The 144,179-nt window shown below is 40.6% G+C and overlaps 3 protein-coding genes across 5 annotated transcripts; 1 reads left to right on the top strand and 2 right to left on the bottom strand.

The window, feature by feature from the left end:
- Positions 1–37,019: 37,019 nt before the first annotated feature.
- On the top strand, positions 37,020–72,167 carry LOC128733488 (uncharacterized). Its single transcript, XM_053827107.1, has 7 exons — positions 37,020–38,483; positions 58,998–59,440; positions 70,102–70,711; positions 70,781–70,891; positions 70,961–71,179; positions 71,246–71,351; positions 71,418–72,167. The coding sequence occupies exons 1-7, from the start codon at positions 37,020–37,022 to the stop codon at positions 71,744–71,746; spliced, it is 3,282 nt and encodes a 1,093-aa protein (XP_053683082.1). The 3' UTR covers positions 71,747–72,167.
- On the bottom strand, positions 72,144–79,169 carry LOC128733500 (phosphatidylinositol N-acetylglucosaminyltransferase subunit A). Of its 2 annotated transcripts, none has more exons than XM_053827129.1 (5): positions 79,088–79,169; positions 78,682–79,018; positions 78,497–78,614; positions 77,669–78,428; positions 72,144–72,632 (listed from the first exon to the last, which is right to left on the bottom strand). In XM_053827129.1, the coding sequence occupies exons 1-5, from the start codon at positions 79,096–79,098 to the stop codon at positions 72,362–72,364; spliced, it is 1,497 nt and encodes a 498-aa protein (XP_053683104.1). In that variant the 5' UTR covers positions 79,099–79,169; the 3' UTR covers positions 72,144–72,361. The 2 variants fall into 2 exon arrangements, with proteins under 2 accessions (XP_053683104.1, XP_053683105.1); XM_053827130.1 differs by having other exon boundaries at positions 78,682–79,007; positions 79,088–79,105.
- Positions 79,170–85,016: 5,847 nt separating this feature from the next.
- LOC128733490 (catenin delta-2) lies at positions 85,017–143,448 on the bottom strand. 2 transcript variants are annotated; one of them, XM_053827109.1, is made up of 5 exons: positions 143,079–143,448; positions 122,464–122,493; positions 93,902–96,996; positions 93,045–93,845; positions 85,017–92,989 (listed from the first exon to the last, which is right to left on the bottom strand). In XM_053827109.1, exons 3-5 carry the CDS (start codon positions 95,808–95,810, stop codon positions 92,982–92,984), a joined length of 2,718 nt encoding a protein of 905 aa, XP_053683084.1. In that variant the 5' UTR covers positions 95,811–96,996; positions 122,464–122,493; positions 143,079–143,448; the 3' UTR covers positions 85,017–92,981. The 2 variants fall into 2 exon arrangements, with proteins under 2 accessions (XP_053683084.1, XP_053683086.1); XM_053827111.1 differs by lacking the exon at positions 143,079–143,448 and adding an exon at positions 138,750–139,835.
- Positions 143,449–144,179: the final 731 nt, after the last annotated feature.

Here is a 144,179-nt window from a genome sequence, read left to right as displayed (position 1 = left end):
CCTGCTCAAGGTTTTTCACTTGGCTTGAACTTAAACCTGCTCAAGTCTTTTCACTTGGGTTGGGCTTAGCCCTGCTCAAGCCTTTTCACTTAGCTTGGGATTAACCCTGCTCAAGTCTTTCCGATGGGCGTGAGCTCAACCCTGCTCAGGTCTTTTCGCTTGGCTTGGGCTTAACCCTGCTCAAGTCTTTCCACTTGGCTTGGACTTAACCCTGCTCAGGTCTTTCCACTTGACTTGGACTTAATCCTACTCAAGTCTCTCCGTTTGGTTTGAGCTTATCCCTGCTCAAGTCTTTCCGCTTGGCTTGGGCTTAATCCTGCTCAAGTCTTTTTGCCAGGCTTGAGCTTAACCCTGTTCTAGTCTTTTTGTCTGACTTGGGTTTAACCCCGCTCAAGTCTTCCCGCTTGGCCTGCATTTAATCCTACTCAAGTCTCTCCGCTTGGTTTGAATTAACCCTGCTCAAGGCTTTTCACTTGGCTTGAACTTAACCCTGCTCAAGTCTTTTCACTTGGCTTGGGTTTAGCCTTGCTCAAGCCTTTTCACTTGGTATGGGATTAACCCTGTTCAAGTCTTTCCGATGGGCTTGAGATCACTCCTGCTCAAGTCTTTTCGCTTGGCTTGAACTCAACCCTGCTGCTACTCAAGTCTTTCCACTTGGACTGGACTTAACCCTGCTCAAGTCTCTCCGCTTGGTTTGAGTTTAACCCTGCTCCAGGCTTTTCACTTGGCTTGCACGTAACCCTGCTCAAGTCTTTTCGCTTGGCTTGGGATTAACCCTGTTCAAAACTTTTTGCTTGGCTTAGGCTTAACGCTTTTCAAGTTTTTCCTGTTGGCTTGAGCTAAACCCTACTCAAGTCTTTCTACTTGGCTTGGACCTAATCCTACTCAAGTCTCTCCACTTGGTTTGAGCTTATCCCTGCTCAAGTCTCTTTGCTTGGCTTGGGCTTAATCCTGCTCAAGTCTTTTCGCCAGGCTTGAGCTTAACCCTGTTCTAGTCTTTTTGCCTAACTTGGGTTTAACTCAGTTAAAAACTTTCCGCTTGGCTTGGGATTAATTTTGCTTAAGTGTTTCCGGATGAATTGGGCTTAACCCCGAACAAGTCTTTTTGTGGTTTGAGCTTAACCCTGCTTAACTAACCGGCAATTTCTCCATTAATAAAGTATTTCAGAACATAAACTTCTCATTTTTGCGCACTTTTTAATTGTACTGCCAAACATTTCCAGTTCCATTACATAGTAGGTCATATGAATAAAAGAGTTAGAGCAAATGCTCCCATACGATTTAAACGGAAAAAGCAAAGTAAACTGTTTTATTCATACGGCCTAGTATTTACATCTGTAACGCTTTAAAATAGAACCCAAAAATGACAAAACCCAAAAAGAAGTTCATTACCATGCCTCATAAGAGAGCAAAAAGTTATGTAACATTCTGGCGATACATAAACGATGTTGATTGAACCTAGGAAGCCACAGACGAAGCGTTATGATTGTTATAACGGAACTATTTCATATGATAGTTTCACTAGCAGCACTATTGTGTATGTTGCGCATGGTAGACAAACAAATTATAATCGTATTTTTGAGCTATTAAAGAAAGATTAGTCATAAATTTCATTTGGCGAGCATTGGAAATGGCTACCTATTTAACTATAGTTGACGTGAAAACTTTCTTTGCCCTTGTCGATAGACTCGATAGAAACCTTCAGATTGATGCTGCTAAAGAGTTTATGTGCTGCAAGAATTTTAAAATCGACATAGGTATAGTTTACGCAGTCGAATAAACGCTAACTATGCAATTTTCACGTCCCACTTGACCCGGATTACCTTTTATTGTTATTGTTATCAACAACAAAAATATTTTTTATATTAAATTTACTGCCTTGAAATGAAAGCTTCTTAGCAATAAAGGTGACGTTTTAGTGTGACTTCTCTGCCGTTTTAGTCACATTTAAATTACTCACCATAAAATCCATGCCACTCGTCATTAAAGTTTGTTTTTATTTCGCGAAAAGAATTTTTATTTTCGTTTATATTTTATTCGAACGTGGGAGCAAAGCTCCGCTCCGGAACGGGATTTTCCTAGCTAACCAGCTGGCTGGCCCAGTTGCGAGTATAAATTTATTGTCACAGGTTGTTATATATACCTACTATAATACACATTTACGCGCATAACGGATCGCAGGGACTGTTATGCGCCAGCATCTATTTCGCGCCATCAGATTGCGCGTGCTTCTTTTTAGCCAACCCAAGACAACCGAGCCCACAACAGCCTTCGTAACCGCGGTGCGGTGCGGATGACGAGGAGACCGTGATAACGAAAGGTAAACTGCGGCTGAGCCGCGTGCGGTTTACTGACCTTGAAGGTCTCTCCACCTGTTTCGCAGACCGTGGACCGGTCAGTCGAAAACGCCGTTGGAGTTTCGCGTTTCCGAGAGTGCGAGATTTTTTCCTACCTTTTCCACTATCAAAACAAGGTTACGAGCGGGTCGGCGTCGGGTTGGATTGGCCGAGAACCAGCGGTATTTTAATTATATTAAAAGTCAGATTCGTCTTGCTGGAGAAGGCAGGCAAGGATGTTCTAAACTTTACGATGACAGAAACGTGAGCTGAAAAGCAGTTATGTTAAATTATGTTAAGGTGCCCAAGGAGTTGGTCCAATAGAAAACGCTCTACAGAAGCGAAATGTCAACCAATGTTGTCTTGACTTGTCATCAGAATCAACTGGTCAATATATTAGCTTTATCGTTGGTTTTTTGCTGGAACGTTGTTCCGGCTAACTGGTCTCAGCTGCTTCGTTATGTCTATCGCAAGTTTTTGCAGGCGGTTTGGAAGGCGTTTGTAGATGAGTTCGAACCGATTACGTTTAGCGAAACGAATCGTTCCAGCAGTGACAAATGGCAATGAGCAAAATGAAAGATGATCGCGAAATTGTATAACTTTCGTAACCGACCGTCGTTGATTTGGCGGGTCGAGTAACGCCATTTACGCAACCGAAGCGAGGAGGTTAGCAAATGTTTAACGGTTTTTAAATTCAAAACATTCCACACCTACCGAACCGATATGTGCAATTATTGCGAATGTTTCAAACTGGATTCTCCAAAACAAACAAAAAAGTGCAGAATGCTTTCGATAGAGCATATGCGCAACATTATCCCGGATCAAGAACATCTGGTAACATTCACCCGCGTTTACTCGACTCAACAAGAAACAAAGAATAAAAAAACGAACAGAACTGATTCCCTGTTAGATCCCACTACTGCTCATCCGGCTGAACTTTCGCAACGAGCCGCTCAACACCCGCTGCTTTCGCGGGGCGAGGCTTCTGAGGCGGGCGGGATCATTGACTTTCAATCTAGATTCCGATGTTGTCTTTAACGTCGGCCGACGGCCCCCAGTGTGGGGCCTCTATTCGAGACGTGTTCAGTTAACAATTAGTAAAACAATTTATGGCATTTTACAATGGTACCGTCAGGTTCGACGTGGGAATTGTTGCCTGCGTCATAGTCAGTGACGCAGACATATCTTATCACTTTATGCTGGGATCGGTCTACGAATGATGACTTGGATAATTTAATTTTTATTATTATGACTTGGTGCAGCAGGGCTGACCAGGGAGGTGAAAAGACAAAAAAAATTGTATCAGAGTGGTATGACTGTAGACTGTGTTAACTTACACACAAGAAAGAGATTATTTAGTAAAATTGCTCACTTTTTCCTTAAACTTATTTTATTAAAGCCTTTGTAATTACCACTTTTGACCTCATTCGACTTTTGATTTCCTTAAAAAGTTGTGTGGGGATTAGTAGTTTTTCTCCGAAATACGTATCGTAAAACGCCTGCAATGGATACATCTTCTCTTCTTCTTCAGCAGCATAGAGCCGGGGTGGCTCGTGCTGTTTCAAGCACTCGTCTCCATTCAACTCGGTCTTGGGCCACTCGTCGCCAATTTCCTAGTCGTCTCAGAAGTCGCAAATCGCTTTCGACCTGGTCGAGCCATCGTGCACGTTGGGCCCCCCTGTTCCTGGTGCCGGTGGGGTTGTTGAAGAGGACCGTTTTCGTCGCACTGTCGTCCGGCATCCTTACGACGTGTCCGGCCCACCGTAGCCTGCTAACTTTCGCTAGATGTACGATGGGAGTCTCCCCAAGCAGTGCCTGTAGCTCGTGATTCATACGCCTCCGCCACTCTCCGCTTTCAGTTTGTACTCCGCCAAATATCGTCCGCAGCACTTTCCGCTCAAACACGGCAAGGGCGCGTATGTCCTCCGTAAGCAGCGTCACGGCTTCAAGTCCATAAAGAACTACTGGTCTAATAATGGTTTTGTACATTGTTAGCTTCGTGCGGCGGCGTATGCTTCCTGATCGTAGCGTTTTACGAAGGGCAAAGTAGGCCCGATTTCCCGCTTGGATGCGCCGCTGGATCTCCTTACTAGTGTTGTTGTCCGCGGTCACCAGCGATCCCAAATACACGAACTCTTCTACCACTTCTAGTTCGTCGCCGTCAACGGTTACCGTCCGTGGGAGGCGCGCATTTGTTTCCTTTGAGCCTCTTCCTTTCATGTATTTGGTCTTCGACGCATTTATTTTTAGCCCAATTCTCCTAGACTCCGCTTTCAGTCTGGCGTAGATTGCCTCCGCCGTCGCAAAGTTCCTGGCTATGATATCGAAGTCATCTGCAAAGCCTAGAAGTTGGCTACTCTTGGTAAAAATCGTGCCTCTCGTTTCAATGCCCGCTCGTCGGATCACCCCCTCAAGAGCGATGTTGAACAGCATGCAGGATAGACCGTCACCTTGTCTCAACCCTCGTCGCGTCTCGAAGGGACTCGAGAGTGTCCCAGAGATGCGTACGAAACACATCACTCGATCCAATGTAGCTCTGATCAGTCGCGTCAGTTTGTCCGGAAAACCGTATTCGTGCATTATCTGCCATAGCTTGTCTCGATCGACTGTATCGTATGCTGCTTTGAAATCGATAAAGATGTGATGCGTGGGCACGTTATACTCCCGACATTTCTGCAAGATCTGTCGGATAGTAAACATTTGGTCCGTAGTTGCGCGAGCCCCCATGAAACCCGCCTGATAATTCCCTACGAAACCTTGTGCTATCGGTGACAGCCGGCGTAACAGGATCTGGGAGAGTACCTTGTAGGCGGCGTTTACCAACGTAATACCACGATAGTTGCAGCAGTCTAGCCGATCACCCTTTTTGTAGATGGGACAAACCACTCCTTCCATCCATTCCTCCGGTAGCTTTTCCTCCTCCCAAATCCTCGAAATAACCCAGTGTAGAGCCTTTGCTAGCGTTTCCCCGCCATGTTTATAAAGCTCTGCCGGTAGGCGGTCCTTCCCAGCGGCTTTATTGGTCTTCAGCAACCTGATTTCTCGTTTGACTTCTTGGAGATCAGGTGCTAGGATATCACTATCTTCCATGGGCGCTCCTAGGTTAATTTCCGTTCCGCCTCCTTCTGCGACTTCGCCATTGAGGTGTTCATCGAAGAACTGCTTCCACCTGTCGACCACCTCGCGCTCGTTTGTAATTAGATTCCCTCCCTCGTCCCTACACATGTCAGGTTTCGGTGTGTAGCCCTTCCGAGTTTGGTTCACCTTCTCATAAAACTTGCGCGTGTCATTAGCTCGGAATAGTTGTTCTAATTCTTCACGATCTCTGTCCTCCTTTTGGCGCTTTTTTCTCCTCAGGATCGTGGTCAACTGGTTCCTAGCTCGTCGGTACTTGGCCAGGTTCTCTCTAGTGGCAATACTTAGATAATTTTTCCAAGCGTTTTTTTTCTCCTCCACCGCTTGTTGGCATTCCCCATCAAACCAATCATTTTGTGTACTCCGAGGCTCAATACCTAGTGCCGCGGTAGCGGCCTCTCCGATGGCCGAGCGTATTCTGCCCCAACCGTCTTCGAGGTTTGAAGCACCTAACTCCTCGGAAGAAGGCAGTGCCTCATTCAGTACTCGCGCGTAGTTCTCGGCAGCTTGTGGGTTATCTAGCTGCCTGATGTTCAGCCGAGGAGGGCGGCTTTGACGTGTCCGGTATACGGTGGACAGCTTTGAGCGCACATGTACTGCTACTAGGTAATGGTCAGAATCAATATCCGCACCCCGACGGGAGCGTACGTTCGTGATGTTAGAGAAGAACCGGCCCTCTATGAGAACGTGGTCAATTTGGTTCATTGTACGTTGGTCAGGTGATCTCCAGGTGGCTTTGTGGATATCCTTGCGCGGGAAAAAGGTACTTCGGATCACCAGGCCTCGGGAAGCTGCGAAGTTTATACATCGTTGGCCGTTATCGTTTGTGTCGGTGTGCAGGCTATGGGGTCCTACCACCGGTCTATACATTTCTTCCCTACCGACCTGGGCGTTCATATCCCCGATGACGATCTTGATGTCCCGTGACGAGCAGCTGTCGTACGTTGCCTCCAGCCTCGCGTAGAACGCTTCCTTCTCATCGTCGGGTCTACCTTCGTGCGGGCACTGCACGTTAATGATGCTATAATTGAAGAAACGGCCCTTTATCCTCAATACACACATTCTCTCGTTGATCGCCTTCCAAACTATCACGCGATCCTGCATTCCGCCCAGCACTACAAAGCCCGTTCCCAGTTCGTTGGTAGCGCCACCGCTCTGGTAAAACTGGGCCTTTCCGCCACGTATCTTCCATACCTTCTCTCCTTTGCGACAGATTTCCTGCAGAGCTACGATGCCGAGTTTGCGGGGTTCCAGCTGTTCAATCAGCACCCGCTCGCAACCTGCGAAATTTAGCGATCTGCAGTTCCAAGTCCCGAGTCTCCATTCGTCGTCCTTATTTCGTCGCCTAGGTCGATGCCGAATATTCCGCTCCGAATATGCTTGAATGTTGTTAGTTTGTGTTGTTTAGGTGTGTAGCCGTACTGGGGCAACACAACCGAGTCTCGTGATGGGGCTGCCATCTTATAGTGCCGAGACTCACTACCTCCTTCCCGGTTAGTATACGACCTTAGTTTCCACCGGGGTTGGTTACCCGATCTCCGCTAAGGTTGCTCGTATTCCGGCTGGTACCACGAGGAGGTCGGGATCGGAGTTGCTGGATAAGAGGCTAACGACCACTATGGGGTCTATATTCCGCATTATCTAGCCGTTTACCAACCAATGGATACATGCAGTCGCTTTTATAATTCACGTCGTGAATTGGTGGTTTTTAAAGAATTTAGCTTTAATGAGAGTACAAACACTAAATATTAGAGGACTGGTAAATTGATCGAGAACAATACTTCAAAACATTGATCATAAAACGTTGTTTATTTTGTTACTTTTCAAAGGAACGTGTTTACTACAACGTATTTTTTTGATGCATTAACTACTAATTCACTGTTTAACAGCGACATAAGTGTTAATTTCCTTTCCACCGGTTGTAAATAAATGTTTTATGTTGCGGTAGTCGTTTTGTTTGTAATGCCGGAAATAAGTACACTGATAATTGTTTACAGTTCACAAGGTCTACTAAGTGCTAACGAATCATGCCTCGAGTGTACTAAAGAGACCCAGGCAGTCATCCATATGCGTATTTTTCCGGCCAATCACTGAAATTGGTGGTCGTAAAAGTTAAAAAGAAAGAGCTTTAAATGAATGAAGCAGCTAAAATGTACAACAATTGTGCTTCAATCATCGGCATTAGGAAACATGTACGGAACTACCGGAATTTGTTCGTTGAACCCTTTTTCGTGTGATATTGAAGATTTCAGGTGATGCTGAGGATGGTAACGACTTAACGAGAATGGTGATGTATCTTGCAATCTTGGTCAAAGGCTTTTGTGAAGTTCCTGAACCAGACACGCTATGGTTGGACAAACAACCACATAGAGACGCAAGAAAAGAATTGCACTGAAATTCGACCAACGTGTTTTACTGAATGTCCTTACATCATCACCAATAAAAACGTGTTTTATTGGACCAATAAAATGAAATACCAAGTACCATACTTGATAGTTATAACATTTTGGTGGATGATGGGTCCCAGCGTTTCATGCAATTTTGCAAGCGGGCATAGTTTGGTAAAGTTAATAGACCTATGTAGAAAAACAATATTTAACAGAAAATGCCAAACGAAATTTTCCAATTTTCTCGGATATTGTTTATTTTGAAAATTTATAACTTATAACCAAGCATCGTAGAAGAATTTATTAATTAAGAATCTAAGTAAATATACTATTGTTTTTCGGCAAAAATTCAGGAACCAAATAACAAAAAATAAAATCTTGAAATTTTCCCCATTAAAACATTAAAAATTGGCAAACAAGTAAGAAATATTTTCAAAATTTTTCATGCGGTAGAATATAGTTTTCCGACATTTTTTTTTGAGTTGAGTTTTTTGAGTTTACATCTGAAAATTTTACTTGGATTTTTGTAGAAAAGTAGCAGAACAAAAACACAAATTTCATGAAATTCTGGAACGCTTCGGTCCCATTTGTACTATAACCTAAATAAAAATATCTCAATGTTAGAGCTTAGCTTTTTTAGTATATGAATCGTTTGTTTGAGAAACCCCACAAGTCCACTCGACACTTTTGTTGGAAAACAACAAAAAACTAATTTTCTCAAAATTTTGAACCAATCCTTATATTTTTTGGTATGAGGTTCTATGATAGTATCTAAAATACATTATGTAGACTTATCTTTTTATCAAAATAATAATTCTAGCTAAAGTTATAAGGCTTTAAAGTTGACGGATATTTGGGGTTTCTCAAACAAACGAGAAATTGACGGTGCACTTAAGTAGTTTTAGACCGTTTTTATTCAAACTTGTAATCTATCCATGTTCATAGTATGTAATTTGCTACCATATATCACTGGGGATATTAATTTAGTACGTACCGCTAAGATGAAGAAAAGGGGACGGGCGCTAAATATTACTTATTAAAAATTTTGAAGTAGAATAATACAAGTTTTAGAAAAACTTTTGTACTTGTTTAATCGAAATTTTTATCATAGTTTGCATTCACCTATTAAAAAATAAAAGGTAAATGGAATAACGGGGGTATTTGAATTGCATGAATGGCCCAGAGTAACACGAATTCACATCGAATAGAATACCTTGATACTTTGCTTGTAGTTATTAAACATTTTAAATCTTGGATAACAACCGTACGGTGATTATGGAGCAGAATCTGAGAATAAGGGTCTGTTCTCAAATTACGTTATACCAAAAAGAAATGGAGATACGTAAACAACACCTTAAATAATTCGAACGGATAAACTATTGATTTTACAGTTACTCAGGAGTGCTCGACGGATTACTCACATTAAGAAAAGCAACGAGTTAACAAGAAAGATAAATAGGAGACTAAACCTTTTGTTTATATATTGTGCTATTATTAACATTGTTTGCTTCTTGTGATCGGCGGTTTTCGGCGAAAATATAGTAAATGGTGGGTTACTGCTTTTGTGAGAAACGCATGGATAGTCTAGTCTGTCGTTTTCCGGAACGAGATTGCTACAGTTTTTATTGTATCTAGATTACAAGAATGGTTTATTTACGTTTTTCTTGTCGACCAACTAATCCAAGCTTATCTACATTTACAATCAGCTCTCACTTTTAAGCTAAAACATCCTTTTCTTTTCGATTTTATACGCCGTTCTTTTACTTTAAATAACTTTCGCCTTGTATTCTGTAGTCTTTTGACTGTGTCCAAGTCGTAATTTTTCGATTCCGAAGACATTTTTATACTATTGAATTGTGTTGCGAATACTGCTTACAACATTGCACGTAAATATTGAATGATAGTTTTGTACCTATCGCAGCGCCGCTCTGGGTGATTATCGGAAACATGGATATTTGGGGTTTCTCAAACAAACGGATATTTGCAACCCCAATTAAAAGGGGTTCGTGGAACTAACTTTGTCTGGAATTTTGAGGGAAGGTGGAGATATCCTCAAAGATTCGAAAACTGTTAAAAAGTCATTTTTCGTAAAAATGGCGTTTGTGGGGTTTCTCAAACAAACGATTCATATATAAGTGAACGTTCATTTAGTCATTAACGAGTTACTAGCATTGTAGCGCCGTAACTACAAAAGATACAGTAAAACTTCATTCAGCAAAATTGTAAACAATAACTAATTCTACAAATGTCCCATATAAAACTTTGTAAAATTTTGCTTGGCTGAGACGGTACTATCAAATGAATGTGAATTGAGTTAAAGTGATCGTGCCATCCCTGCTTATAGCAAAATCAAATGGAAATGTCCAAATTATGAATAGCTGCTGATGGGGTCCAAAATAAGTTGGTTACCCTATATCGCAATTTTTCAGTTCATCTAATTAATCATTATTCGCATCGGCACCAGACACTTCCTTTCTAGGAGTGTCGGTGTTTCTCATCCTTTTTTTTCTGACATGTTCGTTACTACTTTTCAACCAATCTCGCTCTCTAGAGCAAGGAAGTGCGGAGATTAGTTATAATAATTTGCTCTTGAACAAGAGGCATCATTATGCACCTCGAGCCAGTCCCACTCTTATAAAATTACCCTGGCAAGAGGCTTCGATATGAAACGCTCATAAAACTAGCGAGGCTCACACTACAGAAAGTTCTAAAGAAATCTTCAAATGTCCTCTCAAATTCTGTGATTTTTATCGATATCTATTTAGAGTGACATAAAGAGTCGCTTAAAACTATGATAAAACCACCACAAGTGTTGATGATTTTATTTTCCGATTTTTCAATGGTTTTATCTGAATCTATCATAAAGCCTTAATAAAACTAATATTTCTTGTTAATGACAAGGAATATTTTTCTAACAGCGCGATAAGTTTATTCCTACTTATTGTAAAGGGTGTCCCACATCAAACTGCACCACAGAAGAAACGCTGTAGAAAATTACCCATTGGGTATTTTCTCTTGAAAATTTGAGTAGAAGTAGTTTGAAGTGTATTGTTTACACTCTATTTTTATCACGGTCAGTTTTTCGAAAATTGGAAAAATGGCGTCTTCCGAAAAGCAACGTCGAGAATTTATTTTGAGCAAGCACCTAGAAAATTCTCAAATCTCTCATCATGAATGATGAGATTTACATCAAGGTGGACTTCCGGCAGCTTCCGGGGCTACTGTACTTCACCACCCATCACAAGTTTGATGTTCCGGAGGAATTAAGGATGCAAAAACTTTCATAGTTTGCCAAGAAATACATGATTTGGCCAAGAAATACATCATGTGGCAAACGGAGTGCGCCGTTACTGACTACCGGGACTGTAAACGGGCAGATTTACCTCAAGGAGTGTCCACAAAAGCATCTGCTTCGTCTGTCGAAGCAACACGAGGGCCCTACGATCTTCTAGCCGGATCTACCTTCGTGCCAATATTCAAAGGATGTATTGGAATGGTACGAAGCCAACGGAGTCACTTTCGTATCCAAGGACATGAACGCCTCCAACGCACCGGAACTACGGCCCATCGAAAAATACTAGGCTATTATGAAGTAGGCACTACGGAAGCATCCCAAGGAGGTCAAGTCTGAGAAAGACATGAAGAAAAAGTGGATTTCCGTACAGATGAAACTGCAGCTAGGTTGTTCAAAACTTTTTGCGTGGAATTAAGCGTAAGATGCGGGCATACGGTTATGGTATCGAAGCTGATCGAAACAAATATGCCAAAAGCTTACTAATGGGTAATATTTTGTTGCCTGAAAGTTTGAAAAGGATAATTGACCGACGGTAATTTTCTACAGCGTTGCTTCCGTGGTGCAATTTGATGTGGGACACCCTTTATTCTTGAAGAAGACAAGTTGCGCTTGAATAAAACTTGTTTGAATTACTTAACGTAACCATGTTTTTTACAAGATAGCCCTAAACTCTGTCCTTCCAGCATAACCAAAGAAAATGTTGGTTGGTTGGAATTCATGATTATGACACTAGTGATGTATACATCACTATCCTACACATCTTCACTGTTTTGTAACTTCGCTGATTGTGTCTAGGAGTGTACAAAATATTGGACACATTTTGGCTTAATTTTCCTTTAAAATAAACTCTTCAGGATTTGCCGTCCATTTTGATAGATTAGGTAGTTGTTTATGTTAGAATGTTCTTTCTTGAGAGTATGATTTATGATTCCAGAATGTCGTGTTTTAAGAGAGTTTTATGGCAGTATGTTAAGGTAAATCCATATTGCAGAAGAATGTTATAAATCTTTGTCAAAACTATTGTCAAGTTTTATAGAAGCTATACCTGAGCAGGAGCGAAGAGCAAAATAATATAAAAACAATATCAAACTGTGTTATAATGGTATATTTTGTTATTGAATAGATATGGAGATACACTGAAGTCGCCTTTTACGCGGTTTGTTTTTTACGCGAATTTCGGAATTTACGCGGTTTTTTTACGCGAATTTCGGAATTTGCACGGTTTTGATTTACGCGGGACGTATCCTTCGTGTAAAAAGCGACTTGAGTGTACTTGGATAACACATTTTGTTATTGAGTAGATATTTAAAACAGTGCACAGTAGTTTGATTGCTCTGGGATCGTGAACTTTTTTAATAACTCTTTTCATAGTGTTTTTTTCAATAGGGCGTCTTCGGAAAATTTCTGTATATCAATAGACGCAACAACTGGTGGTTAGTATCAGTTCGGAACTCAAACACAGGTGGCGCTGCAAAATTTAACTTTCTAATTTGATGATATAGAGCTATAGTATGTTCTAGAAAGTTTTAGATAATCTTATTATGAAGCTTTTTGCTGAACACATTATTCCTCTAAGTATCACAGTTTTTGAGATATTAGCGTCTTTCATGACGGACCCCCACAAATCGAGTTTTTCTCTGTAGCTTCAAAACTATGTGATTTAGGGAGAAATAGTGTTCTGCAAACATTTGCATCTGTTAAAATCACGCACTTTTGCAGAAGAAAGTGAACACGTATCTTCTATACAGAGCGAGTTACTGAACGATTTAGGTAAAAATTAGACATATTTCGTACTGCTATACAATAAAAACTTGGAAAAAACTGGGGACCGAGATATAATTAAAGTGAAAGTACATTCAAAAGTCATAACTGATCTTAAAACATCCTAAGTCATTTGTCTCTTTAAGTATCTTCTAAATGATAATGCGCATATGTGAACAACTACATCATAGTAAGCTATGTAATGAAAAAAATCGTTTCACTACGTCTGGTTGGTTGTTCTAATTCATAATCGTGAGCTTTTGTATCATTGGAAAGCAATAATAAGGTAATTGTTATAGTTTCATAACAGATCCAAGAAAAAGAAGACAAAATTTTATTTTTTCAGGCACCTATTTTTCTTCGTTTTCGTTTTTTTCAAGCTGTGTTTTGTTTACGAAACTGAAAAGTTATAAAAGTCTTTGCCAAGCTACTACCAACAAAACAAAACAAAAGTTTGTTCCAATACTTTGTGTAGTTTCTGAGAAAAAGGTATATAAAGTTTAGAAATCATGGTTTTTCAGGTTATGGTTAATAGATAATTTCATGGTTAATAGATATTTGGTTGCGCACATATTTCGTTGCACTAGCGCTTTCCGAAAAACAGCACCACGGTCTCAAAGTTTCGCCACATCAATGAGCTTTTAAAGAGCTTTCTGCTTTTGCCGCATCGATGAGCTTAGAGAATGTCAACAAACTAACAGCTAACCAGCAATCAAAAACTCGCCTTCAATGCAAACGGATTAATTAGCCTTACTATAGGCCAACTTTTGCATAGGATCAATAGGATTGCTGCTGCAAATCTTAGATGAATCGGAATGTCTTGATAAAGAAAATAAACCATATTTCGGGATGTTCGTAGTCGGTGCGGTTGGCTGCGAATCAGCTGTGTTTATGTTTGCAAGCTCTACCATTTGACATATATTACCAATACTAATGCAACATTCAAATAAACGTTTAGGTTTTTAACGAACACATGAGATGTACAGTACAGTGTGTGCCGCTCTAACACAATAACGTTAGCCCCTTTCGGTGTCTCCTTAAGCGCGAGTCGTTCCGCGCTACTATACGATTATGTGCTGAAAATCGTATGTATGTCAGTTATTATCATTATATACGATCGAAAATCAACTTGGTCCCACTTTATCCAGTTACGATTTCGAGTTTGTTAGGAGATATTTACGATAATTTCTGTACATTGATATACGAGTTGGTGCTAGCTGGGTTATTCGATTTCCAATAACACATTTTGATACTATTTTGCTCTTCTCTCCTGCTCGGGTAAAACGTAGTTTTTAACAGGTTTCATTTTCAGTTTTTTTCTCAGGGTAGTTCTCGCTGAAACGGGTCCACTACTGACACGACGTCTTCATATATTGAAACTTTTGCGCTTAATAGGTTGAAAATAATTACAAAATAAGAATTACACTTTTGACACCTCGAAATAGAGGACCCCTCGTTCGCCAAGGGGCCTTACAGTTTCAAAAAAAAATGAATTTTGAGCAAATCTTGAGATCTATATCATGTGATACGTAATAAATTTGCCATGAAACAGCTAACAAATGGCCCGGTTCTGTAAAGAAGAACAGGGCTTTCAAATAGAGTGAAACATTTTTTGCTGGCCATCTTGGATTTGGCCGCCATGTTGGATTTTATCAATAAATCGCCGTTTTCGTCATGATCCCCCAATTGATTTTAATTTTAAGACCACCATCGTCAAGCTGAGAAAAAGTGGTATAAGGAACATGAACTGTTTTAAATATCTACTCAATAAATATATAAATAAATGTGGTTCAAAGGATCATCACTACCGGCAAGCCACAGGGCCTGGGAAGGAGTAGTGGATTCGAATCCGGTTGTAATGCTCCGATTACAGCTTGGTTCGATCAATGGATCCCCTAATTCGGACAAAAAGGAGCGGCACACAACTTCTTAAGCGTTGCTTCAATGACCGTCCCTTGCCTAATTTTCCGCTCTTTCCCCTACACACCTTGTTCCCGTTCTGTGGAGAACACTATCAATATCTTTGTTTCATTACTTCCTTCTACCATCCCTTTCGTCAATCGCGAAAAACTTCCGTCATAAAAAAAATTAATATCATTTTATCAATCGAGTTTTAGAATCTAAATACCTGTCAATGGAAGTCGATTTGTTAATTTGATGCTAATCTGTCTTGACTAAGTTGTCAATTAGAATTGAGCAATGCTGTTTGTTTATATTAACATACATTGCAGCAGTAGAAGTTCCGTTAATTAAACTACATATCGACGCTTTTAGATTATCTTCAAAGCACTCTAGATCCATTCCAGAACTCATGCACTTTGAAGCACACTTATCTCTCCTCAGTGACCCACATGCTTTGGCGGTACTGAATTATCTACAATCAGTTTCAATTTCGTCGAAATTTTCTGCAGAGATTCACTTTTCTTCTGTTCTACTTTCGATGCATTGATGATGCGCTGCTCCATACTCCACTATCGGGGGCAATTGGTTCGTTCTTATGGCTTGTGCCAATTCTTTCCTTTTACCGGCAGCCGCACATACCTAGAGGTGGTACCACATATGGGGATAGGTATCATCAAATGACTAGATGCTCCCAATACCATAATCCGTTTGAGTTTCGCAAAAGAAGAGAACAAACACTCCATAGTTCAAATTGGCTCTGGCTAGGTTATTAGCTTTCCACCTTCTTGAAAGCAATTTACCGGCGGCAACGTACGGTGGCCCGGCGGTACTTATATCTTGTGGTTCTCCAGCCGGTAGATAATCCACGTCGTAAAGCTCCTTTGGGTGGACTGCTAGAATAAGTACAGCCTTCCTGTCATCAACAGCACCGGAATCACGTGCTTCCCGGATATCGATCATTTCTCTTTTTTCGCGAGCGGTTTATTTCTGTTTTTTTTTCGCACTAAACGGCCAACGGTACCCGGTGCAATTCATCCGCATCGCACAATTGCTATAACGGCCAGACCAGGCCAGGTTTGCCAGCCAGTCGGTCATTCGGTTGATTATCGTGGAAAATCATTCACTTTAAATGCTTGATTTGTGGGTAACAAGAGTGAAAAGAGGAATAAAGTATAAATGGGAAGTCGGTTTCGATGCTAGCTGGTGATAAAACCATATTTGTTTACTTTCGATGTGCGATTCGTTTTTTTTTTGCGGATGCTAGCTGGCAGATTTTATGGTCGCTTCTGCACGCTCCGATGAGGACGAATTCGATTTCGATTTGCTAGATGAATTAGCATGGTGTTATCCTTGTGTTATGATATGTTTACATAAAATGATTAATGTTTATTTTTCAAATTTTGTTTATGTCAGGGTGCGATTAGTTTTCTTCTCAAGCTACGGTTGCGTATGGTCTTGAACTGACGTGATCTGTGTATCTGTTCATTCTCCCATAACCATCCACCCACAACCAGACAATGCTCATTGTGCGTGTAACGCACAGTCGCGAATCTCAACTTAAAGTAGAGCTGCGTTGTAACCAGCAACTTGATTTTCTGAGATCCGAACAAAACGCCTTTTCCGGTCAATTTTTTTTGTACCACAAAAAACTACAGTTAATTACATTCGCATTCAGGTGTTGTCTTAACCTTTCCTTCGCATCCATTATTCAAAGCCATTCGGTTGGATGCATGGATGGATGGATGGATAGATGGATTCGTTTCGTCCGGTTCTTTAGACGGTTCTCAATTACTGGATTTGCTTTCGCTACCCGGTGCTGGTGGCTTAGAGTCGGACTGGATGAGATTGCTCTCTTCCCGACCCCGCGCGAGGTACCGAAATAATGACGAAATTGATCAGTCGTGCGTGGGTCCAAACGAATCCACAAAACCCAGCGGCGATTGTTTGCTTTGTGATCTGATTTGAATTGCGGTATCTTTTTCTGTTGTTGTTGTTGATGATTAATTAATGATCAAAATGTGCTAAGTCTTCTCGATACTTTTTTGATTATTTTTACTTTACAGTTGCACGTGCTCTTAGGTGAACCACATCAAGACCATGCCAGTAGGTTCGGTTCAACTTGAACATTACATGCCAATACAGACAATAACTTATTGTTTGAAAATGTTCGCTTCACATTTCATCTCGTGCGCTTTTCGCAGCCATCGGAAATACACTGTGCTTGTATTAACCTTGTTCAAAAGTTGGCCTCTGGAGCAACGCCAGCGAACTAATTTTTCAGATCTCTACACAAAACTATTGTTCCAAATACGATCACATAGGCTGAGGTCAGTAAATTGCGGCAATTTCGTGTTTGGTAACCTAAATAGTTAACCAGACAACTTAGGTTTAATTAAATTTTTGGTAATTGGACGTGGTATGTACGATTTGTACCCTTAACTTTTTGTTTTTTGCTTTTTTTATGCACTGCAAAATACCATAACCATTTTATTATGTTGAACAAAGCACATGGCTATCGACAACAAATTTGTTAAGCAAATAAATTACCTCTAATTAATCATCACAAGTGTTGAAGTGTATAGAAAGTAAACATGCATCGCACTCTCGGGCGGCCTCGTCGAACAATGTTGTGCAAACATCACTATCAGCTTATCTCCGTTCGATAAAATTCCTTTACACAATCGTTAAAAATTATGCCGCCCCATCTTGCATTTCCCTTTCATTTTTGAGGTGTAACCTGATTCTACCCAAGCAAACCCACGTCTTCATCAAGACTGTGTGCTTTCTTACTTGTGGAAACTTATTAGACGGCCGGCGTCTGGCGTGGGTGGCTGGGAGGGGGTCGTTTTCACACATTTTCGTTTTATCGGCCGAACGAATGTAATGTGTACCTGGTCTGTAACGGCGGACCCAATGAGCGCAACGGAGCGAACGGGTTTCGTTTTCATTATTTTTCCGTGTTTGATCGAAACGCCGGCACGTAAAAGTCGAACCTGTGTTTGCGCTTTGCTGCACTTATCTGGCCTTTATCTAAGTGCATTGTCGTCGGACATGTGTTGGAGGGGATAGCAAAACAGATTAGGGGTTGAGCTAGTTTGTATTTTCAAAGTATTAATCCTTCTATTTTTATCAGATAGAATTGATTTTGTCAGCCGGTTTTGGTTGTTGTTTTTATTTTCCACTGTCTGTGCTTTGATCCAGTTGCAGTGAGTGATACACCTGTACCTAGAGCAGTTTAGTTTTTCTGTGCCTATTTACTAAATGGAAATCGTGTCTTCTCTTCTCTGGTATCTTCCCTTTCAGACGTTCAACAGAAGTATGAGCGATACGTCACATGGAGTGAAGGTAACTAGTATTTTGATTTATTTTAAAGATTCCCCGGTGGTTACTTATTATTACGTGTACATATGTATTGCGACTTTATTCTACAGTAATAATGTGCGTTCAGGTGAAAAGCTAACACAAATAAATATGAAACTGTAAGCATTATTTATTCATCATCTCCAGCATTTTTAAAAGTTGCATCATCTATAGTTACCTTTGATTTTTAATACGCAAATTTTATCTCTCAAATTATGTTGCTTTCAATTTTTGAGTAATTCATCAACTACTGCTAGAAATCGTGGAATTTGATTTTATACCCCAATTTTTGTTTGCACGAAGAATAATGCAGCGCAAAACGATATCATTTGAGGAAATGTTCAAGCTTCACACCCACATAGAATGCACAAGAGAGCGATGTAGGACTATATATAATTATTTTATCAGTTAATTAGAATATGGCGTTTCAATATTATTTTTAAAGTCGCGTTCCCAGCGCCATCTTTTGCTTTTCTTCTGCCCGCCGAAAGTTTAATTTCCTATTTGCAACCACATTTGAAACTGGGGTGACATTGCGATTCTCGTTTCGATTGATTTTGGTTCGTTTCGCCCATTCGTTTAACGTGTTCGAAACGAACCAAAATCACTCGAAACGAGAATCGCAATGTCACCCCTGGTGTGCTATCTGGTGCAATCAGAGCTGTGCCGAAATCTGCGTAGGCAAATGCTATGATCGTTGAAAATTTTGCCTAAGAGGTAAAGTATTTCTCATTCTATTCCTTCAACAGAAAACTTCTAAATTGTAGAAGAATTTTAGTTCAGATTAGAAATTGAAGCCATTGCGGAGGGGAATAGTTGTATATGAACGGAAGACGCACAAGGAGATTTTTCAAAATTATCATACAGGGTTTGACCTGATGCCTATAAAGCTGGAAGTGCAAAGTGAGCAGGATATCAGTGCATCATTTAGTTAATTGATGCTCAATTGGTGCTAATTAATATTCTTAACGACGAGTTTTATATTCCATAATTTCATAAGAAAAAACAATGTTCTGCTAGCTTAAGATAAAGTTAGCAGCACAATGTCCGGAAATGGCACCTCCGGCTTAAATAAAGCTAGCCGAGTATGAAGATAATTTAATATCTACTCTCACATCAAATTGCATCACGGAAATAAACGCTTTAGGAAATTGCCTAATTGACCGATCCTTTTCATGCTTTCAGACAATAAAATATAACACATTAGTAAGCTTTTGGCACGTGTGCTTAACTCCACTCATAAGGTTCTGTACAACATCTGGCTACAGGAAACCCGCTTTTCCCTCATATCTCCTTAGATTTGACCCCCTTGGGCAGCTTTCGTAGTGCCTGGTTTATAATAGCCCAGTATTTTGCGATGGACCTTAGTTCCGGTGCGTTGGAGGGATTCATGTCGTTGGATACGAAAGTAACCCCGTTGGCTTCGTACCACTCCAGGACATCCTTTGAATAGTGGCACGAAGCTAGATCCGGCCATAAGATCGTAGGGCTCTCGTGTTGCTTCAACAAAGGAAGCAGACGCCTCTGGAGATGCCCCTTGAGGTAAATCTGCCCGTTTACAGTCCCGGTAGTCACGAACGGTGCACTTCGTTTGCCACATGAGCAAATCGCTTGCCAAATCATGTATTTCTTGGAAAATTTTGAAAGTTTCTGCTTCCTTACTTCCTCGAGAACATCAAATTTGTGCAGGAAATCTGCGTTGACATAAGTCTCTTCATCCATGAAGAAACAACGTGGCTTCGTCAGAACCTGGGTGAGGGTGTACAGTTTCCGGGCCCGTGACTTTCTCACCAAATTTTGCCGTTCGTCACGATTTAGAACCTTCAGCACTTTGTACGTATGCAGTCCCTCCTGGTCCTTGGCTCTCTAAACGAAAAACTTGGGCAGATTCAACTTTTTGGTCACATCCCTGACCGAAGCATTGGGATTCCACTTAAACGCTTTCACGACACGCTTGTGATTCTGATCACGAATAGAAAATCCATTCTGGTCACATTTCTCTTTCCGTTCGATGCTCACACGACTCACCATTAACTTCCACGATTCCGAGTTGTTCCGAATGAGAGAGTTAAGGATTTACAGGTGCTTGCGCAAAATCGATTCGCGACGTTGCTTTTCGGGTGACGCCATTTTTTTCCAATTTTCGAAAAACTGACAACGATAAAAATATAGTGTAAACAATACACTCTATACTACTCCAATTCAAGTTTTCAAGGGAAAATACTTAATGCTGAATTAAGTGTAAATGTTACTTTGGAGCGGTTTTGATGTAATATTTCATTATATGGCAAATACGGCTCCTGTTGATATGGAGGCTATTGCTTGTTGAAACATTGTAGCAGCGTTTCGCATCACTCAAAAACCTTTTTTAAAAAGAGAAATTCTCAAAATATATTTCTATTTTCCATAATCACGTCTTGTAGGGCAAAAATGCGATTCACGGGCGGAGCAGATTTATGAACAAGTAAATAATGCGTTGGTAATTATGAATTGGATTCAAACAAACTTTTGCCTCGCTAGTGGACATTTTTATTTTTCGTAAAACTTTCCTACGATTTTCTTCGTGATTATTCATTAGAGTAAGGTGGGGCATAAGTGCGACTTTTGAAGTTGTCTTCAATTTTCATGAAATGCAGCACGACAGTAAACTATATTTAATATTGATGTAACAACTCAACATTTTCACATTCAACTATAAATCATCTGGAGTAATAGTATTAAAATTCATCATTTTTCTGATCAGGTGCCGAATCGCACTTTTGCCAAATTAGCACGGAAAAAGTGCGTTGAGCGCGAGGCAAACGTTCGAGGTTTGAATTTATGAAATTAGTGCAGTAGTAGCTAGCAAAGCCGTAATATCTTCAATCTGCGATAAGTTTCAGATAGGAATATTGTCTATTTTTGCCTCTGTTATTTTTTTGTTGCTGTACTGCAGCTTCCGTCAGACTGAAACTTTTGGGAACCGTTTTTTAACAAGCATTGTTTCGGTATTCCTGATATCTACAGTGCTTACAAGTGCATATAATTAATTAGATGCTTTTGCCTTGTCCATGAATTGCACTTTTGTCCCATTTGGTGCTTGGCGGGGTTTGATTAAATTATGTAAAATAGAAATATATTTTAAAAATTTTTCTTACCGCATTTTCAAAAGAGATGTTTAAGTAATGTGAAATGCTGCTTCAACTATGTTTATATTGCGTTTCCCGTATAACGAAATTTAACTCAGCATTATGATTCGTAAATAGTAAATTTGTACGATGGAAGCTATAAGCTGTCAAAGTATTTACCCATGCATATCAATGTTGTCAAATTATGCGGAAACGGCACTAATAAATCATTGAATCGGACTTTTGCCCCACCTTACTCTACCTTAAAAAAATAGATCTTACATTAACTTTTGTTGTAGTGCAGAACAAGGCCTACTCTGTTGTTTTTATCATAATGACAGCAGTATGATTATTTCAAATTATTGTGTGATAAAATAAGCACAATTGTATGTGTATTTTGTCTTTTTCTACAAGATTTACGCCTTTTTGACTTTAAATGGCCGTTGCTCCAAAACTGTGCCTACGATTTTTTTAAAATTTTGACTGAAGATGGTGGAAAGTAATATAAATCGACTAGTATACTCGGATTTTATGGAGAATTTTTTTTGATAATAACGCTCTTTGGAGTACCGTGGTCATTGTTATAACCGAGAAAATGGTAATTGAATAAAATACATTAAAATTATTTCTTTGCGAGTATTTGTGAAACAGGAATGAGTCACCGCGTACTATTCTGGATTACGCATCAATTTCCTGTTTCAAAAAATTTTTAGATAGTTTTTCGTTTAATCAGTTCAATTTTTACATACCGCCTGAGACTTCAAAATATTCGATTTTTAGCAGTTTCGAAGTTTTAGCAGGGAAAAATCCGGACAATCCGGAACAAAGTTGTCATTTATTTATTTTACGAGTGAATATTTTTAAAATTTTACTAAATTGCCTTCAGCATGTATAAAATAACAGTAGGCGAAAAAAGCGCATCGCGAATCGATCCTGAATGTTGGAAATCTTGAACTATCCACTCGTGAATCGGCTGTACTGTTTTGCACTGTCCCAAATCCATGGTGTGTGATGTTGTGCAATGATTTGCAGAACATTTGTCGACAGATAAGCAAAGACAACTGATGCTTAAAGTCATCCGAAACAAATGGAATCCGAGAAACTCGACGAAAATAGTAGGATTTTTCACAATTCTCACTTTCTCGTCCGTAACGCGGAACAAAGTCTAGAAACAAAGTAACTACGACAAATAATTTGCTGAAGAAATATGATTGTATCTTTACTGTAAAATCATTTTTGGAGTGCCTCGGAAGATAAAAAAGAGGTTGAAGTTTCCGAAAAAAAGTTCCTCTTTAGTCAAGCAACCTGCAGCTACGGACTGAAAAGTGACGCTTTCGTAAATTCTGGAAACTTGCACCATAAAATTCATTTGAAGATGTTGCTGCCTTTCTGAGGCAGCATGAGTTTAATTTTATTACCCAATTTGGCAGGATGTTACTATTCAAACTCGACCACGCAGTGGTACAGTGACAATGACGGCACAGTGGTTTCCGAGAGCTAGAGCCGACTGAGAAATAACTGCCAATTAAATTGTGCTTGGGAGTAGCTTGGCATTCTCATTGTGCAACTTCTACAGGTTCAATACTTTGAAAATTGACGAATAACGACGTCGGTCACGACCAAAATGCTGTACTACATGGGAAAATGAAGGAATGTTAGTCCAATGCTTGTTGTTGCTGGAAACCACGGGTACCACTGCACCTCCACAAGTATCACGGGTTAAGATTTGTGTTAGTAGGGTAAGGTACAGAACAGGGTTCATCTTGGTAAACGATATGATCCAACGAAACAGCACGAAACAGTCAATTACTACATTTCATCAATTACAGAAACTTTCCGCGGTCACCATTATAAATTGTCATTTAAAAAGCGTATGATTAAGCTATGTATTTGGGCCTGAATTCGAATGGATGAATATTATGCGTTGGACATTTATTTCTGTGAGTAAACCATAAACTAATCCCTAATTGTTAGATGAGGTTGACGATTTATCACTGTAGGATATACGTCACCAGCAACGACGCCAACAAAACGATGCATGTCTACGATGACAACAATATTATGGTAATTTTGTTCGGAAAATCTATTTATTCGATATCCAACAGCAAATCGAACAGGAAGCAGCTCTTTCAGCAAGATCGGCTCGTAGACGGAAGATTTCTCGTAAATTCAAGATAACGATATCGAGAAGGTCATCAAAATCACGCGTTCTAATTTGTTTACGAACCGATACATTAAAAATTTCCTTGCTTTGCAATTTTACCGTTTTATAACAAAAATCATGCAAGTAACGTGCCTAGGCGCTCTTACCCGAGTCAAATATTATTATAAATTATAATATTTACTGCTATCCAAACTGCTGCTTCGAATTTAAAACTGCGTAATTGTCATGGCTTCGGAAAAATGGTGTCAAAGTTTTTTTTTTTTTTTTTTTGTTTTTGTCAAAATACTCAGAACCTGAACACCTCAGTACCATTAACAAAAACTGAGAATAATAATTTACTTCATGGAAGATTAGAACAAAATTAAATTAAAAACATTGACCACTGCGAAACAATTTCAAATTCCTGGCGTTTTTTTCGAAGATGAAAATAGTCGCACATTGCTAATTGGGTCACAATAACTGACAGCAAAAACCAGGAACAGTGAAACTCTAAAAAAAAGCAAAGCAAAGCTTAGGTGCCACATTCCGTTATCGAAACTTGACCTTCTGTTTTTATACGACACGACACGGAAAGTTATTTCATTACTTTCCATCGTCTATCGTAAAGATAATCGTTAGAAAAAAGATCATTGGCTTCCAGCAACTGTCATTGTTACACAATAAAATTCACTGTATTTAGAGTTTTTCGCGAATTCCGTTTTACATCGCAAAACACCTTGTATTTGAATGGTGTGGCGTTGAATATCTTTCATCTTTCAAATCAAATTTTTAGTAAAAATTACAGTTGAAAATGATCAGTATCACAAAAAGTATATAATTTCAAACTTATTTATTTTACTAGAAACAGTCTACCCATTGCTGCTCATCTGATAATAAATTATTCACGACTAACAATTTATTACGAAGTTTCATCCAAAAATTCTTTTCTAGAACAAGTCTCGTCATCTTTTATGATCGAAATATTTTATCTTCCTTCCAACCGGCTGCACAACCACTTGTTCTAGTTTACGCCGTTCGGCTCGCTGCGCCGCCGCAACAACCGTGCCGCACTTAATTAGTCAAAAAATACTTTCTATGGACCTTAGAAAAACTTGCCCAAATGGGAAACATCCCACGGCAGCCATCAATCCGCGCCACGCCACGCCACACCATACGATGCGAAGGCATTCCAGCAGCTTATGTGTATGCTGCTGTTGCTGCTTGCTACTGCTGCGCAATGAACTGGAAAACCTAAAAATTTAATCTCCGGCTTTCAATTGATCTCCCGGTGCGATGATGCTTGCTTGCATGCATCATTGCCATTGGCCGCTTATGCAGCATCTTTTGGTTGGGTTTTTTTGTTTCGTTCTCTCGATTCTATACACGCGGGCGCTCTTTCGTGTTAGTTCTATTGAAATCGTTTTTTTCTGTTACGTTTTTCGATTTTCGTCTCCCAGCTCACCAACGTCGATGCAACTTACGGAAAGCGTCTTTTTAAGCCGCTCGATTCAAGCATCTATTTAAAATTTCCTCCTCGCCGCGAGATCACGCGAGATGAGATCTCGCGCACGGTTAGGGATCTTCGCCGGTACCGAGTTTGCTGCGCTGCACTGAGTAGCACTTGATCATTTCCTCGTTAGTTTGAAACCGTCCATCGCGGGCGTCTCTTCACACGCACCTTACGCTCTCGTTTCGGCTCGAAATCGGTCAAGTGCCTCCGGTCGTACGCGTACGCCGACCGAGAAGGAAGTTCTGAAAGAAGATCGATCCGTACGGTGGACCGCGGTTGTGTCGTTTACCCCCGTGTGTGTGGCTCCAGCCGGAGAACATAATGGGCAACTACCGACTGGAAATTATTCATATCCTACTCTGCCTGACGTTCGAACTGTTCACCTACTTTGTGCTGTGTTTCAATCTGATCCGAACCTATCTCGAGCACCAGCAGCGGGACACCGAGTGGTCCTATCTGCCTCGGTTCTAAGAGGGGGGAGAAAAATCGCCGCGTGCACTGCCAATGATTTACGCGGTTTACCGTAGCACCGTGCCGGAGGCTGGGGCCGTCCAACGTGATCAAGTATGATTTTTATGCCTAAAGGGTCAGGCAAAGTCGAGTACCGCGTGCGAGTGATGCATGCTAGAGTTTTGCTAAACAACGAAATAATTAAAGTACATTTAGCGGGATATTTTCCAATGTAGGTACAGTGGAAGAAGTGAAAAATCTTGACAGTGTCCAAAAATAAATGCTGACCGAAGAGTGTTGAGCGTGTTGAGGATTTCTGTTTTCGCGTGTGACCATGTGGTGACAGGGTTACCACCATTTGCTGCTTGTGTCTCAGTGAAATAAAAAGGAAATATTTGAAAGTTGTTGTAATGGAAAAGTGTACCATCAAAACAAATATTTCTTCAGAGAGTGTCCGACCACACTGTGACCGTTTTATGACGTACGTTGATCAGGTGGTTGAAATAATACGTCATCAAAATATATCGGATAGAGAAACGTTAAAGATTCTCCTATTATACCTACCATTATTATTGAGGCGAAAAATCTCAGGGTTATTGCTTCAGATGCTTGAGGAAGAAAAATCTGTAGCACCGACCGGTTCGTTGATACATCCAAATCATTCAGTGAAGGTTCTGGGCAGTGACGGGTCCAGGCTGGGACACGTGCCCCACCTTTTTATAGTCTGGTTTCAAGCCCAATTTCAAGTGCAAGTTAAATCCAGTTTATTTCCAATTTTATTTCTTATTTTAGGTTCAATTTCAAGACCAATTTAAGGTCCAATTTCAACTTAATTTTAAGTCCAATTTCAAGCGTAATTTCAGGTATGATTTCAAATCCAATTTTAAGTCTAGATTGAGGTCCAATTTAAAACCAATTCTTTTCCATTTTTTTAGTCCAATTTCCCCTTTTAACACCCTTTTTCCTAATTTTATCGCTATTTCCTCTCTCTCTCTCTCTCTCTGTTCCTTTTCTTTTCTCTTTTCTGTCGCATTACCATCCTTTTCCTGAGCCCTGATTTTTCTTTGTTCCGTTTTTATCTTTTTCTGTCCAATTTTAGACTTTTTTCTTTTATTCGGTCCCGGTTTTCGTCTTTTTTCGCTTTTTAACTCCTTTCTATCCCGTTTTTTGTTTTCGTCCGTTCAGTTCTTGCTGTTATTATGTCCCGCTTTTCCTTCTTTTCAATCACATTCCGTTTTTCTTGGCCATATTTCGCCATTAGTCTTCCGCTTGCATATTTTCTCTCCATTTTTTCGTTTTCTGTCCCATTTTTCCTCTTTCTGTTCTTGATTTTTCATTTTGATGCTCTCGTATTTTCACCTGATAGAAAAGGAACAGAAGAAAAGGAGAAAATAAGGGTGCATTAAAGAGGAGAAATTAAAACAGAATAAAAGGAAAACATGAAACAGAAAACGAAAAAAATTGACAGAAAACATGAAAGTGGAATAAAACGGACAAGCAAAATGAAACGTGACAAAAGAAGGAAAAACATGACCTAATAAGAGGAAGAAGACACATTCCGCGTTACGGGACACCATGTGCTAACACCATCTAACCAAATTCCTGGCAGATAAGTGGAAAGTAAAGTCCCCTGAGATCACTAAGTTTCAGTTAGTTATTTGTCAAAAATTTGGTGAAACATAAACCAATTTACAAAGTAAAAATGGTTGCTAATTGTGTCCCGTAATGCTGGAACGTGTCAGAACGAAAGATACGGTAAAGGAAAAAATAGGAAACGAGCTAACGGAATCGTATAAAAAACCAGACTAGGAAAGAGGAACAACATAACCGAAAAGACGATAATCACGGTTGAAAATAATGAAAAACGGGACAGAAAGTGAAGAGAAATCGACGAGAGAAAGAGGGAAAAAAAATAAAAGAATAAAAAAACGGTGAGAAAACAGGAAAAAGACAGTTAAAAAACGAGACAACAGAAAACCTAATGGAAAACAATGGAAACCAAAAGGGAAAAGGCATCACGAGAGAGCAAAAAGCAGACCTATTCCTTGTTTCGTAAACGGGATATAAAAGAATAAAAAGAAAGGACAATGAAGGAATAGGAATGGGAAAATGAAACAGAAAAAGAAGAAAAGTAAAACAAAAAAACGGATCAAATATATAATAGTAAAGCTAGAGAAAAAAAGACGAACACGCGGAAATAAATGTGACAGCAAAGATTGAAAAAACTGGGCATTGAAGAGAAGAAAAACGTAACAGAAGAAGATGGAAAACAAGATGGAAAGAAGGTAAACAGAGCTAGAAAAAAACAAAAACTGAAAACGAGAAAAAGCGAAAAACAAAAGAAGAAAAACGAGTGAAAACAGGACTGAAAACAAGAAAATTATGACACAGGAAATGGAGAAAAACGGCACAATAGGCCGTATGAATAAAATTGTTTGCTTTGCTTTTCCCGTTTAAATCGTATGGGAGCATCTGCTCTAACTCTTTTATTCATACGGCCTAATGAAACAGGAAAGACGGGACAGAAAAAATGAAAAACGAGAAAAGCTGAAAAAACAGGGAAAGTAAAAACAAAAGGAAAAGATTTTCTCATCTTACGGGAGCATGAAAACGTAGAAATGAGATTAGAAAAAAAAGACAGAGAATAAAACGGAAAAGAAAAACAGAATGTGACAGAAAGGAAGAATGGAACAAAGAAAAATGAAAAAACGCAAAAGAAAATTAAAAAGCGAAAAACGACGAAAACCAGGACCACATTAAAGTAAAAAAAAAGTCGAAAAGCGGACTGAGAAAATGACAAAAAAAAAACGAGACAGAAAAAAGGGAAAAACGGGCTAGGGAAAATGGAAGAAAAAAGACGAAAAATGAAGCTGAGGAAAATCAAAACTCAGGAAAAGAGCAAAAACGGGACAGAAAACAGAAAAGACAAGGAACAGTAAAAGAGGCAACAGCGGGTCGAAAAAAGGATAGTGGAAAAAAAGGAAAACGAGACAAAAAGGAAATACGAAACAGGAAACAAGAGAAACAAAACGAGAAAAAAAGAACAGCATACCAGCAGAGGTTGGAGTATTCTTAAATTCAATGTGCACACCGTGTGGCGAGCGATTTCGTCATGAGAAAATAGCGCAATGGTCCAATTCGCCTATAACTAACGAGTCACATTCAATTCACACTTCATAGCATCGTGTGCAACGCAAAAGCGCGAAATAACACCTTCTGCTGCTTCTAAAGCAACAAAGACTACTTTAAACTATTCTCTTATTATGGTGATATTATTTTGAATAGTTTACGGCGTCTCCGAGCATTTTATACCCGCTAAATCGGCCAATGTTCAATATTCAATATTTAAACGAATGCTCACAATGGAGTTATGCAAAACCGTTAGATCGGCATTATCGGCAGGCGAATAGTGTATGTTCATGAGGGATATTCATCGATTCAAAGAACCATTTTTTCGCGAATTAACCAACCACTGAAAACAAGAGAAAAAAAATCGGTAGAGGAAACGAAAAAAATGTCAAAAAGAGATAAAACAGTATGTAAAAGAAGAAAGTTGGGACATAAAACGGGAAAAACGCACTAAGGAAAAAGGTAACATGGGAGAGAAAAAGATTAAATAACGGGAGAAAAAACCGGAAACATAAGGGAAAAAGAGAGAACCAAAAACGAAATAAACGTGATAGAAAAGACGGAAAAATAAGGTATCAAAAAGAGAAAAAACGGAACAGAAGAAGGTGGAAAACGAGTAGACATAAAGAAGAAGAAAGAGTTAGAAAAAGACGAAAAACTCGAAACGAGAAATAAAGGTAAAAGAGAAGCCAAAAAACGGGGAAAAAATAATAAAAAAACAAACGAAAAACAATACTGAAAATAAGAAAAAATGGGATAGAAAAAGGAAAAAACGGAACAACGACTCGTTAGCTGGCTGCTTTCATTAAATTTTAGTGTAAATTTAAACACAAGCGGAAACTTACGTACTTAAGCACAACCAATTTGGAATAAACAAGCACTAAATAAGTCAGGGTAAAAAAAGTAAGTTGATAGCACTAGATCAGCTGGCCTTTCTTGTAAAACAAAACTGGTACCATTGCTAACAGCATATTCACAGCCTCAACTAGATAGAGGATGATTGATTGTTGAGCCAAATTACATCAATCAAACTTGCTTTTGTTAGCGCGACCGCCTCAAGAAAGGGTAACAAAAGTTTCTTAATGGATGACAAAAGCAGTGAACAGTGCATTCCATTGATCGCTCGGCAGGCACTTCACTACACTAGAGACGGTACATTCCTAAACACTGTCCGCCGCTGCTACCCCGATCCCGGAGGCAGCCAGTTTCTCAAGCGCACAACAAGTGCTGAGCTGAGAAATAAAACAATAATAGGCGGTTGCTTTTCAAGCAACCAGCAATGCCTTCCGTTGTTGTTCACTTTCGATTATCGCCTTCGGAAAATCTGATTGGCGAGAAAAGTTGACCCTTTTAAGCCGTCTGGCTCCAAACAATAAAGCCGACACTCTGGTCATGGAATTGTGCCGCAAAACCTTATTGTTACAATACGATGCCATAAATATGGTCATACCAAATTTGTCGGATTTTGAACATGTAATATAAAATAATTATTCCTCTCCGCTTGCGGGCAGGTGTTTATTGTCATCTACGATTTTAAACGAAAAACTAGGACAGGGCGAACCACACCGCATGGCGTCATCATAAATAAGTAGAAAAGAGCAGAAAAACAAGTGTAATTATTTTTAGGCGACTGTGCCAGTATTTAACAACACGGTCTTGTGCTTGTGGGACCGCGTGTTTACTCGACAGAGCAATTTTACATCGCTCGAAGCTGGGGTATAAATCTTTAGTTGAAAAGAGATTCGCAATTGGGACAGCTGAACTAATATTTACAGATGAAAAAATGAATTCGGTTTGCTGGAACTTCTGCACCAGTCTTCGACCAATCGATCACTGCTGAGAAAATAAAAATCAACCTGTTGCCTCCGACGACATCGAACGACCTCAACAATTGCGCAATCCGTGAATGGTCCGTTTTTGAACAGCACCTTCTCGGCGGTGCTTCCCACGACCGACAAAAAAGGCAGTGTCCAATCAACCATAAAAACAGAGCTGATCTTTTCACGCTAGGCGGTACCACGCTCTGATGAACTGCAGCATCCTATGTATCCATCGATTGAAAGGCGGTTGGGTGCTAAGAAGAAAAAAAAACCCTTCAATAACCTTTCGCCCACAGCACAGAGAACGGAACGCGTAATCGTTTACGATTGTACGCTACTTTACTCGAATCGAACCCATTATTTGGAACTTGCGAGATCATCGCGATTCTTCATTTTCGGCTGAATACATACATTGTGAAGAAAACCATCAACGGGTTCATCGTTTTCCTGGTCTTCCCACCCCACCGCCGCCCCGTTTCGGGGTTTAATTCGCTCCAGCTAACGGCATCGGCGTTATATTCGACACATTTTCATCTCACATGCAAAGTCCGATGCTGTACAAACCCAGATCGGAGAACTGTGAAAATAGAAACGATGGCAAACACTGACTGACTGTACGGCCAAAACATGCCAGGGAACTTTTCTCCCGCGAGTATGATTTGGGCTGTCGGGAATGGGGAGCTGGGAAACTCGGGAAAATTGCTCGTTTCTTACGAGCGAACGGCGCTGATTTATGGTAACCAGAACTGGTAGCAGCTACTCGTTGCGTTGGAAAGTGTTGCAAACTGCTAGATGAGGTATGTTTTTCTCACCTCATCCCAAAACAAGCGCTAGTGTTTTGACGTGAAACCACGTGCGAGACTAAGTAGTGATGCTTCTTTCAACGGAAAATAACAGGGGAGGGGTGGAAGATTCTAAACACAGATACGAAATAATTAAAAATGGTATAAGAGAAGCACACCTAGAGTATAAAAAATTGTCTTAATAATAGCTACTTCGGAAGATTAAACCCAAAGATCAAAAAGGTGAAGACAGAGGACTAATCTTTTCACGATAAGCGAAAGAGATAGAAGTCAAGGGAGTTCTCTCCACGCTAGTAATTTGATTTATTTTTTGATTTGCGATAGAGTCCTCCGAAGAAATTACAGCTCTAATTAGGGGACTAACTTTGATATTATTTTGGAAGATGTACCAAGATTGTACCTGCTTTTTATATTTGAACAACTTGAGTATAGCAAGCAGCATTCCAAACAATAAAAGTTTCTTTTCACCAAGATAAATTGACAGCAAAATTATTACAAGTAACAGTGAGAAGAGAAATGCCAAAACCAATGTTGCATAACTTTGATAAATAAATCATTTTTACGATGTTACGGCCATTATTGGAGTATGTTTAGAATTTTTATTCCTTTTTTAAAAGCATAATTTGCCAGAACTCATTACGTTTAAGTGAATCGTACGCCACTTTAAAGTCTGTCAACATATGGTGGATCTACAAGTTGAATTTTCGGGATTTATTGAGGATGATTAAGATAGCAAGGTGATTATTTGGTCCATCATCAGCGTTCTTTTCGAAACCAACTAGCTAACTATCTAACTAACTAAGTAGATGTGCTTCCACAGCTCTGATAGGTTCCCTCCAACTCGATCATCAATTCGCTCATCAGCAGATAACTCTTCATTAAATGTAAGGTACCGGAGAGTATTTTCAGTATGCTACTAAATTCAGCATACATTCCTTTTCTTTTACTGTGCTTTCCCAAGTAAAAACTTTGCTGGCACAGGCTTTAAAGTGTTATAACTATTTCCATAAAAATGTAATTTCAATAAACATCAAAACCACTGTTTCTTCACTAGCACGTTGGATCGAAAAAATAGAAGCAAACGCTTACGTGTACCCGCTACCGATGGTATTTTGGAAAACATAAAATTATGTTCACGTTTTCTTATTCTAGAAATTAAACAGCTGTTAATATAGTATAACAGAACTACTTTTTTATGAAGGAGGAACACAAAAATTCCCCTCTGATATGAAAATATAAAATAATTTACATTCACTAACTGAAAATTCATCTTGTTGTTAATCCTGACTAAAAATTCATATTAAATTATCGGATTATTGATAATAGCTAGTTTTCTAGTGACTATCACCTGCTTCTGGCGCTAGTGTATATGGACGATTTAACGTATACTGGCGCTAGAAGCAAGCTGTTGTCACCCGAGCTAACGAATAGGCCCTTGGGTGGTGCTGTTTGCTTATCGCAATTTCTCAGCTTTCTTCAATTAGTAATAACTGGTTTTTGGTAGGCGGTAAGCATTTGATAAGACTCAACAATATGCTAAAAATCAACTTTATTGTTAATTGCGTTATCCAATCAATTGGTATGAAAATTTTGTCTCCAATTAATAAAGTTTCAATGTAATTCATGAATATTGTTCAGACTACCGCTTAAAAGGCTGAAAATACCCACACGAATCCTATATTTCTTCTTCGACAGTTTTGTAGGTTTGTAGAACTTTTGAGTAGATAACGCTCCGTTTAATTCTGACTTCCATCAGGAACAGTTCGCTCCAGATTTAAAACAGTAATATTTCATGCAAAGCAAAGCAAAACCTAGGTGCTACGTTCCGTTATCTAAACTTGACCTTCTATTTTTATACGGCAGATTTCGCGGCCAGCTGTTAGAGTGCAGGACAATCGCAGGGCCAGTTGCTACGATCCTATTGACTCTAACAGTCTCCCCTAGTTGGGATTCGAACATACGACGACTGGCTTATTAGGCCAGCATCATACCTCGAGGCCAATAGGAAGGCATATTTCATGCATTAGTGCAAAAAAGGCTTCTTTAAGTAAAGCTCTACAAGCGGTAAGCGAAGCAAAAGTTGCTTCGAAAGGCAGTGAGTCTTCTCCAGAAGATTTTTCTCGTAAAAATGCTTCAGCTGATGCAAACATTATGAGAAAAATACTGCGCAAACGGTCAAGATACTTTTTCTCTATTTTGATTAAAGCAGAGGAGCGGTTGGTGCGAAAAATGTTAGACTGAATACTGGGAAAATTTCGATCTGCGGCTAAAAATATTGGGTAGTTTGTGGCAGTGGGACTCCAACTCACAATTTTTCGATTAGTACTCGAGTGCTTTACGCATTTAAACTATACCACACCCATGTATTAATTAGACTCAGATCTAGTTTTGTCCCTACCAGTCCAAACATTCCATCTTTCGCACACATACGCTCCACCGGTGACGGTTATTATTTGTAATGTGACTGCCCTCTGCTTCTACCACCGAGAAGATAGACGATTATCGACTGCATTGTTGTAGGAGCTAACAGTCTGGTGCCTACCGTCGACTGGTCGGTAGGACTGGTAGGAACAAAACAAGATCTGAGACTAATTAATACATGGGTGTGGTATAGTTTAAATGCGTACAGCACTCGAGTACTAATCGAGAAATTGTGGGTTGGAGTCCCACTGCCACAAACTACCCAATATTTTTAGCCGCAGATCGAAATTTTCCCAGTATTCAGTCTAACATTTTTTCGCACCAAACGCTCCTCTGCTTTAATCAAAATAGAGTTTACGTTTGACCGCGAAAAAGTCAGTAACAGTAAAACGAAATATACTCTTTCTCGCCCGGGCCCCTTTCTACAGACCTGCGATTCCAAGTGAGGTTGGAAAGCATTTTACAGCATCTTTAAAAGATGCGCTACTCACGGACCTCCATAGGGCTCTGTATACCATTACCCCAAACTCAATCATATCTGTGGAGATTTGGGACGGTTTCAGCAGCAAAGATAATGAGCAAAATTATGCTTGGCTCAAGGAGACTTTGGGCTTAAGAAACGGAAATGCCGGTGAACATAATTTTGTTTATTGAGCCTTTCAGTCTTGCTCAGAATAGAATCAGCTTGCGCATTCCTTGGGATCCCATTGAAAGCCTAAACAAGACAGAAATTCTGAGCAGACTCATTGAACAGAATCCTTGATAAAGGAAAATACATGGGAAATTTTACAGCAGGGTATCGTAGTATACTCTGTAGGATTGAATGTGACGTTTTACAACTCCTGGAAATCCTGAAATTTTCCGGTTTCCAGAAAATTATTACCAAAAGCGTTCTTCCCACCCAAACCCTCGTATTCCTCCTAATCATTTTCTTTTTCCATCAGGTAGGTGATGATGAGAAGGCTAAAGCTGCGGGGCACAAATTTCCTAAATAAATATGGAGAACATGCCACCCCAGCCAAATTTTCGGACGGATACCTGATAGCTGATAAATCTAGTTGTTTTGATGCTATCCAATCCTCTTTCTTAAACTCCAGCCGCGTTCGGTTCTAGCTGTATCCTTATTCCTAACCTGCAACCATGATGATAGCGAAGGTATAGTGTCAAATTAGGAAGTGTTGCCAACATTATACACACGAATATTACAAACGTGCCAAACCCCGTAACCCTGGTTACCGCTTGATTTGGAAAATAACAAATCAAAGCAATCGGGGGTGAAAATTTTCACAAATTTTTTCAAGCACTTTCGTTGAGATAGGTTTGTTGTAAATTCGCTCTGTTTAAGATTGTTTTAAAATAAATTACTAGTTATTACGTTAGATTGTTAATTGCTATAAAATACAAAATCGTGGTTGTGTGAAAAAGAAACCATTGAAGTCGCTGTCCTGAAGAACTCTCCTGTGCCTACATTTTTTGCCCTTCTCTCCCAGGTAAGGGAAGACTTCGTCCAGCTGCTAACTGTGCCTACATTTTTGGCCCTTCTCTCCCAGGTAAGGGAAGACTTCGTCCTGCTGCTAACTGTGCCTACATTTTTGGCCCTTCGCTCCCAGGTAAGGGAAGACTTCGTCCTGCTGCTAACTGTGCCTACAGGAAAGATTCCACATACGACAGCAAGCAATGTTCGTTGTCATTTGGATGGTATCTAATCTTGATTTACCGTACTCTGTCTTGTTTGCCCTGAGCTGCCACTGTCAAGGCAGCGTATCGAAAGAAGAAAAAAAGTTGGTGGGACAAGACGTCAAATTGGATGGAATAGATAAGGGCGGCTCATTGAAGCAACGCTCACCAGTTTGGTACTTTGTTCCTTTTTACTACATCACATTGGCGATCCATTGCCAAATTGAACCTTCGGGGTGAATTTCAAGCAGAATTCAAGTCGAATTCCAAATGCGAGTGCGAATTTGCTACGGCTGGCGTTTGTTCTTGCGAAATTGTTGGCACTATGGGTTTTTTTCAGGTAGGCCTTGCTTTGAGTTGGGAAAAGCCCATAGTAAACATTTGTTAGGGTTGAGTCGGGAAAAGCCCAAGACCTACACCAAATTTGAGTCGCGATGAGTCTAAGGCCAAAGCTACTGTTACTGGGACGAATATGTGTGCTCCAATAAAAACTTTTGGCCATGTATTATTTTCTATTTTGAGACGTCATATGACAGAACGGAGAACTATGTAGCGGTTATGTATGAGAGTTTACGAATTTCAAAAGTAATTTAACAATTGCATCCATATATATAATATAAATAAACTTTAATTGATCTGAAACAATATCATTGATTGAATTATTTAATTTACGCTAAGAGGAGGATGTGGCATCCTAATATTTTCACATTTTTACCTATATGATGTGCGTTGTTTACACGTTATTTACGGAGTAGCCGGTAGCTTGTAACGAACCATGTAGGCAGCTGACAGCTTCTCGCGAAAACGGGGTCGAAAGCAAGTCGGTGCTACATTGCAAAGAAAGATCTGATTTTTCACTTATTTTCTTTATTTTTTCTGAAATTCTTAATTTGCATCCTTCATTTTCGATATTTAGCGTTTGAAATATGATTTTTCTCCCATGTGAATCAACTCATAGAAAATTTTTAGATCGGTTGATGCTCAAATCTTGTTGGCGTAAAAATGAATGAGATATAAGTAAAGTGTTCAAAACCTGACCACTTTTTCACTTTTAGTTTTTAATTTTACACCCTTATTTCCTTGCGTTTTTGGACCGCCTCAGACGGCAACGTCTTTGATGTTTGAATGTAAATAACAGGAAGACGTCAACCGCATGCATGGAATATTTTATTCGCAAATTCGCAACATATTCAAGTACGCTTCAAGCGTTTCGTTTAAAATCTGCATCACAAGCGGAAAATATTTTGTAATGATTGAAAGAATAGATGGCATTTTATTTACGATATAAAAAACAATACTGTCCTAGCTTCGGCTGGACATATACTAAAATTGGATAAAAAACAATAAATGTGGAGTGATTATGTATAAATCAATTACAAGGCAATTGACAACAGGCATAGTAGATAATTCCCACGATCAGGAATGTCTTAAACGTAAAATTTATTATTTGCTAGCTAATCCAAGTAGTCGCTGGCCACCATCGCACCACTGCCAATCAAAACCAAAAGCCTCTCTCGACACTATCAAAATCAAAGACTATTAATTTTTGTGCATTTTTTCGATTGTATCTCTAGTGCCAATGAAAGTATAGTTGTTAATTAATTCGAACGCTAAAATAATCAATTAAAATGAACATTGCGAAACTCGCTCGGTATCTTCTTCTGCCATCGAAAAGTGCAAGTGTAAACAATCGGCAACCAGCAGCAGTAGTCGTAACATAACTGGCCGATTGCTTCAAGCTGATTAAAAGTGAATTAGGGTGGGTTATTGTTGCGGAACCAACATGAAAAAACATTACAGTGTAGAAATAGCCGGCAAGCATGGCCGGTCTCCGTCCAACATATTGGACAAAATCACCAGACGGTATTCGGCACTCGGCAGTCGGCTGATGCGCAAATCTCCCGGCAGAAAAAGCAGTGTTGCCGAACCTATCACCGGTAGTTATGATATGACCGGAGGTCGATCGGAGGATTTTCGACCGGAAATCGGTGTACCGGTATTGATTTCCAAAACGACTAAATTTAACTTTGATGAGGATGTAGACAAACCAGTCGTTGAGGTTTCCCCACCGCAACAGCAGCAGCATCAATCCCAACGTTTATCACAATCACCTATCCCCGTGTCGGTTGCCACCCGATCAACGTCGGATGACAGCGAAAACGACGTCTTCGTCGATGCCAACAGCTCACTGCCAAATTTCAGCGACATCAAATTCACGTTCCTCTCGGAAAGTAACAACAACAATTACAGCACCTACCTGGACGATAGCGACAAACAATTTCAAATGCGACGGATCCGCTCAAAGTCTGCGCATAACCTGCACCAACCCGATCTTCGATTGCTGTTCGAAAAAGCACCATCAATGAATCTGTCGGGTTCCGCAAGTAATGGCAATACGCAAACTACCTCCAGTACCGTTCCTAACAGCCCCGCTGTGGACAGCATTTACGATTTCCCCCGCAACTCCAAGGTGGGCAATTCGTCGTACGACCTTGAGCAAGCACATCTCATACTGAACGAAATCGACATTTCCCTAGTCAGCGAAGGTGACAATACCACCCACTTGTACCACAATTTGCCGAACGGACACCACGTTACCTCGTCGAATGGTGTCATGCACAACCATGCGTTCGACTATTCCGGCAGTAATCAGAGTTTGCACTCCAGTAGCACCCAAGAGGAGGAGTTCGATCTCAAATCGGCCAGCTTCCAGAGTCTGGAAGCGAGGCACCTATTTTTGTCGATAGAGGAACTGGATGAAATCACTCGTCAGATCAACGATGTCGACATATTTAAGGAGGGCAACAATGAGTACTGCGAGCATCGCAAGCAACTCCATCCGTGTGAGCGACGGCTCACGCTTCTGAAGAACAAAACCAGCAGCAAGCATTTTATCGATTTCGATAGGAAAAAAGCCAAGCTCACACGCAAATGGAGTGGCTTCAAAAATTGGATAGGCGAAGAGCAGGACAAAATCAAAGAAGTGGTACAGAAACATGCCGCGATGCAGCGAGTCGGGGCGGATGTAGGCAAAAATACCGCCGGCAGCGGCGGCGGCAAGCCTTCGTCCCGGCAGAGCAGTGAGATTGGCGTCGATAACGAAGCGTCCGTAATTGTCGAAAGTGAAGTGAACCAATCGGGTAACAGTGCGGCCAACAGCGACGTTAAAGATGGACCGATCGAACCGAACGAAGAACGCGACAGCAGCCAGAAGATGCGGAAATCGCACAGTGTGGAAATCTTGGAGGTGAGTATGGAGTAAATGAGTCATTTTATCTTGATAGTATTTCTCAAAATTATTTCTTCAATCTAATAATATCATCATTAATTTATTGTGGTAACTTAGATCAAGCAAAGATGATCGTATGAATGTGATATCCATAAACATTAAACCTCCAGCCCCAGAAACAAGTTATAATCTATTTTCGACGATCATCAACGTTATAGATATGATGCTACCCATCCCGCATCTAAGTTTCACCCATTCATTCATTCAGTCATTCACTCAACCACTTGATCCCGCTGAATGGCGGAACCGACGCTATTCTATCATCATATTAGAGTCAATTTAAATCATACCATTTGTCTGCACTTAGCCAGTCCAGCGAGTGAAAGGCTCGAGAAATTGCACCCTCCTGGCCTGCACGAATTACCCATGAAAGCGTAATGAAATTCAGTTCACAGTCCCGCCTTCAAGTGAACTCTTCAAACCGCTGAACAACCGATGAGATTGAGTGCGATTAAGTATTGCTACCGTCTTTTATGTCATGACTAGCTTAGATAATATGATTTTGTATTATGACAGCTTGTTTCACTTTTACAGCCGCTGCTCCTAGAGCTGTCATTGAGAGCGTCTAGCGACATGTTATGTGTTTTGTTTACAATTAAACGGATCAGTTTTTCTCCGTTATGTACTAGATTTGTTTATTTCATAGTTTTACTACCATGTTGCTCCTCCGTAAGATGCCTCGCAACGGCGCAGTTGAAGAAGATAAATGACACCCATCCCATCTACCAATCCGACGTCCATTGGGGGTGCATTGGGTTTGAGAAAAAAAAAGATTTATGATCACAAGTGGAGCGGCGGTGTTTGGCCTAGCCATTAAAACTCTCCGAGGAACCCCGCGGATTGATAGAGCCGAAGCGGATCTCCGCTTCGCGATGACTTCTACGGCTTAGCATGACATTAATGACGCTAGACTGGGAATGCATAGCATGTATGCTACTTTCTTTAATGGCATTTTACGACATAGCTTAGATTTTGTCAATCAATCTACTTTTAAAACTATTTGTGAAACAAATACCCGCACGGTTCCGTCCGCCCATTCCGAGGAAAAAGGAATTTTTTTTACTATTGTTTTTTATAATTAATAAAAATCGTGGGTAATCAACCTTAATTTTAGGTTAAAGAAGGTTTACAGGTTAGAAGACACTTGCTTACAGGCCTCTTTTTACGCTATTAACCGGAACAATGCAGCAACACGGTTCAGATATATTTTAACTTATAGATTTTATCTTATGCGACCTAGTTTCACACGAAAACTGCGATCCGTCTGCTTGGGTTAAACACTGTGGAGTGGAGCATGAAACAAGCATCGTTTCTACGATATCAGGTGCTCTGCTAGCTGACATTTTATTGGGTTTAAAAATTGATTTCAGTAAAGTTTATCTCGTATCAGCCACTATGAATGGTGATTGGTAGAAAAGGTTTTCTATTGGATCACTGTGTAAATGTTTTTAATTTGTGCGTATGTTCACTTAAATAAAGACTGTACACAAAAAAAGTGAGACAAACAAAACTAGTCGCCAAAAAATCATTTCAAATAGGATTTTCTTCAAAGGGAATAAAACAACATTATGATTTGGCTTTATACATAACTCGCAACTTGCCCTGAACACTACTTATAAGATTTTGGGCAATGCAATTTTAGGCAAATCGATCACCTTAGATACTTTTACTCATTCTATCTTCAAAACCAGCTTATTCTCCTATACCTTAGATAATTTAGGAAGTCTGGCCTTCATGATGACCCTAACCACTAGCGTGCCCAGGTATAAACAAGAACTGGGGCACCCGACCCTTCAGAAGAATGTGAATACGAATGTGCCTGGCAAATTGAGTAATCGTAGGATGGCGAAAATCTAACAAATTATCACAAAAATACCTACCAATTAGGTTGAATGTTGAAAATTCCAGACTTTCGGCTGCAATTGGATATAAAAACAACGTTGATATTGGACTAGAAATCAGACTTGGAACTGGACTATAGTTAAAATTGAAATTGGACATGAAATCGAACTTGATATAGGGTATTCAATTAGACTTGAATTTGTTGGACTAATTTGGGCTTGAAGCAAATTGAACCGGAAATTGGAAGTTGGATTTGAATTTGGAGTAATTTAGGTTGGAAATTTTACTTGGAATTAGACATGGATTCTATCTTAAAAGAGAATTTGAAGATTTAACGTGAAATTTGTCTTGAAATTTTATTTGAAATTGGAATTGAATTACACTTGAAATTGGGCTTGAAATTAAAGTATAAATTGAAATTGAACGTAAATTGAAATTGAAGACTGGGAATTACATTTGAAATTAGATTTGAAGTTGGTATTCAAATTTTACTAGAAATTGAACTTGAAATCAGAGTTTAAATTAGACTCGAAGCAGGGCTTAAGGTGAAACGGTACTGAATCCCAACATGGCCGGATCGTTGGCAGCCATATCCTCACATGGACGCCATTTTTCCGACCATGTTGGGATTCAGTACCGTTTCTCCTTAAAATCGGATATCCAATTTGACTTGAAATTGTATTTCACATTAGTCTTGAATTTAGACATAAACACAAAATTAGACACGAAATTTTACTTGAAATTAGGATCGGCATATTTCGTCTTGCTCTCTGGCTCATTTTTTTCCTGTGTGGACACATCACTGCGACCAGTATAGTTGATCTATTGTGATATCGCCCGGGTGTTTGCTGTATGTACTGCACTGCATTTCTTTTTGCTATAATTGCTATATTGCTATAATACCCTTCCTTCAAATCTTGATCTACTTTACCCAAATATTTCTCGCTACCGGTACTATCCCATATTATAGGCGTCCTTGGCGAGGACTCATTCGTACCTCTGACCAGTACACTTAACTATAGGAGGGACTTTTGCACTGTCAAGAGGCTTCAGTGGGTAAATATAGAATTCAGTAATATAGAATTCAGGAAGGGTAATTGAGGGGTCTGAGAATAAACCCATGCTAAAGTCAGTTGACATCGAATGGCTTGATTCTACTAAGATTCGATCCCCCGACCACTCGATTGTCAAAGCAGACCTTGCGGCTACGGAGCCCCCCTCTCAGTCATTTTACCTCTTTTCGTTTCTTTTATCAGTCCCGTTTTTCCACTTTTGGTTTCGTTTTTTTCTGGTTTTGTGTTGTTTTTTTATGTTTGCTCTCACTTTTCTCTTTTGGCCTTCCGTTTTTCCTTTTTTTCTCACCTTTTTCAGACAAAAAAATGTCCCGTGTTTCCCGTGTTCAGTTTTTCTTCGTTTCCTGTCCCATTTTTTCTTATTTGCTGTTTCTCTACTTGTTTTTCACTTTTTTTTTGTAATTTTATTTTTCATTCTCCATCTTTTCTCTTTCCTTTTTTTTGTTTCTAGTTTTCATCTCATTCTAACTCTTCTCTTTCTCACTTTTCGTCTTCGTCGTTTTTCGTGTTTCCTCTTTCAAATGCCCCGTTTTGTCTTCATTTCTGTTTTTGGCTCCGTTTTATCGCTTTACTTAAGTGGCCTGTTGAACAAGGGTTCTCCAGTTAACTCGGTTTTGGGCTACCGCTCCCCAATTCTTCGAACGCCGAGTAATCTCCGCCAGATCTCGCTCTAGCTGGTCTAACCATCCTGCTCACTCAGCTTCTGGTCGTTTTGTTCCTACCAAATTTGAGGCAAACATTGTTTTGGTTGGTAGTTGTCCGGCATTCTTGCAACATGTCCTGCTCATCGTATCCGTCCAGCTTTAGCCCCTTTTGAATACTGGGTTCGCCATATAGATGTGAGAGTTCATGGTTCATCCTGCACCTCCATACTTTGTTCTCCTGTACGCCGCAGAAGCTCGCCCCTTTGCTCTTCGTTTTTCTTTTTTTATCTCCCGTTCTTCGTCCTTTTGTCTTCAGCTTTACCTTTTTCTTTAATCCGTTATTTCTGTTTTTTTCTTCTTTCTTTGTCCCATTTTCTCAATCCTTTTCCTTCCCCATTTTGTTTTATCGTTCTCCGTTTATATCTCGTTTGACTTCTTTTTTCCGTTTTTCTCGTTACCTCTATTTCTTTTCTCTCTGCCGCTATTATTTTTTCTCTTTTGGTTTCTCTTGGTTTCTTGTCTCATTTTCACTCTTTTTCTTTGCCGTTTTCCAACCTTTTCACTCACGGTTTTTTCTGTACCCTCTATTTATCTCATTTTCGCTCCTAATCTCTTTCGTTTTTCCTCTTTTCTTCCCGCTGTTTCCTTTTCTATTCATGTTCCGTTTTCCACCCATTTCCGTCCTAGTTTTCCTCTTGGTTTTCTCATCTTTGTTCCTCTTTTACAATCTCGTTTTTTGATAACTCCTTTTCTAATTTGTTTGTCTTCGCCTGCTTTGTTCTTTCTCTTATTAGGTCCTGCTTTTCCTCCTTTTCTCTCACATTGTTTTTCATTTTACCCCGTTTGTCTTCCGGTTTTATTTTTTTTTCTTCCCATTTTTCTCTTCATCTGTTCTCGTTTCTCAATTTTCCTGCTCCCGTATTTTCTTCTTTCCTTTCTTTTTTTCTATCCCGTTTTTTGTTTTTGTTCTGTTTTTTCCTTTGCTATCCAGTAAGGGTAAACGGGGTAACAACGCCCACCGGGGTAAAGCCGCCCACCATGGTTTTACAGGGCCTTGCTCAAATTGGTGTTAAATGTTGATGACAGTCATATTACTGAATGCGTACGCAATATTTTACAATATCTTGTACAGCAATATCGTATAAACTATCGGAGAAATAAATAAAAACAGATTTTTTTGTTATAATCGTTTCGTTTTTTATAACTTTTTTCCCGCAGAACTTAGGGTTTATTTTATTCAAAACGTTAAAACTTTTAGTAAATCCAACCCATATCGCATCTCTGATCCTGTCTTCATCCGACAGTACCTAAATTAGGTAACTGTTCATGCAGTTTTGTTGAAATAAATAGTGAAATGTGTAAATCGGTCATTTGGGGGTAAAACCGCCCACAACGAACGGCGCAAGACTGACGTTCATAATGCTAGTGCGATAAGGAGATTTGTAAAATAATTGCATAGTTTGGATCAAAGAATCTCAGATTTACATAAAACAATGTAAATGTGCTTAGCTTGTTGCTGGCAGACAGTTTGAAAAAATCTAAATCGCCAATTTTCCCTGCGGGCGCCATGAACATTTCTTTGTTTTCTCGGATATAGCTTTTTTCAATAATTCCTCCCTCTTGGAACAAATATAATGGAATAAACATTTTTTTTTATGAAAATATAGCAAATTTTCTTAGCAATGCAAAAATTATATGTATCTGGTTCATCAATCAGAACAATTTGAAATGTCAAAAAATGCCTTACCGGATCAATTGCAGGAACTTTAATACCCATATTGTTATATTTTATCTTAGATCCTCTCTAGTCCTTAAAGATTAACTCCTGATACCTAACCCGATCCATCTTGTTGTCAAAGGAAACTACACGGTATCAATTTCAAGACTGTTGGTACCTATATTACTGATATACTTCCAATACGAGTGGTTGCCGGACACTCTTTCGAAATTGCGAATCTCGGGAAACCATGTATTGTTTGATGTCAAACTGATTTAATTTATTTAAATTAGATAAATTCGCGAATCCAATGTCACCAGTTTCGCTCAAATCGGTTGAATATTGTTAAAGTTATACGCTATGGCGGTTTTACCCCGTTAGTGGGCGTGTTTCACCCCGCATGGAAAAAATACTCTATTTTTTGGACGTGTTTTCAAATCGCAATAAAAAATAGAAAATCATTACAGATATTTATGTTTTTATTTTTTACATGTAGGTAATAGATCAATTGTTCATTTAAAGCAGATGAATTAGAAATTGGGATCCCAGATAACACAAAATCGTAATAGAAAGTTCACATTAAATTGTTTTCATGTCAATTTCATATTGGAGTTGTATAATGATTAGAGTATGTCAAATCGAAGTGAACAATAAGTTGTTTTGCAGTCGTGCGTGTCTTCATATACAATTCATGACTGTGAATTATAAAGCAGGATAGACAATTGCAATATTTGATTATATCTATATCATATATTCAGGAGTATTTAGTTGCGTGTTATAAAAACTGCGCAAAATAGAATTACAAATAGTTGTCAAAATTTTCGCACGTATATCGCCTCCACTTTGGTACATATATGCTCTTATATGGCGTGAAATATAACTTTTTCGTTCAGATATGATTTCGTATAACTCAGTTGCAATCGAGATATACAAACCAAATGGTTTACTGGGATACAACTATTTTTTACACAGGTGGTTTTGCTTAAGTGGGCGGTCTTGCCCCGCCTACCCTTATATCTTTGTCGTTGTTTTTGCGTAAATAATTTTAACACTAAACATACCGACTGCGCTCTTCGAATATTTTTTGCTAGCAGGTCGGAAATGTCGCGATTGTCGAAAGATGAGCACTTAATATTTTTCTCCATAAAAAGAGAAATAGGGGAATGTGGGGCAAGATAACCAACTTAAACAGTAGGATGTGTAGGACAACCAAATTCATCAGAATATCGTCAATTTATCCTTAACTCCATTATGTCAGGTCTTTTCCTATGAAGTGTTAACGGAGAAACCTTGAGAAATAAACATTAAATAGCAAAAAAGTGTATTTAAAGTGTATGTATATGTGGGGCAAGATGGACACCCCTTCGGGGCAAGATAACTCTGGGTAAACATAATAGAAATGCTTTAGAACAATTCATTTTGGCTAGGCATTTTGAATGTTTTTGTTTAACTTTAACAAGCCCAAAGCTATAACAAAATATTCATACAGAAATGTTCAGAATTAAATAACAAAAAACCATTCTTTGGATTCGGATTTTGAGTTACCTTCGACAAGCTTAACGTTGTTTTGGGAAGCTTGGAAGGCCTTTTAGAAGCTCGTTTAAGATCTCGGCTTACCCGCAGGATAGCCTTGCTTGCTTGTACCGATTTCAGTGCCTGGCGATATTTTTCACCAAACACCTTCGTAGCCTTTTCCCTCCGACGTTGCGACATGAATGTGGTGATTTCGCGAATTGACGGACATTTTGTTAAATGCGAACTGTAAATGCGAAATAAAATACGTCTTTACGCGACACGATCAATCACAAGACTGAGTTTATTTCTCCTTTCTCCCTATTCACACCAGTATTACTCTCTCAGTGCGGAGAGTACGTGACCCTATCTCTACTGCTTCTAAGTCCTCAACCACAGACAAACAAACAATATTTTTTTCTTATCGCCCCGCTCGATCCCTACATCTTCCTCTAACTCTACTCTTCAGTATGGACTTGATATAAGATCATATCCTTGAATTTTTCAGGTTTCCGGGTTACTCTCTGTGGTCTCTTCGAGATGAGATTTCCGTTACTACCTAATCCCAGTGGTATAGTGGTCGTAGCGCAACTAGTAGTATCCCTTTGGTCAGCGCTAATTGTCGGAGTTATATCTGAAATAAAAAATAAGCTGATAAACGAGTACATATATATATGCTAAAATAACAGCAAAAACCGAAATAGCGTCATACTTAAGGTTTGTTGAGAAATATCCTTTTGTAATGACAATTTTACACCAGTATCTGAAGGTGACTCATCTGGAAGACGCTTGACATCCTGTATATTCCGAACCAATCTGGCACCAGTCTCCCCAATGATGACTACTTTAGCCCCTTCTCTTGTTAAAACGGTAAACTTTTCCATAGAAAATGTTGGATCAGTCTTAGTTCTCTGGGGAGTAGCAACAACTACTCTATCACCTGCCGCAATATGACATTCTTTTGCTCCTCGGCGACTATCAGCGAACTTTTTACTGGTTAACTTGGCAACTGCATCGTCCTCACGGACGGCATTCCTGTCTAATGTTCCATTGCGACTCCAAAGGCTTGGAAAAGTCCCGCGATACTTCCAACCAACTAGCAGCTCAAATGGGGTGATCCCTAAACGGGAATGATGCTTCCGTGTATTGTGGACGTGTACATACTCCTCTAGAGCTTCTTTCCAACTTCTATGCTCCTTTTTTGCTGCCGCCAAAGCTTTGATTACACCTTGGTTCTGTCGCTCGATAGCCCCATTGGACTGTGCACTTAAAGGAATTGACTTCCGAACTCTTACCCCTTTTGCCTCCCAATAATCGATAAATTCAGCGCTTTGAAACGGAGGGCCATTATCGCTCTGTATAATTAATGGTAATCCCCACACCATAAACATTTTACATAAAGCTGCGTTTGTACTTCGGGCATCCGTGTGCCTCATTTCGACTACGTGCAAATAACGAGAATAGATGTCAACACTCAAAAGAAACTGGCCACTGCCACAACCGTGTATAGACAAAAAATCTATTTGTAAAATTTCCCAGGGACCATTGGGAAGTTCACGGCTAGAAAGTGGGATTGGAGGATTTTTTCTGGAAATCGTTAGACAAGTCTCACATTTGTTCACGAAATCCGTTGCTTCTTTAGCCATATTGGGCCACCAGAAAAATTCTCGTAGGATCCGTTTTGTTGCTCCGCAACCGATGTGTCCCTGATGCGCAGTCTCTAAGGCCTTTTTTCGAAGTTCCTTGGGTAGAACAATTAAATCATCCTTGAAAATTAACGGATGAAGCGTTTTCAAGCATTTCGCCTGAATCTCGTAGCGCCGAAGTCGATCAGGCCACTTGCCTGTACGAATACCCAAACTAACTTCCTTTAACTCCTCGTCAGTTTCAGATGCGTTTTGAATTTCCATCCACGAAATATTCATGGTCGCTGCATCTAAGGCATACAGCATATGTTTATTATTCTCATCGTCGAATGGCTCATCCACTTGTGACTTACTTATTAACCGGGACAGCGCATCGGCAACGTTAAGATGCCCAGGAACCCGTTCTATATGGAAATCATAAGGAAGAAGCCGTAATGCCCAAGCTTCAGCACGTGAAATAGCCCGTCTGCTAGTTCGATGAAATCCTCCGAAAATAAACTCGTTTGCCTCTGAATCGGTCCTTATAGTAAAGTGAATGTTGATCAAATATATAGCGAACCTTTCAACGCTCCAAACAATCGCAAGCGCCTCCTTTTGAGTCTGAGGATAACGTTGCTCTGCAACAGTGAGGGCCTTAGATGCGCAAGCAATTATACGTGGATTTCCTGCCGAATCAAATTGAGTAAGAACTGCTCCCAGTCCGATTGGTGATGCATCGACATACAATTCAGTTTTGTCCTTGTAGTCAAAATAACCAAGTCTAGCTATCGATTTCAATGCTTCGTTCTTGAGAAAAATGAATTCCTGTTCTTCCTCCTCCGACCAATAAAAATTATCCGACTTAATAAGTGTTCTAAGCTTTTCAGTTTTCTCAGCTCTGTTGCGAATAAAGCGCTCTGTGAAATTCATTAGCCCGAGAAAACTTTTCACTTCCGATAGAGATTCTGGTCTACGGAAATTCTCGATAGCTTTACGTTTATCGTCTTCAACTCTCCATCCATCATGGGATAAACAGTAACCAATAAATTTGACCGATTGTTTACCGAATATACACTTGGCAGTATTCAACTTAACATTATGCTCGCGGAGACGACGAAGAACCATTTCTAAGTTTTTATCGTGTTCGTCCTTTGATTTTCCGTGAACTAGAATGTCGTCCATATAATTTACTACACCAGGGCAATCAGCCAGCACTACGGTTTGCAGCAACTCCTGAAATATGTCTGGCGAATTACATAGACCGAAAGGAAGTCTCTTAAATCTGAACATTCCATCTCCTGCAAAAAAATTTGTCAAATGTCTGCTATTTTCATGTAGCATAACATGAAAAAATGCACTGGAAAGGTCTATTGTGGAAAACCATGACGCTCCGTTGAGATTCGCGAGTACTGCTTCTAAGGTTGGCATTCTGAACGGCGTTCTAATAATGCATTTATTCGGACCTCGAAGATCGACAACTAGCCGAATGTCATTTTTCCCTTTGGGAACAACCAAAAGTGAAGAACAGAAAGATTTGTCCATGCACTCAGTAACACGCTCGATAATTCCAGAAGATAGCAAATCTTTTAACCTTCGTTCAGTCTCCTCTTTAAAAGCTGGGGGAATACAAGTGAAAACATTCCTAGATGGCGGCATATTTTTATCATACGAAAGCATAACAGGTGGAACATTAAATTTTGGAAATTCGCCTTGATTCGTTAACATAAAAATTTCTCCCGGTAGGAGACGTATTCGATTGCCTTCCGGAAATTTTAAAACTGGAACATTTAATCCTAGTTGAAGCACACTATACCTCAACGCTGTACTTCTGCCAAGCAGGGGTTTAGCATTTCCAATTACGTAGAACTTTTCCATAAGTTTAGGACGATCATCTGAAATGTATAGCTCTGCAACAAATGAGGCAACTACCGGTATTTCATCTGAGGAACCATAAGCTTTCAACGGTATGTCTCTACCGTTCTTTAGGCTAAAAACCGGACTTCTCACTGGGTCACTACTCATCAAACTATCTAAAATTACTTCGTTTACTGTATTCACATCCGCTCCAGAATCTATCATAAAAGTTACAGGAATTCCGGCCACGAAGCCCACAATAGCACCGTTTTCATTTTTCATGTTGCTGAGAGAATTCAAGGAAAAGTGCTCTAATCCGGGACGAGACTGATCTTGCGCCGTTTTTTCTGGTTTAATATGAAAAACATCTGGGGCACAGTTTGAACCAGCAGCTGAATAGAGAGCAACGTTCGCACACTAAAATTGCCGTGAAAATTCAATAATAAGTTTTATTTAATTAATTAATTATTTATTTATTTGCCTGATATTTTTATTTTAGAAATACAGTAAAAACAACTTGAAATGAATATACGCATGTGAAAAAAAAGAACGAAATTTTTAGAAATTCAAAAATTAATACCTATTTTCGGATAATTCACTAACACTTACTGGTTTCTCGCGTTCAAACAAAGCGTTTTCTTTAAAATTTTCTGTAGTAATCGCCGCAATCTTTCTCTTATTAGGAACTGGAGAAGTCTCTTTTTCCGACACAAATCGACGCTTCGATTCATTTGGTGCCGCCTGACGACAAGCGCGTTCAATGTGTCCCTTGACTTGGCAAATGTGACAAACCTTGTCAATTGCGTGGCAATTAAAAGGCGAATGAAATTTGCTGGAACACCTCCAGCACGGATTACTACGTACGCTGATATTACGAGAAGTTGCTCTTCTTGTTGAGAATCCACCTCTTCCTCGGGTCGTGCTCCAGTTTCTTTGTTGATTATCAAATGATCTCTGACGACCGACTGCCAATTCGCGCGGAAAGCCACCAACTGAACGAAACTCATTGCTCGTAGATTGCCCATATGACAATGCGGCCAATTCTGCAACAGGTTTGGCTTGCGGATGATTCTTGGCAAATATCTCCTCATTGAGCTTTTCAATCTCCCAAGAGCGCACCTCATCCACCAGTTCTGAAAGCGTGCCCTCCTTCTTCATAATCTTACGACTGGCTTCACGAACCCTATAATTCAACGCATGAGATTGGATGACATCTGCTACCATTTCTAACACCTGTTCGTTGTTATAGTCACAGAGTTTGGCAACTGCTACTACCCGTTTTACGTATTTTGAGTCATTCTCTCCTGCAGTTTGAATCGTAGCTCGGAGTTTCTGTCGCTGCAGAAGTATATAGTCACGAGAACTGAAATAATTTTTCAATCGCTGCATAACATTGGAGAACGGAAGTGATTGCGAAGAACTGGAGGAAGGCGTACTTTCCAACACGTCGATTAGTTTGCTTCCTGCTTTCATACGAAAAGCGCTCATTTTCATGTTTTCGTCGAATATTCCGGCAAATTGCATTGCCGCCTCAAACTGATCTTTCCATTGTTCATAAGACTTCCTGCTGATCTCATCTTCCCCTTCTAAAGGCTTGCACTCTGCAATCTGCAGAGAAGCGAACGACATTGAAGGTAAGAATGAAGATTCATCAGCGGATCGCGAAATTTCACGCATCGTAGAGTTACGGGGCATCAATTCAAAATTGTCTTCCGCGTCTTCGGCTGGTTCTTCAATCCATTTGTTGCAAGATCTTTTAAATTTTAGAGCATTTTTAAGTTTGGCTGCTAACAATGCACTTCGACGTCTTTCTGCTTCAAGAGCCTTAGCCAGCAAACGAACGCTGGGTTTAAAAGCTTTTTTATTACTAAAAGAAAATAATTAAAAAATACATGTAAAAATCTACTCACTACTTGTTGTTTTATTCTTTTCGTCAATTAGCGTCACCTATTCGGAAAGATTTATTTAAATTATAGGATTTCAAATGGTTAATAGCAAAATATTTCGCATATTTCGCTGTTCCTGCTAATACAGCAATATAGAACACTATTCGATTCTACACCCTCTCTAAAACCATAAAAAATATGTTTGGTTCGGGGAAACGTATTTATGTTATGACCCTAAGGGAAAAATAAAACCGATTATTTACTCTCGGAAAAATATATTGTTGTATTACCCTCTCAAGGGAATGCAATTCTTTTATTTTCCTCCCAGGGAAATGTATTAAACTGTGACCCACTCAGGGAAATGTAATACCTTTTATTTTCCTCTCAGGAAAATGTATTAATCTGTGGCCCTCTCAGGGGCATGTAATACCTTTTATTTTCCTCTCAGGGAAATGTATTAATCTGTGGCCCTCTCAGGGGCATGTAATACCTTTTATTTTCCTCTCGGGGAAATGTATTAATCTGTGACCCTCTCAGGGGAATGTAATATCTTTTATTTTCCTCTCAGGGAAATGCAATACCTTTTATTTTCCTCTCGGGGAAATGTATTAATCCGTGGCCCTCTCAGGGGCATGTAATACCTTTTATTTTCCTCTCGGGGAAATGTATTAATCTGTGACCCTCTCAGGGGAATGTAATATCTTTTATTTTCCTCTCAGGGAAATGCAATACCTTTTATTTTCCTCTCGGGGAAATGTATTAATCTGTGGCCCTCTCAGGGGCATGTAATACCTTTTATTTTCCTCTCAGGGAAATGTATCAATCTGTGGCCCTCTCAGGGCATGTAATACCTTTTATTTTCCTCTCGGGGAAATGTATTAATCTGTGACCCTCTCAGGGGAATGTAATACCTTTTATTTTCCTCTCGGGGAAATGTATTAATCTGTGGCCCTCTCAGGCATGTAATACCTTTTATTTTCCTCTCAGGGAAATGTAATACCTTTTATTTTCCTCTCGGGGAAATGTATTATTGTATGACCCTCTCAGGGGAATGTAATACCTTTTATTTTCCTCTCGGGGAAATGTATTAATCTGTGACCCTCTCAGGGGAATGTAATACCTTTTATTTTCCTCTCGGGGAAATGTATTAATCTGTGGCCCTCTCAGGGGCATGTAATACCTTTTATTTTCCTCTTAGGGAAATGTAATACCTTTTATTTTCCTCTCGGGGAAATGTATTATTGTGTGACCCTCTCAAGGGAATGTAATACCTTTTATTTTCCTCTCGGGGAAATGTATTAATCTGTGACCCTCTCAGGGAAATCTAATTCCTTTTATTTTCCTCTCGGGGAAATATATCAATCTGTGACCCTCTCAAGGGCATGAAATACCTTTTATTTTCCTCTCAGGGAAATGCAATATCTTTTATTTTCCTCTCGGGGAAATGGATTTTTGCATGTAAAAAGTACTTATTAATTATCCCTACAGGTAGCATAATGCAATAACCCTTACATTATTTCATCATAGCTACCTTAACTAGCAGCAATGACTTAAAAATTGCATTTCCATCTGTAAAAACGCAGCCACATTTATATTACGATAAATACCGAATGCTCCTTAAAACAAAATTTGAAATATAAATCGTTTTCTAGAACGCCTAAACGAACAAATGAAACTAATAAAACCGAGATGTTTTGCTAGAAAAAACGCAACTACATAAACAAATAATGATCATGTAACTTTGGCTCCTTAATGTAGTTACAAACCTTAATCCTTTATAAGAATTGTAAATTAGAAATTTTGAAGGCATTTCATATTTAACCAAATATCAAATAGGTACCCGATTTCATAACTCTACGCGTTGCAAACAGTGGCTATAGCGCAACCGACTAAAAACTCCACTTGACGGCTGCCGTGCGATGCCATACCCATACTTCCCGCAAATACACACATCGTTACCACAAGCTTATTCTCCCACTGCTGTTTCGATAGTGTATGTAACCGCGTAGATGTTGTAAGCGCAAGCTTCCACACATCATCGCGCAGCAAACAGCGGTCATAGGGCAACCGAATAAAACTTCCCACTCACTCGTTGCCGCGCGATATCATATTTCCCACACAAACAACGTTACCCCAGGCACTCACTACTATTTCGCCTGTGTAAGTGCGTACATGTTGCTGCCGCAAGCTTTCATGACTCATCGCGTTGCAACAGCAGCTAGGAAGCAACCGAATAAAAAACTTTCCACTCACCTGTTACCAAGCGATGCTATACTTCGCACACACACATCGTTACCCCCAAGCTTATTCCCCCTCCGCTGTAAACGCAAGCTTCCACAAACCATCGCGCTGCAACCAGCGCCCATAGCGCAACCGAATAAAAACTTTCCACTCGATGGCTGCCGTACGATGCCATACTTTCCACGCATACATCCTTACCCCAAACTGTTCGGCTACTGCTTTTCGTTTATGTATGTGTCACATAGCTAGCTTCCATTATCCATTGCGCTGCAAATAGCAGCTGAAGGCAAAAAGCAACGAATTAAAACTTTCCACTCACTTGTCAATACTCATTTGTCCCCGAACGAAACTGTACTTCCAACACACTCACACATCGCTATCGCAAGTTCATTTCCTGCCACTATTTCACCCGAATAGGCGCCTATTCAACATGGCCGCCATGCACACATTTCATTCCTATGCACCCCGTTTTTTACACCCATCTACCTATGTTTTCACTGCCAACATCCTATGAACATCGTTGAATAATCAAAATTAACACTTGAGGAAATAATCCAACCCGTGTATTTTTAAAATAAACATATTTCATCATCCTTTAATTTAGGCTCATACAACAAAACCGCGACTTTTCAATGTCTTTATCACGCGCACATTATCTAAAATTCCATTAACATCTGAGCCAATATTTCAGCGTCTAGCAAAACATCTCATTTACTTATAATAATTGAACATAATTCACTAATAAGCCTACCAACTTGCGCCATTGTGGTGATTTCGCGAATTGACGGACATTTTGTTAAATGCGAACTGTAAATGCGAAATAAAATACGTCTTTACGCGACACGATCAATCACAAGACTGAGTTTATTTCTCCTTTCTCCCTATTCACACCAGTATTACTCTCTCAGTGCGGAGAGTACGTGACCCTATCTCTACTGCTTCTAAGTCCTCAACCACAGACAAACAAACAATATTTTTTTCTTATCGCCCCGCTCGATCCCTACAATGAATATACCTTTTACCTTAGGTAGAATTTTACTTCATGGTAGAAGCTTTTCCCGGAGTTTTGCCTTTCTGAGTAAGACGGCTCTTCCCGTGTCTAATTATCGTAAGGAACACATATTGTCTCCATGCTCGAAACATCACGAATGAATTTTGAGGTTAGAGTTTTCTTATGCTAGCTTGCCGTCTTGCCTTAAGGGTGGCCCGATTCAAAGTATTTTTTTCAATTTGTTTTACTTTTAAAAACTAGCTACAAACACAGCAAGTATATCAATTCACTTTATGAATAATTCTGTACAGTCATAGTAAAAAATAAAATGTTGAAATAAAACAAAACCATTTACCGTGAACGTACCATATTCTGCGCAGTTAAGACATTTTTATGATTCTTCCGCTATTCTAAGTATTCTAGATTTATATTAACAACGTAGATAGCAGCAACGTGTAGTGCTACGATCTATAATATCTGGTAAAAAATATAGGAATTGTAAGTCGATTAACAATTGAGTATATTTTTCGTTTTGTAAACTTATCCACGGTGCCTAATTCTGCGCACTTTCTTGTCCATGTTCCTAATTCTGCGCATGTTTGCTCCTAATTCTGCGCACCCAAAAAGTGAAAATAAATACTCCTGACATACCGTTTATGTCTTTATACGCTGAAATCACACCAAAAAATCCGGCATTATCTATTACCATAAATAAATCCATGATCCGGCCTTCTTGTGCTGTCCGGGTAGCAAAGGAATATTGTTACCATTTTGATTGCCTCATTTTAAATATTTTATTCTCGATAATGTTTAGGGCGAATTGATTCGGGTTTTCTGCATACTTAACATTACACTTTAGATTAATACTAAAAATTGTGTTTTCATATAGAAACCATTTCCCCACTCTCTGACAGCCCCATAAGGTTGGACATTAAAAAAAATAGAAGACATGGTTTCATGAACTGGCGCTCGTAGGTTCGGACCCCGAGACACAGCACAGAATTCCAATCAATGCAAGTTAAAGATTCTACTTGAATTTTCATGCCTCTATACCTCAGCCAATTGGGTGCGGTTGCGTATTCTTTCGTAATTTCTTTGTAGGATACATTGCTGCGCAGAATTTGGCACATGAATAAAAAATCTGTGCCTAAATCGGCGCATTATTGCATCGCATTTTCTAAGGAAAGCAATGCATGCAATCACTCTTTCTGTCTAAAACATGACTAAAACTAATTATTCTTTCTAATTATGCTGGCTAATTTGATCATTGCAAAGAATTTCGATCATAAATTTGTTAATTTTCTAGAAGGATAATCTTAGCGTTGCTGCTAACGACGATGTTTTCTGCCATAAAAAATACTTTATGTTTCACGTTAAATTATTTCGCTCTCAAATATTATGGCCCGTTTGTGAATAATGGCGTAATATTCAACAGACATTTATAAAAAAATAACGCAATGATCATAGTTATGCACAATGCTAAAAAATACTTATATAAAGAAAAATGCGCAGAATTAGGAGATGCGTAGAATTAGGTGCGGTCACGGTACCTTAAATTAGGTCACGCTGATATTATAAGAAAATTCAGCAGTGTATCAAACTTAATTCCAACATGTATTTTTATGGCATTTTAATATTTTTCCGAGCTGGTTTTTTGTTATTTAGTTTCATGCATTATTGTTATTCATTCTATGTGACTAAAATGTTATTATGAACCAAATAGATGCCTAAAAACCAGGATGACCATCTTTCCCCATATGGCCATCTTGCCCTACATTCCCCTAGTAAAGCAGCAAACTTTGTATTACGCATTAAATATATATTCTACTAAAAGTAGTTAAGCGGAATAGTGCTAAAACGCAGTGATAATGAGCCAAAAAAGCAAGGTATGTTTAGTGTTCAAGAGAAGGTGAATGAAACCATGATACCACAGGAAGGGCAACAGGCGTTTTTACACGAAATCATCCCGGTAGATTTGCCCGTAGATGGTATCTGTCGTAATGCACTCTTGCTGCACCTACAGATGGCCTGCCAAACCAAGAACTTTTTGGCATCCTATTCCTTACCTCCTTAGGAACAAACCATCGTGCTGTGGATGCAACTGCTTTGTGTCCACCTTAATGTAATGTTTCAATTTGGGTGCCGCACCAACTGATGCATGTTGTTAAGTTACAGCGCTACAATGCTAGTATCTTATTAGTTCATTTAGAACATTCATCTAGTATCTGATGAGTTACTAGCGTTGTAGCACCGTAACTACAAAAGATACAGCAAAACTTTATTTAGTAAAATTATAGATAATAACCTGTTCTACAAATGTCCCATATATAACTTTGTCATATTTGGCCTCGTTAAGACGGTACTGTCAAATGAATCAAAATTGAGTCAAAGTGATCGAACCATGCCTGATTTCACCTATGGCTTGCAGGCTTCATCAGTGTCTGTTTCGAAGTTCGAAGTCATAAGCGAAATGCGTATCTCTCGGTATGCGTATCTTTCGGGAAATTAAAACTACAAAAATATTGATTTAAAAAATTTGGAGATTAAGGAGTTAAAAATTCAAAAAAATGTCTGACACTTGATTCAAAACTCAAAACAACCATTCAGTACCAATTATATCACCCGATGTGCGTAATCACTGAAGTCGTTTTGTTTTCTTTTTTGAGCGAACTTACACGGTTTTGATTTACGCGGAACGTATCCTTCGCGTAAAAAACGGCTTGAGTGTGGATGACATAAAATTTTAATTGGAGGCTGGGCTATTGTGCTCCCTCCGAGACACACCAGAGCGAGGGCCAGTAAAAATAGCATTAGGTAAGCAATGCATTTCATCTTTTTTTTTATCGACGTCTTTTTTATACTAACGAGTGATTAAAGTGAAAAACTATTGCGAAATGTAGGAAATGGGCATTCGCTTTATGGTTTGTCCACGGTTTGTTTTAAAGTTCACACTGAGTTCTGAAAACACAAGTTTCGTAATAAAGATGTCTATTGAGTTTTATTGGTGTGTATACACGTAAGTTATGCAAACACCTATGCTTGTTAGGAAACGCGAGACCAGGTCATGGAAAATACTTCAGAAAATAAACTTGAAAGTCCCACTGTAAAAGTAAAAGTAAAAGTCCATAAAATACGCAATACCTAGTAGTATGCAGCTTGTGTTCAATGCTGCTTAGTAATAACAAATTATCGGTTCGATTTTTGAATAGGTCGTAACCGACAGAAATGAACAAAAGGAGATCATTTAGCAATCTACGAGCTGAGAAGAATTTTAATTTCCATCTGTCAAAACTTCCGCGTGCTACAATCGAAGCAACCTGAACTAACTAAACTGATTGACACTTCGTCCATAAGTACTATCTTTGTACCTAATCTGTAGATTTTCATAGAATAGTTTTCGCCACCATTTGGCAGAGAATTTTACTGTGCTGATTCTTTTGCGGCTGATTATCGGAGAGAGCAAAACTGGCAAAACGGTGCACATTTGCAAAGTCTGATAGCCTAATTAATGCCGCCTTCCGTGACAGTGCAGTGCAGTGTGATAGGTACCGGGTGTTGGTGCCACCTTGAGCCTCGGGCAAGATTCAAGCCGATTGATGTCGACAGGAAAAATCACTTTATCGTCCCCTTCCCGACACGATGATGTCGATTGCACGAAAACGCGGCCGCAGTCGGTGTCGGTGCATGGCAAAATATGATTTACGATGACAACCTTAGCTCCAGTTAACTAACAGGAGGAACCAATATACAGGAAGTCCAAAAAATCAATTTAGTGTGTAATGGCGGCTTGACGACGACGGTATCTGTGGCTCGCTTGAACCAACATCCAGCCGGCGCAGTGCAGCGACAAGTAATATGTAATAAATTTATTATCAATTTAGAAAGGTACCCCTCTAGATGAAATGGCACTGTATTATATTCCGCTTTCCGGCAAGCGGGAGCGACTCGCTTCAGCATGTGATACGGCTAATAAACTTTGATAATGATGCCCCTCTGGCCGCTACCAGCGACCGGTTTATCTTGTCTCATTAGGAATTTTCCAAGCTCCGTTGACAAATGTTGAGAAAATTCAATAATCGACCCGGCGCGGCACGGCACATTTGCAGGCACACGAGATGGATGTTGTCTTTCACTGGGTTTGCACCTTGCTTCCCAGCTGGATGTCGTCTTCTGGGCAACTTGCAACGGGTAAAACGAGAAAATCTATTAACGCTAATGAAAACTCCGTGTCCAATAAAAACGATTGTGTCGTTGAAAACTCTCCTGGCGCTCTAAGTTTGATGGGTTCGGCTGGCAGGCTGGAGGATCGGAGGAATAAGGAAATGGTTCGAACCGCTTTCGTTTAAACATACATAAATATGTACACAAGTTGTTGCACTATCATTGGTTCAGTAGCTGATTTAATGATTGTCTGCTGACAATAAATCTATCAATTTATGATAGTTGTGACAAGAATGCTGATACGAGAAAATGTAGTGTGGAATAGTGCAAAAGTTGAGTAATGCGTTCGAATTGTACGACGCATGAAAAATGATAGTCGTTAGCTGCTAAGCGAACACTCAGAATTGCAAAATGAGTTTACCTTATTAATTCGTAATGAAATCTATTTTATTTTGATTTTATCAACATACGCAGCTTTTGCAAAATCCTCAGTTGTATTCTACAACATTCTCCGGTCGGCTCCCATCATAATCCCGTCCCAATAACAGCGCATTCATACTTTCCTCTGATAGTTATCGTTCATATACGTAGGAATGAATGTAAACAAGGGAGTGTTTACCCGTACATAGATATTATCGCCGGTTGAAGTCGTACCGAAACAGAAATATGAACCGAGACAACATCCTACAGTCGCAATTGTTTTTGCTACAACTGACTGCCTTCCTCCATGCTATTGAACTTGACTAGCTTGACTGTAAGCGAGGTGGAAAAAGGTAACAGAAAAATGATACCTTTGCAAAGTGCGAATGGGATGGGAAAATTATGCACCTTTAACGACATTAACGGCTATCGTCATTATTACCGGTTGTTTGGTTTCATCATTAATAGTACTTTTCATTTTTTTTTCTTTCTATTCTAATCCGCAGGGTCAAAATGGCTTCGAAGAGATCCGCCGGTTCGTCAAGCAAGGTGGCGACTTTGGCAAGGATCTCATCGCGATCCTGCAGGAGCGCATGGAAATCGAGCAGATCTACGCGAAATCGCTGTCGAAGATCGCCAACAAGCTGAACAAAGCGTGTCGCGATCTGCCCGGTACGATAGCCGACTCGTGGCGCGCCGTATCGACCGAGATCGAGAGCCGGGGTGAAGTTCACCGCACGTTTTCCAACTCGCTGGCCGACGAGCTGGTAAAACCGCTCAAAGCGGTCCTGGACAATCAGCACAAGGCGCGCAAGGCCATCGAAAACAATGTGGACAAATCGGCTCGGATACTGGCCGAATGGAGGGCCACCGAGGTTAAGGGCAAGAAGAGCTCGCACACCGCCGCCAGGGAGAACGAGAAGCTGCAGGATGCCATGCTGGATGTGAAGTAAGTAGCGCAAAGTGACTATTATTTTCCGTTTTATGCCTCTTTATGTTTTCAATCCTTTCTGGAAGAATGTTTTACATTTTATTGTATCGATACTATAATTTAGCAAGTACGTACGAAGTCTTCTCCCAATGTCGTTTCTCGTCTCAAAAAACATGCAACAGACAAAAAAGATCACCAAAAACTTATTTGAAGGGAAATATTTTTGAAACTCCCAGGGAATAAATAAACACATATTAGCTACGTTTTTGCAAAGTTTGTTTGTCCAACCTTCTCTCTTAGGTCTTAGGCCTAATTTTGGACTTAACGCTACCCATAAAATTCTGCGCAATACTTGCACCAGCTTTCTTGCACACTTTCATTCACTTCCTTTTCAAATTCTAGTCGTTTTTGAAGACTATCCCTGTTTTCCGGAGCTTTCCCTTCATAATCGCTCAGGATTTTTCGATTGGGCGAAGTTCTCTCGAGTTTGGTAGCAGGCGCTTCTGGAGGCATTCTTTATATATTTGAACGTTGATTGTGCCTGTCATTATAAACGGCTTGCTGAATTTGCTGCACCCACAGATCGCCTGTCATACCAAGTACTTCTTGGCAGATTTGTCGACCTTCTTTTTCCGGAACTTCTCCGGAACATCCAGGCAGGACTTGCCGACGAAAACTCAAGGCCGGGAATCTGCTTGGCGTCCGTCTTAATGTACGTTTCGTCGTCCAACCAGTCGCGGTACAGCTTCCTGGCGCGTGATTTGATCACCGTATTCTGCTTGCCGGTTCGGTTAGACGCTTTTCTCACCTTGAAGACATGAAGTCCGGGCCGCTGCATAGTCTGCTGGACGAACCAGACGGAAAAATTGATCTTGGCACCGTCTGGAATCGAAAGGTTTAGATTGTGCTTGAGGTAATCCTCACCGCACGCGCACCTGTACGGGGTCGGTCGTCTTCGCTTTTTTTCCGCTGCTGAGTCATCTGTCAACTGTTCGCAATCCACCTGTGGGACTAGCCTGGATTCACCACGACCGTGCCCAAATTTTTTTGTCGAAGCACTTCTCACTTGGAAGCCATCTCGATAACCACTTACCAGATTGTGATGAAATTTTGCACATGTAAACATTACACTTCAAACCAGTTTTATCCATAATTTCATCAATTTCAATCAATCAATCATCATTCATCAATCAATATATCTCTGATATTTTGCAAATGTTAATAGACAAGAAAATAATTAGAAATATTTCTATGATCAGAAATAATTGAAATTATTTCCAGGAATCCTTTATTGTGGCTGTGGTTGTATTAATAAGAATAAGAAGTAATAAGAATGTGAGGAAAGACGAGAGAAGTCTAAAAGCTGAGATGGTCCGCTTCAAAAATCGCAAAAACAATAAAATTTTCCGAGTCTAGGCATGGAGCGACTAACGTACTGGGAACGGGGCTGGTAGTAATGGGCATAACGCAGGATCGCGTAATGGACCGGAAGACGATCAAGGAGAGCATATGTATGTTGAGGATAAAAGGTTGTTTCTTCAACTACACTATCAACGTGCACTGTTCACACTAAGGTAGACCAGACAATGAGAAGGAAGCGTTGACACGAAATGCGAGTGCACGAAATGATTGGTTAGACGGAGAAGGCGCAAAAAGCGCTTGAAAAACTATCTTTAAGCATTGCCACAGGGGATTAGCCAAGTATAGACGAGCGCGGAGTGAGTTGACCACAATTCTAAAGAGGAAAAATCGCCCGAAGGAGGATAGAGATTAAGAAGAGCTAGAACAACTATTCTGGGCTGCTGAGACGTGTCTATTCTATGAGAAGGTGAACCAATCTCGTAAAAGATACACGCCGAAGCTTGGTATGTGTAGGGACGAGAAGGGAAACCTGGTCACAAACGGTCACAAGTTCTTCGATCTTCGGCATCTCATTGACGATATAACGCAAGGAGACGGAATGGAAGTTAACTAGAAGTCCCTATTGTCGGTACTAGCGTTCTGGCTCCCGATCTCGAAAAGATCCGGCGAGAAATTGGTCAGCTGAAGAATAATAATGCCGCCATAATGGACCAAGTCGCGGCAGAACTCTTCAAAAATGGCAAAGAACTACTAGCATTATGCTGATCAACGCCGCCTGCAAGCTGTATTCCCAGATTTTTTACGTCGTTGATCGCCAATAGCAAGAGAATTCGTAGGGCAGTACCAGGCGAACTTTATGGGGTTCGAGCTATAACGGATCCAATCTTCACTCTCTGACAAATCTGCCTTAAATCTCGAAAGTACAACGTACCCACACATCATATTTTCGTGGATTTCAGGGCTGCATACGATACAGTCAAGCGCGAACGTGGTAGATAATGCACGAGAACGGTTTTCCGTTAATTACTAATTAACGCGGCTGATCAAAACTACCCTGGAGCGAGTGACGCGCGTGTTTCGGGAGCACTCTCAAGTTCTGTATGCTATTCACAGACTCCGACTAGCGGGATCGAAACGAGAGGAACGATCTTCGGCAAAAGTAGCGAACTCATCGCCTTCTCAAACGGCATTGACAACATTACTAGAAACCTTGGGACAGCGGAAGCAATCCACGCCAGACTAAAAACGGAGGCTAGGAAGATTAGGTTAACAATTAATGAGTCGAAAACCGCATATTTGGTAGGAAGGAGCTTCAGAGAAAACAACGGTTGCTTCCTGCGGACAGTGACTGTTGACGGCGCTGAACTGCAAGTGGTTGATAAGTTCATATATTTGAGATCTCAGGTCACAGCCGCGCTGACGCGATTCAACGACCTATACAAGTTTGGAAGTCGAACCTACTTTTCCCTTCGCAAGACGCTTCAATCGTGGAGTATACGCCACCGAACAAAGCTGTCGGCGTGCAAAACGCTAATCAGACCGGTAGTCCTCGGACGGACTTGGGACAGTAATTTTGTTTACGGAAGACATACGTGCACATGCCAGTATATGGCATAACCAGGTTGAAGCCGACTTGCGAGTGTCAAGACGCTCAACGAGTTAGCAGCGAGTGGTCCTGGACAGAGTACAGTGGAGAGAAATTTTTGATACGACAAGAGCCACCACGGCTCTTTGCTCTTAGAAGTAAGAAGTAAGACCTGCTGCACATGTAGATCTAATTATGAAAAAGCAATGATTTTTTATGCAGGATGGAGAATCACTCTCATGTTGTCAATTCAAAACACACAGATTCCGTTCAAATGCGCCTTCGATTACGCCACGGGAAAAATCGTAAAGCATATCCCACGAATTTGCGCTGCACGGCTTTAATTCTAATGGGCACCAAACGACCGAGTTGGCCTGAAAAGCAGATCACACCAAGGAATAAAGTGATCGATGGCACATGGGGTCACGAAATTCTTCAGCTGCTTTGAACAAATCCAAAGGCGCCGTGGCGATTATTTCAGCGCAGTGTGACTTAAATGTAAAACATACGTTTTACTTTTATAACAACATGTTTTATTTTATTTTATTTTACACCGCCTTCGACAAAATCGTACAGATTGAATAAACTTTGAAACTATGTTATACTAGGTATAGTACTTCAAAAGATGAAGTTAAACATGTCACACACATCGTTGAATGTCCGAAGACACGAGTTTAGTGCATTAAATTGATCAAAGTACGTTCGGTGGACAGGTATTCCAAGTATCGCAAATATCGGTAAAGCTGGAAGCATGACGGCGGATAAGATATGCTCATTGAACCCGAGTTTCGAGTCAATTGTGACCAGACTAAACACGGAGACTAAAAGGATTGGGTTACAAACTAATGTGCCAAACCTCCAGAAAAAAAAACAACGATCGTCTCTCGCGGACAGCAACTATTGACGGCGATGATCTGGAAGTGGTTGATGAGTTAATATATTTGGGAACTCTGGTGGGGATTCAACGACGTATTCAAGTTGGAAATTAACTATTTAAAAAACACTAATCCGACCGGTAGTCCTCTACGGACTTGAGATGTAACTTTGCTTACGGAAGACAAACGTGCACTTGCAGTATTTCAGTCAGTGAAAGGTGTTGCAGACCATTTTTTGCACAGTACAAAGCGTAGAGTGGCGTATATGTATGAACCACGAGCTGCGAGCACTACTTGGAAAGATTCCCATCGTACACCTGGCGAAAGTCGGGCTACTGTAGGCCGGCAACGTGGCGAAGATGCCGGACGATTGTTCAAGGAAATCTGTTCTCTTCAAGAACCCCACCGGCCACCAGGAATCTAGCCCAACTTGCTAAATGGCTCGATCAGGGGTGACATTGCGAGTGATTTTGGTTCGTTTCGCCCATTTGTTTTACGTGATCGAAACGAACCAAAATCACTCGAAACGAGAATCGCAATGTCACCCCATGTTAAAGCCGAGTAGTCCATGGCCGAGTAGTACAGTGGAGAGAAATGGTGTTAGAAGAAGAAGATTCTTGTATGGACTGAAATACTGTGATAACGCGACTCACGTACAACAGAACCTCATTGGATGTCCGTTACAGAATTTTTACGCTCATAAATCGTGTGTTTTCCTGAAAAATCTGTTAAAAACGCAGTCCCCTAGTACTCTTTAATAGAAACTCATCCAAACTCGTGGGCACCGATTACAAAACCTTGTGGTACCAGCCAACAAAACTGCATGTTACACTGCTTCACTGGAACTCGTTACCGCTCGAAGTGAAACGTCCATCGCAGTAAATTTTTAAAACGATATATAAGTTACTGGACAGTAAATAAGTAAAGTAAAAGAAACTTTAAATAAGCATATTCTTCGGCGCATTATATACTCTAAAATTCGTATTCGTGCATGATCTACTAAAGTTGATCTCGATCAATTGCGTCGTAGCTGATCTAAATTCGATGAAAAGGAAGCGTGTGACTGCGTTGCATTCACGACATTTTCATACAGTAAGTACTTGTCGCATCGCATAAATCAGATCCGTGAATGCTCGTGCACCCATGAACCCTTACAAATTCCATTAATATCGGTGACAGACGATAGCAGATTATTCGAGAGGGTATCTGGTAGACGGCGTTCAACAGCGTAATCGCGCGGTAATTACGGCAATCCAGCTTATCGCCCTTTATATCCAGATAAATCCATTATATAAATATTTGAGCAAGAAGGTCCGTCTAAAACAAAGAACATCCAAGAGCAGGGAATAAATCAGTCGATATATTATTCACTTTGTACAGTCAACCTCGAACGATCGCCGAACGCAAGTAGAACGAATGGATTTGATGCTGGAGATCGTTGACGTCGAAAAAGTGAAAGACAGGATAGTTTTGAAGGACTGGTTAACAGAAATGGATTGCCTAACCCTTTATAAGGCCGTGGCAATTATATTGCCACCAACGAAAAATATTTGTGTTGCGTCTATAATGACATCAATATAATTATAGAAGCAAAATAAAAAATGTTTATTGGTGGCAATATAGTTGCCACTGCCTTATAAAGGGTTAAGATACTGAAAGTATATAAGAGAATTTCGGCGAACCCAATCTATCAACCAAGCAAAATAGAAATCCTTAAGGATTTTGATTATTGTTTTACATGTACTGTATTTTACTGTTCTTGAACTTAGTTTAGGTCCAGAAATTGATCGGAAATTTGCTAAGAATGTTTGCTTGATGATTGTATTAATTGGAAAAACCTGGAACGCAGTCCACTTGACTGCTACCAGTAGCGAAGTTGAAAATTAACACATTGATGAGTTGATTTCATGATACAGAATAGGTACTACTTAATTAGTACTTTTATTGAGAAGTAGTCAGTATCGCAAAACCTTGTGGAAGAATGTCATCGCGTAACCAACCTGAAGCAGGACACACTGATGGTGAGGAACAAAGAAGCACACAACGTCAACATTGTTTCTCGCAGCCAGAAGAATCCTACCACGAAGAAGAGTCAAAATGTGCCACAAGGAAGGCTATTGTTAGAGTAGCAAGCCCGGCCCATCGAAGCAGTCGAAACCCTAAGAGAACAAGACGACAAGCATTTTCACGGCAACATGCGGAAGTCCGTTCCGGTAGAGCTCAACGGTGTAGCAGTTAAACTTGCACATGACTCAGCGTCCGACATAACCATTATTTCAAACGAAACGTGGATCAGCATCGGATCTACTCAACCGAGAGTCACAGCGTCTAGAGGTAACCCAATCTTCTTTCTAAGCCCCAGGCCGAGATCACCATCGGTGATGTCACCAAAACTGGTCGCTTCTTCATCTGTCTCGAACAACGCTGAACTCAACGTTTTTGGAATCGAGACTATGGATCTTTTCGATCTGTGGTCAGTGCCGATTGGTAGCTTGGTCAACGTCAACGCCACCCAACAAACGCAAGATCAGTTCATTAACCATTTCAAGCACCAATTTCCGGTAGTTTTCCAAACTGTATCATTTCTGCGATTCAATTTTCGGATTGGGCAGCTCCAATAGTCGTCGTACGCAAGTCGAGCAATCCTACATCCTTTCCTTCTTCTTCTAATAATATAAATTTCACATAAGTTTCTAACATTTTAATAATAGGCTGTATTAATCGTTATTAACAGGGTATAATTTGTAATTTTTAAGATAGTTGGGAATTCTCTTCTGTCGTTTCTGATTTGGTTGGGAACATGCAGTAGATGGCGTAGAATCTTCAAGTACGGAAGTGCTAGATTTTCTTTTAGTTTCATGAAGAGCTCTTTCATCTTCTTGAGGGAATGGAGGATCAAATGCTGTACTCGTTAGAGGATTTCAAGTCACAATACGCTTCGTATGGTTAACATGTCTGTTAGATAAAGCTTCCGTTTCCAAATTCCTTTAAATGGAGTCGCGTTCCATTTCGTTTGATCACGACGTATTGTTGTGGACTGAAATTAAGTGAAAGCTTATTTTTCCTAATAAAATTTCTAACTGCAACACAATCCCCTATGTCGATGTGAGACTCCCTTGCCTTTCGTTTTCCATCTATATACTGTTTTCCTTTTTCTTTAGATTTAGCATCGTTTTGTTGGGCTTTTTCCACATACTTTTCGGGTAGATTGAGGTAATTTATCACGCAGATTCCACCCAAACATTAATTCCGACGGCGAGAAATTCGTCACTGAGTGCGGAGTTGCTCGGTAGGAACTAGGAATGTAAAAAGTCTTGTAGATCGTTTTTCCAATCGCGTCCCATAGCAACACAAGTTTTAAAGGATCTTAGTAATGTTGTCCATTTTGAAATGTAGAATAAGGAAAAGAATGTGTGATTTTTATCGCACACTACTTCTTCGGGATAACTAAAACGAACAAATACTTACTTCATTTTGCTGACTGTGAGTTTCGCTGTCATTGAACTTCGAATAATGACCTCGATATATCTTGAAAAATAGTCAGTTATTACTATAGTAAATGATTTCCTCCAGGAATTTGCTTAAAGTCTACGGCAACTTTTATCCATGGTCTTTCGGGAATTTCGGTACGTACAATGGGATGTGTAATCGGAGTAGACAACACTGTGCATCCTGGACAATCTTCAACGAAATTTTCGATCATCCTATCCATTCCACTCCACCAGACTTTTGTTCTCAGTCTACGTTTCATTGATGATGTACCTAAATTAGGCTGAGGTGCTAAAATTAGAGCCTGCTTTTGTAATTTTCGGGGAATAGTAATTCTTTAGTCTTTTAAAGCTATTCTTTTATATGTAGTTAAACTATTCACCAGCTTTTCATAACGTAGTAAAGTTTTCGGCCATCGTTTTGGAGTACATATATGTTAACCATTTGATTAGTTCCTGAAGTTCTTCATCTTCACTAGTGGCTTGTACAATGTCTTGTAAAGAAATAGCAATAGGGAAATTATCTTCAATAACAAATCTGATAATTCTAAATACTTTGACCTGGTCGAGGTAGTGAATCCGCGATGTTACCTTTTTCTGGCCGGTACATTATCCTAAAGTCATATGACATCAATCGCAATTTCCATCGCTCAATTCGAGGAGGTTTTATTCGTTCACCAAAAATAAAAACGAATGGTTTGTGATCTGTTATTAGCCAAAATGTTTTACCATAAAGATACTAGTAAAACTTTTCACATCCCCAAACTAACGCGGACGCCTCTTTCTCAGTTTGGGCATATTTTTTTCTGTGGCAGTGAGGGTTTTAGAAGCGTAACAGATAGATGATTCGGAATTGGCCTTCCGTATTCCTTCGAAACAATACTGCTCCAAGAGCAACCGGACTTCCATCTGCTATCACGTACGGTTCACATTCTGGATTATAATATCCAAGAATTTCATCTCTAAGCAAAATCTGTTTAATTTCATCAAATGCTTTTGATGTATCGATTTCCAGTGGAATTTAACTCCTTTGTGGGTGAGTAAGTTTAGAGGATGTGTGATCGTTGACTTCTTTCCATGCCAAGTAAGCTTCAATTTGGTCTCTCCATTTTTCCCAACGTACGGACACCTAACCCTCAGCGTCCTCAACGAATGGAGGGACAAGTGGGTTTAGCTGAATTTTAGGCATTAGTTTTCTAAATAAGATCCTTAATTTTCAAAATATTTTCTGAAATTAAACCTTAGGCTGCATTCCATAAATGTTTTAATTTTAACTTGGGTTCGCCCAATGTTACATGTAACAAGATCCGAAGGTCGCGCAGGACCAATTCTGTCTTTCGCATCCAAGGATCACCAGGGACTTGTTTTACGCTTTATATCCAAAGATAGCTAAGGATATATTTTAACATCCAAGGATCGCCAAGGATTAATTAAACTTTCAGTATCCAAGCTTCGCCAAGGATGTGTTATTGTCTTCTGCCATTCCACTTTAGGAACAGATTTTGTTTTATGAACCGCAGGATAGCTACTGATCCTCGGAGTTCTCCTTTTTATGTTAACTTTATGTCAAGCACTCTAAAGCTTCTCAGAAATTTTATTTTCTTGAAAAATTTAATTTGCTGTTTTGTTCATTTACCATTGGTCATGCCATTTTCTTGTTAAGGGGACATGAACGATTAAAATTTTTGCATTGGAATAAACTTTTTTTTGTTTTGTTGCTAGTAGCTTGACAAAGGCTTTTATAACTTTTGAGGTTTGTAAACGAAACACAGCCAGAGAAAAACGAAAAAGAAGACGAAATTTTATTTTTTCAGCCATATTTTCTTCTTCTTTTTTGCTTTTCTCAAGCTGTATTTTATTTACGACACTCAAAAGTTATAAAAGTCTTTGCCAAGCTAGGGTAGATGCTCCAGTAGTTGTGGTAGTACCAGTAGTGGTGGAAACTCGAAATATATCATAATTTTGACGGATTTCGAGATAATTTCAGTTTTTTATTGTTAAATATATATTTAGTAACAGTTTTATCTAAGATACACAGTTAAAATTCAAGATGTTGGTGCAAAAATTACAAATTCCTTTTCAGCAGTCCAATAAAGTGCAATTGCTTAAGAAATTCGTAACAATCCATAGCATTTTAACAAGCCTACGTTGTTATCCACCTGCTGCCATGCTCACTACTGCAAGCGTTGCTAAGGCGGTAAACAACATTCCACTATTATAGGCAAATTTTCCACTATTATAGGAACATTACCACTACTTTAGGAGCACATACTAATGTCAGGAAAAGAAATATTTTAGATATATTAACCAGCAGAATGGTATAATTTTGGTATATATTTAAAGCCAACACTATGGTGCACCATATTATCATGTAGTTCAATTGGAAACTGATAAATTGAGCGTTCAAATTGTCTTTACACACTATCCCTCGACATAATCCCTCCATTACTGGAGCATCTACCCTACTACCAACAAAACAAAAAAAGTTTGTTCCAATACGTTGTGTAGTTTCCGAGAAAAAGGTACAGAAAAAGGCGTTTTATTCCGCTAAAGTTGTTCCACGCTGCACTGGAATGCTTATGTGTATAATCGTTTTTCAGCCACTTCCCGAGGTCGGATCATTACAAATTTAGTATCAAAATAAGCGGAAAAGACTCCAGAATCAAAATCTGCAATAAAAAAATGATTTTTTTCGAAATTTTTAGTCGTTCATGTCCCTTTAACTTCTGTTTCCAGCTCCAGGTCAGCTTCGGATTTTGGTTTTTCTTTTTATCCTCGTCGCCAAATTTGTAGAAGCGTGTCTTGATACAACGGGAGTCTGAGTAGAAGTAACTTTTATTCTGCCAACTTTTCATTGTGGCATTTCTATGACTGCTTCGATCCTACAAGCATGGTGACCGGTATTCCTGGAGTCAAACCGTACTTGGACGACATCCTCATCATTGGCCACACCAGGCCTGAGCACGATCGAAGCCTCTATGCTGTTCTCGAACATGTGCGTGAGCATGGTTTTCACTTGCATCCACCTACCGTTTTACGCTCCTTCAGATCGAGTTCCAGAGACACATCGTGGACAAGGACGGTATTCGGTAAAATGACCCTTCGAAAACTGAAGGAATCCAAACAGCTCTATAACCAAAGTATTGAACTGATAGTTCGAAGTAACTAAAACAGCTAAATAATGACAATCTTCATTGAATAAAGTAGGTAAACTCACACGCATTGACAGAGCAAAGCCTACTACAGTTTCTTCAAAAATAGAAATTCGAATGCCTGCAAAAGTACATTGATCATTATGACGAAAAAACCCGTATTATTAAATATTTGGTTTTACTCGTTTATCTAACAAAATTCTTTCTCAATCCCCAGATTGCAACGGTCGCCCTCACTTGGTCTGCTGCACAAATCGATCGAAAAGGAACCGAAAAACGCGGAAAAGGACGGCTCCAAGCTGGACACCAAGCGCAAAAAGGCCGAAGACGCCGTCAAGAAGGCTGATGTCGAATATTACACCCTGTGCATTCGCGCCGAGCGGGCCCGGGTGGACTGGGAAATGTCCGTCCTACGGGGCAGCTCGATGCTTCAATCGCTGGAGAATCAACGACTGAACCATTTCAAGAATTACGTTGCCAGCTATTTCCGACTGTCGTCCGAAATGAATCCGGTGCTGTGCAAAATCGTCGACCGCTTGGGCCCGCAACTGCAGATGTGCAACGTGCAGAAAGATTTGGATGTGCTGAAAAACATCCGAAGGGCAACGGAGGGACCGAGCGAACAGCTGCTGCCAGACTTTTACTGCGAGCACACCACGCTGGCCATGAATCGAGAACGAAGAAAGCAATCTCTGGTCAAACTGCTGCAGCTCATCCGTCAGGATCTGGACCGGGAACGGCGTTCGAGAAACAGTTTGAAGGGATTCTCCCAGAGCTTCGAACCGAATGTGGAAGGTAATCAGAATATCGCCGATAAATTGTATCATGTAAGTATGAGTGCTTAGGGTAATCGTTGAAAAAGGTGGCTTATGAGAAGAACTTTTTTCTTAATATAGATAAGATCGATGCTGACGTACTTGGAGGGCGCCAGATACAAGCTACAGTCGGCGCTACTTGAGCTGGACCATAAGCCCAGGTCGAGTCATCCGCTAGCACAACACATTCAGGTATCATCGTTCGTGATCAGCTCGATAGCCGCAGTCAGTGCTAACAATTGTTATCTTGTTTCATTTTAGATAACACGAGACCGGACAGGGTTGCAAACAAGCGTGCTGAAGGTTCCTTTGTGGCTGAAGAATGAACAAGATGACGACGATGGTCAGGTGTCCAGTACCAACGGTGGCTCATCTGATGTTGGCGAACAGTGTGTTGACATCCGAAATGATACACTGATACGGCATATGTCGCATAAGTACGGTCGAAGTAAGGAGTCGAACGGCGAAGAAGAACCCTATGTAAGTAGTCTAATACTTACCGATAGGAGGTAAAAAACTTGATTTTTTTTTAAATTTAATTTACAGAGCATAAATAAATCCAACAAATCAAACACACCTCCGAACGGACACGGTCCACTATGGGACCGCGGCGTGGCAGATGGTGTCTCCAACCAGCCGGATTCAGATTTTGGTGCGATCAAGCGATAATTTAGGTGTTATTTCGTGACGATTAAATTTCATTTTTTTCAACCACCAGACGAATTCTCCTCCCAGGACGAGGAAGAGGATAGAAGCAGTGCTGGATTGGCAGTCGAAAATGGTGGCACACACAATCATCATCATCATCATCTCAGCAACGGTGGCAACGCGACGGTAGCGGAAAATGGAGCCGCCGCTACACCCACGGCCATACTCGGTCGGTGTCGGGCATTGTTCAATTACACACCAAAGCTTTACGATGAGCTTGAGCTGCAACCGGGCGACATCCTGGAGATTCACATCAAACAGGAGGATGGCTGGTGGCTTGGTTCGCTTCGGGGCCAGGTTGGCATTTTCCCCGCCACCTACGTGGAGGAAATCGATTGATGGATGATGAAGGCGAGGCCCATGAAGGGGTCTCGTACTGTGTGTAAATAATAAATAATAGTAAACGGTATGCGAGAGACGTTAGAATCTGCGTGAGTTTCATATAAGTACTAGTTATCCTGATATCAAAGACTATAGCAAGTGACAGGAGCATGTTTTAAAAACAAATTAATTTCTGAAGAAATACTTGTTGAGTAATTTATTGATATTTCGTGCGTTGTTTGTACTGTTAGAATAAGTTTTTAACCCAAGCTCTTTGTAGTCTTCCCATTGAGGGTAGCAAAAGCAATAACCCAAAAATATGTTCAACTCGAAGCAATATAAAACAGCAGTTTATAGGCACATGTAAATACTTTCGGATGCAATGAAAGCAATGTCTGTTATTCGCAATCCAGTACATTTTGGAAATATTTTAAGGCTATCTATATACAAATAATATAAAAAATATTGTAATACTAGAATGAACCGTTTGATTTACACGTTTTGGTTTTGAGCCCCAGCTTCCTTTTTTGGCTAGCTTGTACAGGTAGAAATGCGTCTTTTATAATACAGTAGTTGGAATATTTGGCTATCGGATTAAAAGACCTCTTCCGGCATCGTGCCGGTCAGAGGTCGTCAAGAGGAGGATGCAAATTTATGGCGCTTTCTACGGAAAGATGACTCACCGGTACTGGCACCGCTGGGGATGGGATGTACGTGCACCTTCACGTCGCTCGTCGACGATTGGCGGCTACGGCTCGATCCGCCGCCGGTACCCTGCCAGAACGGGTTGTCCAGCGGGCACAGGTCAATGTGTTTGCGCGGCACTAGCCAATCCAGGAAACGCAGTATCAGATGACACAGCGAAATGACTAGCAGAAAGGGCCACACGCCACTGCGCAGACAGCTGAAAGCGAGAGGGGAGAGGTTCAGATTAGTAAATGACCAATTTTGCTCCAACCCTTTTTGTTTTTCCCCTGTTTGAACAATCTGCAATTTTACATTTCATCTCGAACGTGAAATAAGTATCAACCAGAAGCGGTCGGAGAGTTTAAAAATTTAAGCTGGGTCAGGTAAGTTTACGTTTATGTAATTTGGATCTAAAAATGGGTTTCAACAGAACCCTCTAAGTTTGGAAAATATCTTTGCGTGTTTCACTGAGAGGAATGAGTCACTCGACTAAGAGGGATAGAGCTTAGTCGGGACGTAACAAAGAACTAATTTTTTAATGCTTTTGAGTTTAAAACTGCCGTTTATAGCTTGTTTGTCTTGTTCTTTCCGAATACGATGCCAAAACTACTTTGTAAGATAGCTGTCCGGCATTCTAGCAACATGTCCAGCTTTAACTATTTTCTGAAAACTGGGTAAAGACGCGCGAATTCGTGGTTTATTCTTCACCTCCATACACCGTTCGATTGTACGCCGCCAAAGATGGTTCTTAGCACCCGCTGTTCGAAAACTCCAGGTGTTCTTCTAGTAATGTCCACGTTTCGTGCCCGTAAAGGACAACCGGTCTACTAGGGTTTTGTACAGTGTGCACTTCGACGTGGGCTCAGATTGTTCGACCTCAAGTGTTTGTGTAGTCCGTAGCAGGTTCGACTTCCACTGATAATTTAACTCGCTGCAACTATTCGCTGATAAGTATACCATTTTCCGTAACGATCGCAATTCAAACAACAGTATACACTCACGTGGTGGGGCGTTCTAATTGCTGTCTCGACTTCTTTTGTAAGCTGTCAAATGATCGAATTAGTTCCGGTAAGACTCGAAACGCTCTTAGTTAAAATAGTTACAGGAGCTAGGAATATGTTCATTGCGGCTGTGTATATTCCGCCTGAAAAACTGGCTGATTCCGATGTTATACATGATCAATTGAATGTCTTTGAGCCTGCTTCCGCCAGAATGGAAACTTGCAATACTTTTCTAGTATTGGGTGACTTCAATCAGTCTGGTTTAATTTGTAAAAGCTGTATGCGAGGGTATGTAACTGCTGACCCGGTTGAATCGTCTTTTACTCCCACTAGCCGCATGTTGCTGGATGGAATAGCGTTTTTGGGACATAGACAATTAAACTCTATTTGCAGCCTTCATTCGCGCTGTTTGGACCTTATATTTGTAAACGAGGACTGCTGCCCCAGTTGTAACGTCTCGGAAGCACCGGAAGCTATTGTTGCTCTTGATCCTTTCCATCCCGCCCTTTGTGTAGAACTAATTGCTCGTCGACCAGTACAATTTATTGACACACATGATCCAAATGAACTGGATTACCGCAAAACAAACATTGGGTTGTTATGCGATCTTTTGTCACGAATTGACTGGGGTGCGCTTGAGCACTCTACTGATGTTGACAACGCTGTGACTCTCTATGATCAGATGATAAGCGAATGCATTAATATCGCAGTACCTCCTCGTCTACCTCCATGGTCGAATGGGAAGCTACGTCAAGAATCAGAGCTAAGGCCCTCCGAGCATACACAACGCGTCGTTGCCGAATTCTGAAGCGCAACTTCTCCATTGCTAGTAAAAAATATCGTTGCTGCAACAAATTTCTTTATGATCGCCATGTTCGTCGCGCCCAGCAAAATTTGCGTCGGAAACCGAATAATTTTTGGAGCTGTGTTAACACTAAGAAGAAAGAGAGTGGTCTTCTTTCCACCATGTTCATTAACGGCATTAGCATTAATGCGGCTGCTGACAAGTGCAATATCATCGCGCTGCATTTGTCAAGTGTCTTCAACTGCAATTTGAATACTGCCTCGGAAAGGGAACAGGCTTTATTCGATGTACCATCTACTGTGCTAGAAATAGACATTTTTAGCGTAACTGAACAGGCTGTGATTTCTGCTGTCAGTAACCTGAAGTCGTCTTTTTCTCCTGGACCTGGAATAATTCCCCCAGCGTTGATGAAAAAATATTCGGATATCTTGACGGCACCGTTGACATTTCTATTCAACTTGTCATTTCAACAACAAGCGCAATGTTGAAAAGTAGGTAGCAAAGACCATCTCCTTGTCGAAGTCCCCTGTGGAAGAAGAAATTCTCACACAGCACTGGATCCCATCCATCGTAGCCATAAGTCTAGTAAGCTTACCCGGAGAGCTGTTTACGTCCAGAATTTTCCACAGCTCTTGTCGGTTTACACTATCATATGCGGCACTTAAATCAAAGAACAGGTTATGCGTACCATTCGTTACGTCGATTCGGTACTACACAGTCTAAGACGTTTGCCGCTACGCTGTTAATGGCTGTGTTTTCCCGGCACTCCAACAGTCTTATCCGGGAGCTTATCCTTATTTCTTATTTATTATATCGACAGACTTACATGGTCCCAATGATGATTTAGCTTCTTAAAACTAGTGGTCAAGTATATAAATAGTAAAAAAAATTAGCGTACATAAACATAAATAAAAACGGGTAAACAAATTAACCCATTTCCTCCCAGCGTTGCGAAAACGCAACGCACTTTCATTCGTTTCTAGAGAAGGCCCGGTTGAAGGTATCAACTTGGACCCTGAGAAACAAAGAAAGATTGGAACAAAATCTAATCGACCTGTTTTTGCTCAAAGGTCAGATGTTACATGTAACATAATTACAGCTGTGATAAAACAACAGGTTTTGCTATTTTTCAGACAGTTAAGGAAAAATGCCCATAAAACTCGATTTTACCTCTATTAACGCCTGACCTATCAATCAGTGTTAGTAAGAATCGGTTGCTTGCCAGTAAAAACTTTGTTTCATAATTTTGATTATTTTTGTAATTTTCAGATAGGTTTGAAGCTTTGCGTTGCGAAAACGCAACGCTAGGAAGTAACGATATTCAAAATTTGCAACGGGAATGTTTGTTTTCATTCGTTCGCTGCGGTGTTTCATTTAATGTCATTGCGTTTTAGTAAACAAATGAATGTAAATCTCTTATCTTTCGCTTATTTAAAATATCACGGAAACATTATAAAAGTTTACATAACATAGAATTCGAAGCTTCAAACACTGATGGCAGATGGACAAGCCGTTGTGATAAGAGCGTAATAAAATTGTTAAAGTACCTTTGCCTCCGGAATATCTGGAGGAATTGAGTGATGGCAACGACAGTTTCATGGACCCAAATTTAATGTTACAACCTTTCCGGATCGTATTAGTAGGCATTTAATCATCTGCGATGACATGCATTTAGCATTCAAACTGCATATTATGCGTCTAGTGCAAAGCTGGTGTCCAACCCAATTGTTTCGATATCTATCATAAAACATAACATGTAATACTCTAAGTCGTTCATACTCAAATTAATACTCAAAATCACAAAAAAAAATCCCAAATTTGATTTAACGGTAAAAAAGTATGAAGCATTTATATGCATAATAATGAAGGTATGCAAAAACGGTATACCCTTAATGCCCAGCGTTGCGTTTTCGCAACGTAGCGTTACGGGACACAGGGTCAAAATTAAAAATACATGTCAGCGGTTTTTTCTTAGTTGACCTAAAAGAAAATTTTCCTGAAAGTTTCAACTTTTTATCCCTGCTGGGAAAAGTGTGGGGCTTAATGGGTTAATTGGACCGGCTGAAGAGGCAGTTGAATCGCTCATGTAGGCTTTGGCGCAGTAGGCAGAAATCGAATATGGATGCTACTTTGTCAAACCAAACGTCCTCTGGATACCGCTGAGGGCTCCATATTTGCTATAATTCGTACAGTGGTATGACATCCTCAGCATAACAGTGCACTGCAGTGCTAGGCTCAAGAATTTGAGGACAGTCTATTTTCTTCGCGGCGACCACCAGGACTTTGGTTGTATCTCTCCGTGTGGAAAGAGTATACAGGTGGATCAGCAGACATCGGTTTTCGTAGCTCGGTAAGTGGAAAGGATTTCGCCAGGGCAACCGACGAAGAGCGAAACGCAGGAAGCAACGTTGCACGGATTTCATTCGATCTGACCAGGGAGCAGTGTAATGGTTTTAAGGAGTAGACATCGGTGAAACTTTTGGCGATCCTAAAACTGAATCCCAGGATCCTGGAGAATTTGTTGACACACACTTTAATATTTTTACCGGACACCGTAATTTTTTTACGAAATTAGAACTGCTGAGCGTTCGGTAGTCAATTCGATAATTATTTTGCTTGACGAACGCTTGGCAATGAAAATATTTTTATGAAATGTCAAAAAATGCGGACTGCTCAGTACAAATAAACGAATCTCTCATCAAAAATTACTGCTGAAAGCTGTAATGACAGTGCTGATACTTCGGTAGTGTGTACTGAATTTTCGTCGTAATTAAAAAAATATTTTGATTGAAACAATGTCTTAAAAATAAATACAATTTATAGTATGGGAATATGGTAAACAAATAAGCTTCTAATTGGCCTTGTGGAATGGCTCTGCCTGCCGTCGCATGTTCGAATCTCGACTGGGACTGGGGGGTATTTCAAAACAAAAAAAAACCCAAACCTCCCCCCTCCCGTCGCTACGCCCATGTCAAAAAACTATGCCGTGTACAGGGATACCTCGATATAAGACAATTTATAATTTCAAAAAGTTGTCTTCGAAATTGTTTTATATCGAAACATGATTTTTTCAAGCATTTTTGCATTAGCACTCGTCAATTTTGCTCTGTGTTGTGTATTTACGTTTTTTGAACTTTTTATTATTGTTTGAGCTTTTAGTTTTTTACAATTTTTAGCATTATTTAGAAATCATGAACATCTTTATGACGCCGCTTTAGGATTGGAAAATTGGGTCAGATGTCGTTATCAACTATATCAAAGGAATTTGTCTTATATCGAGGTAAAAATTGTCTTATATCGAGGTTGTTTTATAACGAGGTTGTCTTCTATCGAGGAATCCCTGTATTACAAGTGTGTCACAGAAAAATAATAAATGACAAAATATTATTTTACAAGCTATCTAAGCTTCTAAGCTTCCATAAAAAACTACATATGTATATGACTTACTTGACCATCATTTCTCCTAGCGTAGCCGGTTTCTCCTGCAGCACCTTCCGGTAGACCTTCTCCGTCCGAGACGTTACATTGTCCCAATTGTACAAATGAGCCACAATGTTATTCCTCTCGAAGGGACACATAACGCTACCGGCCCCTGAGTTCTGCGCTATGCTCGTTCCATCCAGATCTCCGTTCATGTACTTGCAACCGATCTGTCTTTTATCCGCTTCCTTTCGAATCGCCAACATCAGCCCCCGATAAACGGATTCCACCGTTGGTTCCGTCAGTATAATTAAACTTTCCGGTAGTACCTCGGGAATGCCACCGACCCGGGTTGAAACGACTTGCAACCCACAGGCAGCGGCCTCCACGATGGCCATGCAATACGCTTCCGTAAGAGAGGTATTTAGAAAAATGTGACCTTGCGTTAGAACGTCTCTCACTTGCGAGTGCTCTAAGCCCCCGAGCATCGTCACTCGATCCTGCATGTTGTTTCGCTCCCGTATCTCCTCTAGCAGCGCCCGCTTTGGTCCGTCTCCACCGATGATGAAATGAACATTGCTTAGATACTTGAGCTTCGGCAGAATACCGGCCAACAGGTCAACGCCCTTCCGGTAAACCAACCTCGAAACAACAACCACATTGATCCGATCAGGGTCCATCGGTCGATTGCAAGGATTGGGTGTAAAATGTGCCGTGTCCACTGCGTTGGGTATCACCGAAACTTTATCCTGATGAACCTTCGCTCGCAGAACGGTGTTTTCTTTGCCTAAAAAACAAAACGATTGGAACTGTAAAACTGTAAACTGTAAAAAGGGAATCTTTCAACTTCAGTACCAGTATGAGAAACACAAATGCAGTGATTACAATTAGCCAGTGAAATCTCCAGGAATTTGTTAGTTACGACGGCCGATAAATCCGCGAAACCAAACAAGCTGTGATCGGTAAAGACAGACTGCAACAGAAAGACGACTGATTAGATTTGTGAACAATCAGGTGCTTCACAGTTCAAGTTCACTTACCCTCAATCCGAGCAGCTTGCCAACATTCATCATCTCATGCGCCAACGTGCTGAACGCAGAATGGCCGTGAACGATTTCGATACGTTCCCGTAGCAGAATATAACGCAGCAGCGGCAGATTGCATATCATCGTTGGCAGTATGACTTGATTGTAGAACACCTTAATCGGAACGTAGTACACCTTAAGACCGTTGGTCATATACCGGATACCCTTGCGGTCCTCGTACGAGTGCGTTACTATGACCACCTTGTGGCCTCGCGACAGCAAACACTGCGATAGGTTGAAAATGTGCTCCTCTACTCCGCCCATGTTTGGGAAGAAAAAATCTGAAGCAATACTGACAGAAAAGGGTTTATTATTATTATCCACTGCCACTGACTATCGTACTAGTATTCGACTGGCTTACCATATTCTCATTGCTTGTAATCAATTGCGTGTAGCACTGGTCAGTTTTATAAGGGTATTTTTAACATAATTTAAAGAAATTACTTGTTAAAATCTTTACCGGTTTAGATTGAACCTCCCTCCAGCTGATGGAGAAGCAAAACAAAACTGATTTTCTGCTGTCACTGACCAAGAGTTGGTTGCACGAAACGTCTACGTCAGTACAGGATGTAGCCTTCTTTATCGACGCAACTTTGATGAGTGTAGGGTGGCTCATCATTAGTCTTTCAAATATACCTATAGATTAAATATTTATTCTACAATACATTTTATTTCTGAATCAGCAAATACAACCACTGCAACGTTTTGTAACATTTTTAAGTGATATAACAGTAGGCACAAAAGTTTAAAACAGTCTAACCAATGCCCGACTGCCCTTCATGCGACACATCTTTCGGGCGTGAGTATAATAATAATCATTGGATATTTTTCGGTCGAGTGTTGAATCTTTTTTAAATCATCCAATAATACATCCACTTGTCAGAAGCTTAAAAAATATTACTAAATACTTACTATTAACTCCTCTAAAGTCTACAACTTTTTAGCACCGAAATATTCACTATTGCATCTCTCAATATAGTTTTATCAAATTCGGGTATTTTCCAGAAAATCTTTTCTATTTTCATAATTCCTGCAGATCGTGACCATATACAACATGGTTCTGGTATTAATTCTAGCGTTCCTAGTCGCAGGCGTTTTAGATGATTTTGTCAAATTTTCGAAATCCGAACCCTGAGGAGTGCCTCATGCCGAACTGTCATTGTATGAATGATGACAAAAGCAAAAATACTTCCCTCTCCTTTTTTCTCACATACAAACCAAACAAATATCAGCAACTTCGTAGTCGCGAATCAGTTACTGTGGTCATACCAGTTCAGGCTGACCAGACGTCCCGGATTATGCGGGATAGTCCGGGATTTGTATGGCTTATCCCGGATTGCTAAGCGTCCCGGAGTCCCGGAATTTTAATCGAAATAGTTTTTAAGGATGAAACATAGGAAATTATGTTACATTGCATGAAAAAACCTACTGCTGACAGCGCTCGTCAGCCATTTTCAGCTTTCGCTTCATTATCCCCCGGTATTTCAATACTGGACGAACCCGGGTTGATAGTTTGGGGCACTCAACTCTTTTGTGATGAACTGAAGTCCACTGTCCATTGCAGCATGCATGCTGAAGCTGCGGCGGGCGGGCTGCCAAGAGACTTGATGAAGGGCAAAATCCGCCTGGTGAGGCACCTGCCCCTCTGCCCATGGATGCATAGTCGACGTAACGACCAGCACCATGATTGTTGAGAAAACGCATTTTTATCGTAAAAAACGTTTAAAGCCATATAATCTTTGCTATAAACTTTTTCAATCGAATAATCTGTCAATTTAGTAGAGATTACTAATCAAAACAGGACTGATGGGGTTTTATGATTCATTCCTCATTTATTGTGTTTAAAAAATGCGAACGCCAGTTTATGCGAATAAACAGACTGTTTTTTTGAACGATTATTCACATAGCTTGGCGTAAAGTAGAGATGGTCGGGTAGCGGAAAATTTACCCGAAACCCGCACCCGTACCCGTACCCGCCGGGTACGGGTCGGGTTCGGGTATTGAAAAAAAATAATTTGCGGGTTCGGGTCGGGTACGGGTTTGGTTTTGAAACCGGTACGGGTCGGGTCGGGTCTATTGACCTCGTTTAACACTAAAGATTGTCGGGTATCCGGACCCGTACCCGTGCCCGACGGGTTGCGGTCGGGTTCGGGTATCAAAAAAAATAAACTTGCGGGTTCGGGTCGGGCACGGGTTTTTATTTTTTTTCCTAATCGGGTACGGGTCGGGTTCGGGTATTCAAATTTTCATACCCGACCATCTCTAGCGTAAAGCTACAAAAACAAATAGGTTGCTATGCTGATTGATTATGCAAGAAATCACGTCAACCATTAGCATTACGTGAAACCAATAGCAGAGTAGCTCAATTTTCCTAAGTTTCTCGAATATTTTCGAACAAACATATGTTGTTTGAGTATTGGGCATGTGAACAACATTGTTAAGAGTGCATAGGACCGAAAAAGTACTTTTTGGTCATTTTGGTTTTTACGTCAACTATGCATCCATGGGCAGCCCTGTGTATCACCGAATTCTTATCCGTCACAAAACACTGGTTTTCAAACGGATGCAAATGAATCAGATCCCTTGTCAAGTTATGACCTTTTATTACGAATCCATCCCCAAAACCAATCTCGAATTTGCTACAAGCGCTACCGCGAGCCAGAGCGTGAAGAATTTAACCCCTGGGTTTGGCTGAAATCGGCCTTCTCTGAAGCTTATTCATCATGGAGTCAGACGCATGCATCGCGTTTCGTCACCAAACGGCCGCATAGCCCACGAGACCGGATTCTAGCCTTTGTTTAGTGTATGAGGTTTCTGCTGGGCTCGCCATTTGCTCAGTAACACTTGTAGCCATTCCGAAACGGATTCGCTGTACAGTACAGCGGTCAGGATCCAGTTATTTTGCCGTGATCCAATTACAATCCGTGATGCTGAGACCAGCCTTGACTTTCCGAATAACCCTCAACCGCAGCGCCTTGCGGACAGCCCTGAGTTTCCTCCTTGTACCCCTCAATTACTCACATCACAGCTCTTTTAGGATAATCCATCAGTCCCTCCAGCTCCCGAACCGACGCTGATTCTGCAGGTGACCGCACACAATAAATTGCATTTCTCCTCCTGCATGACGAATATCTCGAAACCAGGTTTAATCTGTCTTACTGTGTTTACACTTACTGTGCGTCTGGTCGTCTTATTCCTACCGGATTTGAAGTGAACACCATCTTCACAGGGTAATTGTCCGGCATTCTTGTAACATGCCTTGTCTATTGTAATCGTACAGCTTTAGCCATCTACCTTTAATGTCCTGGGTTTACTGTAGAATTGCGCGAGATTTATCCTCCGCATCCATTTTTTTCATGTGAAGGCTCTTAGCCTGCCGGATAGCATCGAGGTGCGACGCTGGTCTAACAAGTCAGTCGTCGTATGTTCGAATCTCAGCTGGGAGAGGCTGTAAGAGTCAACAGGATTGTAGCACCGTCTGCTGAACAAAAACCGAAGGCTGAGTTTTGAAAACGGAATGTAGCGTCCAGGTTTTGCTTTTTTGCTCTCATAGCCGTCTCTGGCGAGGACTCATTGCATTGTTCTGATCAGCACATTTAACTAAAACAGTGGCGTTTGCACTGTCAAGAGGCTTCAACGGGGTAATATACCATTCGGCATAAAGGAAGGGTATTGAGGCCTGAGAATAAACGCATGCTAGTCTCTTGACATCGAATGGCCAAGTTCTTCTAAGATTCGAACCATCGACCACTCGCTTGTCAAAGCAGACTTGGAGCCCCTTCGTATCCATACTCCGAAGATCGTTCTCAGCACTCGCAGGTTCATCCTTCAATTAACGATAGCACAAAGGAATTACCAGGCAGGCCTCTTGCAGACATGTCGGGAATACAACCAACGTGCTCACGCATCATGCCTTTGATTTCAAAGTAGCATACGATACAGTTGATCGAGACCAGCTATGACAGATAATGCACGAACATTATTTTCCGAACAAAGTAACGCGACTGATCAGAGCTACAGTGGATCGACTTATGTTTTCCCAGGAAACTCTCGAGATCCTTCGTGCATCGTAAAATCGTATTCTGCATGCTATTTAACATCGCTCTTAAGGGGGTGATTTAACGAGCGGGTACTGAAAAGAGTGACACGATATTTGGCATAGGTAGCCAACTCATATAGATATCACAACCAGAAATTTTGTGGTGGTGAAAGCAAATTACACCAGACTGAAACCGGAGGTTAAGAGGAGTGAGATAAAAAAATACGTCGAAGACCAAAAAGGAGGTACGCAAGTAAGAAATCGGGCACGATCGATCTAGGCAAAATGGCACGATCTAGAAGCCTATGCCATTGTACGAAGCTGGCAATATTTCCTTCTTCTTAGGTGGCTTGCCGTTCTAAGACAAAGCCTGCTAAACAAAGTTTCTCCAATTTACTCGGTTGCAGTCTACAGCCGCACTCCAATTCCTCGAAGTACGAAGTACCGAGTACTCTCCGCCAGATCTGATTCTATCTGGTCTAATCATCTTTCTCACTGCGCCCCTGGCCGTTTTGTTCCTACACCATCTTTAGCCACCTCTTAGATACTGGGCTCGCCACAAAGCTGTGCGAGTTCATGGTTCATCCTCTGCCTCTACACTACACTACGTTCTTCTATACGCTGCCGAAGATCGTTCTTACCACTCGTTTTTCGAAAACTCCGAGAACTCTCAGGTCCTCCTCGAGCATTGTCCACGTTTCATGCTCGTAGAGAACAACCGGTCTGATGAGCCTCCTGTACAGGGTACACTTTGTACGCGGGCTTGGTCTGTTCGACTGCAATTGCTTATGAAACCCACAGTCATTGTCCGCCGTTACCAGTGTGCCAAGGTAGACAAATTCGTCAACTACCTCAAACTCATCGCTGTCTATCATTACACTACTGCCCAAGTGGCGTCGGTCGGCCTTGGTTCCACTGGCCATATTCGTGTCATCGGCAAAGCAGACGAATTGACTAGATTTGTTGAAGATCGTGCCTCACGTGTTGATATCCGCTCGATTCATAACACCTTATTGCGCTATGTTGAACAGCAGGCATGAAAGACCATCACCTTGACGAAGCTCTCTGTTTGATTCGAATGAACTTGACAATCCACCCGGATTCCGAACACAACACTGTGGTCATCCATCGTAGATTTAATCAGTTTGATAAGCTTTTTGGGGAAGCTGCTTTGCTGCATGATTTTCCATAGCTCTTTCCGGTTGATGGTATCATATGCTGCTTTGAAGTCAACGAACAAATGGTGCATTGGAACTCGGTATTCACGGCCCTTTTGGAGGGTATGTCGCAGTGTAAATATTTGATCCGTTATTGACAGTCCTTCAACAAAGCTGGCTTGATGAATTCCCATAAATCTGTTCGCAATTGGTACTAGACAGCTGAAAATAATTTGGGACAGCACTTTGTAGGCGGCATTGAGAATGTCGTCCTACTTGTAGATCGAAAACCCCATCTTTCCACTTCTCCAGTAGCTGTGCTGTCTCCCAAATCCCAACAATTAGCCGATGCAGACAATTGGTCAAATTTTCTGGCTCCATTTGAATTAGCTCCGCTCCGATGACATCTTTCCCAGTCGATTTATTGTTCTTTAGCTACATGCTAGCCTTCTTAACTTCGCCTATCGTTGGGGTTAGCACCTCTGCTCCGTTTGTTGCACCGTCGGAATCGCATTTCCGGCCGCCATGGGTCTCTGCCTGGGCGACATTTAGGTGTTCATCGAAGTGCTGCTACTCCTTTACAGTCACCTCACGATCGTCCGTCAAAATACTTGCCGTTGCAAAACCTTTGCAGGATCCGTTCAGTTTCTGGTACAGAACTTTCGCGTTTTCTGAGAATGATGCAGCCGCTCCAACCCCGCATACTTCCAAGTAGCGCTTTTTCTCCCGGAATATTTGGTTTCCCTCCAATTTCTTGTTTGTGTCTTTCTACGTTCGGACGCGTGGCATTGTGCACTGTGTTCCTCATCCATCACCCTCCTACAATCATTGTCAAACCAATCGTTGCGTTGGTTTCGTACCGCTGTTTTGAAAGTGTTCCAACGATCCTCGGGACGGGCTTCGTCAAGATTGTCCTCTTCCAGCAGCTCCGAGTAAATTAACTTAGTTTATTATGGCGACGCTAGACTGCTTCAGATTTCCCAAATTATAGAATAACAAATGACTTATATCAAACGATTTCGGATTAGTAAAAGCCGCGGTATTTTTTTTTTTTGAATATCAATAATTTATTTACTTTTATTGCATTTCAAAAATTATGTATGCTTATCATTTTTAAAATATTTTTTCGCCTTCCTTAATTCCTTAACTAATGAATCAGAGTGTAAATTTCATAATCGAGGGTATAAAATAATACAATAAAATAAAATGTAAATATATAAAACTAAATAAAGGCTCTCTAATAGCAATTGAAGTGTGTGTGTTTGTCACTTTCTACGTTTTCCTCAATTTAATAATAATTATGGAATCCAATTTCTTCCAACTATACGTTTCATTCTGTTCGATTAGTTGTGGGTTTTTTTTTGTTTTCCTGGAATACATACATTTACTTGTAATTGTTTGTATATACGTTTGTTTCCTTGTTTTAGATTAAGTAGTACTAATCATACCTTTCTCCACTGCGCCCCTCACAGCTGCTTTTCATGCATTAGTTTTAATTTCCTTTGCCACCACTTTTCTTTTGTTTGCCTAGGTTCTTTTTTTATCATTTCAACTTTTAGTCATGCACATTCCTGTTTTTTCTCCTTTATCGATAGTATATTTGTTTTGCTGCGTAATAATATAATTTCGAATAATTGTAATAATTAGTTGAGAATACCCAGTGTGTGTGTGTGTTTTTTTTTCGCATGCTGGCTAACCTTGTTCCTACTATACTGCCGTGATCAGCAAACTACGAGCTAAACATAAACGATTTAATAACCTGCCTACCTGCCTGCTGCTGCTGCTGCTAGCGGTATCCGTTCTTCTTCGGCGGACATTTAGCCGCGTATTTTTTTGTTGCCCCTATCGAATAACAATCATGTGTGTCTTTTTCCGTTCCAAATCAGTTTGTAGAGTTTTTTTTTGACCAATTACGAAAACAGTATCTATCAGTAAAAAACAGTTGTTTAACACTTTTCTTTGTATGAAACGGATTTTTTTCTTCTTAAATTTGCTGACCCTAATGAATAGTATGTATAGTTTTTTAGTTTCTAATGAAGATCCAATTGCGATATCATTTAAGGGTGACGTTGCTGGATGTTATTTTTGATAGCGAGATCGCTACGAGAACGGTATAATACGGTTTTCGTCACCTCCGTTGGAATGATTACGATCTGTGTGTGTGTCCTGCGACATAAAAATTAAAAAAAACTGAACCATTTTTTTACGTAATCTATGAAACGTATACGATGGCTATAGAAAAACATCCGTTGAAATTTCCGTTCGACTTCCTTCCGACGGTGCGGAGAAGTGTGTCTACTTGCCAGCTCCTTGCGTCCATGCTCCTGTTAAATGCGTGCTCTCATAAGATGCGACAGTTGGTTTTGCGTGTGTTGTGTAGGGTATGTGAATGAAAGAGTGAATGTGATTTTCGGTGATTTCTATATTGTTTTTTTTTAACATGTCTGCTTGCTTTTTATATGATAAAATTGACCATAAATGTATTACCCTTTCACTTGTATGATTTTTTTTGTCGTGTTAAGTTTACATATTACATACGTTACTTAGTTGTTATATGTACTGGGTTTTATAAGATGCGTTAACAATTATTATTTCAATTTGCTCTAATCTACGGGCTTCGAATGTGTTATTATTTATACGCGTTTTGTTCGCTGGTTGAACATCCTGGCTGCACTTGATTCCCGTCGCTCCGCCTTCTTCTTGTGTGCTTGCATAATTGTTGTTAGACGGGTTGTGAGGCGCGTTTCAAGAAAATCTTCACCTTAAAAAAATGGTTGAACTTTCCGTTCGCCACGACCTCATGCAACCGCGAAAATTCCTCACGGCATGTTCAATTGAGCGACCAAACCAGTGTTCTGTTAGTTTTTTTTTGTTCGGTATTGGTTGATTGGTTTGAACTATTACACGTTGTATAGTATGTACTGAACTGTTTTACACTATATAAGGTAGTAGCGAGGGATAAAAATTTGTTGCTGTCTGACTTCCTGCTTCCTCCTGCTGATGATCATTCATCACTTCCTGACTTTGCTTTTTGTGTAAGCGGGAAATCGGTTTTTGAAAATTTTATCAAACTGATTTCACGTATTCTCCTACAACACACTTGTTGGTATTGGTTTAAAATTTTTGTAGCGCACTTGAATTCCTCGCGTCGTACATGTTATCAAAAAGTTGAATAAATGAGCGTTGTCAAGTTTATCTAGTTATCATAATCCCTTACATTGGTTGGTTGGTTGGTTGTATGTTCTGTTGCAGATTACTTAAGAATATTTTATACAGGAATCTAAATTGTTTAGCTAATCCTTTTTAACGGTTGATAAACTACTTTTGAAGTCTGTGTTTGTGAAGAGCGTGTGTGTGTTTATGATAGGTGTGTGTACAGAAGTTTTGTGTAAGTGGGCTTGAAAACCGGCTCTAGAGCGTTCTGCTTGCTTGTATGAATTTGATGAGTATTTGATAATATTTATTGAGGGCGTTCCTCATTCGAATGCGCTGAGCACTAAAATGTAGATACATTATACATTTTCGCTTGGCTAGGCAACGTGGTCACTGCCTTGCAATGTCTCTCTCTCTATCCGGTTTACAACGAGATAATGTTACTTTTTAATCACTGAATAAGGGAAAATTTTGCGGGTTCTGTGCGTTAGGAGTTGCTAGGACGTGAGTTAGGAATACAGGGGGAATAATTGCTGCAGTGCTTCAGTTGGAATTTATACAAGCATGTGACTTTCGAAAGTGCAACGCGCAAAAACAACATGAGAATTTTGCAATTCAACCGTCTTAATGATTTTGCTTAGTTTGAGAGATGGTGTACGATGATTGAACTGAAGCCTAGAACCTTATGCATGACTCCGTGAGGTATAAATTTAGGTTACATTTCGACCAGGTTACATCAGTCGGTGCCCATATTACTGAAGCATTTTTAAGGATCGACCTAATAAGGGAGTAATACAACGCCGTCAGGTAGTTCGTATTTGTAAGGTCCATGGCAATTTTGGAGATAAAATAAAAACTATATAAAATAAAAACTAAACTATATTGTGTTGAAAATAGACGACATGAGGGAGCATGAAAGGTAAACTTTGGATCTAATTGAATACCAAAATCCCTGGTCAAGTCCATTGAGAATGTACCGCAGTACTGCAAGTGGAGGCAGCCCTCGATATAATGCACTACTATGTAGGTCTACAATTTATCGATGTAAACCGGCGTAAGCGCAGGCTATTTGTAACCAAGCCAGGAGACAATCACCCATATTCTGTATTTCGAACGGTTTTTTATTTCGTTCGACTTGTTTCGAACGAGATGTTTTGCCAATTTGATCTTGTTAACAAAATGAAGAATACTATCCACTTTCGTTTGAAAAACCCATCCGTTAAAAATACAGAATAGAGATAAACATCTTTAAAGAAAATAACGAACAAAGCTGGCCCCGAATCGATCCCTTGCGGGACGCCAGATCTGTTATCAGGTATCAGGTTTCAGTATCTGTAGCTCGAGCAGCACGTTTCTGAAAATCCTGTGGAAGATTTATGTTTTACGCATCTTGCCCGTGTCATGATTTACGTGATGAGGACGAGAAGGCCACTAGTCTGTACAAGGCTCCCAGTAGTAGTGATATTTTACAAATTCGCTATTGCAAATCTATATCCATTCTGGTCAGTGGGGAATAAATCCATTCTGGTCAGCGGAAATAAGAGAATCAATGGTTTACAGAATCCGGTCGTTGACGATCAGAAAACGATGGCCCGTATAGTAGCAAAAACGTACACCTGCTCTAGCCTTTTGCCGTTGCAGGGAATAGCGCACCGCCGAAACGTCTGTCGCTATTCATAATAAATCAGTCACAAAGAAAAACGTTGTACGTTGTTGTCAGCAGCATAGGGCCGGAGTGGTTTGTGCTATTTCAAGCAGTCGTATCCGTTCAACTTGATCTTGGACCGCTCGTTGCCAATTTCCCAGGCATCTCATAAATCATTTTCAACCTAGTCGAGCCATTGTCATGTTGAGTTCCTCTGTTCTTGGTACCGATGCGGTTGTTCAAGTGAACCGTTTTCGTTGCGTTGTCGTCCGGTATCGCAGTCTGCCGAATTTTGCCAGAAGTACGATGAGAACCTCTCCAAGCTGTGTTTGTAGTTCGTGATTCATATGCCTTCGCCAGTCACCGCTTTCTGTTTGTACTCCGCCAAATATCGTCCGCAGAACTTTTCGCTCGAACACGGCAAGGGCGCATATGTCCTCTGTGAGTAGCATCTAAGCTTCAAGTCCATAAAGAACTGCCGATCTAATAGAGGTTTTCCGGTTAATTATTAGAATTTGGGACAGAAAACCGCTATCGGAGGAGTAGATTGATGGGGTTATCTGCTCGATCTACAAGAAGGGCGACAAGTTGGAGAACCATCGAGAGTTCTCAATACTGCCTACAATGTGCTGTCCCAAATTATTTCCGCCGTCTATCCCCAATTGCGAACTGTTTTGAGAGATTTTGTGAGCACAGCTTTCTCAAGAAGATCAAACTGATTCAAGCTACGATGGATGGTACACAATGCTGTGTTCGGAATTCAGGTGCATTACCGAGTTCAACCGATTCACACAGAGGGCTTCGTCAAGTTCATGATCTACCATGCCTGCTATTCAACATAGCGCAACAAGGTGTTATGAACCGAGCGGACATCATCAGTACACGGGGCACAATCTTGAACAAATCCAGTCAATTCATCTGCTTTGCCGATGGCATGGATATTATCGGCCGAACATCTGTGGCGGTAGTTGAACAGTACACCAGTACACTTGGCTCTCTGGTAACGACGAGCTATGACACCAGCTGTGAGATTTGGAGGTGTTTTCTCAGCGGAAGTCGCGCTTAATATGGGCTTCATAAGCATTTATGGTCGAGCAGACTAAGCCCCCGTACAAAGTTAACGTTATATAAGGCGCTTATTAAACCGATTGTTCTGTACGGGCATGAAACATGTATAATGCTCGAGGAGGACCGACGAAAGACGAGTGCTAAGAACGATCTTTGACGGTGTAAAGGAGTATTAAGGGGGGGGGGGGGGGTTTATGAACCATTAGCTCGCACAGCTTTATGGGGACCCCGGTAGCCAAAAGTCGGCTAAAGCTGGAAGGATACGATGGGCAGGCAATGTTGCAGTAATGCCGGACAATATCCCTGCAAAGATGGTGTTCGTTTCAAATCCGGTAGGAACAAGATGACCAGGGGCGCAGCGAGCAAGATGATTTGACCAGGTGCAGCGAGATCTGGCGGAGAGAACTCGGTGGCCGAGGAATTGAAGAGCAGTAGCCCAACAACCGAGTTAACTGGAGGAAAGTTGTTCAACAGACTCTTGGGACGGCAAGCCACTTAAACAACAATAAATTAATTTAATTATGAAATCTAATCACGGTTGCAAAAACTTACGCAGTCACTCTTAAAAATTGCTTCCGATGAAGAACGCTCTACAATGACAGGTAAACTATTCTAGTTAATAACACCTCGAAAGAAACAGTGAACTGGCGTAGCTCGTCGTATTGTTTGCAAGGATCACCAAATTTTGCAATCAATGGCGTAGACAATTGCCAATGATGCGTAGACATTAGTTTTTTTTTTCAGGAACATGCAGCATCGGTATGCGTAGAAAATTTGTAGAGAACAACCCAACAAATTCTTCTGCAGGTGACTTGCATGGTCATATTGGATTAAACCATAAAGGAAACGTAGGCATCAATTTAATGCCACACGTAGACGATCAAACGAACTTGCACTGAGGCAGATGTAAAAAGTGCGGCAGGATTAGTGATTTAAATAGTTTCAGCTTAGTGTCGACCGGTACAGCAGAAATACTGCGTAAATCTCCCCACACTGTTGGGCCGTTAAATCGTCCCCCTGATGATCACTCTGGAAGGTATATGCTAAGTTGTTCACACTGTCCGACCATTGGATGAGCTCATCGTACACCTTGACGCATGATACCGGACGCACAGAGCCGTGGATTTGTTATAAACAGCGCTTTACTTTTGGTACGATTGATTGCAAGCCCACCTCGCGATGACCAGTCCGATATTCTTTCTAGTTCCGCATTCATCATCCTGGTTATTTCCAATGTGCAGGGACCAAGACAACCGATGTATAGTTGTACATCATCAGCATACATTTGGATGGAACAAAACTTAAGAATTGTCGGAAAATCGTATTTGTAATGGCAGAACAGCAGCGGTCCGAGGACTGAGCCTTGCGGTACACCAGATGTAGATTCGGCGCAGCTGTAACAGCGACCACCAAAGAATGCTTCGCAGTCGCAGAGGAAAAGTTGAATTTAGCCTCCAGTTCTGTCAGCAGTTTCCGGTGAGGAATAATATCAAAAGCCTTTGAGAAATCTAGCAGCAGAATAATACCAAATGCTTTTTTATCGACTATCGCTTTTAAATCGTCATGTACTCTTAGTACAACAGTTTTAATGCTTTGATCTTCACAAAGAACAGCCTGGATTTCCGTTAGTATGCTGTTGTTTTCTATGTAGTAAGTCATTTCTAGCTTAAGAAGCTTGGAAAGGATTTCGACAGTATACTCGTCGGGCGTAGATTCATAATGTCATTCAGACGAGCCTTCTTTTTCAGTGGCAGAATCTTCGCATGCTTCCAACATTCCAAGAGAGTCGATGACACAATGAAAGCATTGAACAAATGAGTTACATGTTCAATTACCAATGGTAAAATTATCTTTATAAACTTGATAGGTAATCCATCCAAACCTACTGCTTTCAACTTGACTTCCCAAATGGCATTAATGACCTCCCAGCTCTGCACTGGTCGAAAAAAAACCTGTTACGGTGAATATAACGCAGCTCTTGGGGGACTTCCTCCCACTCGTTGTATAGTTGTCAGGAAGGCGTTGAACGAGGTACCGAAAAAGTCGAAGATGCCAGACAGATATGGTCAAGTTTAGCCCTCTCACATTGTGGTAATAAAATCGACGATCAGATCATCGTCGATGGTTATAGCATGCTGAGGATTCCCACCATCTAGGTAAAAGCGCATGAAATCAATGTTTAATGCTAATACCTTCTGGTGGAGTCGTGTCCGGTGGCGTTAGGTTCACATCGTGACAAAATATTCTTAAACTCGCGGAACACGATACTTTTCAGCCAATTTAGGCCAGCCAGTATCTGCACCTTTTCCAGTTTAATAGCTTTGGGATATTTGACCATAGCAACGTTAGCAATAACCTACTAAACGATACAGATTTTTATCAACGACAAATAACTAACCGACTTTAGAGAGAAAATGAGATCCAAGACCGACCTCTACAGGGATGGGAAATCCCTGGCGCCTACAGACAGTCCAGCACCCAATATATAAAAGCAGATAAGGAATGATCCCTGGCCTAATCAAAGCCTAAACCAAGCTCTGAACCCAAAACAATAGTTTTGCAAACTTAAGTTAACCAGTTCGATGATCAGTGACGTTCTTTTACCATCTTCCCCAAAATTCATATTATGCACGTTACCCTTTCGAAAGCGCAAGCTTTTGAGTTCCAATTTTTTTGGTTTTGTTTTTGTTTTTGATAGAAATTGAGTGACCTAAAATTGTATCAGCGATAAACTTGTTAGTTGCTTTCTTTAGCATGGGTGATTCACGATTTGATAAGTGACGACGGGGAACCATCCAATTGTGTTTTTGCCTAGAGCTCTGTCGAATAAGAATGTTGTTTGATGAATTGTTTGAGAGTGGATAATATTTTACTTTTTTTTTGTTTGTTTGTTTGTTGTAAGCTATACTCTACGATGTGATACTCGTATGTTGTGTGATTCCTGTTTTCCTAGAGCTTTTGCTGGACGACCATCCTTTTCTCTAGTCGTACTACATTATACAGTTTTAGCTAGGAAAGCACATGTCTTTCTGGCTGTAAAATTGTTTTTTTTTGCTAATGTTGCCACTACACAAAAGATTAAGCGAACTCCACCAGGTGGCATCAGTACCTGTTTTCAAGTCATAATTGTTGAAACTTCCAGTTTTCACTGCCTTTCTGGCTACCCTGATAAGTCGGATTGTGCTTGGTAGATTCATCTGCCTACGGATTCGGAAATTTCAACTAATTGCACCGGTGTCAACCTATAAGAACTTACCCATTTTCAAAGTTCCATCACTGGGTGGCAGGGACATGGCTTGGCCGCCGTTATTTGCCGTTTGCTGGCGTTTCATGGTACGGTCTTCGTATCTGGTACCACTCTGGGATGCCATCGGACGGTTCAGCGTGTTGTTGGGTGAGTTTGGTGAATTGTCACTGTAGCTGCCTCCGTTGCTGCTGTTCACATTACGCGAGGCGATTGTTTTCGTCACAAAGTCCTGCTCCTTCCAGCCATGTTTCTTGTAGGTGTCTCTCAGCTCCTGATGTTGCCACATCGTGAACAGCAACTGGCCGGCAAACTTCAACACACGGGGAGTATATTTTAGCCGCTGTCGGGTCATGTTCATCAGCCGTTCAACTCCCCCGGCTTCCAGCAGCGAGCGAGCAAACTCGGCATTCTTTTTAATCACTTCATTGAGCGTGGCCAGCACGGCTGCAATTGTGTCGTCCGAGGTACCCTGATCACACTGTGGATTCCCCGAGGGTAACTTTTGGACCAAATCCCGCATCGCGTACTTTCCGATCAATTCTTTATTTCTTTGGTCAATAGCTAAATTCCGAAGGGCTGTCGCAACCGCACACACCACTCGGTCCACCTCCATCCGCAGCAGCTCCACTAGGATGGGAAGGCCCTTCTCCTTCCGTACGGTAGCGCGGATTTCTATACTCGGCTGCCAGTAGCAGGCAGCCAGGTTCTGCAACGCTCCGGCCGCTGCTTCCAATGTTTCCGGATTCGAGCAACTCTGCAGTAAGGCAAGATAGGAATGTACAACGTCGGGCTGCCACAGTTGCTCAGCTCCTGCAATTGAAAGCTTGATTGTAAACTGAAATTTTTATCAAAACCCTCTAACTTACCTTTATAATGTGCAGTATTTTTATAAGCCATCCTCGCCGGATCCCCGTTAGCTGTAGAGTGATCCTTCGGCTCGGCGGCCTGCTGGGCCGCAACTGCCGCCGCTTGCTGTTCTTTTTTCTTCTTACTCGCACCGAAGCAACCGAGGTTCTCACCTTTCGACGAGGCCGCACTCACTATAGCACTGCCGTGCGACCCATCCGCACTACTGTGGTGCGGGATGGGATTTTTGTCGTAGTTTGGATCTTCCACTTCCTGACAACGGTAGGAAAGATTTCGCAGTATACACACACAATTTTCCACAATTTTGTTTCCGATGTTGGACTTCTCGATCGCTATCCTTATCACGTACAGAAGGGAATCGACTAGGCCTTCGCATTCGCGCAGCTTTTTCCGCGCATACTCACCGGCCGAACTCACGTTTCGCAGGATTCCCGAGGCATTCCGAAATACCGTACTCCAGCAGGTTTCGCCCGGATTAGTGGGATCCCAGCCCGAGTGAGGGATGATAATGTACGATACGATTACTAGGATGGCATCATCGATGATGAATCGCTTCAGATCTTCGCAGGACGACATGTTCCAGATGATTCCGGTTACCAGCTCCTTGATGTCGGACTCAGAGGTTCTCCGAAGCAAATGAATGAGCGCCTGGATTCCACCGGCACTATTGATTGCACGCTTATTCTCGTCATTCTGACGACCGTATGAAAGATTCCGCAGAGCACCACAGGCATTTCGGTAAACGTCAGTGTGTTCATGGCCCAGTAGTTTGACCAGTGGAGGAACACCGCCCAGAGTTCGTGTTCGCTGCTTGTTCGGATCGTCCATATAGCAAAGATGCTGCAGGTATGCGGCGGCGTTGGCTTTGATGGCGTTGTTGGGATGACTAAGGAAACCGATTACTTCGGTTAGGTTCGGATCTCGCCATTTCATCTGACGTTGATCGTCTAGGTCGGGGCCATCAGGTGGCCCGTTGCCGGCAGATCGGTTATTTCCTCCCGGTGACGTTATGATGTGGTGCTGCAGAAAGACATGGTTGTGGATTTGCAGGTTCGACATGTGCTGCGGGAGATCGTCTTCAGCATCGTAGTAACAGGCACCTTCCGGGGGGACGATACCTCGTTGACCTGCACTGGCAGCCGCTTCGTAGGCAAGTTGTTTCGTAGCATACGTTGGTTCACCGGCCCCGGTTGGGTCCAGGTGGCCGTGGGAACTGATTGTTCCGTAGGGAGGAGTCGATACGTAACCGTACACCATAGCGGATGGATTATCCGGATAAAGTCTATCTACGGGGCCACCCGGGGACGGTGCTATGACGTACTCACCCATTTCATCGTACTGACCCTGTAGATAGCCCGGTGGAAGCAGATTTGCTGATGGATTGCCCATCTGAGGCACATTCATCGGAAGGGGTATCGAAGATTCGCTGTTTTCGCTCGAATTATGGGGCGTTGAACGGTCGTTTATCTGATACTCTCCGAGGTATGACTGTGGGTGGGGAGGGTGATGAACTCCAGATGGATCGTAGGCAGAATCTGCATACTGAGAGTAGTGTTCGTAGTCCTGATAGTGTGGCTGATACTGTCCCTTATCGTTCGGTCCTCCCATTCCCTTTACACCGGGTCCCTGAAGATGGGATTGTGATGCGGCAGCTGCCAGCTGCTCCTGCTGGTCCAGATGATTGTAGTTCATGTATTGCGACCTAGTCGTGTAGATTCCCATCGGCATCGACCCATAGTCGAGCGGTTGTCCATCGGGTCCCATATCGAGTGGCATTGCTACATAATCAAACGGCTGTCCATCCGGTCCTAACTGTTTTACCTCGCGCACGACCTTCGTTACGGTCGTGATTTGCTGTGTCGTTTGCTGTTTGTGAGTACGGGCGATTAGTTCATCCTCACTATGCATTGATGATGGTTATAATTCCAGTGTTCGATAATTACGTTTTCACACACGTAACACACCCTATAAACTAAACCTATATTGCACACAATGTAGCAGTAACTGAATGGAGTATACGCTTTGCGCTCACCCACTAATCAAACATCATCAATTCATCAAATGTTTCCCTTCTTCAAAGAGATACGCATCACCATCACTTAACTTTATTGCAGCATAAAAGAAACAAAACAAAAAGACATAAAAATCTGTCCCAAATATGCACTTTTACCGTAACCTTAATACCGACAGATAGTGACCCCGAAGCATTTGTCAACAACGAAATTCCTCTGTCAAGCACATCCTACTTCCGGTATCGGCACAATCACACTGTCGATGTCAGGCAGGCAGGCAGGCAACGCTAGGTATGTAGTTTTCTTCAGTCTTCCTTGCGATTCGAAACACTTTGTCTCAATTGACAATTTCGTTACTTGATAAGCGCCGCTTCCGGATAAATAAGTGCCACTATAATTAACCTATCGCTTCGTTCGCTGTGTTCGCCAACCACTCTTTTCTTCTTTCCGTTCACTTTACTCCGTTGAGAGATTGAGATGCGAGCAGCAAGGGATGGTTGGCCTCGAAGAAATCCACCCTTTTTCACCCGGAACGTGACGACTTCGGGAAACCGTTCTTTTTTGTCCGGTTACACAACCAACCTTGCAGTGCTACCTTGCCGCAAGGTACTTCACCGGCTATTGTATTGGTGTGTGTGTATGTGTCACAGTGCCAAGGAAAAGAATCGCATAGATTAGATGTGTTTTCGGCATCCACCGTTTGCCACACTATTCTGGATCGTCTTGTAGTCGGCGCCGTCGTCGTGGTTTGCCGTGGCTGTAATACACAGCGCGAATGCCTTGGGGTTGAGTCCTATCTATGGTAGGCCTCCATCACACACCTCCGCTCACCGAAGGGGAAGCAGCAGCCTATATTCCTAGCGGTGCGGAGTATTCTTCGTTGCGAAATCGTTGTTGGGAGAGGCTGGCTGGCTGGCTGGCTGACTAGCTGCCGGCTGCAGTTTTATATCCCTTCGGCGTTTTTACGATTTAGACGTTGTTCGTTGCCGGTAAACACGAACCAGGCGCTCGATTCGACCGGAAAGCTTATCAATTCAGACACTTCACTTCCAATAGGGAAGGGCAATGGCAAGGCAATCCGTCTGTATGGAAGAAAAAGAAAAGTAGAAAAAGAATCCATATAAGTATTTGCGCAGAAAGTGTGAATGTAGAAACGTTTATTTATTTTGATTGAAGAAAATCAAACAAATCGAGGACCATTGGGAACGGAGTCGAGTGCGTGAAGAAGATGATTGAATTAGCATGTAAGCACGGTTTAGTAATTTAGCTACAGCAAATACATTGTTGGATTGCTCCAATGCATTAGCAAAATCGAACATTTATTTTTGGAAAGAAATTGGCACACTAAGTCATAAATCACCAATCAATTGAGTTTAAATTCAACGGAACTGAAAGCGTCATTTGCTCTTTCCTTCGAATCACTCCACAATAAGTCCGGCACGCATATTGCCCTATTGTATTCAAATTCGTCATAGAAAAGCAGTAAATGTTGTAGAACTCAATCAGCTTCATTCCCATTGACCGGTAGCTGCACACACGAAACACACATCGTCCATAGTCCACATATTAACCGAACGGTGCGGTTCTGATGGTTGCGGGCCTTTCGTCCGGGTCAAACTGATACGATCGGCTACGGCTAGCTACAATAGCACACGATTCAAGCAGAGCACGCCGGCAGCATTTCAGGTTAAGTCATATTAAGCAAATAACCGTTTGCTCGTTGTTTGATCGGTAGCCAAACCTCGCTTGCGAAATGTGTCATTATGGGACAGAGCTGCGGTTCCGTTAGCGATGGAACGCCAACCACCGACCGTCAGTCCGGTACATTCTAGTACATAAAATTCCTTTTATGGGCGGAGGTGCGTGCCGCACAAATGTAATCAGCACAAATTAGAGAAATCGCACAAAGTAGTATAGGTATAGGTACTAACTTTCTGATCATTTTATGTCTTTGTGGCTCGTGTAAAAACAACCAACTATTTATTGATATTGATTGATATAAATATTTCTATTATACACCAAGAAAACAAAAAAAAATTTTTTTTCGAATTCCCTTAGTACTCAAATTGGGTATTTATACAGTAAATTCACTTTAAGATTCCTGGATGAGCAATATTGGTCGGATTCTGCCTATATTCGTATCACTGATGGACGCAGTCTTACGTCAAGGCCGTGTTCATGTGCCTAGGTAGATTCTGCTACTTTGTGATCAAATAGTCCTTGACATTTTCAATCATTCAATAGTTTGAAACGAAAATGGCAATTTACTGTAGTAGTTTTTTACGACTGCAGGAAATATCTCAAATATTTATTAAGAAACGACTGATAATATTTTTTTAAATAAATGAAGTACAGGTCGGACTCGATTATCCGAAGGTTCGATTATCCGGGGACTCGATTATCCGAAGGTTCGATTATCCGGGGGTTCGATTAGCCGTAATTCGATTATGCGGAAAAAATAACTCGATTATCCGAAAGCCATAATTATCGCTTTTTATATTTTAAAAAAAGTTTGAGAAAACAAGCCTTCCAGATTTGTTTTGCCAATCTTGATTTTTTAGTCAGTGACAGTAATAGATAGATGAAAACTACACCAATTTATTGGATAGGAAATATGCACACTTTAAGCAAACAATTCTTACGTTTGACAAATGCCAACTACGATCTACAACAGATGATGGTTTTGAATTCAATCCCACTATGTGGTCCATTTAATTCAATCCGTTTAAGTTTAATTAATTTTATTTACTCTTGTAAATGTACTGCATACAATAAGTAATAATAATCATGTTTTGGTTCAATTATCGATTAGAAAATTGAAAAAATATGGCTCAATCATCCAGAAATATCGATTATCCGTTGTGAAATTTTTTGCAGTATTCCGGATAATCGAGTCCGACCTGTATTGGAAAATACGCGTAGGAAATGTTTAAAGTTTTAAACTGTGTTTATTCTTAAGAAATCTGAAATTAAAGAAAGATGAAATTAAAGGAAAGAAATTTTTTCCGATTAAATTCCACTATTAATTTTATTCACGACAGATACGTATTTCGCCTACGACTTGCAGCCTTGCAGGGTTCATCAGTGTCTGTTTTCGAACCTAAATTAACCATAGCGACTTTACAGTTCATATAGGAGGTAAGTTAACTTAAACCTATTTTAAAACAACCAATCATCCTCTTAGACTAGTTAAAATAGGTTTCCTACTCTACTTTGTTTTAGGAGAACTTATGAAGAGGGCTGAAAGGCTTTTCTACTGCTCGTCTGCAAAACTTAGAAGATTATGAGATGTCTTAATGATGGTTTGCTTGTCTGCATGTCTGCTCTCGGAATAACATTTTTCAATTCGATGTTTAACCGTCCTTTGCTTTGAACCAACTGACATCCCAAACGAGTCCGATATTTCATACGCTATTCTGACGCGGAACCATTAAAGATCGTACGTATTACCGCTGGTTTCTTTAGAAAAAAACATCCTCCGCATTTCGTTTCACTGAATCATACGCCGCTTGAAGTCTACTAGCAGACGGAGATTTGCAAGTCAAATTCTAGAAATTTGTACAGGATTTATTGCAAACTGAAGATTTGATCCGTTGAGTAGCGCCCTTCTCGCAAGCTGCACTGGTATTTTCCAACATAGGATTCCTATGAGGGGTTCATAGAATTAACAGAATGCGGGATACAATTTTCTATGCCGTGTTGACCATAGCAGGGATAGACCTCAACAATTGCTGAATTCGAATCGATGGCCGTTTTTGTAAATCAGGTCTTCTTGCACTTGCAGCTGGACATGAAACCTTCCAACCAATCCTCCGGTAGTTTCTCCTCGGACTAACGCAATATGACATATAAATTGCGCAATACAGCTTTTCGCTTTCGACTTTTTACAGTAAGGCAAGGATATTCTTCATAGCAGCTTTGCTAGTTTTAATCGAACTCGCTGCTTTTCTCACCTCGCTTAAGGTTTGCGGAATTGCTCTATTATCCTTAATCTCTATCCTTTTTCCATCGATAGAAGTTAGTACGGTTTGATTTATAGGAGCTTCTCGGTTTATTACTCGGTTTATGTTTTGTGTCGTCTAATGTCCTTAATCCGTCCCTTCCTATTCCTCCTGTTTTCCTTCCTGTTCTCATCAGGTAAATGGGCAAGGCACAAATTCTCCATACAATTGTAACGAACGTGCCGCTCGAGCTACAAATGCTGATACCCTGATTCTCGATTTATAAGAGCTTCTTGTATCTTGCCCCCGCCTCCTGCACCCGAATGGCATTCTAGTGTTACTTACTTTAGTGGCAACGGTCCGTTACCGATCCTGCGCCGAACGAATTATGGTCCTCCAGTACCGTCAGTCCTGGGCAGCCGTTCTCCAATCCCCACGAACACCAGCTGAACGTGCATCGTCTTCGACAACACACACACACCGGGTGCGGGGTCTGCCTCGAAGTCTACGGCCTCTCCCGGGTTCTCTGCTGAAAATAGTTTTGGCTACTCTTTCATCGGGCATTCTGACCACGTGTCCAGCCCACCGCTGCCTGCCGCATTGCACTACCTTCACAATATCAGCATATTTGTATACTTGGTACAGCTCGTGATTCATGCGTCTGTGCCACACTCCATTTTCCATTTTGCCACCAAGTATAAATCGCAGAATTTTACGCTCAAAAACCCCAAGCACTCGCCGATCAGCTTCCTTTAGCGTCCATGATTCGTGTCCGTAAAGGGCCACCGGGAGGATTAATGTTTTGTAGAGCGCCAGTTTTGTGCGAATTTGCAAACTATGGGACTTCAGCTGGCTACGTAATCCGTAGAAAGCTTGATTTGCGGCTGCAACTCGTCGTTTCACTTCGCGGCTTACATCGTTGTCACATGTCACGAGTGTACCAAGGTATATAAATTCCTCCACTACTTCATATCGTTCCCCATCTAACTCCACCTCGCCATCAACACCACTTGGGCTCCCACGTTCCCTACCAGCAACCATGTACTTCGTTTTGGTGGTGTTAATGGTAAGTCTCAATCTCGCCGCTTCCCTTTTGAAGCGCCTGAAGGCCTCTTCCACTGCTCTAGGGTTGATTCCGATGATATCGACGTCATCCGCAAAACCAAGAAGCATGTGAGATTTTGTGATGATAATTCCATTCCTTTCCATGTGTGCTCTTCGTAATGCACCTTCCAAGGCAATGTTGAATAGCAGGTTAGAGAGTGCATCCCCTTGCTTCAGTCCATCCAACGTCACGAAAGCAGCTGAGGTCTCACCCGCTATTCTAACACATTATTTGGATCCGTCCAGCGTCGCACGAATCAGCGTAACTAGTTTCGTCGGAAAACTCATTTCGTTTAACTGAATCATACGCCGCTTTAAAGTCCACAAACAGATGGTGTGTCTGCAAGTTGTACTCCCGGAACTTGTCTAGCAACTGACGCAGGGTAAACATCTGATCCGTCGTGGAGCGACCCTCATGAAAACCAGCTTGGTACTCGCCGACGAAGGACTCCGCTAACGGTCTCAGTCTGCAGAACAGGATACGGGAAAGCACCTTGTAGGCAGAATTGAGCAATGTAATTCCTAGATAGTGTTTACACTCCAGTCGATGTCCCTTCTTGAAAATTGGGCAAATGAGGCCATCCAACCACTCCTCCGGCATTTGTTCTTCCTCCCAGATCCTGACAATGATCCGGTGGATTGCTTCATACAGCCGCTCGCTCCCCGCTTTTAGAAGTTCAGCCGAAATACCGTCCTTCCCAGCAGCCTTACCGTTTTTTAGCTCACTGATTGCCTTTTTAACCTCCTCCTGTGTTGGTGGCTCCACAGCTTGACCATCGCTTACAATTCCCATCCTGTCCCTGCTGATCTCGGCATTTACCTCTCCATTCTACAGTGTCTGAAAGTGCTCCTTCCACCTAGATGTTACCGCCGTTTTGTCGGTAAGCAGGTTGCGAGTTGTCACTATCATTGCACATGGCATGGCCAAATTTCTGCATCTCACCGTTTTATAGATACTCCGTGTGTCGTTGCTGGCGTATCGCTCCTCTGCGCCGGCGAGCACGTGCTCCTCGTACTCGCGTTTCTTTAGACGATGGATTCTTTTTTCCGCAGCTCTAGTCTCTCTGTACCTCCCTCTGTTTTGACGCGTTGCCGCAGTGCGCACGCTGTCTTCCACGCGTCGTGCCTACCACCTCTCTCGCAACTGTTTCGATGGCACCATGGATGTTCCTCCACAGCCCCTTCTACCTGCTGTTCTGCGATTCGTTGGTCAAGCTTCCAGGTCCCGAAAAAGACCGTACAACGATAACATCCGAAAAGTGTCGACCGTCAATCAAGACATGATCGATCTGAGAGCTAGAGTTTCCATTTGGATGCCTCCCGGTGTGTTTCCGAATATTCAAACGTGGAAAGTAAATGCTACAGATGGCCATTCTTCTGGTCGCGGCAAAATTTATGAGCTTTATGAGCACTTTGAAGTACAGCGGGGTATATTAACCTTTTTTTTTATGGACATTATCACTGCCACCAGTATTTTGATCAGCTAATGTTTATTCTGTATTCCGCATTTCTTTCTTTTTGCTTCTTGTTTCGTGCTTAAATGTCGGTGTTTTCCTCCTTTTTTCCTTTTATGATTTTTACTACTTTTCAACCAATCTCCAGGAAGTACAAAGGTTAGGACAGGTATAATTTGCCCTTGACAAGATGCTTCTTCCGCCCGTCCAGGTAGTAGAACTTTTAGAACTTGCTCTAGCAAGTGGCTTTATTGTTGATAAATGGTGAATTTAGTATGGATTACTTAGGAAGGATATGGAGAGTCTGACCCAATAAACACACGCTAAAGCCACTTAAGGGGGCATAGTACTTTTGCAATTTAAAGAAATCGAAATTTTTTTTGTTGATTATTTCGAAAGATTAATATTTTGACCATATGTGTTTCAAGTCATTTCGATGAATTCCAAAAATTGACAAAGTTACAGCTATTTGTACCGCGCATGTCTGGAGCGATTACACAGCGAATAAAAACTTCAACGTCGTTTTTCTCGAAACCAGGTTTTGAAAGTCGGTACCATAAATATCTCAAGAACGGCTGAAGCAATTCTCATGATCCTTTTTTTGTTTCAAAGCCAACAAAATTATCTAGTGTTTGACCCATCCTTTTTTCGATATTACAATTTTTGTATTTTTTAGAAATGTTTAAAGTCAATTTTTTCGACTGAAAACCTTACTTTTATGTTTGAATGTCTGCCATTTTGTTATGCGTTCGAATTTTAAAAAAAGGATGGGTCAAACACGAGATAATTTAATATTCTTTCATGTCGTTTTGGAATTTTTCAATTCGGATAAGCCCCCCAGCGCCAATCCATGGTACCGCAAATCATGTTTTTTTCGAATGATCATGTTCAAGGAGCCGTAGGGGAGAGGGGAAGAGGTTCACATATGCAAACAAAACTGCAAATATTAGTATAAAGTGCAATGTTTAGCAAGCAATAAACCCGAATCGATTCGCTTTTCGCGTTATCGAGAAAAAAATATTTGAAATAAGGCAAAAAATATGGTGTAAAAAGTACTATGCCCCCTTAACATCGAATAACCTGGGTTACAGGCTCCCCTTAACCTTAATCCATTTAAAGCTGTAATAAATACGTTGTTGATTAAACTTTTCACTATTTGAAAAGTATTTTAACTCACAGAAAGTTTTACGGTTTACCAATTCATGAGCATAGATCTAAACTAAAAGCAGAAATCATAGAATGGCTATTTTATTCGCAATTTTGACTTGTTTAAAGCGTTCGTTTATAATAGCTAATAGGTTGTTCTCAGCGGTGAAGAATTGGATATCGACAGATCAACAAGGTTTTTTCCAGCGCTAGCTAAACGAGACCAACTTGTGTGCGTTCACCATGGGTGTCATTAAGTTGATAAATGGGTTACCGAGCTGATTGCACATAGATATGATGAAGGCCTTCGTTCTTGTTGGTATTCACAAGAGATGGTGAGCGCCGCGGTGATACGTTAATCAGATGGATCCATGAATACTCGATCGAAGGTAAGCAGTACGTTAAGATAGATGGTGCATGCTCAGAACTTTAGTCTGTAATGTCCGAAGTACCGCAGGGTAATCATTTGGGACCATCTCCTACTGGTGAATATACAGCCTACCAATTTCAATAAACAGTGTTCTGGTATTAATTTGCTTGAAAATTTTTTGCCCTAGATTTATTTTTGAAGGTCTTCGATCTCGTTCGAATGTTTCACAACACAATTTGAGAAAATTAGATAACTTGATATTTTACACAAAGAAAATCATCTTAAAGTTCCCAGGACGAATTGGCTTTATATTTTATGCACGAATTCGTTCACCAAAACGCCATCCATGCGGTAATCTAAAATTCCCTTTAACCATTTCCAAGAAGCGGTACAACTTATCCGACTCCCAACACTTTTCAAACTGATAGCTTCAAACGTATATTAAATCGGTAATATTGCCACTTTATGAAAAAAAAAAGAATCCTTTCTGATTATACTGTCTCCGTTCGCTTCATGCTGCCGTCAGCTCACTAGCCGTGTGAGTTTGTCATTTGTGGTCTCCGTCTGACACATACACAATCGTGCCTTCGAGCCCGTCTGAGCAGAGAACAAAAGGGGACGGAAAATTGCAGCCGTGCTCTAATGATTAATTTATTATCGTTATTACTTTTGTGGCTGGTGTGTGGCACTTTCCATTTTGCTTCACAGCCCTCTCCGTACAGCTCCTTGCCAGCCGTTCAGTCCAGCAGGGGAGGGTGTTGGCTATATGTTTATCCTTTTTCCTGCTGGTGTTTCTGCTACTCGGACATCTCCGCCCGTAACTTCAGTCTGAACTGGAGTCGTTATTATAAAGGCTAGCGTAATCGAGCCGCGTGGTGCTCTGCTGCTTAAGGATTATGCACATGGTTGCGTCATTGACGATGATAGCAAAAAAAAAAGGGACAATAACTGTCTATCGTAAACTGTGAGATTGATATTGCCTACACTTTTATCACGTAATGAAAATTGCATTTGACGTGATTCGTGGCCTGGATGAGTCATCCTGACAAAATGATGGTAGTAAAATTTGCACAATGAAAAGTATATTGTGTTCCTTCGATAGCAGATATAGTTTTGGAATCAATTGAAATTTCCTTTAAAGCCAAATTTTGATATAAAAATAGATATCGATCAGTCACATACTGAATTCCATCATTTAGGGGTACATTTGCCGTTTGGTTTATTTATAGACGGGAAATAAAATAGACTAAAGAGGAGACTATGAAGTCTTTAACGGATTTCAAAATTATAGGTGTTGTAAAAATCACATCATAAAACAAGCCCGTTCTGTAGCTTCAACTAAAAATAGGGAGGCGTGCTAGAAACCTACAATATAGAACCTTCAATTAAGAGGAAATGTAAAACAAAGAACGAGAACATTCCAGCTGGTCTTATTGCACAAAAAGCTACCAACTTCTACTGTGAGCATGGGTTCATCGTTATCGCTATCATTATCAAGCGCAAAAACTTTTGTTTGTTCGTGTGCGTTCGCCTGCTGCTAGGAAAGAAGGATTTTGCACGCGAATAATTCTAACAAAGATAACAGTAAAGTGAAAGCCATTCTGCTATCTACGGGTTAACCTCAAAAATAGTGCCCGAGATTAAAAAATCAATTACAGCTGTTCCTGAGTTGCAAAAAGAGAAAAATAAGTCGAAAACCCACAGCAAGCACACATTTTGCATTGAATCAATTAATTAAATGAAATTACATAATCACATGAAAATGTGTCATTTCCAGAGCGTAATAAATCCCCCGGATGATTGCGAAATCACTTTTGTCTACGTTGCCACACATGGATGCACTTTCATGTACTGCTCTCGCTGACGAGATTGCACTCTGCATATTGCAAAAGGCAATCCGGATAGTACACAGTATCAGTAGGGCGATAATAAGTTTGAATAAAACAGGTGGAAACAATGTCCCTCTGGTTGGTTGGTTGGTTGGTTGGTTGGTTGGTTGGACGGATGGGCAATGGTCGTTCTGCATAATAGAAAAGACATAATGTTCATAGATATCCGAAAATGGTACCCACCCATTGTAAGAAAGCCCAAAGTAAGATATGCAGACAAAAGTGCAGAAGACACTGTGCCTGGCAATGGAGAGTCTTTTGTTGATTCTCAATACGTTTAATTTACTGAACGCTGCCGGGCGGTTGTACAATCTAATGATTTGGAATACATCCTTCTGGTTTTTCTTGACTAATAAATTGTTGTCCGGACCAATGGAAATGTACTATACAATTCCTATGGTACGAGTATCTTGTATAATGATAACAAGAATAAGTTCAAATCGGCATGCTTTTAATTTAATGCCGAGACTAGGTCGATAATCCTATTTACTCTACCGTTCGTTCATCCTTTTTCTATGCAGCCGGTCAAGCCAAAGGCTAGGATTCAAATATCATTAGATGCTGCTACATGCTGTACACATGTCACTTGAAACGGTTATTGTTATATGAGCTTCAAACAGTTCAGTTGATCTTGCTAAGGTAGTCCTTTTCGCCATTATTCACTGCAGCAGTTGGTTATATAGAGTTGACATAATTACTTCGGACACAGTACCGACAAGGACGACTGTCGCCAACACCTGAACACCTTATTTGAATGGCACTTTAAAGTTCATCGTTGTATTGGACCCGGCACTGCCTTCAACATCAGTAGATATTTGCCCATCTTGTCCCGTGACACAAAGCCGCCGTGTTATCCATTGTATCAACCGTAAAGCTCAAAGCTCTTTTACGAACATCCGATATTAATTATGTCCGAGCAATATCGACTATCTATTATTGTTTTCTGTCTTCATTTGTAAAGGCACAGGAGTTTTGTAGCGGATAATGTATCTTAGGTTAGAGCTGGGTGCATTGTTCTAACTGTTGTGATGTTTCCATAATAATATGAAGATTCTATTTTCTTAAAAAAAATTTACTTAGTGTCCATTGTGGTTTTCTAAGTAATTGGCTATCAGTTTTATACATCATTCTATTAGAAAGAATGTTTCAATAAAGAAATATTTTTTTATTTATTTCATTTTCAGTTGAATACTGGGTTCACATGATAAAATTGTAAATAAAACCAACAAACTAAAATGATCTAAGATTATGTGAACGACACTTACCGTCCAATAGAATGGGTTCTAACAAAAGTCAGTTAAGCAAAGAATTCTCGATGCGAGGCGTTCACATTAGTCTTTGCTAGAATCCAACCTTTTCTGTACAGACTAGATCCGTCCAGTGCAACCGTCAGTGTAAGAGCTCCGTACGAGCTACGGATGAAATTTCGACATCCAATTCAACACTTGGCAACGATTGCACACACACACCAATCATAGAACATGTTGATCAGCTTTTGTAATTCGATAAATTTTTGCCCCCTGATGGAATGAGAAACGCTTGAGGTACTCCAGAAGTCGAAAGACTTAGTGTTTCCCAGTGTCACAGAAAAACAACGGTTTTCAAGAAAGGAGTTTACCCACCAGGCCATAGCAGCAGAGTTACCTGAGCGTTACAGCTTGATTAGATCATTTGGATATGGGGCACCCTCGTTTCGGTATTACTCAAAATACTTTAAGCTATAAAATTGCTGAAATGAATATCGCTCTATCTTGTTTCGTTTTGCAGATAATTTCTGGATCTTGATTAATTTAAGGGTCAAAAAATAGCTTATGCCAAAAAAGCGGCATGCTAAATCAAGATTTTGTTGCAAACACGTAAATAGTCTAAAATCAACGACTACTGAGTAAATAAATTAGGTGGAATTAATTTGGCTTTCTGGACCATAGTGCAATGGTAGCACGTATCAGCCTAATCAATTTTGTTGGAAAACCATTCTCAAGCAGGATCAGCCAGAGCTTAACTTGTGCTTTAACTGAATCGTACACCGCCTTGAAGTCTATAAAAAAGGTGAGTCTGCAAATCATGATACTTAATGAAGGGTAAACCCCGTTTGTTGGGGCACTCACTTTAGTATAATTCCGAATATATAATTTTATTCGTCGCGAAAACGTTGGTTCTTTTGCTACAGCAACAAATCCCTTGCCAAATTACTTTTTTCGTTACCGTTTTGTTTCGCTTCCACCGACTCTAGTAATTTTCCAGATTTGGGAGGATGAAAAGCCACCGGAGGAATAGTTGGATGGAAGGAGTGTTTTGTCCCATCTACAAAAAACGATGATCGGCTTGACTGCTGCAACTATTGCGGCATAATGCTACCCAGGTAACCAATAAGCATTAACACGTTGTTGTATATTAACTTTCTGACTGCATAGGTGTTGTAAATTGGCATCCAAAATTCTATTCAAATTCTTCGTGTCGGTAATTAGCTGCAGTTACCAGTTAGCAGTAAAATAACCGTATATTTTGTCAAAATGGCATTTAGGTAGCATTTAAGGTGACTTAAGGGGACATAAACGACTAAAATTTTTGAAAAAGACATTGTTTTTTTATTTCAGATTTTGATTCTGCAGTCTTTTCCGCTTATTTTGATACTAAATTTGTAGTGATCCGACCACGGGAAGTGGCCGAAAAACGATCATACACATAAACATTCCAGTGCGGCGTGGAACAACTTCAGCGGAATAAAACGCCGCTCCTGCAAAACCACGATTTTCAAACTTTATGTACCTTTTTGTCGGAAATTACACAACATATTGGAACAAACTTTTTTTTATTTTGTTGGTAGTAGCTTGGCAAAGGCTTTTATAACTGAATCTTTTAAAAGCTTTTAAAAATCTGAAATAAAAAAATAATGATTTTTTCAAAATTTTTAGTCGTTCATATCCCCTTAAATGCTTATTGGGTTGCATTTGAATAGCATCGGTGATGCCTATCAACCGTCCAGTTAGCTTCGAGGTACAATGCTGGTCTGACAAGCCAGTCGTCATATGTTCGAATCCGGGCTAGGCGGTGCTTGCTAGATAGAGTCAGTAGGATCGTTACATTGGCCCCGTAATTTTCCTGTACTCTATACAGTCGGCTACGAAGTCTGTCGATAAAGAAGGGTAATGTCCAATGACGGTTTAAGCCCACGGCTTTGCTATTGGTGATACCTATTGGTTACCTGGGTAGTAAACACCGTCTCTCCCGGGTCGCCGGCGGTCACCGACAAGGCAAGCTTTCGTAGGGAATTACCAGACAGGCTTCATGGGGGCTTGCGCAACTGCGAACATAATTTTTTACAATTAGACAGATCTTACAGAAATGTTGGGAGCACAACGTGCCCACGCATACGATACAACACAAAGCAGCATACGATACAGTCAATCGAGACCAGCTAAGGCAGTTAATGCACGAACACGATTTTCCGGATAAATTGACGAGATCGACTGAAACGGAGCTGGGATTGGATCGAAGGATATGTTTCGTGTGCACCTGGAGACATTCATGTACAGCTCATGTATTTGGGATCGCTGGTGACCGCGGAAACCTAACACCAGTAAGGAAGTCCAGTAGCGCATTCAATGGGAAATTGGGCCTACTTTGCCCTTCCCAAAATCCTACGATCAAGAAGCATACGCCACCGTACGAAAGAGAAGATGTACGGACTTGAAACCGTGACGCTGCTTACGGAGGACATACGCGCCCTTGTCGTGTTCGAATGGAAAGTCCTACGGGCAATATTTGGCGGAGCACAAACAGAGAGCGGAGAGTGGCGGAGACGTATTAGTTACGAGCTACAGGCACTGCTTGGAGAGATTCCTATCGCACATGACCCGGACACGCCGTTAGGAAAAAGTTCTTTCCATAATTTTACCGGCATCAGGAACAGGGGACCTAATGTGCAAAATGGCTTGACCAGGTCGAAAAAGATTTGCGATTACGACTACGACGATGATCTTCTAATTTCCCGCTAAGGGTGCTGCATTCTGAATTAGGGTGGTCACAATTTTTTTTTCAAAATCTTTACTTTCGTTTAAAGTATAACTAAACTGATTTTAATGATTTGGTATCAAATAAAAGGTATGCTGAACAAGAACTGAATCTTGCAGTTTTTTTTCCTTTTTTTTGGGTTATCGAACTGTTCGTTTAATCTATACCTATAAAGAAGGATTTCTGTCTGTCTGTCCTGTGTTCCTTATAGAATCAAAAACTACTGAATCAATCGGCGTGAAAATTTGCATGTAGAGGTTTTTGGGGCCAGGAAAGGTTTTAGTGATGGTTAGAGACCCCTCCCCCCACTAAGATGGGGGGCTCCCATACAAATGAAACACAAATTTCTGCATAACTCGAGAACTAATCAAGCAAATAGAACCAAATTTGGCATGTGGGTGTTTTCGGTGACAAGAATTTATTCTAGGGTAATTTGAGACCCCTCCCCTCTTTATAAGGGGAATTATAACTCCTCTCCCCTTTAAGAGGGGGGGTTTCCATACAAATTTCCTCATAACTCGAGAACTAATCAAGCAAATGGAACCAAATTTGGCATGTGAAGGTTTTCGAGGGCAAGAAAATTTTCTATGTTGAATTAGGACCCCTCCTCACTTTAAGAGGGGGGGCTCCTGTACAAATGAAATACCAATTTCCTCATAACTCGAGAACTAATCAAGCAAATGGAACCAAATTTGGCATGTGTGTGTTTTTGAAGACAAAATTTTTTTCTATGATGAATTGGGACCCCTCCCCACTTTAAGAGGGGGGGGGGGCTCCTATACAAACTAAATACAAATTTCCTTATAACTCGAGAGCTAATCCAGCAAATGGAACCAAATTTGGCATGTAGGTGTTTTTGGAGGCAAGAATGTTTTCTATGATGAATAAGAACCTCTCCCTACTTTAGGAGGGGGGGCTCCTATACAAATGAAATACAAATTTCCTCATAACTCGAGAACTAATCAAGCAAATAGAACCAAATTTGGCATGTGGGTGTTTTCGGTGACAAGAATTTATTCTATGGTAAATTGAGACCCCTCCCTCTTTATAAGGGGAATTGTAACTCCTCTCCCCTTTAAGAGGGGGGGCTTCCATACAAATTTCCTCATAACTCGAGAACTAATCAAGCAAATGGAACCAACTTTGGCATGTGAAGGTTTTCGAGGGCAAGAAAATTTTCTACGGTGAATTAGGACCCCTCCCCACTCTAAGAGGGGGGGCTCCTGTACAAATGAAGTACAAATTTCCTCCTAACTCGAGAGCTAATCAAGCAAATAGAACAACATTTGGCATGTGGGTGTTTTTTTGGTGACAAGAATTTATTCTATGGTGAATTGAGACCCCTCCCCTCTTTATAAGAGGAATTATAACTCCTCTCCCCTTTAAGAGGGGGGACTTCCATACAAATTTCCTCATAACTCGAGAACTAATCAAGCAAATGCAACCAAATTTGGCATGTGAAGGTTTTCGAGAGCAAGAAAATTTTCTATGGTGAATTAGGACCCCTCCCCACTTTAAGAGGAGGGGCTCCTGTACAAATGAAATACAAATTTCCTCATAACTCGAGAACTAATCAAGCAAATTGAACCAAATTTGGCATGTGTGTTTTTGGAGACAATTTTTTTTTCAATGATGAATTGGGACCCCTCCCCACTTTAGGAGGGGGAGTCTTATACAAACGAAATACAAATTTCCTCATAACTCGAGAACTAATCCAGCAAATGGAACCAAATTTGGCGTGTAGGTGTTTTTGGAGGCAAGAATTTTTTCTGTGATGAATTAGGACCTCTTCCCACATTAGGAGGGGGGGCTCCAATACAAATAAAATACAAATTTCCCCATAACTCGAGAACTAATCAAGCAAATAGAACCAAATTCGGCATGTGGAGGTTTTTGGAGGCAAAAATATTTTCTACGGTGAATTAGGATCCTTCCACACTTCAAGAGGGGGGGCTTCTACACAAATTTTTTTTTCCTTTTTTTTCGGGTTATCCAACTGGTCGCTTAATAGCGTATAAAACTCTGCGCTGGGCCCTTTTGTGTTGTCAACAAAGTGTCAGGGAGACCTCAAACATCAGTTCTACCTGACGAGACAGGCACTGGCGCCCACTAAAACACAGGTAGAGCCCCAAGCATAGCCGTCACGCCTATACCCGCAGGCGGAGGCGTTTCGGCCCTACGCGGACTCCACGAACTGACTCTAAGATCTCTCTGCCAAAGGCCGGAATGTCATATTTTAAATATAATGATGATGATGACGATGATGATGATAATGATGATGATGACGATGATGATGATAATGATGATGATGAGAGGAAAAATAATAGATCGAATTTGTAAATGTGCTTTGGACTTTTTGTACCACTCGAGTTGCAATACGCGGTATAGTGAAAAAGTGGAGAATTCGTCAGCCCCGCCTGACACTGGTCTTCCCGCGCGCCCGCTTTTAGTTTTCCAACACAAACAACCACAAATGAACCAATAGATAAGACAAATTTCGGAGCAACTCGGATCAACTTATCAGGGCAAATTTAATCTTTCATCCCCTTCACAATGCATTCCCACGATACAAAGTAAATTGAGCGCAGCACAAGCTGGACGTTCGCGGTAGTCGACAGAAGCTTCAAAATATAGAGACTCGCCCGCTGAGACCAAAGTGCTGTAAAGCTCTGGGCTTAAACGTCTCTTTAAGACTCGACCCCTTCCCATAGACAGAGCCCGCGGGCAGCCATCAGAGCTCAGGACAGCCACGGGGCCAGTGCAAAAATCCTACTCTATCTAGCAGCACCGCCTAGCCGAAACTTGAACACGCGACACGAATTGACCTAATTTTCCCATCTGCTACCTAAGAAGTGCTATTACCCGTAATCATTACAGAGTGGTCCCTCGGCATCCAATCGGATCTGGTATCCCGCTTACATCCCCTTACTAACCCTAAGCCCCCGACCAACTGAATCAATCCGACATTTTTCGGAGATATTTGTGACAGTTGCTATAAATAGGGATGAATCCCAGAAAACTTCATCTATTGTCAGAGATCCCCATACTGGCCTTATTCTTAAACGGAATAAAAGCACTTTCTGAACAACGCAACAATCACATTTGGTAAATTTTTACCCCGAGTCCCACTTGAAATCACAAAAGTATTTTGATATATACCCACATTCAGAAGTAAACGTGACCGCTGTTCATTTACTGATTAGTTAAAAAGCCCTACACCACGACAAGGTTCAGTTTTATCGTAGGGATTTTCTACGGTGAATTAGGATCCTTCCACACTTCAAGAGGGGGGGCTTCTACACAAATGAAATACAAATTTCCTCATAATTCGAGAACTAATCAAGCAAATGGAACCATATTTGGCATGTGGGTGTTTTTGGAGGCAACCATTTTTCCCATGATGAATTAGGACTTCTTACCTTTTTAGGAGGGGGGGGCTCCCATTCAAACGAAATACAAATTTGCTCATAACTTTAGAACTAATCAAGCAAATGGAACCAAATTTGGCATGTGAGAGTTTTAGATGGCAGAATTTTTTTTCTGTGGTGTATTACGACCCCTTCCCTTTTAAGAGGGTGGGCTCCCATACAAATGAAATACAAATTTCCTTATAATTTGAGTACTAATCAAGCAAATGGAACCAAATTTAGCATGTAGGAGATTTTTGAGTCTTGAATTTATTTTATGATAGTTAGAGACCTCTCACCCCTGTGGTAGGGGGATATGGACTCTCATACAAATAAAACAGAAATTTTTGCGAAACTCAAAAACTAATCCAACTCGAGAAATTCGAGACTCTTCCATAAAACATTAATCAATAACAAGACCACAAAAACTATCTATAGTAACACTAGATCATTCAGGACGAGCCGGTCGCGAGTGTTGCCGGTGACCCGCCGTCGGAAGCGCCGCCCACTGGGGGGCTTGCAAAACTCGAGAAGTGACAAAGATCATCCGAGATTCATGATTTATGTACAACACAGGTTAATTTGTGGCAATACGAAGTTTGTCGGGTCAGCTAGTAGCGTATAAAACTCTTCGCTGGGCCCTTTTGTGATGTCAACAAAATCTCAGGGAGACATCAATCATCAGTTCTACTTGACGAGACAGGCAATGTCGCCCACTAAAACACAGGTGGAGCCCCAAGCATAGCCGACTCGCCTATACCCCGCGTTCCGGCCCTGCGCGGACTCCACGAACTGACTCTGAGATCTCTCTGCCAAAGGCCGGAATGTCATATTTTAAATAAAATGATGATAATGATGATGATGATGAGAAGAAAAATAATAGATCGAATTTATAAATGTGCCCTGGACATTTTGTACTACTTGAGTTGTAAAATGTAGTATAGTAAAGAAGTAGAAGATTCGTCAGCCCCACCAAACTATCACTATTGCTCACTATTAATTTTCAACACAAACAACCACAAACAAACCAATAGGAAAACAAATTTTGGACCGTTGGTGACTATCAGGGCTTATCAGGGCAATTTTTCATCTTACATCTCCCAGCATTTGAGCACTGTCCCAAGACAGGTCTACAAAGTAAATGGAGCGCAGCACAACTTGGACGTACGCGGTAGCCGACAGAAACTTTAAAATATAAAGTCGCACCCGCCTTCCAACCCTCGAGTCCAAAGAGCCAGTGCGGAGTAACTATAACGGGTCTCCGTCACCAAACCTCAAAAACCGACCACTAGAAATATTATTATTGTGAATTTAATGTATAAGAATTGACCTTAGCACCTCTATTATTACCCGTAATAATTGTAGAATGCTCCTTCGGCATCCAAACCAGGTATCCCGCTTACATATCCTTACTAACCCTAAGCCCCCAGCTAACTCAATCAAACCGGCAATTTTCCGAGATGTTTGTGACAGCTGTGATAGATAATTATGTGCCACAGGAACATTAATCTATTAATTATCAGAGATCCCATTACTGGCTTTATTCTTAAACGGAATAAAAGCACTTTCTTAACAACAAAACAATCACATTTGGTAAATTTTTATCCCGAGTCCCACTTGAAATCATAAAAGTATTTTGTTATATACCCACATTCAGAAGTAAACGTGACCGCTGTTCATTTACTGATTAGTTAAAAAGCCCTACACCACGTCAAGGTTCAGTTTTATCGTAGGGAAGAACTGAATCTTGTAGTTTCTTATAATCATAAAATCATTGAAAATATTCGTGTTCCCTATTCTCATGTCGTGCAGACTAAAGAGACCTCCAGTTTTATATTTTCTTGGAAAGCAGCGGGTTTTTTACACATTTTTTTAAGAATTCAGAAAGGAATAATTTGTAGTTTTTTAGATACTGTTTCTGAAGAAATAGTCTGAAGCATGGTGTTTTGGTTTCACCTACTAAATTCATCGTTACTGAAAACTGTTAATTTTGGAAAAGTTAATATATGATTACTATTAGTCTAAAACATATGGTCATAAAATGTGATCGGAATTAAGTTAGTAAGTTGTAACCCTTTTGGGTAATCATAAAAAACAAAATTTTGCCGAACTCAGTGCTATTTTTTAATTGTGTAGAAGCGCTTTATTACTAAGACTGGTCTAAACCTTTACTACTAGAAATGCGCTAGATTCGGTGTTTGAGGGAATTAAGATGATTTACACATAAAAAAATTACACACACCAGTATTAGATGACAAAGATGAATGAAAAATTTATGCCTTCATTGGCTCCACAGTCAGTATCGCATTAGCTATTATTGCTGAGTTGAAATCAACTCAACTCCAGTGAAAACTTTGTAATACTTCCATGCCGCAAAACCGCAAGAAAACATGAATCCTGTCACGTCGACACTGTTTCAGCGGTTTCCCTGACAATTGACACAAAAGTTCTACGCAATTTCAATCATAATGACGTAAAACTTTGCCAAACATAATAAGTCTCCGTATTTTCTACTGACAATCTGAACCACACAGCACAGCCGGTAGTGTTCCATTTTCCACTGAATATATACATCTCTATACTGAAATAATTTTATATTGTTTTCTTGTGTTCTTTATAAAACTCAACAAGTTGTCAGAACTGCGAACATAAGTCTGTTTTTTTCCCTCTGCCACTTTTTCTCGCCACGAAACTATTACTCCGGTAAACACTAGTGCAGAAGGTTCGCGTTTTCTGCTCCCCGGTATAACAACTGCTGCATGCAGCTGTACCGACCGAGTCTATACTCTGGCACTAGTTGAATGTAAATATGCCTTAATAAAGTTTTGTTCGATACTTTCGCGTGCGCTCTCTATCTGTCGCTATGTACAATGTTATCCCTTCGCAGGACGCTTTTTCCTGCCGAGTTCGGGCGGATTGTTTTTGCGGGCTTGGAAATTCAGAGCCGCCAAAAGCGAAAGCGCACTGATAAGAGTGCAACACAAACTGACGTTCAGTAGTCAGTTTCCCGACACCGTCTGCTAGGCTGCCGAAAAATGTGCTCTAGCTTATGAGCAGCAAAGCTTTTTTGATGGAAGCATGTCGGTCGGTCGGTCGGTAGTAGTCGCGCTACCAACCAACTAAATATAGGACGCCTATAATCCTGAATGACAGCAATGATTGTAAAAACAACCGTACGGCTGACGTGCTGTGATGTACGTTCAGGGACTCGCTGATCGTAGTACGGGAAATCGGAACATTCGGAACAAGGACGCAGCTGTAATTCTTTCTATAGAATTCCAGCAACAATGCGTTTGAACGAATCGCACCATGTTCGAATTTTTTTCATGCGTCGCCTAATAGATGTCCACGACGACGGAAAAAATCGCTGAACGAAAGCCCAACCGGGTGTCGTAGAAGCTTAACTGTTCAGTGGACCTCTTTTTTTTTTTGATACAGAAATAGGGGTGGAAACGGTTGCATTGATTCGAACACAAATTGTCGAAGCATTTGTTTTGAATTATGTCTAGAGGGAATTTTCGTCAGAGATGACATGACATGACCATATGTGATGAAAGGCAGGCTAAGTTCGAACCAATAAAACGCTCTGCAGCGTGATTAATGGTTGTTTTAAGTGCTAGAACTAATTCTGTAGCTTTCAATTATCAATCGTTGTGATGATGAACTCATCGAATCTCAAACTTCATCGAATCTTCAAAACGAACGAACTCATATATAGAGTTCATTAAATTAATCACAAGAAAGAAACAAGCCCATTCTCATAAATTTCATTGCTAAACAGGGTTGAAGTGCCTTGTGACTGAGTTAGAATATAAATTTGAACAAAAGAGGAAACATTTTGCTTATAATAATTCTTCCAGTCGGTTGACTTGTCAGAATTTAAGTCGGAGCCATTCTATTCAGAATGAAAAAAGAACGCATTAATTCCACCTCGTTAGATTTCACGCGTACCCCTGCATTCAGAGGGATAGGTCGACAGCACTGCTGCTGCAGTCATTTTGCGGTAACATTGGCCGCGCAAATTCGCTCGAGCCGTTCCGTCGATGATGGCCACGACTGCACGGCTGTTGCTAGCGTTATACATTTGATGATATTGTTATTACTATTGCCGATCTACCAGAGTTTGTGTTGTTTCAACTATACCACTCTCTCTGTAGTGCTTGTTGGCACGAAAATGATTGCTTTTATTTATTATCTTTTATCAACTGTTTATTTATTATTTATAGGCTGCGAATCGCGAAATTGATATAGCAAACGGCCTTACGTCGACGGGATGGTCTATCCGAAGCGAGCAGCTTTTCATCGCATCGGTTCGTGCGAAAATGCTGGTAGAGCAGACACCTCGTTCGCTATTTGCATTTCTTCTAACTCTTCCGATGCAGTTGAGTTTTAGTTAAAAATTACGTCACGGAAACTCTTTAAAATCCTTTTAAATAAAGCTGCTCTTTCGTTTCCACTTGTCTTTCTATGTGTGTTTAATGCTAAAAAAAATTTTACCAGACAAACCGTACCAATCTGTGATGGCGAAAAAAAACCGTTGTCAGATAAATATAATCTAGTCTCACAATGACCTGCCACCAGACCGCATCTCAGGGCAAACAAAATTATCAGCCCCGTTGAGACAGAAACGCCCCTTCGCTCACAGATCGTCCCCTCCGATTCCACTCTAGTAAATGTCTCCACTTCTGTTTGCAACTAACTGCTGCCAGCCACCCTTCCTTCCGAACGGCCGAGGGAAAGGAAAATCCTGAAAAATGTGACTTTGTGCGGGTATTTTCATGTGTACTCAGCCGGAGCCGGTCAGGAGACTACACAAATGTGTGCCACACATATAGTGTTACTCATCCGTGTTATGATCCAGCTGGACACCGTATAAGCACACGACGAACAAGTGTAATTTTTTCTCTTTCGATTTCGTTGCTATCTATTTAAGGACACAAAAGGTTTCGGGCTTCGCAACAAAAACCGGCTTTCCTTTCTCTCCGTGTTGACATTTCTTCGGGAACAATGTGTAACATCATGGCTTATCTCACTGTGCGCAGTTATTATGTGCGTTACGATTTTATTGGTTTGCTTTTGATTTTCTCTATGTGTTTAGAATAAATTCTTTCACTGTTTAACACTACTGCTCCCTTTGCTTTTGCGTAGCTACACTTAACTTCTGGTGTCACAATACGATATGCTGCGATTATTGTTTACCGTTTAGAAATGAATTAGTTGATTATGCTGTAGACACATACGTTTGTAATCCATTTTGTAATTGTAATCTTTGGTTACACAAAACAAATGTTTTTGTAGTAAGTAAACGATACACTTGGACTTTGATCTGATTCGAAACTGTTTCCAATCAGCATCAGTGAAACGAGTTTCAATTGATCTTTATGAATGAAGTCTTACAGAGTGTCAGAAATGACTGCATTTCAACCGAGATGCTGAAAGCTTACCCAGTGTTGTTGCCGCAAATGTTGCATCAGCTCTTCAGCAATATCTGAGAAACATTTCCATGACATTTTCAGTTTAAAGTTTAATGTTTAATTCGGTTTTTCAACACGTTGTCAAAGTCGAAGAAGGACACAAAACGGTTGAAGTTCCGTTGTAAGCCGGTTATAGTACCGAAAGTACTGTAATTGATTCGCCGGTGCGGTATATGCACGAAGGAATTGTTCCGCGTTAAGCGAGGCCGAGTTAAGATGTTAAGATGAAGATAATATATGTTGCTTCTGTGGCATAGACAAAGAAGACTCGGAACACCTGTTATGCCAATGTCCGGCAATTCTTAATAAAAGATTAAGATTCTTCGACAAAGGGCTGTTAGAACCCTCTGATGTTTGGAGAACAACTCCTAGTACAGAAGTGCACTTCATCCGAAGTGCATCACCGGCCTGGACAAATGCTATTAGTCAAACAATGACGATCGCTTCTGATAGTGGTGCGTCATCTTGACAATATAGCTATAATAAAACGGGGATATATCACAATAGATCAAGCAAATGGTCGCAGTGATAAAAATACCAAACATGGAAAAAAATGCACTGGTTAGCTGCGCTAGCGATTGCTATAATTGGGAACAGCGCTGTTATGTGGAATGAGATGGGTAAAGTAGAGAAAGTAGATAAAGTAGAGACCCTTATAGTAAAATGCAGCGCTGTTCGTAGCTTGGTAACCTGAGCGGATCATTCCATGGTAACCTACGGAGGGCAAAGCGGATGAACCTCCATTGCACCGACTCTATTCGACTGACATCGTTCTAATAATACTGGCTCCATACGGCTGCGCAATACTCGAGGTTGAAGCGAACCAATGCACAAAAGAGTGATTTCAAACAATAAATATCATTGAAGTTTTTGGCGATACGCGTACGAGAGTGTCCGATGAATCGTCTTTTAAAAACCATTTCAGCATTGAGTTGACGTCGTTGAAATGTATAAAAAAGACCAACGGTCCGAGATGGCTACCTTGCGGGACTCCAGAAAAAGCGGTGAAAACCGGTGAGGTGAACCCATTGATAGACCCGTTAATAGGACGGTTCGACAAATACGATTTTAAACCACTGAAGCAGCGGCACTCCAAAGCCCAGTTTGTCCAGTTTTGCAACGGCGATTTGATGACTCAGCTTGTCGAAAGCGGTGGAGAGGTCAGTGTAGATAACGTCTGTCTGGGAACGGTCGTCAAAACAACCCGTTACATACGTAGTGAGCGTTAGTAGATTGAAAGACGTTGAGCGCTTGGGCATGAATCCGTGTTGCTCGTCTACGATGTATTGCTGGACGAACGAGGAAATTGGCACGATCACGAGCTCGAAGAATTTTACATAATTGCACATAATTTAACAATTGCACATAAGGCAGAGATCCCTCTGTAGTTGTCTATGTTTCTTTTGTTCCCCTTCTTATGTACTGGAAACATGTAAGCGGATTTCCAAGCAGAAGGAAATATGCCTGAGTTAATCGAGGAGTTAAATAGACGTCGGATTGGAGCAGCCAAGGCATCGATCCAGTTCTTTAAAAAGATTGAACGTACGCCTTCCGGTCCATTTGAAGTTGAGCTTTTCAATTTCAAAGCGGCCTGCTTGATCATAGAAACGTCAATAGTCAGGTTAGCGAGAGAATCACCGAGATCTGGAACGCTGCCTAGTGCAGTCGATACTTCTGTTTCGGACAGCCTTTCATCGACAAACAGGCTGGAGAATTTCCGCGAGAACAGTTGACAAACCATATCCAATTTGGTCACAGTATCGTTTCCAAGGAACATGGCTGATGGAAGACCGTCGTCTTTCCGTTGAGCGCTAACATATTTCCAGAACGACTTGGGGTTACGCTCAACGTTGTTTAAGTATTTGCGGAAGCAGCGTCGGCTAAACTTTTTGTAGCGCTTGTTGAGAGCCTGATAGTGGTATCGTAGAGATTGGGTTTTATACCTTGAATACCTCCTCAAAGTAGCCTTTCGTTCAGATTTAAGTCGACGTAGCGTGGCGTTCATCCAAGGCAGGTGCGGCTCTTTGCGTATCGTCTTTTTAGGCACGTGGCGGTCAATGATATAACTTCAAATAGAAGGTCATGGCGGCAGCATTTACGTTGTTCTCTTCCAAGGCTGCGTTCCAGTCGACACTATTTAATATACCTTGGATCGCATCAAAATCGGCACGGTTGAAACCGTAGACGAACAGTGGGGAGTCGGTCGTTTGGCATGGTGTATGTTGGTGAATCGGAACTAGTAGCGGTGGATAATGGAGAACGTGGTGATCGGGGGAGGAGTTACAGAACTGAAGTCGACGAACAGATAGTCGTTGCCGCGTTCCGGCGAATTAATCCCGGGAAGGTTAAAATCTCCCAGCATTAGCAGATCCGATGCCATATGAGCCTTGAGGAGCACGGCGTCCCTTACTCGATCCGATGGGAAATAGACAACGCACGCAAGTGCAAGTATCTTGGTAAAAATCACCAAGAACTGATCTGAATGTGAATGTGAAATCACACAAAACAGCAATTTTATCTCTAGGCTTTAATTGCGACACAACTCAGTTGAGTGTTTCAAAACGGAGTATGAGTTGTTAAACAGCTGGCTCGTCGTCGCATTTTGATTCAACCAGGTTCCAATGAGAGCGTAGACGTCATAACAACCATCGTTCATTCCTCCAACGTTTTGATAGTATACCGGGACATTCGAGGCAGCTGTGGCGGCGATACTTGTTACAGCTGACGTTCTGGGAATTGAAGATTCGTCAGAGCGATGGATACCTGATTTCTGATAGGATACTTGTCATGGAGGGCGGCTTGGAAATCCCTTTACCAGCACTAGACTCAGGCCCGGGACGACTTGGACGGTAGTAACGAGTCAATTGCAATTATACTTCGGTAATCTACAGCGGACTTGACTGGAATAGCTAGATTAGGGGTTTCCAGATCGTGGTGTGGTAGGTTTTGGTTGCTCTCCCAACCAGGTTTTGTTAGGATTTTTGAAATACTTGGCGCTCAAATCAGATCACTTTACCGATGCTAACATGAATTTTCAATTTGAAATCCGTTCTATTGCTTGCGAGACGTGATGCGTAGCAGCGGAGATAACTGCAGGTCTTCGTTAATCGTTAGCTGGATACATTATTGGGGTTTGGTGACCTTACATTTGCATTTCCAATTCGGAAATCAATCGTTAATATCACAAGCTCCAGATAGAAATAGGGTTTCGGAAGCATAGGTTGAGGTGGAACTAACATATTTTGAGGACAGGAGCGAACGAAATCTGCAGCAGACACTGAACTAGAGTCCGCAGGAAAAGCAGAAGAAGAACAGCTAGAGGACGCCGTTAACTGCGAACTTTTCCTGGCGACAGGCGAAAGCCATGCCAGATGACCGCGGACAGTTGGGAAACTTTTTAGTTCTGCCGAACCAGCTGACGTGGACACATACATAATTAAGTCATCAGCATGCATCTGATTTTTTTTTCTTGGTTTCAGATGAAAATGTTTGTTTTTACATGGGTTTTCCTGGTGGGGTTTCACCTGAAGTTACAAAATGGATTATCTCGAAAAAACTGGGGTGTGCTACTCCCGGGTGTAATACTGATGATTCTTTGTTCTTCTTTAATTGATATTAATCAATCGCTGGTAATGTACATTAATAATGACAATTATGAGTACATTTGATAGAAATCAGCACAAATGTCTATACACGAATACTGAGAATTAGAATGGATGAAATGTTGTTAATGATGTTAATAACACTTACAAAATTGCAGCTCTCAATTCCGGTATATGTCTAAAAAGAAATAAGAAAACATGCTCATTAGTTTTTCGGTAATAAATATAGTTACATGATTAAAGTGCACTAGAAAAAATATTTTCAACCTAAAAAAAAAGGATATACTAAGATTTTGGTTTAGTTCTAACAGAATGTTTACCATAGGCTAACAATAATCAATCAAGTGTAAAATGGTGGACAGTGGCTGGCTTTGCAATTAGTATTGTGGATTCGACATCAAATCAAAACGAACTGAACTAAACAACGCACCTAAGACCTTTATGTGTAATAATAGCATTATGCCCACTCTAATTAGCAACGAAAATTGAACTCCGTTTTAAACATCCGACGAACATTAAATTGACTAATAAGATTTGATCGGAAATAGCTCTATATGTATTAAACAGGAAAATTGCTTATGCTAAAGTTATGGCTTCTGTTGTAAAAACGTGGCACTCAGCCGTGGCCGTCACCGGCCATGGTTCGAGCGGACAATGAAGTTATCGGGAAACGATGTCATCCGTGAATTATTGCCATTTGAACGTAAGACCGACGACGACGACGGCGACGGCGACGGCAAGTATCAATCGCATCTCGACTTGATGCGATGCATGGTTCTCGACTTTCGAGCGAGCAACAGACAACGGTGCGATGGTGAATGGTGACGGACATTTGGGTCGACCGTGTAACGTTCGTAGTAGCTTCGCATCGCTCCTCGACCGAATTACGCCTCCACCGCTTTTCCATCGTGTCTTTCTTTCTTTATTGTCTGTTGTTATACCGGGTGCGAACTGTCCGAATAGCGATATCCACGCGCTGCTGGCGTCCTCCGTCCTTCGCCCGGTTTGCTGCTACTAATTGGGACAACAAAGCGCAGCAAATTTCGCTAAAATGGTTTCATTTGTGTCTGCCCTATCGGTGCCGCCGGCACATGTTGACGGACATTCTCGACGATAATGTATCTACTTTTAAAAGCTTTTGTTTACCGGCATGATATGGGATTCTGGATGTCTTCGTTTATTGACTTCATAAGTGCTGTGATTCAAACTAGGTGCTTACACTCGATTGTGAGAAAGTTGAATAGCTTGTGCACACGGCTTCTGTTTATGTTAGACAAAGAAAATCCTGTGAATGACGAATTAATGTTCCGTATGGACAATTTAAGCGCTAGAACATGAAGATTTGGTTCACTAAAAACTGTAAGCTTCGAAGGGTTTTATCCGCCCAAATGTGTTTCAAAAACTAGAGTACTTTCAGACAGGTATAAATCGCCTAAAACTTGAAATAAAGTATGAATGAAAATAGATATACAATCTTACTATACAATATTGTAAGATGCAAGCTACTTACTAAGTACTTTGCTATTAGGTGTCTTAAAATTTTGAATTGATACTTTCTATTCAAAGCACAAACTCCAATTTTGAATACTCTCATGCGCTTTATACGACTTTACAATACCATTTGCGGTCAAAAAAAAAAACAAAACGAAATATTCATAGTAAAAATACGGAGGTTTTGTTTCGAAACAAAGATCAATGATTTCTGCTAGGTTTTATTTCCTACAAGCGATTTAGCATCCATTTTCGAAATATCATTCCAGTCAATACAGTGACAAGGATAATCACGCATTCTTGAATAATGGTTGACTATCAGCAAATAGTACACAATGCTCTTCAACTTTTACCAGTGCACATAGTCTCGTTAGATTCAGATTGAATCTAAGATTAATACCATTCGCGGTGTCATGAACCTGAGGGGTTGGTATTCAAATTTAGAATAGCATACAACGTAATCAAATGCCATAGCTTTACATTCATGAATAATGACTTATGTTCTCGCAATACCAAACAAAGCTGATCTCCATAGCTGCGTTTGGTAATTTGGCGTAGTTACTTAATTGATGCATTGTAAGGTTTTTTCGATGCTCTTTCCAGTAAACAGGCAGAAGATTGTGTTATTGCGAAACTGGGAAATATAAGCTCATTTCACAAAAATATGAAAATATTCGTTTTTTAGTGTTTGCATATTGTATAAACCAAAGAGACCTCCATTTTTGAATTGTTTTTCTGGAAAGCTGAGAGTTTTTTACATAGTTCAGTAAAATTTCGATTTTGGCAACAAACGCGTAATGCGTTAGCTGGGTAAATTCTCTTTGGCAGCCAACGGTGAACGGTTCACTGGAAACAAGTGACACGAGTTCAAATTGAATGGGATTTTAACTTTGCCTCCTTTGTCCAGACCGATATTGAAATAGCATCAACCTCGCTCGTACTGTCTACCGATTTACTTTTTGTCATATACCAGAGAAAAAGGACTATCCATTGAAGTAAACCATGGAAACTGGGATGGACTAAAATTACACCTGAAATGTGTTCGAATGAAAGCGTATCCAAGCAAACCATCGGTACGGTGGTTATTGAAAAGCAACCAAAGGAGAAAAGAAGAAAGTAGCGTCACTAACAGCTTTGTCGGTAATATTTTGGATCGCACAACTGCTGAGGCTTCCCGGTTGGCTCGCTATAAAACTCGTGCATCGTGGTCTGCAGTTTCGGTACGGCTATTTACCGTTTGTTGTGTGGTTTATTATCGAACATTCAAGCCGATCTGTTGCCAAAGAAAACAGAAGCCTAAATCGCTAATAATTTCTTCAATTACCAAAAACGTCCTTTTAAGGGCGAAAATAATCTTATATGACGATTAAGATTTTTCTTAGCTTTGCTGTTTTAATGAAACTTGCAGATAGTATTACCTGTAAGTTAAGTCAACAAAAATCATCCACGCGATTTCTCCAAACCTGGAGCTAATAACCCCCGGAGCATCCTGCAGCATAAAATTTTTTCTTTAAGTTTTTTCTAGGAAATCTCTACTAACGAAGAATTGTTAACACAAGTGTACTCAGCTGGAAAATACATGTATTTTTTATTATTGTTGTTGATATACAATATGTCCCGCAATAATTTGAAAATAATCTGGTCGCTTTAAATTAAACCCTTGTACTAGTAGGTTGCAAGAACAGTTTAATCGAACAGATAGTTACGACAGGATTTTTGATAACATGCTGAAAAAGCACAAACTCGGATAGAATTTAAATAAAAACGGGCATGGACAGAACATGTGCGCGAACATCATATAGCGTGGACTACGCGAGAACAGATCGACCCAATTGATTAACTTTTTCGAGAGTCCACTGTACATGCAAATACCGTGAAAGCACCTAATTCCGATCACCTAAGCCATGATTCATCTTTGAGTCCCTACTGATAAATATAGCCTTGATATTTATTTACACGGTATGTGTCTTTAGCAAGTATTTTCAATTATGTTTCATGGAAAAATACTAAAATGCCTAAATTATTTACCGAAAGTTAAAAAAAATGCATCATAGTATGATGCATCAGTGCACCTAATTCCGATCATCAATTATAAGGGGTGATTCTAATTCCGATCACAGGTGTATCTAATTCCGATCACGTCATGATGGGCTGTTAAACCAAAAGACTTTTGTCAACTCGTACCAAATGGATCTAAAATGTATTGCTTTTATGTAATTTGACGATAATCCCCCTACCAGTCATCTTCTGCTTGCGTTAATGATCATTATTATCATTAGCTTAATATTCATAAAATTTGTGTACTCAAAAGATCGACAAGCGGATTATAACACTTTCCTCTTCTTTTATCTTTGTTCAACTGTTACAATTACAATAAAATTGGGTCACTTTGACGTTTTCATAAAGCTTTGATCATAAATAATAGTAAAAATCAAATCAGAGAGGTTGTGTTCCAGACATGACCGCGTAGTTGGCGTAGAACTACGTGAGGCTGGTTTTCGCGAAGAAACCTCGAATATTAAAGAAAACTTTTTACACCATATTGGTATATGTGTAGCGTAAAGTGAGAAAAAAACAAACAATATAATAATAATATTATCTTGCTGTACCGTATTTATGGTAGGTGAGCTATTTTGTGATATCAAAAACGAATATTTTAACCAGTGCCAAAGTCGAAGTATTTCATATAGAAATTTGCCTCACGCATCCAGCTATTAACAAAGTTCTAGGAGAAAACTTAAGGCCTCAAAATAATATGTTATTGTTATATTAAAAGAACACGCATTAATAAGATAGTTCATAACTGCGCTGTCGCTGTCGCTTGTTTGCAGTGTTAGAAAAGTAAAACGTCTGAGCCTTTCAGTTGACCAGCAGCCACTGGTTTAATAACCCGATCAAATGAATATATCAAATTTATAATAGGATGAGTTCTAGATAGTAAGTATTTTATAACAAAGTCTCCTTTGCGTTTTGTTATAAACTTGGTCTCGTTAGCAGTTGAAATAACTAAAATTGTAACAAAATTTGCTCAAGGCATATCACAAATATATCAAATTATGATATAATTTTATCTAGTTTATGTCCATATGAGTAACAAAAATCAGTATTCTGTCTTGCTGTATAACCAAATTGTGACAAAGCGATTTATAAGTAACAGAACGAGATAGAATCTTGGTAGAAACATTTATAACAAAGTTTGATAGAAATATCAACTTGAGCAACAATTCTGTAAGATTTTTGCTATAATCATCTGATCAGGAAGCTAGACGTCACATGTTCGAATCTCGACTGAAAGAGTCAAAGGATTTGTAGCATAATTGTCCCGTATTCTTACAGGCTACGAAATCTGTCGTATAAAAACAGAAGGTCAAAATTCCAAATCGCAATGTAGCACCTAGCTATACTGTGCTCTGTAGTAAACAAAAAACACGCAAGTTTATTTTGCTTCTTTGTCTTGAATCAGCAGCAGTCACAAGCTTGATGCTTGTGAAGATGCTGCGGATTCCCTGGTCTTTATTAGGAACAAGTATTGGAGTAACATTCATTCCTATCCCACCAGGACCCTCATTCGGACGTAGCCGGCGTCTGTATTGATCAGCACGCAGGGACCTGATAAGGTTGCACAAAAAGGAACAGTGCGCTGTCCTTAGCATGCTTTTTCCAGCCATCATTCTGCAATTTTCATCGGTCCTGGTCAATAACGGAGTAGCAGCACACGGGCGGAATCCTATGCTTGTGCCTATGCTTATGCTTGCTTATGCTAATCAGCACAAGCCACAAGCTTGGTATGTGTAATGGTCGTCCGTGTCTGGGAAGCAAGACCATCGTACGGAAAATGTATGGAGAATTTTTAGGTTGAAAGCTTTCGTTAATTTTCACTATTTAGCGATTGGCAAACAATCTTTTCAAAAAAGCCATACAATTGCTGCATCGTTTATGATCAAAATCCATTTTAAATTGGAAGAGCTATTACCGTTCATAATCTTTCATTCTTTCGTGACGGTAGCTTAATTCCAAATTTCGGTTGACACCCTGCCGTAAGACGTAGTCCTACGTCAAAAAATTTCGATAATCCTACCATGTTATCACGTTGCAATCAATCCTAAAATCCAAATAGTAACTTCTTTAGCTTGCATTTTGCCAGCTTTTAACTTTGATATAGTGATCGGAATTAGAAGCAGAAAAAAAAATTATGTTTATAATTCCGATCAATTACTGTAATGGAATAAATTCCGCAAATTCAGTATTTTTCAGCCAAATTTGATGCAGAACGGTTATATATGCTTGTATCTATTTGTTATCATAGAATACCGAATAAGGTAATATGTTTTCACGCTGCTATGATCTTAGCAAATTTGATCGTACGCTTAGCACTTCGGCTAAGAAAATACATTTTGATGACGTTTTTTGCTTCTGCCTGTCGAATTAATTTTATTTTGAAGTGCATGGTGCCCCAAAGGCAGTCATTTTTCAACAACTGACACATAAACACATAACACAATAACTAAGCGTGCTCATTTACTACAGATTTTGGCTCAATTTTCTAAAAATTGACCATTTAGGTTGAGTGATCGGAATTAGGAGCTGATCGCAATTATGTGCGGTCACGGTATATAAAATTGAATTCCTTTCGTCATTATCCTTTGCTCAATACTCGTTGACTTTTTTGGAATTATCTTCTTTGGCAGTGCATAATAAAATAAACAAGTATGGAAACAATGCATCTCATTACAAAGATCACGTAGACCAGGATTTTAACGGTTCTTATCTAATCTGCTAATTACAATTTATTGGCATCGGCAGGGCACTGATTTTTAATTAGGTTATCGTTATGGGTCAATAAATGATAACGTGAATCATTTAACGTTTATGCCGTTCATAGATGATGGTTGTTCGAATTATTTTAAAATGTTGCGAAGTACTAAATACAATGCATTCGCCGCACGAATCACCTTTTGTACCTTCGTACACTATAGAATCAGTCATGCTTTTGCGATTGCTAAATTGGAAGAACTTGGAATCGACGGCCTCCCCGTTGGCCTCGAGGTAAGACGCTGGTCTAATAAGCCAGTCGTCGTATGTTCGAATCTCGGTTGGGAGAGGCTGTTAGAGTCAATAGGATCGTAGCACTGACCCCGCACTGTCCTATATTCTAACAGCTGGTTGCGAAGTCTCATACGAAAACAGAAGGTCAAATTTCGATAACGGAATTAGCACCCAGGCTTTGGCTTTTTTTCGGAATCGGCGGCACTGTATTGCTCTGGTTCAGTTCCTACCTCGTGATAGTTGCAGGTTTCCAATCAAATGCGTATGCGGCCTCGTCTGGGATCCCACAAGGTAATCATTTGGAAACGTTAATCTTTCTGCTGTACTTCAATGATGTCAACCATGTACTGAAAGGTCATCGGTTATCCTTTGCCGACAATTTAAAGACTTAATGCCGCTGTTCAACTTTACGATCACCGATGTGGCGTCGATGCTACAATCAATTGATAGAGCAAAAGGCGCCGGACCTGACAACCTGCCACCGCTTCTTTTCAAAAACTGGTCCGCAAAACTTGCAATTCCTGCAACGATTATTTTTAATCCACGTATGACGGAAGGAATTTTTCCGAGTGTTTGGAAGACTGCTGCAATTACACCTGTCCATAAGCAGGTAGTACCCATGACGTTACGAACTACCGCGATATCCCTATTCTTAGTTGTTTACCAAAGGTTTGTGAAGGCCTTATCCATGATTCGCTTTACCCGAAGGTTCATCATATTATCTCGGAATGGCAGCATGGATTCGTGAAAAAACGTTCGACGATCACAAACTTGATGGCGTATGTTTCAACACTGACGAGAGCGAGAGCGCTTGAAAAGCGACAGCAAATCGATGCGATTTATGTTGATTTCGCTAAAGCTTTTTATAGGGTGCCGCACCTGCTAATCGTAACGAAGCTAGACAGAATGGGATTTCCTGTGTGGCTGACCTTACCGGTCGGAATGCGTTTGTGCGTGTAAATGGAGCCAATCCCCCTCCATTTGAAATGTAATCAGGTTTGCCCCAAGGAAGCCATCTGGGCCCATTGCTATTTATCCTGTTTGTGAACGATTTGTGCTCTACAGTTGTATCCCCTAAGTGTATGTGTGCCGACGACCTGAAGTTCTACCGTGTAATAACTTCGAGAGTTGATTATTGCGAATTACAACCTGACATTGATTCGTTACTAAATCGGTGCACTCTGAACGGAATGGACGTGAATGTGCAGAAATGTAATGTCATCTCATTCTGCAGAAAAAGACAGATCACTTCGTTCGACTATAAGATGGAAACAGCCAGTATCACCCGAGTCGATACCGTAAAACATTTGGGCATTCTTCTGGATAGCAAACTTTGTTTTGCGCAGCACGTCGCAGTTACTACTGCTAAAGCTTATGCTGTACTAGGATTTATCAAACGGAATACACAGCAGCAGGATGTCTACTGCCTAAAGTCCCTCTACTGTTCGATTGTGCGCAGTATTCTTGAGTGCGGGATATTGGCGTATGGGCGCCCTACCATGCAGTTCAAATCAACCGGATCGAACGAATCCAGCGTAATTTCATCCGGTACGCTCTTCGAATGCCTTAGAATGACTCAGTCCGTTTGCCTCTCTACGAGCACCGTTGCGCCCTAATACGTCTGCCCACTTTGGCAAATAGGAGGAGTATGTTGCAACGACTATTTATCTTCGACCTCCTGCAAAACAATGTCGATAGCCCGGAGATGTTAGGACAGCCTCGACTCAACGTTCCACCAAGGCGTATCCGACGAGCGGACTTCTTTAGACTTCTAATGCACGAGAACGAGAACTTGAAACATTTCTGAATTGGTGCAATCTGAACAGCCTGAAAAAGTTTTTAACTGCAAGCTTTGTGGTACCGAAATCCAACGTGACGGATCAGGTGAAGGATCTCGACGTTATTTTGGAAAGTCAGCTATCGTTTAAACGACATATTTCCTACATTGTGGACAAGGTATCCAGAACTTTGAGATTCGTCTTTCGCATCGCTAAGGCTTTCACTGACGTAAATGCCTAACTTTCATTCATCCATTTGACTCTCGAATACGGTTCCGTTGTCTGGCATCTATTTTACCAAAACGGGATGGAAAGGATTGAGTCGGCTCAACACCACTTTTTACGATTTGCTCTCAATGGTCCACCATGACGGAACCCGTTCCACTTGCCAAGATACCGAGACACTGCAGATATGAAGGAACATAGTAAGAGCGCTGTTTGCTGTCGATACCTTGCAGGGAAGAATCGATTGTCCTGCTATTTTGGGGGCGATTGATCTGAGCGTACGGGCATCCTAGGGCATTGCGAAATAATTCGATGCTGAGAATACAACTTCGACACACCAACTACGGACAGCTCTTTGACCAGAATACAGCGAATTTTTAATCGAGATGCGTTCGTATATGATTTAATTTGTCACGTGAAACAATCCGTCGTAGCTTTTTTGTGTTTTTACCACAAATGACAACTATGAAAACTTTTAAAAATTACAATTATTTTTCATGACAAATTCGCCACTCAAGTTCAAATTTCAATTTTAAATAGTCGATTATCAAGGATCGGCTCACAAACCTGAATTTTTCGAAAGACAATACTGAAACACACTTTTTTCTTAATGAAATGTAGAGACTATGATGTTGATCATAGATCGTAACGATAATTACTCGCTCTCTCGTCACAAACGCAATACTTGTATTGATGCCAAAAAATAAGAGTTCGACGAAAATGGTAGTAAACGAGACCTCTCCACTGATTTTCAGGAAAAACAGCACGCATGGCTTCCCAAATTGTGTAGTCCTTGGAGCAAAATCCTTGTGATCAAACAAAACAATGAAACAGGTCGGAAGCTATAAGCCCTCCACTGACCGATAAGGTTCTTTTACGGCCCGTGTTTTACAACCAAGAGATTTACCTTAAAAACTGCAAACACTAATGCTATTCATTCCCTACTTAAAATGCTACAGCTCGCGGGAAAATCCAAAGGGGATAATCTATTTCGAGATGGAGATTCACACTCCCGTCCGTTCTGGTTGTCCTGTTCACGTCTACGAGGAGCAAGTAAATCGAAAAGCACGTATCGGGTGTTGGCGGCAAGAGTGTGCAAAATGGTACGAGTAATACGTGAAACAAGTCGGAAATGGACGGCTAAAACATGAAGAGATTATCTTATTATCAGGTGGTTTGTTGTTTTTCCGCTTCTTTTTTTCTGCCCGCGCGCATTCGTTTGGGTGCCTCCTTGCCATTCTTCATTTGACGGCTCTGGTCCATTCCATACCGATCCTGTTGGAGCAAAACGGTGAAAGGTCTACTTCGCTCCTATTCCAGAAACAAATTTCGTTATCTTGAATCCGCAGTGTGTTCGCAATCTGATTAAGGTTTGTTGGAGAAAAGTTGGGATTTTTTCCGATAAAATAAAAACGTAGAAAGACAGCTTCCGCTGTTATATTCCGTTCAATTGGTGATGACTTGCTTTATTTTCAGGCGAAATTAAGGATAAACTGTAATTTATTTTTTGTGGTGATTCTTACCACTACTACTGGTAATAGAAATTTTTATTGTGCAATAGTGTTAAAGGACTGCAACCTAATACAATAGTAGAATTTTACTGACACCGTTTTATGATCATGACAGAAACCACGAGTACACTCATTGACCAAATATCTTGTGCACATGAGCCACTGGCAATGGCACCACCAGTGACGATATTAGAACCTGAACGGCACAGAGACATCCGGTAACGAAGATGCATTTATGAGTCAGTTTAGCATAAAAACTCAGCCTTCGCATTTCTCGTGGTCCCATTAGGTAACATTGCCGGAGACTTCCTGGGAACGGAAAGCTGCTGTCTCTTTACGACAGGAGCATACGGAGCAGAAATACCGAATAAAGGATGTTGTTCTAACCGGGCTAGTAGGCATCCCCCCATTGTGTGTGTGTATGTGTGTAAAATTCAAGCTCGACGGAAATGACAACGACGCGCGGAAAAACCAGAACCATTCGAACCGAAAATGTCATTTCCTCGAAATGGTCGAATCTGTTGTAATAGAGCGTGTTATACATGTCTGTCCGATGGACTATAAGGCGGGGTGCGGAAAATAGCGCCAACAATGCCGGAACAGACAGTTTGGTTCGTTTTTTCTGTCGTTGAACTGCCGCAACAACGGTAGTAGCAGAGCCGTAGCAGCAACAACACCAGTAGCATAACAGTAGACAGGGTGAATATTGGAATTTGATTGGAATGACACTATTATCATATTGTCTTCGACCGTTTCCTTTCCTCTTGGGAGCAACAAGCATTCAAGCTATACGTCGAGATAGGAAGCAAGCTGCAGTATGAAATTCATCGATGTACTATGATAGCTTAGCAACAAGCTCATTATACAGGTTGTACGTGTGTTTATGGAAACCAGTGAGCAGGGATGAAATCATCTGATTGCATTTACCATGGTCATTTTGGAAGAAAATTGATGATTCCCGTGTCCTTCAAGTTCTCATTCTTCTCTGTCGAATAGCTACTATTAGTTGGCCTGATATTTCGAATGCCCAATAAGTTATCAATTCGTGAATACTAATGTCAATCTTGCTTGCTGAAGATAGCCTGAAGGCGAACGGAATATTTTAACTTCCAAATCGAACAAGCTGAATTCGCAGAAGCTTTTTACCAGGATGAAAATGGCTTGAATCACCCACAAGAAGTACTTTAGGAAAAAAGATATACAATTTCGACAAGGTATAATAATTCGCACAAGTTCAATAGTTACTGCGCTCGCAATATATTATCAACACGGGAGAGTTCCGCATAATTTTCCTAAAAGCAAACCTGTTCATTTACATTCCATCCATGTGGTACCACACTTGCCATGCTAGAAGTCACGGAGGAACATTTTTATAATGTTCCCTACAGAATGGTGCGGGCCTTGTGTGTAAACTTTCGCCGCCAGCTAAAAGCCAATGAAATTGATGAATGCTAGGTACCAACAGAGCGCAGAACGATTCCGCACCGAATCAGCATTAGAGTAAATATGTACCGGAATTGGGAAGAGTGAGGCTTCAGCCATTAGCAACGTAGCACTTTTCTACCGCATTGAGATCTGTTTCCGGAAATTCACTACAGTTGTGATACTTGATCCTTAATTAAAAAGTTCTAATCCGTTTCCAAGCGTTGCAATTCTCGGTGTAAACTAAGGGCACACACCGAGGTAACGAAGTAAATTTCGCGGTGACACACATATCTGCTCTGCTGATAGAGCTTCAGTGTGGAACGATGCTTATGAGTGTTTTTTTCGCAGTTATCGTGCACTAATGGGGGAAAACTCCCCCGGCAGGAACTGGTAGTACAGTTGTTAAACTTAAGTGTGTTCTTTCGGCACGATATCAAGTTTCTCAAACTGCAGTTACAGTGTTGTGTATTGTGAAGACGAAAACAAGAACGGATGACATCGAAAAGTTGTCTCCTACGATGATGTAGAACAGAACTCAACTTTTATAACCCCGCTGCCAGACTTGGTTAGATTTTTTATGGCTAAATTTTTCCGGATATCTGATAAAGGATAGCAACGGCAAAATGCATTCGCTGAAATCGTTGCCAACTGAAACTAGGCAAAGAACATGTCCGAGGATTTTCGCTCAGGCTCGGGTGCACACAATACACCGATGCGCTCGCATTGAATTTCCCTGATAAAAAGAAGAAAGAACAACTCCAAAGGAAGTCATTCCAAAATCGCACGGCTGGTGGATAAACTAAAAGACATCACTGGCTGGTACACTGCTTCGAATGTTTATGTAGCCGAACCATATTATTGTGAATCGATGCACGAAATTAAACTGTGAACTTTGACTTAGGTGACCGTACCTAATTCAATCTTATTTCATCAGTTTATTTAAATAAAAAACAAAAATGATGTTTCTATAGAGAATGCATGTACTTGTTACCGCTAAATTCATAAAATACACTGAGTGAAATAAAATAGTACCACCATGTAAAAAACACCTTGGCTCTCATTTGACAACTCCTTGTTTTGGTTTTCACAACAGTAGAACTTGAGTCAAAGTATGTTTATTTGAGAATGAGAACGATTTTTCCCAAGCGATTTAGTCAGTATGGGTTGATCGAAGTATATCTTACGTTCGCGGAAAAAAATAAAATGAAATCCTAACCGTGATGCAGGCCTTTCTACGGCTGTTTAAAGCTACCTAAAAATGGTAAAAAAAACCTAACCGTATCGAGAAACGTGGAAAGCAAGCTCTTCCCAAAGGATAAACGAAGAATACGTAGAATTTCTGTGAACCAGAGAAGAAATTCGCGCAGAATTGGAACTTTCGGTCACTACACGGCGAATACAACAACTTCGCTCAGGCAATGAGAACTTGGAGTGGCGTAAATGACTTGGAAAACCCAAGTTGACGGAACTACATAAGCTTCAAATCGCTTCAAATTCGCAGAAAAGTACATCTCTTCTTGGACCGATGAATGGAAGAATGTTATTTTTTCGGATGAAAAAAAGTTCAATCTTGATGGACCAGGTTGCTGGCAGTACTCTACTGGCACGATTTGCGCAATGATCCGGAAGTTACGATGAGCAGGAACATTGGTGGCGGAACAGTCATGGGATGGGGAGGTTTTTCTTTTCGGGGAAAAGCTTCCTTTGGCATGGATTGCAAAGAAAATGAAGTCGGGGGACTACGTAGCTAAATGCTGGAGATGTAATTGTAATAGAGGATGCAACTGAGTTCATGCTTGATTACCTGTTACACAATTTAGGGGAAATTATAGGAAATCATTGAGACGACGGAAATTTATCTGTTATGGAGGAAAAAATTGGGTGGTGCTATTTTTATTTCGTTCAGTGAGTTTCAGTTAATCTGTCAACATCTACGTAACGACAAATGACCTATCTGATGATGCTAGACTCGAGCCGGCTTATGGAGTAGAGAGTGATGATGTAAAAATCATAGATGCAAACGCATAGGTTGGAATAGAATATTTCTTCCATCGAAAAACATACATATTGGTCCACCACTGATGATGGTTTGAGATTTGTAAATTTCGTCGTAACCAGAAGAATGGTTCTTTCTATGTTCGAATATTCTAAAGCACACCTGGAGATACGCCAATGCGACAGGCTGCTCCTAGATCCGGATGTCATGTCATGTCATGTCCGGATTGGCTGTCGACACTTTTCAGATCATTCGGACAGGCATGCCACGATCAATTTGGTTCAGTTTTGATTCATTTCATTTTGATTCATATTGCCGAATTAAGTTTTGCTCGTTTTTTTCATAAATGACGCTCAAGCTGCGGACCCATAAACAAATAAGGAGGTTAAGATGTCCATTAGTGAGCTGAAAAATGGTTACTTAAAAAAGCAGGGAGCAAGCAGCTGTATGTGGCAATCCACCGAATCATTCCAACTCTGACAAGCTGATTCTATTTCTGCGAAAAAAGTCGTGCAATCATAGTTTGAAATTCGATGAAATCATTGCTTATTAATGATTTCATGACTAAATCGACAAAGCAGGCAAAACAAGATCATGAATATCATCGCAAGAAATGCGTGATATCATGATTATTCTTCATGGTGTATTTTCATAAAAAGTATACTAGGATCTTGAAATCATGTGTTGTTTTTCTCACTATGGGAGTAGAATGTACTCAGGATCTGAGCTCAAAAATTCCCGAGGGGCGATAGCAGAGAACAGAAGTGGAAGTTGAAATCAAAACACGTAGGGTATTGTCGTTATCGTCGGGCCACTGTTATGGTTGGGCCATCACGATTTTACAGTTTTAGTAACTCATGATATCTATGCTACAACCATTGTAAAACTTCTTACTGTGATAGCTAACTTTTCACAATATTGTGAGTTTCAATCGTGTATTCAAAACACCTGTACTGAATTCAGTGACTAAATCTTACAAAAAAAGTTTTCCAGGCGCAATGAACTTTTCTCCAATAAATGATTCATGAAATGAAATTATCGAGATAAATTTGGAAAATGCATGAAGTGTGTTGTGCTGCACACGAAGACTATAGAAAAAGCCCCTCCAGTAAGGAGTTTGGCAAGGCTAAGGTTAAATACTAGAAAAACGCTATTTGTAAAGGTCGGGCCACTTGAGTAGTCATAGTTGGGCCACCATAATTTTAAGTGCAGAAGCGCAATAATCGCTAGAGAATGTCTATCACGTAAAATGTGATGAAATAAAGCAAAATTAGTACGATAAAAACCTAGATTTTTGTTGTTTTTTTTATTGTAGTTGTACACTACGGAAAAGGCGATTGGAGCAATATTGATTTTACAACATCGCCAAAATTTCGCAAAAATGCAAATAAAAATAGCGTATTTGTACCTATATGAACCGTTCTTCACGGAATTCATTCTTTTAATGTCTCTATATAGAATTTCAATTCGTATGTCTTAGATTTTCTGCGGTGGCCCAACCTGTACAACATGGCCCGACTATGACATTTTTTGTCTTCACGTAAATGACTATAACTTTTTTATTTTTCAAGCAATCATCTCAAAACTTTCCGGAAATATACCTTATTCTTAGACCTGTGCAACGATGTATTTAGATTTCCAAAATTCCTTTTGAAACGTAACTTATGGGCGAATTCCAAAACGTGGCCCAACCACGACGACATTACCCTATATGCTACTTCAACGAAAATACACGAACGCATCCGAATACACACGAAAGCATGTGAAAGCTGCTATGCGATAGGCAGCGAGCGTTCTGCTTATACTGCTGTTATTTGCTTCAATGCGAAAACCTTCCCAAAGAAATATAAAAGCAAAAAAGACTCTGTTGCAAGACCAAATGGTGTTGGTGCTGAGGTGAAGCTGGATGGGGAACGATCGGAATGATATGAAGTAATAGAGAAATTCATACATCTTGACATCCTGAAAATTGACGAATTGCAGCGGTTTTCTACATATTACGTAGTCACTATTGAAAATAGTGTAGAAGTAGAATAAGTGAGTCAGTTCCTGCGTTATATATTGCGGAGTCCAATAATTTAGAGAAATAAAATAACCCATTACTGGCATGTTGTAATGATTTCTTGTCGTATCATTTGAATCTGTAGCAATGTTTCATCATTTGATTTTTCCCTAGTATTGCTCTAGGTTCACGTGCAAAAAGAATTCAAAGGTTATATTTTGAGACAGAAAAAATATTTCTCAACACGATATTAGGAACGTGTTGTATCATACTGGTTGAATGCACAATCAACATTTTCGTACGGCGCAGGCATTCAACCGAGTACAATATGCAACGAATCCCGCCCCTTTGAGTAGAAAACGCACGGTTTTCACATCTAGAAAGATTGTTCATGAAAAAAGCTGAGACCCAATTTTACACTCGCTTTCCGGCAGAGACGCGAATCGACGCAATTTTAATACCCTATCGATCCAATAATAGTTGTACAAATGGACCATCATATTTTTAAGCACACTTTTACTTTCAGAACATCAACTCTGTTTAGGTTTGAAGAAAGCAAAAATTTCTCGTAGCCTTAAACCAAAAGTACTCGAGCACTTTTCAATCATTACAAGCCGTTGGAAAATGAGTTAATCACATTATTTAAACGTTGACTAACTAGTAACTGCGCAACGACTACGGCGACTATATTAATTGATTGACATTTTCATGGTTTAAGTGCTTTCAATCAAATGGCACTAAAATAAACCATAAGGAAATTCCATTGCAAGTTTTTTCATCAGTGGAGTGCTCTTATTATGCATGTGCGCAATTCAAACATAAACTGCGTTGTTTTAAAATTCGTTACATTCACGAATTTAAAATTAAGGCTAGTTTCTTTCAATTATTAGGTATTCATGTACAATACAAACACTGATTTGTGGCAGGAGGAAATGTTCCTGATCTTACCTCTGATCTTACCTTAAAACTTGATTCGGTTGTGGTTTGATTCTCATTAAATTTTATCAGCTAAGTGATTCTTGGGGCTTCCCTTTAATGGTGCGTTTCAATTACCAGTCACCATCCGAGATGTTGTAATACAAACTACAAACCATGAAACACTACCGAACCGTTTTTCCTAACGACCTTTGCGGTTGCCGGCCAGTATATGAAAAGAACCAAACACCGCTCTAATCGCTCTCTATCGTGGTTCTGCACGCAAGAACACCTTTCTTTGATCCTTCCGCACTACTCCAATACTTCCTTTGTAAACCCCTATAACGAAACCCAGCTTCTACACATCACTTCACTTCCCCTAGCATACAATTTTGGAACCTTTCGCAGTGCTGTCTACCACACCCTCACTGACGAAGCACATCACACCACATATGCATACACACTTTACACGTCTCTATACAAACTGGCTATGGTACTGATGCAGTTTCAGCTACTGTTAGTATATTGCTGATGTTGAAGCCGAAGCTGTTGATGACGACGGTGATGGTGCTGATGGCGATGGTGATGCTGATGATGACGGTACGGTACTCTCGTTTTTGCTGTGCTTGCTGTTTCACATTTTCTCGTTCACAGATGCAGCATTCACTATCATTGGCGGTGATTTAAAAATGCATGAAACTTTAAAAATAATTCGCCCCTAGATTATCCTCCGATTGCGTAGTTGCGGCCGTAGACGATAAACAAATTTTACATTTCTTGGAAAGTTTCCGGCGAGCTGACGGAAGAGAAAAATCAATCGTAATTCACTTTTACGAACAGCCTCCCGGAAGAGCACTGAAACTTTTCCCACTGGGAGACCGACCTCCGCGTCGCCACTTGACTCCGATTCTTCCGCAAAATTGATGTCGCGATTTTTTCTTCTGTCTCTGCCTGCTTCGGCCAGCGAAACACACCTAAATTTTTGCTGTCATTTGTTAGACGAAGAGAAAATCCCGTTTTCTTTTGGCTGATATTAGAGGAACACCAACTTTCGAAGCTTCAAACTTGAAAACTGGCACGGTTAATACGGCGTTCAATTCCGATTGGATAGGTAACGATTTTTGGAGTTTTAACTGAGATCAGAAAATTGTCGGAACGTCTACAAGAGATAACGTAGTACCGTAGAACTTTGCAATCGAAAACTGGAAAAACGTTGTCGTCGACGTCGCTCTTGTCAAAGTATTTGCCTTTTCCTACTACTGCTGCTGTTTGAGCTCTCCTCTCTCTGCTTCTGTGATGGTTCATAGTTTTCTTCCTGTCTTTTTCCTACTGTCAACCTGATTGGTCGGCAGCAATCTGCGTGTATTTCTTCGGTGTGATGTTACTCTTTCGCTCTCGAAACAAGGGCTCTCGCAGTACCGATGAACGCGGTCGCTCTTGGCATGAATGCTATCGATTGCGGAACAAAGTGCACTGAAATAAATTATTCAACTATCGGGCGGCTACGTCACCGATTTGTGAAAGATCCGGCGATTTCCAGTCACCATTGTGGTAACCAGAAATGATGAAATGAAATGATGAGAAATGATTTCTCTTACTCTACCAGCATTTCATTGAATTCCAGACATTTAAAAGACTAAAGGCTATTTCAGCCTGATGCTTTGCCTAAGGAATTCATCAGATTTAGTCTAAACCGTTCATGTTTTGTTTCATGTTAATCTGAATGACAACTACCTAAAACTTTACGGCATAAATTAAACCACAGAAATAAGTTAGATGCAGGACCATATTGAAATATGTATTCTACAAACATGAATGTTCTAGCGTTTTACATTGTCAGGGAAATAATTTTTAGCCGTGCAGGTTGTTCATTCAGATTGCTTCAGATGAGTGCTGACTGGATGAATATTTACTTTTGTTTCCGTTCTAACTAGAACCCCTTGGAATAATTTGAGCTTCCAGTATAAAAGTACAGCATTTTCCTATTACATTTCCTATATTCGGACCGGTACTTCTATCCATTGTCCGATGAACCAAAAAGTGGCGGAGAAACGCAACAAAAAATGAAAACTGCGGTTCTTTACTCAAACCACATTCAAACAATGTGTTTAATTTATTATATCACGGCATTTGATACTAAACTAGATGCTTCATATAACATTCGCTTACAAAAATATATGCTAATTTGAAAACATAATTTTAAACCGACTAAACCGGGTAAGCATTTGACAATAGTAAAGTTCAGAGTAATTGCAGTACACTGTAGAAAATTGATTAGCACCATCATAGACTTGGTTGTAAATTGCGAATAGCGCAGCGTCCCATATTCCAAACAACTTGATCCAGTCCAGACCGAACAAATTTTTGTAATTGTTAGTTACATTCAAAGTTACAGTTTTGGTGATATCTTCAAGTGTAATAGTGCATAAGATTTTACCAAGTCGACGAAACCCTCTGTGTCCAGTTTGCTTACAGTTATGACAAACATGCTTCATGTATGTGCAGCTTCAGACATAATGCATTCCACAACACCGCCAACGGGGTGTTTTTGGACCGTCAGCCTTCAACTTTTCGTTTTAATTAGAGCGCGATTCAATCTAAGATGTCTTGTTTTGTTTGAACATATTGAAGTCACCTATTTCTTCTGTTCCACGATAACTACGCCATGTTTGAGGTTCACAAGATGTTGGCACCCTGGGATGAATGAATGAATGAAAGACTGGACTCCCTTTCTGCATGGACAGCATGGAAGTCTCCTGCATAGAAGTTCGAATGTCAGTATCCTCCTGAGAGCATAATCCGCAAATAAAAATTAGGCTTTAAACAGATTGGCCGTCATAGTCGTTTTTGTTCAGTTGAAAACAATGTGACCATTCGCTAAACAAGTAGACGCAAACATGATAATGTCATGAAAGTGTCGAAATAAACGCATATAATATAGGTTAAACCGTTTAGGTCTCCATTTATGCGTACAGAATCATGCTGCGGAACTCCTAATTGTGTACTATAGTGAGCTGAAACAACAGTCAGCCAGACAGCCATTGTAATCCCTTAATCCCTGAAACTTTGGCTGAGACCGATGACGGCCCATCTTGCCAAAACATCGTTTTCGTAGAAGATATTTGATTTTGTAAGGCTGAAAGTAAAGTCTCGAAACATTTGCTCTAGAATTATGAAGCACTAATAAGACGCAGATTTGACGGATTGGCATGAAATTTGCCGCGTGTATACTTTAATGTACGTACCGTGAACACAGGTAATTCGGATCAGTTTCTAATTCCGATCACTCAACCAATTAAAAAAAATTGAATTCAAAATCCAAGAGCAACTTTGAACATGAGGATTCTCATTAACTACGGTTTTTGATTCCATCTTCTCAAAACCGACTACTTCAGTTGAGTGATCGAAATTAGGAGCTGATCGAAATTACCTGCTTTCCTGCAAAATTACCTGTGGCATTAATGCCACAATGCACACATTTTATATTCCGTCATTTGAGTTTCCGCACGAGACTCCAATTTTAATTAGGTTCTAATAAACTATCAGTACAAATTGTTGAACGTGATCGTTGAAGAGAGAAGACATTTTACGTTAGGTTGACTAGGTCTCTAGGTCGTTTAGGTTGACATAAGCAAAATTATTCGTGGTCTATTGGAACAGGAGGATCTCGTCACTATTTTTCAGATATGGAAAGGATTGAAATCGTAGGTGTACATTGTCGTCCAGATCTGAGAAGCAAAAATGTGTTTACACGTGAGTGGTTGATTCATCGATTGTGACAATACTTGACGCTTATACATTTTTCAATAGGAAAATTTCAAAAATAGTTTTCACTATATTTTTAATTCCTGATCGACTGATATAATCATATTTCGAATTGGTTGAGAAATATCCGAGTTATTAGCGCTCAAAACCTGGCCACTTTTCGTGATGATCGTTTTCAGAATTTTCGGAATCACCCCCTACCTTCCAGTCCATAGTCTTATCACAAAAATTTTTGCTAGTCAATTTCTAATTTTGTGGTAACAAAAACGATTTGTATCTTTATTGTGCGTTTCTGACTCAGGGCCCAAAAACTGATGACCAGCCGAACCACATCATAAAATAAATTTTATTGGCTTACCATATTAGACCAACCATTAATGCCTTTAGTATGCGCTTTTGTTTTAGAGCATTCTGGCAAACTTGGCTGGAACTTAAACAAAAACAAACCCACTATGCGTAAACACCAACCCTCGGTGAACTGGTCATGAATGAGTACTTCATTGTACTATGCCATCGTCTCACCCACATTCCAGCAATGCAATCCAAAAACCACAGGAAGAAAAGAGATAGCACAATATAGATGAATAAAATCACAATCAAAACACTCACCGATCGAAGATGCCAGCGGTGGCACTCGTGTCGTGTATCCAGCTCTCCACCAGGCGAGAGCTGTAGTTTTCTCGTGACGAAACGATCGCAATTTCACCAACACATTCAACACTCATACACAATGCACCGGCAGTGATTCTTCCACTCTTAATCGACTGCTCAAAATGCTACACATACACCTTCAACACTTCCGACCCTGGACAAAAATCACTTTTCACTGGAACTGGAAACCCACTTTTCAACGTCGTTATCACCTGTAATTCAATTATATTCACTTTCAATCAATGCTGTTCACAAGGCTGCATCGAATGCAGCTAACTGAAGCAGAATTTGGAAAACTTTTTATCGAAAAATTCCACCCGAACTAGGAGCGCCGCAGAAGACTATCACTTTTATTGAAAGAGGAGTCGCCATTTGTGTTTTGAGAGAGAAAACGACCGTGGGAAAGAGAACGACTAGGTTGCTCCTTCTTATTTTTACCGATTGTATCTAGTGTGATAGAATGAAATGGAACATACTGTTTAAAGCAAAAGCGGTGAAGCAGAAGGAAACAAACTCGGTTGAAGCAGGGTTGAAGCGCAGACCGGAGAACTTTCTTTTACCTCTTTTACCGAACGTTTTTTTTGCCGCATTCAACTTTCGCTTCGGTGATTGCGTGCAATCACGGGTGTTGCTAAAAAAGACGCTCTTTCCCCAAATATGAAAGTGTATCTTATAATAAAAACTGGCGATGCTCGACGGGTTCTGGAATAAAAAAAAACTTGCGGGTTCAGGTCGGGTACGGGTTTCTAAATATTTGCTTAATCGGGTACGGGTCAGACTCGGGTATTCAAATTTTCATACCCGACCATCGCGAATTTGTTTATTCAATCCGGGTTGGAACTGGATGAATTTTATCCGTCAGACAGGAGCAAATGAACAGAAAAAATTTATCCGGTTCTAATCCGAATTGAATAAACAAATTCGCTATAATTTTGAGCTCACGCGACTAGCACGCCAGCACAACATTGGGTCCGTAAAGGAAAGGCCCACATATCTAGAAATACTCAGAGGTGAGAGATACGCGGAAACAGCCATCTTGGGAGCCAATTGAGCAGGGAG

This window comes from Sabethes cyaneus, chromosome 2, assembly GCF_943734655.1.
Source record: "Sabethes cyaneus chromosome 2, idSabCyanKW18_F2, whole genome shotgun sequence".
NCBI lineage: Eukaryota > Metazoa > Arthropoda > Insecta > Diptera > Culicidae > Sabethes > Sabethes cyaneus.
The sequence above is the reverse complement of the archived record's forward strand: the minus strand, read 5'-3'. Positions and strand labels throughout refer to the sequence as shown.

Coding starts and splice junctions, on each gene's coding strand:
- LOC128733488 (XM_053827107.1), top strand. CDS start 37,020: ATGAAAAAACATTACAGTGTAGAAATAGCCGGCAAGCATGGCCGGTCT. Junction 59,441..70,101: donor GATGCCATGCTGGATGTGAA/GTAAGTAGCGCA, acceptor CTCAATCCCCAG/ATTGCAACGGTCGCCCTCAC. Junction 70,892..70,960: donor CGCTAGCACAACACATTCAG/GTATCATCGTTC, acceptor GTTTCATTTTAG/ATAACACGAGACCGGACAGG.
- LOC128733500 (XM_053827129.1), bottom strand. Junction 78,429..78,496: donor CATTTGTGTTTCTCATACTG/GTACTGAAGTTG, acceptor TTTGTTTTTTAG/GCAAAGAAAACACCGTTCTG. Junction 72,633..77,668: donor CTAGGAGAAATGATGGTCAA/GTAAGTCATATA, acceptor TCTCGCTTTCAG/CTGTCTGCGCAGTGGCGTGT.
- LOC128733490 (XM_053827109.1), bottom strand. CDS start 95,810: ATGCATAGTGAGGATGAACTAATCGCCCGTACTCACAAACAGCAAACG. Junction 93,846..93,901: donor AAATACTGCACATTATAAAG/GTAAGTTAGAGG, acceptor TTTCAATTGCAG/GAGCTGAGCAACTGTGGCAG.